The following is a 144179-nucleotide window of genomic DNA, read 5'->3' as shown; positions in this document are numbered from 1 at the left end:
ATCAGACTGTAGAAAAGCCAATAATAATGCACTGAGCACGTTCATGCCATAAGAGCTAAATGTTCATCAAAGAAAACCCTGAATGTCTAATACAGGACAGGCCAACAGTTAATGCAGCCACAGATGGACATCAGTCAGCTTTCTGCACTTTCCACCTGATCACATCTGTCCTCAAAGTCACGTCACTTCCTCTGTGGTTCATTTATGTTTACTTTTACATTTGCAGTGACAATAACTTTAGTGACATAGTGCACACATTGTTTCCTATGGACTGCTGGGTTATCTTGGTTTATTTAAGTTAGTATTTTTAAAGGTGCAGTCAGTCATTTTTAGGTTATTTGATAGAAAAAAGCACCCACCCAGCTGAATAGAAACTCCATCATGCTAGCTAGCACGCAGTACGAGTTATTGTAACTGACTGTAAAAAGTCAGCACAACAAAAATAAAACTCCACCTAAACTTGGTTTATATCTGACCAACATAGACTGCAGCTCATAACTTCTTACCTGAAGTTCAGTTCACCTGACACTCAGACCGGCGGCCGCCTCGGGTCTCTCCTCTTGCCTCCCCTTTCTCTCATCCACCTGCTGGCCTCCACCACTTGCTAATGTTACTGAGTCTGTGGAAGCTCCACCATAGCCACCAACAAACAACTGAGTTATTTTTACACACCGACCAGCATCTGGCCAATCCTCCACCTTTCAGTGTTTATAACGTTACAAAAAAAAAAAAAAATCATCGGCCCACCGCGCAAATGCCCGGTATGCCCGATGGCCAGTCCAGCTATGGTCGTGCCAGCAGTTAACCCTTCGCCTAGGGTTGCCGACCCCTGATCTATATATACACTGTCAAAGATACTTGTCTTTGAGTGAAGATTTAAGGTGATAGGAAATATAAATAACTTCAACTTGAATCTTTGACACAGAGTTCAAGCTCACTGCTGTAATATCTCATAATAATCTGACAATAAATATAATATTGGCCATATTATATTTACATTACCAAAGTGAGATGACTTTAGTCTCATGAACAACATTAGCTAATTGTTATTTACTAACTAATCTTAAAATGACTGTTCAGTACAGAAATGAAGCCCAACAATCATGTTTTTACAGTCCCGTGGTCTCAGCCTCAGCTAATCAAAGTGATGTCATAAAATAATGAATGAACAACAAAACATTTTTCTCATTTCTGTCAAACAAAGCTGTATGAAACGTTTCTCGCGGTTAGTATCATGGTTGCTAGGCAACCTGAGCAGCGCGACGACGGCCAGACCGTCCCATTTCACAAGCCTCTCATTTCCGCACTTCTCGTACTTCCTAGTACGCGCCGTACGTAGCACGCGAACTGCGCGTACTCCGAAGCGTGCGGTCGCTGGATTGGGTCACAGCCCATGTGTGCTCATAGTGCAGTCTGCTAGTTCAAATGCACAACATAAATTACAACTTACTGTACAATGAACACACATCGCTCACTGAGTTAGGTCATTATTGCACCTTTTTTAAAACACACCCCTTTAGCTTACATCTTGAAAGTAGTGCCAGCCATATGGGTTTATATTCCAAACAGTGACACGAACTTGATCACCGAAATCCGCTTAACATGGCTGCTAATTTTCAAACTTACTATCTTATTCACGATTAGCACACTAATAATCATCATTAACCACACATCATAACATAACCAAACGATAACATGTAGAAAGAAACAATGTACGTATAAAACACACATTCTTACCTAGCAGGAGAATAAATAATCAGTATTTTAAGGCTACTGCATGTACAGATGTCACTGCTGGCTCACATGAGCTACCTCTGAGAACCCCACAGTTTACTCCCCAGCTGACTGGCGCGAAAGAGTCGGAAATCACCGGCATTGTAAAACTTTAAATTATTCCAGGGCATGTTAAAAACAAAACACCAAACAGATGGACTGGATATTAAACGGTATCAAACGACTAAATGAACACAGGGTTACAATTACATTCTACCATCGTCACATCGAGAGTTTATTCATTAATCATCAGAGTTCAACAATGTGACATCCAGTTGAAAACAGCTTCACTAACGCCAGCAAAACAGGCTAACAGTAAATAAGAGCACAAAAACAGCCGTGCTTATCGACAGCTCGACATATCCTCAACAACTCACCTCAGCATGGCTGCCATCGGTCACATTTTAACTGTCCGTTTTACAGCCTCTTCCAGAAAACGAACGCTTACGCGGTACATTATACACATATACAGTATATAGATTTTATTTGGTTTTAGAGTTTAATCTGAAATCTTTTGCTGCTGAGCAGCATAGCTCCAAAGCGTCCCCTGTAACCATGGTTACGCAGAGGCGTAACAGTGTTAAACTGTGATGTCACGGAGGAGAACCTATGTCAGACTGATACCTGGATCAGCCTGCAACTTTTATTGGCACTTTTCTGCTGAGATCCGGAGCTCGACGCCCTGGCACCCCGGGATAAGATGAGCTGCTGTGTTTTTCACGGAGAAAAAATAATTAACATGGAATAACGTCAGTCTCAGATGGAAAAAACAAAGATGCAAGCAAAACAGGACAGCAGATTGAGAAGAGATTTCTTCAAACGGTAAGGAGCTTCTACCAAGTGATATTTGATAAGGTTAAAACTTCAAGCTTAAATCTAATGTCCAGATTCATGCAAAACTTTTCTGATTACTCAGTGAATCTGTTCATATGTTGCCGTTTTAAGCTATTAATTTCATGGTGACAAATATCTTTGACAAAAAATGCAGGATTAATTAAAGGCTATATATGACTGCTAGGTTAGGACGTGGTTAGGAGCAAATACTTAAGAGAGAGAGAGAGAGATTTTTGCTCTGATAGAAATCTTTATTAATATTTATGGGAAATGGGCCTCTATTAGATTGTTTGTGGCCAATACAATAAATTGTCTCCTGGCTTTCAGGTCCCCCTGAGCCAAATTTGCAAAAATACCAGATTTTACAATCAAGGAACAAACTAGAGTAAAGAACAAATTGCCTATTAAACAGTAATTTGGAGCAGAGGGGCAACTTCCTCAGAAGCCATTAAAATGATTTGAGAGTAAAGATCATGCATCATCGTGGTAAGAAAAATTATATCCAATGTGTAGCAAAGATACAAGAGGGAGTCATTGAAGTGACAGAACACTGAAGTGACACAAAAGATCATTCAAATTTTACAGTTTTTGCAATTAAGAAAAAAACAAAAAACAGATTTAAAGTGAAACAAATATTTTACACATTTTGTCACCTTACAACCACAAACAAAATGTGTTTTTTTTATTGACCTTTTCTATGATAGATTAACACAAAGTAGCACATAATTCTGAAGTGGTATGAAAATAATACATGGTTGTCAAAATTCTAAGCAAATAAATTTGGAAAAGTGTGGCATGCATTTCTATTCAAACCCCTGCTCTTCATAGAGCCACCTTTTGCTACAGTTACACCTGCAAGTCTTTTGGAGTATGTCTCTACCAGCTTTGCACATCTAGAGACTGAAATATTTGCCCATTCTTCATTGTAAAACAGCTCAAGCTCAGACAGATTGGACAGAAAGCGTGTCTGAACAGCAATGTTCAACTCTTGCCACAGATGCTCAATGGGATTTAGGTCTGAACTTTGACTGACCCTTCTAACACATGGATATTCTTTGATCTAAAGCATTCCATTGAAGCTCTAACTGTATATTTAGGGTCATTGTCTTCCTGGAAGGTAAATCTACATCCCAAGCTCAAGTCCTTTGCAGCCTCCAACAGGTTTTCTTCCAGAATTCCCATCTATTTAGCTCCATCCATCTTTCCCATCATCTCTGACCAGTTTCTCTGTCCCTGTAGAAGGAAAACATCCCCACAGCATGATGTTGCCACCACCATGTTTCACAGTGGGGATGGTACGTTCAGGGTGATGAGCAGTGTTATTTTTCTGCCACATGTAGCGCTTTTCATATAGGCCAAAAAGTTTAACTTTGGTCTCGTCTGATCAGAGCACCTTCTTCCACATGTTTGCTGTGTCCCCTACATGGTTCCTGGCAAACTGCAGATGGAACTTTTTATGACTTTCGGTCAACATTGGCTTTCTTCTTGCCACTCTTCCATGTAAGCCAGATTTGTGGAGTACACAACTTACAGTTGTCCTGTGGACAGATTCTCCCACCTGAGCTGTGGAATTCTGCAGCTCCTCCAGAGTGACCATGTGCCTCTTGGAAGCTTCTCTGACCAGTGCTCTTCTTGCTCAGTCTGTCAGTTTAGGTGGACGGTCATATCTTGGTAGGTTTGCAGTTGTAGGAAACCTTTTCTATTTTTGGATGATGGATTGAACAGTGCTCCTTGAGATGTTCAAAGCTCAGGATATTTTTTTATAACCTATCCCTGCTTTAAACTTATCTACAACTTTATCACTGACCTGCCTGGTGAGTTCCTTGGTTTTCATGAAGCTGTTTGTTCATTAATGTTCTTTGACAAACTACTGAGGCCGTCACAGAGCAGTTGTATTTATAATGAGACTAAATTACACACAGGTAAACTTGTCTAATTTGGTTGACTTCTAAAGGCAATTGGATTTTGGCACTGGATTTTGTTTAGGGGTATCAGAGTACAGGGAACTGAATGCTAATCAACATGACACTTTTCAGATTTTATTTGCTTGATATTCTGAAAACCATGTATCATTTTGTCTGTGAAGGTTCTCAGTCATCCAGGTCATCGTAGTTACCACACAAGTTACCGCATAACTGTAAAGTGGTATGAAAATGATACATGTCAAAGGAGCTTGCAAAGAAAAGCGTCTGGACTTCTTTAAGTTACTTGAAGACGTTTCACCTCTCATCCGAGAAGCTTCTTCAGTTCTAAGGTCAAATGGTGGGGAGTCCCAGATTTAAACCTAGTTGGAGTTTCCCCCCACAGAGGGACAAAAGGACCCCCTGATGATCCTCTAATCGCCTGAGCCAAGTCTGGGAAATCTGGGACTCCCCACCATTTGACCTTAGAACTGAAGAAGCTTCACAACCTATATATGTGATGTCATTATGGGATAATGACATCACATATATTTAGAATCTTACCACCAGTTTGATCCTTTGATCCTTAAATCCATAAATAGGGGTGAAAAGTGACGACTTGTAGTCCGTTAATTGCAGCAATTATGCTTGCAGAATTGAAACATTCACCAGAGAAGTATTTTGAAACATCTGGATCCTTTTCAGAGTAACTGTTTACAGATTCCAACATGTGTCAGAGAAAACAACCCTACTGATTTCTAAGGTAAGTTTTCTTTCTTTTTCTGTTGTTCATAAACAGAAAAAAGACTCACACAGACTCAACCTCTACACGGCTGCCGTCTCCTGTAACCCAGCATGTTTCTAGGGTTTGTTTTCTTCTTTTTTATGTTGTTCTTTCAGTGTTTGTGTTGAGATAAGGTTTGAAGTGTCTGTGGTGCAGCTGGTCTGGTCTGTCTCGAGACCTATAACAGGTGGAGACTCACCAGGACATTCAGAACTCACAAGTTTTGTCTTTCTAAACTCTTCTGTAGAGGGTTTCTCTGAGAAGCAAGGGGAAGGCAGTGAGGCCTGGGGGAGGTCCACCAATATAAAGCGTGGCCAGGAGGCCTGGTCCAGGTTTTTTCTGCTTTTCTGCTTTCTTTTGTGGTGATCGTGGCTCAAGAGTTGGGAGTTTGCCTTGTAATCGGAAGATTGCCGGTTCGAGCCCCGGCTCGGACAGTCCCGGTTGTTGTGTTGTTGGGCAAGACACTTCACCCGTTGCCTAATGGTGGTGGTCAGAGGGCCCGGTGGCGCCAGTGTTAGGCAGCCTCGCCTCTGTCAGTGCGCCCCAGGGTGGCTGTGACTACAATGTAGCTTGTCCTCACCAGTGTGTGAATGGGTTGATGACTGAATGTGTAAAGCACTTTGGGGTCCTTAGGGACTAGTAAAGTGCCATTTACCATATTTTTACCATTCTTTTCCACGCCTGGGGGCGGTGCCACCCCATCATGAGAGCTGGCAAGGCTTTCGGAGCCTGTGTGTGTGTATGTGTCTGTATGACTGTGCTTATGGTTTTCTCTATTTCAAACAGATACCTGTCCTCACCTCTGCAGTGCTGCCGTCTCTTTTAACTCGACGTGTTTCTAAGGTAGGTTTTCTTTCTTTTTTTTATGTTGTTCTTGTGGATTTTGTCCTCAGATGAGGTTTGATGACAGGGATTGAAACTTTACAGATAAATTGTCCAAGTAAAAAAGATACCGGGATCCACAAATGTCATGTGACAACCTAATTGGCTTACGGGATAATGACGTCACATATATTTAGAATCTTACCACCAATTTGATCCTTAGAGCCTTAAATTCTTTGATCCTTAAATCCATAAATGGGGCTGAAAAGTGACGACTTTTAGTCCGTTAATTACAGCAATTATGTTTGCAGAACTGAAACATTCGCCAGAGAAGTATTTTGAAACATCTGGATCCTTTTCTGAGTAACTGTTTACAAATTCCAATTACAGATTCCACTTTTTTTTTTTTTCCTTCTTATGTTGTTTATTAACGGAAACAGTGCCACCCCATCACAAGGGCTGGCAAGGCTTTCGGAGCCTGGGGAGCGGACACCCGCACAAAGGGTGGCCAGGCGGCCCGGTCCGGGTTTTTTTTCCTTCTTTGACACGCCTGGTGGGCGGTGCCACCCGATCACAAGGGCTGGCAAGGCTTTCGGAGCCTGGGGAGCGGACACCCGCACAAAGGGTGGCCAGGCGGCCCGGTCCGGGTTTTTTCTTCTTTTCTTCTTTCTTGCACACGCCTGGTGGGCGGTGCCACCCGATCACAAGGGCTGGCAAGGCTTTCGGAGCCTGGGAGCGGACACCCGCACAAAGGGTGGCCAGGTGGCCCGGTCCGGGTTTTTTCTTCTTTTCTTCTTTCTTGCACACGCCTGGTGGGCGGTGCCACCCGATCACAAGGACTGGCAAGGCTTTCGGAGCCTGAGGAGCGGACACCCGGACAAAGGGTGGCCAGGCGGCCCGGTCCGGATTTTTTCTTCTTTCTTTCACACGCCTGGTGGGCGGTGCCATCCGATCACAAGAGCTGGCAAGGCTTTCGGAGCCTGGGAGCGGACACCCGCACAAAGGGTGGCCAGGCGGCCCGGTCCGGGTTTTTTTCCCTTCTTTGACACGCCTGGTGGGCGGTGCCACCCGATCACAAGGGCATGCAAGGCTTTCGGAGCCTGGGGAGCGGACACCCGCACAAAGGGTGGCCAGGCGGCCCGGTCCGGGTTTTTTCTTCTTTCTTTTTGACACGCCTGGTGGGCGGTGCCACCCGATCACAAGGGCTGGCAAGGCTTTCGGAGCCTGGGGAGCGGACACCCGCACAAAGGGTGGCCAGGCGGCCCGGTCCGGGTATTTTCTTCTTTCTTTCACACGCCTGGTGGGCGGTGCCACCCGATCACAAGGGCTGGCAAGGCTTTCGGAGTCTGGGGAGCGGACACCCGCACAAAGGGTGGCCAGGCGGCCCGGTCCGGGTTTTTTCTTCTTTCTTTCACACGCCTGGTGGGCGGTGCCACCCGATCACAAGGGCTGGCAAGGCTTTCGGAGCCTGGGGAGCGGACACCCGCACAAAGGGTGGCCAGGCGGCCCGGTCCGGGTTTTTTCTTCTTTTCTTCTTTCTTGCACACGCCTGGTGGGCGGTGCCACCCGATCACAAGGGCTGGCAAGGCTTTCGGAGCCTGGGAGCGGACACCCGCACAAAGGGTGGCCAGGTGGCCCGGTCCGGGTTTTTTCTTCTTTTCTTCTTTCTTGCACACGCCTGGTGGGCGGTGCCACCCGATCACAAGGACTGGCAAGGCTTTCGGAGCCTGGGGAGCGGACACCCGGACAAAGGGTGGCCAGGCGGCCCGGTCCGGATTTTTTCTTCTTTCTTTCACACGCCTGGTGGGCGGTGCCATCCGATCACAAGAGCTGGCAAGGCTTTCGGAGCCTGGGAGCGGACACCCGCACAAAGGGTGGCCAGGCGGCCCGGTCCGGGTTTTTTTCCCTTCTTTGACACGCCTGGTGGGCGGTGCCACCCGATCACAAGGGCATGCAAGGCTTTCGGAGCCTGGGGAGCGGACACCCGCACAAAGGGTGGCCAGGCGGCCCGGTCCGGGTTTTTTCTTCTTTCTTTTTGACACGCCTGGTGGGCGGTGCCACCCGATCACAAGGGCTGGCAAGGCTTTCGGAGCCTGGGGAGCGGACACCCGCACAAAGGGTGGCCAGGCGGCCCGGTCCGGGTATTTTCTTCTTTCTTTCACACGCCTGGTGGGCGGTGCCACCCGATCACAAGGGCTGGCAAGGCTTTCGGAGTCTGGGGAGCGGACACCCGCACAAAGGGTAGCCAGGCGGCCCGGTCCGGGTTTTTTCTTCTTTCTTTCACACGCCTGGTGGGCGGTGCCACCCGATCACAACGGCTGGCAAGGCTTTCGGAGCCTGGGAGCGGACACCCGCACAAAGGGTGGCCAGGCTGCCCGGTCCGGGTTTTTTCTTCTTTTCTTCTTTCTTGCACACGCCTGGTGGGCGGTGCCACCCGATCACAAGGACTGGCAAGGCTTTCGGAGCCTGGGAGCGGACACCCGCACAAAGGGTGGCCAGGCGGCCCGGTCCGGGTTTTTTCTTCTTTTCTTCTTTCTTGCACACGCCTGGTGGGCGGTGCCACCCGATCACAAGGACTGGCAAGGCTTTCGGAGCCTGGGGAGCGGACACCCGGACAAAGGGTGGCCAGGCGGCCCGGTCCGGATTTTTTCTTCTTTCTTTCACACGCCTGGTGGGCGGTGCCATCCGATCACAAGAGCTGGCAAGGCTTTCGGAGCCTGGGAGCGGACACCCGCACAAAGGGTGGCCAGGCGGCCCGGTCCGGGTTTTTTCTTCTTTCTTTCACACGCCTGGTGGGCGGTGCCACCCGATCACAACGGCTGGCAAGGCTTTCGGAGCCTGGGAGCGGACACCCGCACAAAGGGTGGCCAGGCTGCCCGGTCCGGGTTTTTTCTTCTTTTCTTCTTTCTTGCACACGCCTGGTGGGCGGTGCCACCCGATCACAAGGACTGGCAAGGCTTTCGGAGCCTGGGAGCGGACACCCGCACAAAGGGTGGCCAGGCGGCCCGGTCCGGGTTTTTTCTTCTTTTCTTCTTTCTTGCACACGCCTGGTGGGCGGTGCCACCCGATCACAAGGACTGGCAAGGCTTTCGGAGCCTGGGGAGCGGACACCCGGACAAAGGGTGGCCAGGCGGCCCGGTCCGGATTTTTTCTTCTTTCTTTCACACGCCTGGTGGGCGGTGCCATCCGATCACAAGAGCTGGCAAGGCTTTCGGAGCCTGGGAGCGGACACCCGCACAAAGGGTGGCCAGGCGGCCCGGTCCGGGTTTTTTCTTCTTTCTTTCACACGCCTGGTGGGCGGTGCCACCCGATCACAAGGGCTGGCAAGGCTTTCGGAGCCTGGGGAGCGGACAGTCGCACAAAGGGTGGCCAGGCGGCCCAGTCCGGGTTTTTTCTTCTTTTCTTCTTTCTTGCACACGCCTGGTGGGCGGTGCCACCCGATCACAAGGGCTGGCAAGGCTTTCGGAGCCTGGGAGCGGACACCCGCACAAAGGGTGGCCAGGCGGCCCGGTCCGGGTTTTTTCTTCTTTTCTTCTTTCTTGCACACGCCTGGTGGGCGGTGCCACCCGATCACAAGGACTGGCAAGGCTTTCGGAGCCTGAGGAGCGGACACCCGGACAAAGGGTGGCCAGGCGGCCCGGTCCGGATTTTTTCTTCTTTCTTTCACACGCCTGGTGGGCGGTGCCATCCGATCACAAGAGCTGGCAAGGCTTTCGGAGCCTGGGAGCGGACACCCGCACAAAGGGTGGCCAGGCGGCCCGGTCCGGGTTTTTTTCCCTTCTTTGACACGCCTGGTGGGCGGTGCCACCCGATCACAAGGGCATGCAAGGCTTTCGGAGCCTGGGGAGCGGACACCCGCACAAAGGGTGGCCAGGCGGCCCGGTCCGGGTTTTTTCTTCTTTCTTTTTGACACGCCTGGTGGGCGGTGCCACCCGATCACAAGGGCATGCAAGGCTTTCGGAGCCTGGGGAGCGGACACCCGCACAAAGGGTGGCCAGGCGGCCCGGTCCGGGTTTTTTCTTTTTTCTTTCACACGCCTGGTGGGCGGTGCCACCCGATCACAAGGGCTGGCAAGGCTTTCGGAGCCTGGGGAGCGGACACCCGCACAAAGGGTGGCCAGGCGGCCCGGTCCGGGTTTTTTCTTCTTTCTTTCACACGCCTGGTGGCCGGTGCCACCCGATCACAAGGGCTGGCAAGGCTTTCGGAGCCTGGGGAGCGGACAGTCGCACAAAGGGTGGCCAGGCGGCCCGGTCCGGGTTTTTTTTCTTTTTTTCACACGCCTGGTGGGCGGTGCCACCCGATCACAAGGGCATGCAAGGCTTTCGGAGCCTGGGGAGTGGACACCCGCACAAAGAGTGGCCAGGCGGCCCGGTCCGGGTGTTTTCTTCTTTCTTTCAAATGCCTGGTGGGCTGTGCCACCCGATCACAAGGGCTAGCAAGGCTTTTGGAGCCTGGGGAGCGGACACCTGCAAAAAGGGTGGCCAGGCGGCCCGGTCCGGGTTTTTTCTTCTTTTCTTCTTTCTTGCACACGCCTGGTGGGCGGTGCCACCCGATCACAAGGACTGGCAAGGCTTTCGGAGCCTGGGGAGCGGACACCCGGAAAAAGGGTGGCCAGGCGGCCCGGTCCGGATTTTTTCTTCTTTCTTTCACACGCCTGGTGGGCGGTGCCATCCGATCACAAGGGCTGGCAAGGCTTTCGGAGCCTGGGAGCGGACACCCGCACAAAGGGTGGCCAGGCGGCCCGGTCCGGGTTTTTTTCCCTTCTTTGACACGCCTGGTGGGCGTTGCCACCCGATCACAAGGGCATGCAAGGCTTTCGGAGCCTGGGGAGCGGACACCCGCACAAAGGGTGGCCAGGCGGCCCGGTCCGGGTTTTCTTCCCTTCTTTGATACGCCTGGTGGGCGGTGCCACCCGATCACAAGGGCTGGCAAGGCTTTCGGAGCCTGGGGAGTGGACACCCGCACAAAGGGTGGCCAGGCGGCCCGCTCCGGGTGTTTTCTTCTTTCTTTCAAATGCCTGGTGGGCGGTGCCACCCGATCACAAGGGCTGGCAAGGCTTTCGGAGCCTGGGGAGCGGACACCCGCACAAAGGGTGGCCAGGCGGCCCGGTCCGGGTTTTTTCTTCTTTTCTTCTTTCTTGCACACGCCTGGTGGGCGGTGCCACCCGATCACAAGGGCTGGCAAGGCTTTCGAAGCCTGGGGAGCGGACACCCGCATAAAGGGTGGCCAGGCGGCCCGGTCCGGGTTTTTTCTTCTTTCTTTCACACGCCTGGTGGGCGGTGCCACCCGATCACAAGGGCTGGCAAGGCTTTCGGAGCCTGGGAGCGGACACCCGCACAAAGGGTGGCCAGGCGGCCCGGTCCGGTTTTTTTTCCCCTTCTTTGACACGCCTGGTGGGCGGTGCCACCCGATCACAAGGGCTGGCAAGGCTTTCGGAGCCTGGGGAGCGGACACCCGCACAAAGGGTGGCAAGGCGGCCCGGTCCGGGTGTTTTCTTCTTTCTTTCAAATGCCTGGTGGGCTGTGCCACCCGATCACAAGGGCTAGCAAGGCTTTTGGAGCCTGGGGAGCGGACACCCGCACAAAGGGTGGCCAGGCGGCCCGCTCCGGGTGTTTTCTTCTTTCTTTCAAATGCCTCGTGGGCGGTGCCACCCGATCACAAGGGCTGGCAAGGCTTTCGGAGCCTGGGGAGCGGACACCCGCACAAAGGGTGGCCAGGCGGCCCGGTCCGGGTTTTTTCTTCTTTTCTTCTTTCTTGCACACGCCTGGTGGGCGGTGCCACCCGATCACAAGGGCTGGCAAGGCTTTCGAAGCCTGGGGAGCGGACACCCGCACAAAGGGTGGCCAGGCGGCCCGGTCCGGGTTTTTTCTTCTTTCTTTCACACGCCTGGTGGGCGGTGCCACCCGATCACAAGGGCTGGCAAGGCTTTCGGAGCCTGGGAGCGGACACCCGCACAAAGGGTGGCCAGGCGGCCCGGTCCGGGTTTTTTTTCTTTCTTTCACACGCCTGGTGGGCGGTGCCACCCGATCACAAGGGCTGGCAAGGCTTTCGGAGCCTGGGGAGCGGACACCCGCACAAAGGGTGGCCAGGCGGCCCGGTCCGGGTTTTTTCTTCTTTCTTTCACACTGCCTGGTGGGCGGTGCCACCCGATCACAAGGGCTGGCAAGGCTTTCGGAGCCTGGGGAGCGGACACCCGCACAAAGGGTGGCCAGGCGGCCCGGTCCGGGTTTTTTCTTCTTTCTTTCACACGCCTGGTGGGCGGTGCCACCCGATCACAAGGGCTGGCAAGGCTTTCGGAGCCTGGGGAGCGGACACCCGCACAAAGGGTGGCCAGGCGGCCCGGTCCGGGTTTTTTCTTCTTTCTTTCACACGCCTGGTGGGCGGTGCCACCCGATCACAAGGGCTGGCAAGGCTTTCGGAGCCTGGGGAGCGGACACCCGCACAAAGGGTGGCCAGGCGGCCCGGTCCGGGTTTTTTCTTCTTTCTTTCACACTGCCTGGTGGGCGGTGCCACCCGATCACAAGGGCTGGCAAGGCTTTCGGAGCCTGGGGAGCGGACACCCGCACAAAGGGTGGCCAGGCGGCCCGGTCCGGGTGTTTTCTTCTTTCTTTCAAATGCCTGGTGGGCGGTGCCACCCGATCACAAGGGCTAGCAAGGCTTTCGGAGCCTGGGGAGCGGACACCCGGCACAAAGGGTGGCCAGGCGGCCCGGTCCGGGTTTTTTCTTCTTTCTTTCACACGCCTGGTGGGCGGTGCCACCCGATCACAAGGGCTGGCAAGGCTTTCGGAGCCTGGGGAGCGGACACCCGCACAAAGGGTGGCCAGGCGGCCCGGTCCGGGTTTTTTCTTCTTTCTTTCACACGCCTGGTGGGCGGTGCCACCCGATCACAAGGGCTGGCAAGGCTTTCGGAGCCTGGGGAGCGGACACCCGCACAAAGGGTGGCCAGGCGGCCCGGTCCGGGTTTTTTCTTCTTTCTTTCACACGCCTGGTGGGCGGTGCCACCCGATCACAAGGGCTGGCAAGGCTTTCGGAGCCTGGGGAGCGGACACCCGCACAAAGGGTGGCCAGGCGGCCCGGTCCGGGTTTTTTCTTCTTTCTTTCACACGCCTGGTGGGCGGTGCCACCCGATCACAAGGGCTGGCAAGGCTTTCGGAGCCTGGGGAGCGGACACCCGCACAAAGGGTGGCCAGGCGGCCCGGTCCGGGTTTTTTCTTCTTTCTTTCACACGCCTGGTGGGCGGTGCCACCCGATCACAAGGGCTGGCAAGGCTTTCGGAGCCTGGGGAGCGGACACCCGCACAAAGGGTGGCCAGGCGGCCCGGTCCGGGTTTTTTCTTCTTTCTTTCACACGCCTGGTGGGCGGTGCCACCCGATCACAAGGGCTGGCAAGGCTTTCGGAGCCTGGGGAGCGGACACCCGCACAAAGGGTGGCCAGGCGGCCCGGTCCGGGTTTTTTTCTTCTTCTTTGCACACGCCTGGTGGGCGGTGCCACCCGATCACAAGGGCTGGCAAGGCTTTCGGAGCCTGGGGAGCGGACACCGGCACAAAGGGTGGCCAGGCGGCCCGGTCCGGGTGTTTTCTTCTTTCTTTCAAATGCCTGGTGGGCTGTGCCACCCGATCACAAGGGCTAGCAAGGCTTTTGGAGCCTGGGGAGCGGACACCCGCACAAAGGGTGGCCAGGCGGCCCGGTCCGGGTTTTTTTCCCTTCTTTGACACGCCTGGTGGGCGGTGCCACCCGATCACAAGGGCATGCAAGGCTTTCGGAGCCTGGGGAGCGGACACCCGCACAAAGGGTGGCCAGGCGGCCCGGTCCGGGTTTTTTCTTCTTTCTTTCACACGCCTGGTGGGCGGTGCCACCCGATCACAAGGGCTGGCAAGGCTTTCGGAGTCTGGGGAGCGGACATTCGCAGAAAGGGTGGCCAGGCGGCCCGGTCCGGGTTTTTTCTTCTTTCTTTCACACGCCTGGTGGGCGGTGCCACCCGATCACAAGGGCTGGCAAGGCTTTCGGAGCCTGGGGAGCGGACAGCCCGCACAAAGGGTGGCCAGGCGGCCCGGTCCGGGTTTTTTCTTCTTTCTTCTTTCTTGCACACGCCTGGTGGGCGGTGCCACCCGATCACAAGGGCTGGCAAGGCTATCGGAGCCTGGGGAGCGGACACCTGCACAAAGGGTGGCCAGGCGGCCCGGTCCGGGTTTTTTCTTCTTTTCTTCTTTCTTGCACACGCCTGGTGGGCGGTGCCACCCGATCACAAGGGCTGGCAAGGCTATCGGAGCCTGGGGAGCGGACACCTGCACAAAGGGTGGCCAGGCGGCCCGGTCCGGGTTTTTTCTTCTTTCTTTCACACGCCTGGTGGGCGGTGCCACCCGATCACAAGGGCTGGCAAGGCTTTCGGAGACTGGGAGCGGACACCCGCACAAAGGGTGGCCAGGCGGCCCGGTCCGGGTTTTTTTCTTCTTTCTTTCACACGCCTGGTGGGCGGTGCCACCCGATCACAAGGGCTGGCAAGGCTTTCGGAGCCTGGGGAGCGGACACCCGCACAAAGGGTGGCCAGGCGGCCCGGTCCGGGTTTTTTCTTCTTTTCTTCTTTCTTGCATACGCCTGGTGGGCGGTGCCACCCGATCACAAGGGCATGTAAGGCTTTCGGAGCCTGGGGAGCGGACACCCGCACAAAGGGTGGCCAGGCGGCCCGGTCCGGGTTTTTTCTTCTTTCTTTCACACGCCTGGTGGGCGGTGCCACCCGATCACAAGGGCTGGCAAGGCTTTCGGAGCCTGGGGAGCGGACACCTGCACAAAGGGTGGCCAGACGGCCCGGTCCGGGTTTTTTCTTCTTTCTTTCACACGCCTGGTGGGCGGTGCCACCCGATCACAAGGGCTGGCAAGGCTTTCGGAACCTGGGGAGTGGACACCCGCACAAAGGGTGGCCAGGCGGCCCGGTCCGGGTGTTTTCTTCTTTTCTTCTTTCTTGCACACGCCTGGTGGGCGGTGCCACCCGATCACAAGGACTGGCAAGGCTTTCGGAGCCTGGGGAGTGGACACCCGGACAAAGGGTGGCCAGGCGGCCCGGTCCGGATTTTTTCTTCTTTCTTTCACACGCCTGGTGGGCGGTGCCACCCGATCACAAGGGCTGGTAAGGCTTTCGGAGCCTGGGAGCGGACACCCGCACAAAGGGTGGCCAGGCGGCCCGGTCCGGGTTTTTTTCCCTTCTTTGACACGCCTGGTGGGCGGTGCCACCCGATCACAAGGGCTGGCAAGGCTTTCGGAGCCTGGGGAGTGGACACCCGCACAAAGGGTGGCCAGGCGGCCCGGTCCGGGTGTTTTCTTCTTTCTTTCACACGCCTGGTGGGCGGTGCCACCCGATCACAAGGGCTGGCAAGGCTTTCGGAGCCTGGGGAGTGGACACCCGCACAAAGGGTGGCCAGGCGGCCCGGTCCGGGTGTTTTCTTCTTTTCTTCTTTCTTGCACACGCCTGGTGGGCGGTGCCACCCAATCACAAGGGCTGGCAAGGCTTTCGGAGCCTGGGGAGCGGACACCGCACAAAGGGTGGCCAGGCGGCCCGGTCCCGGTTTTTTCTTCTTTCTTTCACAAGCCTGGTGGGCCGGTGCCACCCGATCACAAGGGCTGGCAAGGCTTTCGGAGCCTGGGGAGCGGACACCCGCACAAAGGGTGGCCAGGCGGCCCGGTCCGGGTTTTTTCTTCTTTCTTTCACACGCCTGGTGGGCGGTGCCACCCGATCACAAGGGCTGGCAAGGCTTTCGGAGCCTGGGAGCGGACACCCGCACAAAGGGTGGCCAGGCGGCCCGGTCCGGGTTTTTTCTTCTTTCTTTCACACGCCTGGTGGGCGGTGCCACCCGATCACAAGGGCTGGCAAGGCTTTCGGAGCCTGGGGAGCGGACACCCGCACAAAGGGTGGCCAGGCGGCCCGGTCCGGGTTTTTTCTTCTTTCTTTCACACTGCCTGGTGGGCGGTGCCACCCGATCACAAGGGCTGGCAAGGCTTTCGGAGCCTGGGGAGCGGACACCCGCACAAAGGGTGGCCAGGCGGCCCGGTCCGGGTTTTTTCTTCTTTCTTTCACACGCCTGGTGGGCAGTGCCACCCGATCACAAGGGCTGGCAAGGCTTTCGGAGCCTGGGGAGCGGACACCCGCACAAAGGGTGGCCAGGCGGCCCGGTCCGGGTTTTTTTCTTCTTTCTTTCACACGCCTGGTGGGCGGTGCCACCCGATCACAAGGGCTGGCAAGGCTTTCGGAGCCTGGGGAGCGGACACCCGCACAAAGGGTGGCCAGGCGGCCCGGTCCGGGTTTTTTCTTCTTTCTTTCACACGCCTGGTGGGCGGTGCCACCCGATCACAAGGGCTGGCAAGGCTTTCGGAGCCTGGGGAGCGGACACCCGCACAAAGGGTGGCCAGGCGGCCCGGTCCGGGTTTTTTCTTCTTTCTTTCACACGCCTGGTGGGCGGTGCCACCCGATCACAAGGGCTGGCAAGGCTTTCGGAGCCTGGGGAGCGGACACCCGCACAAAGGGTGGCCAGGCGGCCCGGTCCGGGTTTTTTCTTCTTTTCTTCTTTCTTTCACACGCCTGGTTGGCGGTGCCACCCGATCACAAGGGCTGGCAAGGCTTTCGGAGCCTGGGGAGCGGACACCCGCACAAAGGGTGGCCAGGCGGCCCCGTCTGGGTTTTTTCTTCTTTTCTTCTTTCTTTCACACGCCTGGTTGGCGGTGCCACCCGATCACAAGGGCTGGCAAGGCTTTCGGAGCCTGGGGAGCGGACACCCGCACAAAGGGTGGCCAGGCGGCCCGGTCCGGGTTTTTTTTACCTTCTTTTACACGCCTGGTGGGCGGTGCCACCCGATCACAAGGGCTGGCAAGGCTTTCGGAGCCTGGGAGCAGACACCCACAAAAGGGTGGCCTTGGCGGTCCGGTCCGGGTTTTTTCTTCTTTCTTTCACATGCCTGGTGGGCGTTGCCACCCGATCACAAGGGCTGGCAAGGCTTTCGGAGCCTGGGGAGCGGACACCCGTACGAAGGGTGGCCAGGCGGCCCGGTCCGGGTTTTTTCTTCTTTCTTTCACACGCCTGGTGGGCGGTGCCACCCGATCACAAGGGCTGGCAAGGCTTTCGGAGCCTGGGAGCGGACACCCGCACAAAGGGTGGCCAGGCGGCCCGGTCCGGGTATTTTCTTCTTTCTTTCACACGCCTGGTGGGCGGTGCCACCCGATCACAAGGGCTGGCAAGGCTTTCGGAGTCCTGGGGAGCGGACACCCGCACAAAGGGTGGCCAGGCGGCCCGGTCCGGGTTTTTTCTTCTTTCTTTCACACGCCTGGTGGGCGGTGCCACCCGATCACAAGGGCTGGCAAGGCTTTCGGAGCCTGGGAGCGGACACCCGCACAAAGGGTGGCCAGGCGGCCCGGTCCGGGTTTTTTCTTCTTTCTTTCTTGCACACGCCTGGTGGGCGGTGCCACCCGATCACAAGGGCTGGCAAGGCTTTCGGAGCCTGGGGAGCAGACACCCGCACAAAGGGTGGCCAGGCGGCCCGGTCAGGGTTTTTTCTTCTTTCTCTTTCTTGCACACGCCTGGTGGGCGGTGCCACCCGATCACAAGGACTGGCAAGGCTTTCGGAGCCTGGGGAGCGGACACCCGCACAAAGGGTGGCCAGGCGGCCCGGTCCGGATTTTTTCTTCTTTCTTTCACACGCCTGGTGGGCGGTGCCATCCGATCACAAGGGCTGGCAAGGCTTTCGGAGCCTGGGAGCGGACACCCGCACAAAGGGTGGCCAGGCGGCCCGGTCCGGGTTTTTTCTTCCTTCTTTGACACGCCTGGTGGGCGGTGCCACCCGATCACAAGGGCTGGCAAGGCTTTCGGAGCCTGGGGAGCGGACACCCACACAAAGGGTGGCCAGGCGGCCCGGTCCGGGTTTTTTCTTCTTTCTTTCACACGCCTGGTGGGCGGTGCCACCCGATCACAAGGGCTGGCAAGGCTTTCGGAGCCTGGGGAGCGGACACCCGCACAAAGGGTGGCCAGGCGGCCCGGTCCGGGTTTTTTCTTCTTTCTTTCACACGCCTGGTGGGCGGTGCCACCCGATCACAAGGGCTGGCAAGGCTTTCGGAGCCTGGGAGCGGACACCCGCACAAAGGGTGGCCAGGCGGCCCGGTCCGGGTTTTTTCTTCTTTCTTTCACACGCCTGGTGGGCGGTGCCACCCGATCACAAGGGCTGGCAAGGCTTTCGGAGCCTGGGAGCGGACACCTGCACAAAGGGTGGCCAGGCGGCCCGGTCCGGTTTTTTCTTCTTCTTTCTTGCACACGCCTGGTGGGCGGTGCCACCCGATCACAAGGGACTGGCAAGGCTTTCGGAGCCTGGGGAGCGGACACCCGCACAAAGGGTGGCCAGGCGGCCCGGTCCGGGTTTTTTCTTCTTTCTTTCACACGCCTGGTGGGCGGTGCCACCCGATCACAAGGGCTGGCAAGGCTTTCGGAGCCTGGGGAGCGGACACCCGCACAAAGGGTGGCCAGGCGGCCCGGTCCGGGTTTTTTCTTCCTTCTTTCACACGCCTGGTGGGCGGTGCCACCCGATCACAAGGGCATGGCAAGGCTTTCGGAGCCTGGGGAGCGGACACCCGCACAAAGGGTGGCCAGGCGGCCCGGTCCGGGTTTTTTTCTTCTTTCTTTCACAAGCCTGGTGGGCGGTGCCACCCGATCACAAGGGCTGGCAAGGCTTTCGGAGCCTGGGGAGCGGACACCCGCACAAAGGGTGGCCAGGCGGCCCGGTCCGGGTTTTTTCTTCTTTCTTTCACACGCCTGGTGGGCGGTGCCACCCGATCACAAGGGCTGGCAAGGCTTTCGGAGCCTGGGGAGCGGACAGCCCGCACAAAGGGTGGCCAGGCGGCCCGGTCCGGGTTTTTTTTCTTCTTTCTTTCACACGCCTGGTGGGCGGTGCCACCCGATCACAAGGGCTGGCAAGGCTTTCGGAGCCTGGGGAGCGGACACCCGCACAAAGGGTGGCCAGGCGGCCCGGTCCGGGTTTTTTTCTTCTTTCTTTCACACGCCTGGTGGGCGGTGCCACCCGATCACAAGGGCTGGCAAGGCTTTCGGAGCCTGGGGAGCGGACACCCGCACAAAGGGTGGCCAGGCGGCCCGGTCCGGGTTTTTATCTTCTTTCTTTCAAATGCCTGGTGGGCTGGTGCCACCCGATCACAAGGGCTAGGCAAGGCTTTCGGAGCCTGGGGAGCGGACACCGGCACAAAGGGTGGCCAGGCGGCCCGGTCCGGGTTTTTTCTTCTTTCTTTCACACGCCTGGTGGGCGGTGCCACCCGATCACAAGGGCTGGCAAGGCTATCGGAGCCTGGGGAGCGGACACCCGCACAAAGGGTGGCCAGGCGGCCCGGTCCGGGTTTTTTCTTCTTTCTTTCACACGCCTGGTGGGCGGTGCCACCCGATCACAAGGGCTGGCAAGGCTTTCGGAGCCTGGGAGCGGACACCCGCACAAAGGGTGGCCAGGCGGCCTGGTCCGGGTTTTTTCTTCTTTCTTTCACACGCCTGGTGGGCGGTGCCACCCGATCACAAGGGCTGGCAAGGCTTTCGGAGCCTGGGGAGCGGACACCCGCACAAAGGGTGGCCAGGCGGCCCGGTCCGGGTTTTTTCTTCTTTCTTTCACACGCCTGGTGGGCGGTGCCACCCGATCACAAGGGCTGGCAAGGCTTTCGGAGCCTGGGGAGCGGACACCCGCACAAAGGGTGGCCAGGCGGCCCGGTCCGGGTTTTTTCTTCTTTCTTTCACACGCCTGGTGGGCGGTGCCACCCGATCACAAGGGCTGGCAAGGCTTTCGGAGCCTGGGGAGCGGACACCCGCACAAAGGGTGGCCAGGCGGCCCGGTCCGGGCTTTTTCTTCTTTCTTTCACACGCCTGGTGGGCGGTGCCACCCGATCACAAGGGCTAGCAAGGCTTTCGGAGCCTGGGGAGCGGACACCGCAAAAAGGGTGGCCATGGCGGCCCGGTCCAGGGTTTTTTCTTCTTTCTTTCACACGCCTGGTGGGCGGTGCCACCCGATCACAAGGGCTGGCAAGGCTATCGGAGCCTGGGGAGCGGACATCCGCACAAAGGGTGGCCAGGCGGCCCGGTCCGGGTTTTTTCTTCTTTCTTTCACACGCCTGGTGGGCGGTGCCACCCGATCACAAGGGCTGGCAAGGCTTTCGGAGCCTGGGGAGCGGACACCCGCACAAAGGGTGGCCAGGCGGCCCGGTCCGGGTTTTTTCTTCTTTCTTTCACACGCCTGGTGGGCGGTGCCACCCGATCACAAGGGCTGGCAAGGCTTTCGGAGCCTGGGGAGTGGACACCCGCACAAAGGGTGGCCAGGCGGCCCGGTCCGGGTGTTTTCTTCTTTTCTTCTTTCTTGAACACGCCTGGTGGGCGGTGCCACCCGATCATAAGGACTGGCAAGGCTTTCGGAGCCTGGGGAGTGGACACCCGGACAAAGGGTGGCCAGGCGGCCTGGTCCGGATTTTTTCTTCTTTCTTTCACACGCCTGGTGGCGGTGCCACCCGATCACAAGGGCTGGCAAGGCTTTCGGAGCCTGGGAGCGGACACCCGCACAAAGGGTGGCCAGGCGGCCCGGTCCGGGTTTTTTCTTCTTCTTTGCACACGCCTGGTGGGCGGTGCCACCCGATCACAAGGGCTGGCAAGGCTTTCGGAGCCTGGGGAGCGGACACCCGCACAAAGGGTGGCCAGGCGGCCCGGTCCGGGTTTTTTCTTCTTTCTTTCACACGCCTGGTGGGCGGTGCCACCCGATCACAAGGGCTGGCAAGGCTTTCGGAGCCTGGGGAGCGGACACCCGCACAAAGGGTGGCCAGGCGGCCCGGTCCGGGTTTTTTCTTCCTTCTTTGCACACGCCTGGTGGGCGGTGCCACCCGATCACAAGGGAATGGCAAGGCTTTCGGAGCCTGGGGAGCGGACACCCGCACAAAGGGTGGCCAGGCGGCCCGGTCCGGGTTTTTTCTTCTTTCTTTCACACGCCTGGTGGGCGGTGCCACCCGATCACAAGGGCTGGCAAGGCTTTCGGAGCCTGGGGAGCGGACACCCGCACAAAGGGTGGCCAGGCGGCCCGGTCCGGGTTTTTTCTTCTTTCTTTCACACGCCTGGTGGGCGGTGCCACCCGATCACAAGGCTGTCAAGGCTTTCGGAGCCTTGGGAGCGGACACCCGCACAAAGGGTGGCCAGGCGGCCCGGTCCGGGTTTTTTCTTCTTTCTTTCACACGCCTGGTGGGCGGTGCCACCCGATCACAAGGGCATGGCAAGGCTTTCGGAGCCTGGGGAGCGGACACCCGCACAAAGGGTGGCCAGGCGGCCCGGTCCGGGTTTTTTCTCCTTTCTTTCAAACGCCTGGTGGGCGGTGCCACCCGATCACAAGGGCTGGCAAGGCTTTCGGAGCCTGGGGAGCGGACACCCGCACAAAGGGTGGCCAGGCGGCCCGGTCCGGGTTTTTTCTTCTTTCTTTCACACGCCTGGTGGGCGGTGCCACCCGATCACAAGGGCTGGCAAGGCTTTCGGAGCCTGGGGAGCGGACAGTCCGCACAAAGGGTGGCCAGGCGGCCCGGTCCGGGTTTTTTCTTCTTTCTTTCACACGCCTGGTGGGCGGTGCCACCCGATCACAAGGGCTGGCAAGGCTTTCGGAGCCTGGGAGCGGACACCCGCACAAAGGGTGGCCAGGCGGCCCGGTCCGGGTTTTTTCTTCTTTCTTTCACACGCCTGGTGGGCGGTGCCACCCGATCACAAGGGCTGGCAAGGCTTTCGGAGCCTGGGGAGCGGACACCCGCACAAAGGGTGGCCAGGCGGCCCGGTCCGGGTTTTATTCTTCTTTCTTTCAAATGCCTGGTGGGCTGTGCCACCCGATCACAAGGGCTAGGCAAGGCTTTTGGAGCCTGGGGAGCGGACACCGGCACAAAAGGGTGGCCAGGCGGCCCGGTCCAGGGTTTTTTCTTCTTTCTTTCACACGCCTGGTGGGCGGTGCCACCCGATCACAAGGGCTGGCAAGGCTTAGCGGAGCCTGGGGAGCGGACACCCGCACAAAGGGTGGCCAGGCGGCCCGGTCCGGGTTTTTTCTTCTTTCTTTCACACGCCTGGTGGGCGGTGCCACCCGATCACAAGGGCTGGCAAGGCTTTCGGAGCCTGGGGAGCGGACACCCGCACAAAGGGTGGCCAGGCGGCCCGGTCCGGGTTTTTTCTTCTTTCTTTCACACGCCTGGTGGGCGGTGCCACCCGATCACAAGGGCTGGCAAGGCTTTCGGAGCCTGGGGAGCGGACACCCGCACAAAGGGTGGCCAGGCGGCCCGGTCCGGGTTTTTTCTTCTTTCTTTCACACGCCTGGTGGGCGGTGCCACCCGATCACAAGGGCTGGCAAGGCTTTCGGAGCCTGGGGAGCGGACACCCGCACAAAGGGTGGCCAGGCGGCCCGGTCCGGGTTTTTTCTTCTTTCTTTCACACGCCTGGTGGGCGGTGCCACCCGATCACAAGGGCTGGCAAGGCTTTCGGAGCCTGGGGAGCGGACACCCGCACAAAGGGTGGCCAGGCGGCCCGGTCCGGGTTTTTTCTTCTTTCTTTCACACGCCTGGTGGGCTGTGCCACCCGATCACAAGGGCTAGCAAGGCTTTTGGAGCCTGGGGAGCGGACACCCGCAAAAAGGGTGGCCTGGCGGCCCGGTCCAGGGTTTTTTCTTCTTTCTTTCACACGCCTGGTGGGCGGTGCCACCCGATCACAAGGGCTGGCAAGGCTTATCGGAGCCTGGGGAGCGGACATCCGCACAAAGGGTGGCCAGGCGGCCCGGTCCGGGTTTTTTCTTCTTTCTTTCACACGCCTGGTGGGCGGTGCCACCCGATCACAAGGGCTGGCAAGGCTTTCGGAGCCTGGGGAGCGGACACCCGCACAAAGGGTGGCCAGGCGGCCCGGTCCGGGTTTTTTCTTCTTTCTTTCACACGCCTGGTGGGCGGTGCCACCCGATCACAAGGGCTGGCAAGGCTTTCGGAGCCTGGGGAGCGGACACCCGCACAAAGGGTGGCCAGGCGGCCCGGTCCGGGTTTTTTCTTCTTTTCTTCTTTCTTACACGCCTGGTGGGCGGTGCCACCCGATCACAAGGGCTGGCAAGGCTTTCGGAGCCTGGGGAGCGGACACCCGCACAAAGGGTGGCCAGGCGGCCCGGTCCGGATTTTTTCTTCTTTCTTTCACACGCCTGGTGGGCGGTGCCACCCGATCACAAGGGCTGGCAAGGCTTTCGGAGCCTGGGGAGCGGACACCCGCACAAAGGGTGGCCAGGCGGCCCGGTCCGGTGTTTTTTTTCCTTTCTTGACACGCCTGGTGGGCGGTGCCACCCGATCACAAGGGCTGGCAAGGCTTTCGGAGCCTGGGGAGCGGACACCGCACAAAGGGTGGCCAGGCGGCCCGGTCCGGGTGTTTTCTTCTTTCTTTCAAATGCCTGGTGGGCGGTGCCACCCGATCACAAGGGCTGGCAAGGCTTTCGGAGCCTGGGGAGCGGACACCCGCACAAAGGGTGGCCAGGCGGCCCGGTCCGGGTTTTTTCCCTTCTTTTACACGCCTGGTGGGCGGTGCCACCCGATCACAAGGGCTGGCAAGGCTTTCGGAGCCTGGAGCGGACACCCGCACAAAGTGTGGCCAGGCGGCCCGGTCCGGGTTTTTTCTTCTTTCTTTCCAACTGCCTGGTGGGCGGTGCCACCCGGATCACAAGGGCTGGCGAAGGCTTTCGGAGCTGGGGAGCGGACACCCGCACAAAGGGTGGGCCAGAGCCGGCCCGGTCCGTGGTTTTTTCTTCTTTCTTTCACACAGCCTGGTGGCGGTGCCACCCGATCACAAGGCTGCAAGGCTTTCGGAGCCTGGGGAGCGGACATCCCGCACAAAGGGTGGCCAGGCGGCCCGGTCCGGGTTTTTCTTCTTCTTTTCTTTCACACGCCTGGTGGGCGGTGCCACCCGATCACAAGGGCTGGCAAGGCTTTCGGAGCCTGGGAGCGACAACCCGCACAAAGGGTGGCCAGGCGGCCCGGTCCGGGTTTTTTCTTCTTTCTTCTTCACACGCCTGGTGGGCGGTGCCACCCGATCACAAGGGCTGGCAAGGCTTTCGGAGCCTGGGGAGCGGACACCCGCACAAAGGGTGGCCAGGCGGGCCCGGTCCGGGTTTTTTCTTCTTTCTTTCACACGCCTGGTGGGCGGTGCCACCCGATCACAAGGCTGGCAAGGCTTTCGGAGCCTGGGGAGCGGACACCCGCACAAAGGGTGGCCAGGCGGCCCGGTCCGGGTTTTTTCTTCTTTCTTTCACACGCCTGGTGGGCGGTGCCACCCGATCACAAGGGCTGGCAAGGCTTTCGGAGCCTGGGGAGCGGACACCCGCACAAAGGGTGGCCAGGCGGCCCGGTCCGGGTTTTTTCTTCTTTCTTTCACACGCCTGGTGGGCGGTGCCACCCGATCACAAGGGCTGGCAAGGCTTTCGGAGCCTGGGGAGCGGACACCCGCACAAAGGGTGGCCAGGCGGCCCGGTCCGGGTTTTTTCTTCTTTCTTTCACACGCCTGGTGGGCGGTGCCACCCGATCACAAGGGCTGGCAAGGCTTTCGGAGCCTGGGGAGCGGACACCCGCACAAAGGGTGGCCAGGCGGCCCGGTCCGGGTTTTTTCTTCTTTCTTTCACACGCCTGGTGGGCGGTGCCACCCGATCACAAGGGCTGGCAAGGCTTTCGGAGCCTGGGGAGCGGACACCCGCACAAAGGGTGGCCAGGCGGCCCGGTCCGGGTTTTTTCTTCTTTCTTTCACACGCCTGGTGGGCGGTGCCACCCGATCACAAGGGCTGGCAAGGCTTTCGGAGCCTGGGGAGCGGACACCCGCACAAAGGGTGGCCAGGCGGCCCGGTCCGGGTTTTTTCTTCTTTCTTTCACACTCCTGGTGGGCGGTGCCACCCGATCACAAGGGCTGGCAAGGCTTTCGGAGCCTGGGGAGCGGACACCCGCACAAAGGGTGGCCAGGCGGGCCCGGTCCGGGTTTTTTTCTTCTTTCTTTCACACGCCTGGTGGGCGGTGCCACCCGATCACAAGGGCTGGCAAGGCTTTCGGAGCCTGGGGAGCGGACACTCGCATAAAGGGTGGCCAGGCGGCCCGGTCCGGTGTTTTTTCTTTCTTCTTTCTGCACATGCCTGGTGGGCGGTGCCACCCGATCACAAGGGCTGGCAAGGCTTTCGGAGCCTGGGGAGCGGACACCCGCACAAAGGGTGGCCAGGCGGCCCGGTCCGGGTGTTTTTTTCTTCTTTCTTTCACACGCCTGGTGGCGGTGCCACCCGATCACAAGGGCTGGCAAGGCTTTCGGAGCCTGGGGAGCGGACACCCGCACAAAGGGTGGCCAGGCGGCCCGGTCCGGGTTTTTTTCCTTCTTTCTTTCACACGCCTGGTGGGCGGTGCCACCCGATCACAAGGGCTGGCAAGGCTTTCGGAGCCTGGGGAGCGGACACCCGCACAAAGGGTGGCCTAGGCGGCCCGGTCCGGGTTTTTTCTTCTTTCTTTCACACGCCTGGTGGGCGTGCCACCCGATCACAAGGGCTGGCAAGGCTTTCGGAGCCTGGGGAGCGGACACCCGCACAAAGGGTGGCCAGGCGGCCCGGTCCGGGTTTTTTCTTCTTTCTTTCACACGCCTGGTGGGCGTGCCACCCGATCACAAGGGCTGGCAAGGCTTTCGGAGCCTGGGGAGCGGACACCCGCACAAAGGGTGGCCAGGCGGCCCCGTCTGGGTTTTTTTCTTCTTTCTTTTCACACGCCTGGTGGGCGGTGCCACCCGATCACAAGGGCTGGCAAGGCTTTCGGAGCCTGGGGAGCGGACACCCGCACAAAGGGTGGCCAGGCGGCCCGGTCCGGGTTTTTTCTTCTTTCTTTCACACGCCTGGTGGGCGGTGCCACCCGATCACAAGGGCTGGCAAGGCTTTCGGAGCCTGGGGAGCGGACACCCGCACAAAGGGTGGCCAGGCGGCCCGGTCCGGGTTTTTTTCTTCTTTCTTTCACACGCCTGGTGGGCGGTGCCACCCGATCACAAGGGCTGGCAAGGCTTTCGGAGCCTGGGGAGCGGACACCCGCACAAAGGGTGGCCAGGCGGCCCGGTCCGGGTTTTTTTCTTCTTTCTTTCACACGCCTGGTGGGCGGTGCACCCGATCACAAGGGCTGGCAAGGCTTTCGGAGCCTGGGGAGCGGACACCCGCACAAAGGGTGGCCAGGCGGCCCGGTCCGGGTTTTTTCTTCTTTCTTTCACACGCCTGGTGGGCGGTGCCACCCGATCACAAGGGCTGGCAAGGCTTTCGGAGCCTGGGAGCGGACACCCGCACAAAGGGTGGCCAGGCCTTCTTTCTTTCACACGCCTGGTGGGCGGTGCCACCCGATCACAAGGGCTGGCAAGGCTTTCGGAGCCTGGGGAGCGGACACCCGCACAAAGGGTGGCCAGGCGGTCTGGGTCCGGGTTTTTTCTTCTTTCTTTCACACGCCTGGTGGGCGGTGCCACCCGATCACAAGGGCTGGCAAGGCTTTCGGAGCCTGGGGAGCGGACACCCGCACAAAGGGTGGCCAGGCGGCCCGGTCCGGGTTTTTTCTTCTTTCTTTCACACTGCCTGGTGGGCGGTGCCACCCGATCACAAGGGCTGGCAAGGCTTTCGGAGCCTGGGGAGCGGACACCCGCACAAAGGGTGGCCAGGCGGCCCGGTCCGGGTTTTTTCTTCTTTCTTTCACACGCCTGGTGGGCGGTGCCACCCGATCACAAGGGCTGGCAAGGCTTTCGGAGCCTGGGGAGCGGACACCCGCACAAAGGGTGGCCAGGCGGCCCGGTCCGGGTTTTTTCTTCTTTCTTTCACACGCCTGGTGGGCGGTGCCACCCGATCACAAGGGCTGGCAAGGCTTTCGGAGCCTGGGGAGCGGACACCCGCACAAAGGGTGGCCAGGCGGCCCGGTCCGGGTTTTTTCTTCTTTCTTTCACACGCCTGGTGGGCGGTGCCACCCGATCACAAGGGCTGGCAAGGCTTTCGGAGCCTGGGGAGCGGACACCCGCACAAAGGGTGGCCAGGCGGCCCGGTCCGGGTTTTTTCTTCTTCTTCTTTCACACGCCTGGTGGGCGGTGCCACCCGATCACAAGGGCTGGCAAGGCTTTCGGAGCCTGGGGAGCGGACACCCGCACAAAGGGTGGCCAGGCGGCCCGGTCCGGGTTTTTTCTTCTTCTTTCACACGCCTGGTGGGCGGTGCCACCCGATCACAAGGGCTGGCAAGGCTTTCGGAGCCTGGGGAGCGGACACCCGCACAAAGGGTGGCCAGGCGGCCCGGTCCGGGTGTTTTTTCTTCTTTCTTTCACACGCCTGGTGGGCGGTGCCACCCGATCACAAGGGCTGGCAAGGCTTTCGGAGCCTGGGGAGCGGACACCCGCACAAAGGGTGGCCAGGCGGCCCGGTCCGGGTTTTTTCTTCTTTCTTTCACACGCCTGGTGGGCGGTGCCACCCGATCACAAGGGCTGGCAAGGCTTTCGGAGCCTGGGAGCGGACACCCGCACAAAGGGTGGCCAGGCGGCCCGGTCCGGGTTTTTTCTTCTTTCTTTCACACGCCTGGTGGGCGGTGCCACCCGATCACAAGGGCTGGCAAGGCTTTCGGAGCCTGGGGAGCGGACACCCGCACAAAGGGTGGCCAGGCGGCCCGGTCCGGGTTTTTTTCTTCTTTCTTTCACACGCCTGGTGGGCGGTGCCACCCGATCACAAGGGCTGGCAAGGCTTTCGGAGCCTGGGGAGCGGACACCCGCACAAAGGGTGGCCAGGCGGCCCGGTCCGGGTTTTTTTCCCTTCTTTCACACGCCTGGTGGGCGGTGCCACCCGATCACAAGGGCTGGCAAGGCTTTCGGAGCCTGGGGAGCGGACACCCGCACAAAGGGTGGCCAGGCGGCCCGGTCCGGGTTTTTTCTTCTTCCTTTCACACGCCTGGTGGGCGGTGCCACCCGATCACAAGGGCTGGCAAGGCTTTCGGAGCCTGGGAGCGGACACCCGCACAAAGGGTGGCCAGGCGGCCCGGTCCGGGTTTTTCTTCTTTCTTCTTTCTTGCACACGCCTGGTGGGCGGTGCCACCCGATCACAAGGGCTGGCAAGGCTTTCGGAGCCTGGGGAGCGGACACCCGCACAAAGGGTGGCCAGGCGGCCCGGTCCGGGTTTTTTCTTCTTTCTTTCACACGCCTGGTGGGCGGTGCCACCCGATCACAAGGGCTGGCAAGGCTTTCGGAGCCTGGGGAGCGGACACCCGCACAAAGGGTGGCCAGGCGGCCCGGTCCGGGTTTTTTCTTCTTTCTTTCACACGCCTGGTGGGCGGTGCCACCCGATCACAAGGGCTGGCAAGGCTTTCGGAGCCTGGGGAGCGGACACCCGCACAAAGGGTGGCCAGGCGGCCCGGTCCGGGTTTTTTCTTCTTTCTTTCACACGCCTGGTGGGCGGTGCCACCCGATCACAAGGGCTGGCAAGGCTGTCGGAGCCTGGGGAGCGGACACCCGCACAAAGGGTGGCCAGGCGGCCCGGTCCGGGTTTTTTCTTCTTTCTTTCACACGCCTGGTGGGCGGTGCCACCCGATCACAAGGGCTGGCAAGGCTTTCGGAGCCTGGGGAGCGGACACCCGCACAAAGGGTGGCCAGGCGGCCCGGTCCGGGTTTTTTCTTCTTTCTTTCACACGCCTGGTGGGCGGTGCCACCCGATCACAAGGGCTGGCAAGGCTTTCGGAGCCTGGGGAGCGGACACCCGCACAAAGGGTGGCCAGGCGGCCCGGTCCGGGTTTTTCTTCTTTCTTCTTTCTTTCACACGCCTGGTGGGCGGTGCCACCCGATCACAAGGGCTGGCAAGGCTTTCGGAGCCTGGGGAGCGGACACCCGCACAAAGGGTGGCCAGGCGGCCCGGTCCGTTTTTTTTTCTTCTTTCTTTCACACGCCTGGTGGGCGGTGCCACCCGATCACAAGGGCTGGCAAGGCTTTCGGAGCCTGGGGAGCGGACACCCGCACAAAGGGTGGCCAGGCGGCCCGGTCCGGGTTTTTTTTCTTCTTTCTTTCACACGCCTGGTGGGCGGTGCCACCCGATCACAAGGGCTGGCAAGGCTTTCGGAGCCTGGGGAGCGGACCCCCGCACAAAGGGTGGCCAGGCGGCCCGGTCCGGGTTTTTTCTTCTTTCTTCTTTCTTTCACACGCCTGGTGGGCGGTGCCACCCGATCACAAGGGCTGGCAAGGCTTTCGGAGCCTGGGGAGCGGACACCCGCACAAAGGGTGGCCAGGCGGCCCGGTCCGGGTTTTTTCTTCTTTCTTTCACACGCCTGGTGGGCGGTGCCACCCGATCACAAGGGCTGGCAAGGCTTTCGGAGCCTGGGGAGCGGACACCCGCACAAAGGGTGGCCAGGCGGCCCGGTCCGGGTTTTTTTCTTCTTCTTTCACACGCCTGGTGGGCGGTGCCACCCGATCACAAGGGCTGGCAAGGCTTTCGGAGCCTGGGAGCGGACACCCGCACAAAGGGTGGCCAGGCGGCCCGGTCCGGGTTTTTTCTTCTTTCTTTCACAATGCCTGGTGGGCGGTGCCACCCGATCACAAGGGCTGGCAAGGCTTTCGGAGCCTGGGGAGCGGACACCCGCACAAAGGGTGGCCAGGCGGCCCGGTCCGGGTTTTTTCTTCTTCTTTCTTTCACACGCCTGGTGGGCGGTGCCACCCGATCACAAGGGCTGGCAAGGCTTTCGGAGCCTGGGGAGCGGACACCCGCACAAAGGGTGGCCAGGCGGCCCGGTCCGGGTGTTTTCTTCTTTCTTTCACACGCCTGGTGGGCGGTGCCACCCGATCACAAGGGCTGGCAAGGCTTTCGGAGCCTGGGGAGCGGACACCCGCACAAAGGGTGGCCAGGCGGCCCTGTCCGGGTTTTTTTCTTCTTTCTTTCACACGCCTGGTGGGCGGTGCCACCCGATCACAAGGGCTGGCAAGGCTTTCGGAGCCTGGGGAGCGGACACCCGCACAAAGGGTGGCCAGGCGGCCCGGTCCGGGTTTTTTCTTCTTCTTTCTTTCACACGCCTGGTGGGCGGTGCCACCCGATCACAAGGGCTGGCAAGGCTTTCGGAGCCTGGGGAGCGGACATCCCGCACAAAGGGTGGCCAGGCGGCCCGGTCCGGGTTTTTTCTTCTTTCTTTCACACGCCTGGTGGGCGGTGCCACCCGATCACAAGGGCTGGCAAGGCTTTCGGAGCCTGGGGAGCGGACACCCGCACAAAGGGTGGCCAGGCGGCCCGGTCCGGGTTTTTTCTTCTTTCTTTCACACGCCTGGTGGGCGGTGCCACCCGATCACAAGGGCTGGCAAGGCTTTCGGAGCCTGGGAGCGGACACCCGCACAAAGGGTGGCCAGGCGGCCCGGTCCGGGTTTTTTCTTCTTTCTTTCACACGCCTGGTGGGCGGTGCCACCCGATCACAAGGGCTGGCAAGGCTTTCGGAGCCTGGGAGCGGACACCCGCACAAAGGGTGGCCAGGCGGTCCGGTCCGGGTTTTTTCTTCTTTCTTTCACACTGCCTGGTGGGCGGTGCCACCCGATCACAAGGGCTGGCAAGGCTTTCGGAGCCTGGGAGCGGACACCCGCACAAAGGGTGGCCAGGCGGCCCGGTCCGGGTTTTTTCTTCTTTCTTCACACGCCTGGTGGGCGGTGCCACCCGATCACAAGGGCTGGCAAGGCTTTCGGAGCCTGGGGAGCGGACACCCGCACAAAGGGTGGCCAGGCGGCCCGGTCCGGGTTTTTTCTTCTTTCTTTCACACGCCTGGTGGGCTGTGCCACCCGATCACAAGGGCTGGCAAGGCTTTCGGAGCCTGGGGAGCGGACACCCGCACAAAGGGTGGCCAGGCGGCCCGGTCCGGGTTTTTTTCTTCTTTCTTTCACACGCCTGGTGGGCGGTGCCACCCGATCACAAGGGCTGGCAAGGCTTTCGGAGCCTGGGGAGCGGACACCCGCACAAAGGGTGGCCAGGCGGCCCGGTCCGGGTTTTTTCTTCTTTCTTTCACACGCCTGGTGGGCGGTGCCACCCGATCACAAGGGCTGGCAAGGCTTTCGGAGCCTGGGGAGCGGACACCCGCACAAAGGGTGGCCAGGCGGCCCGGTCCGGGTTTTTTCTTCTTTCTTTCACATCGCCTGGTGGGCGGTGCCACCCGATCATAAGGGCTGGCAAGGCTTTCGGAGCCTGGGGAGCGGACACTCCGCATAAAGGGTGGCCAGGCGGCCCGGTCCGGGTGTTTTCTTCTTTTCTTCTTTTTGCACACGCCTGGTGGGCGGTGCCACCCGATCACAAGGGCTGGCAAGGCTTTCGGAGCCTGGGGAGCGGATCACCCGCACAAAGGGTGGCCAGGCGGCCCGGTCCGGGTTTTTTTCTTCTTTCTTTCACACGCCTGGTGGGCGGTGCCACCCGATCACAAGGGCTGGCAAGGCTTTCGGAGCCTGGGAGCGGACACCCGCAAAAAGGGTGGCCTGGCGGTCCGGTCCGGGTTTTTTCTTCTTTCTTTCAAATGCCTGGTGGGCTGTGCCACCCGATCACAAGGGCTGGAGAGGCTTTTGGAGCCTGGGGAGCGGACACCCACACAAAGGGTGGCCAAGCATTCCGGTCCGGGTTTTTTCTTCTTTTCTTCTTTCTTTCACACGCCTGGTTGGCGGTGCCACCCGATCACAAGGGCTGGCAAGGCTTTCGGAGCCTGGGGAGCGGACACCCGCACAAAGGGTGGTCAGGCGGCCCGGCCGGGTTTTTTCTTCTTTTCTTCTTTCTTTCACACGCCTGGTTGGCGGTGCCACCCGATCACAAGGGCTGGCAAGGCTTTTGGAGCCTGGGGAGCGGTAACCCGCACAAGGGGTGGCCGGGCGGTCCGGTCCGTGTTCTTTTTCCTTCTTTGACACGCCTGGTGGGCGGTGCCACCCGATCACAAGGGCTGGCAAGGCTTTCGGAGCCTGGGGAGCGGACACCCGCACAAAGGGTGGCCAGGCGGCCTGGTCTGGGTTCTTTCTTTCACTCGCCTGGTGGGCGGTGCCACCCGATCATAAGGGCTGGCAAGGCTTTCGGAGCCTGGGGAGTGGACACTCGCATAAAGGGTGGCCAGGCGGCCCGGTCCGGGTGTTTTCTTCTTTTCTTCTTTCTTGCACATGCCTGGTGGGCGGTGCCACCCGATCACAAGGGCTGGTAAGGCTTTCGGAGCCTGGGGAGCGGATCCCCGCACAAAGGGTGGCCAGGCGGCCCGGTCCGGGTTTTTTCTTCTTTCTTTCACACGCCTGGTGGGCGGTGCCACCCGATCACAAGGGCTGGAAAGGCTTTCGGAGCCTGGGAGAAGACACCCGCACAAAGGGTGGCCAGGCGGCCCGGTCCGGGTTTTTTTCCCTTCTTTTACACGCCTGGTGTGTGGTGCCACCCGATCACAAGGGCTGGCAAGGCTTTCGGAGCCTGGGAGCGGACACCCGCAAAAAGGGTGGTCTGGCGGTCCGGTCCGGGTTTTTTCTTCTTTCTTTCAAATGCCTGGTGGGCGGTGCCACCCGATCACAAGGGCTGGAGAGGCTTTTGGAGCCTGGGGAGCGGACACCCACACAAAGGGTTGCCAAGCATTCCGGTCCGGGTTTTTTCTTCTTTTCTTCTTTCTTTCACACGCCTGGTTGGCGGTGCCACCCGATCACAAGGGCTGGCAAGGCTTTCGGAGCCTGGGGAGCGGACACCCGCACAAAGGGTGGCCAGGCGGCCCGGTCTGGGTTTTTTCTTTCACACGCCTGGTGGGCAGTGCCACCCGATCACAAGGGCTGGCAAGGCTTTCGGAGCCTGGGGAGCGGACACCCGCACAAAGGGTGGCCAGGCGGCCCGGTCCGGGTTTTTTCTTCTTTCCTTCACACGCCTGGTTGGCAGTGCCACCCGATCACAAGGGCTGGCAAGGCTTTTGGAGCCTGGGGAGCGGACACCCGCATAAAGGGTGGCCAGGCAGCCTGGTCCGGGTGTTTTCTTCTTTTCTTCTTTCTTGCACATGCCTGGTGGGCGGTGCCACCCGATCATAAGGACTGGCAAGGCTTTCGGAGACTGGGGAGAGGATCCCCGCACAAAGGGTGGCCAGGCGGCCCGGTCCGGGTTTTTTCTTCTTTCTTTCACACGCCTGGTGGGCGGTGCCACCCGATCACAAGGGCTGGCAAGGCTTTCGGAGCCTGGGAGAAGACACCCGCACAAAGGGTGGCCAGGCGGCCTGGTCTGGGTTCTTTCTTTCACTCGCCTGGTGGGCGGTGCCACCCGATCATAAGGGCTGGCAAGGCTTTCGGAGCCTGGGGAGTGGACACTCGCATAAAGGGTGGCCAGGCGGCCCGGTCCGGGTGTTTTCTTCTTTTCTTCTTTCTTGCACATGCCTGGTGGGCGGTGCCACCCGATCACAAGGGCTGGCAAGGCTTTCGGAGCCTGGGGAGCGGATCCCCGCACAAAGGGTGGCCAGGCGGCCCGGTCCGGGTTTTTTCTTCTTTCTTTCACACGGCTGGTGGGCGGTGCCACCCGATCACAAGGGCTGGCAAGGCTTTCGGAGCCTGGGAGAAGACACCCGCACAAAGGGTGGCCAGGCGGCCCGGTCCGGGTTTTTTCTTCTTTTCTTCTTTCTTGCACACGCCTGGTGGGCGGTGCCACCCGATCACAAGGGCTGCCAAGGCTTTCGGAGCCTGGGGAGCGGACATCCGCACAAAGGGTGGCCAGGCGGCCCGGTCCGGGTTTTTTCTTCTTTCTTTCACACGCCTGGTGGGCGGTGCCACCCGATCACAAGGGCTGGCAAGGCTTCCGGAGCCTGGGAGCGGACACCCGCACGAAGGGTGGCCCGGCGGCCCGGTCCGGGTTTTTTCTTCTTTCTTTCACACGCCTGGTGGGCGGTGCCACCCGATCACAAGGGCTGGCAAGGCTTTCGGAGCCTGGGAGCGGACACCCGCACAAAGGGTGGCCAGGCGGCCCGGTCCGGGTTTTTTCTTCTTTCTTTCACACGCATGGTGGGCGGTGCCACCCGATCACAAGGGCTGGAAAGGCTTTCGGAGCCTGGGAGAAGACACCCGCACAAAGGGTGGCCAGGCGGCCCGGTCCGGGTTTTTTTTCCTTCTTTTACACGCCTGGTGGGCGGTGCCACCCGATCACAAGGGCTGGCAAGGCTTTCGGAGCCTGGGAGCGGACACCCGCAAAAAGGGTGGCCTGGCGGTCCGGTCCGGGTTTTTTCTTCTTTCTTTCAAATGCCTGGTGGGCGGTGCCACCCGATCACAAGGGCTGGAGAGGCTTTTGGAGCCTGGGGAGCGGACACCCACACAAAGGGTTGCCAAGCATTCCGGTCCGGGTTTTTTCTTCTTTTCTTCTTTCTTTCACACGCCTGGTTGGCGGTGCCACCCGATCACAAGGGCTGGCAAGGCTTTCGGAGCCTGGGGAGCGGACACCCGCACAAAGGGTGGCCAGGCGGCCCGGTCTGGGTTTTTTTCTTTCCCACGCCTGGTGGGAGGTGCCACCCGATCACAAGGGCTGGCAAGGCTTTCGGAGCCTGGGGAGCGGACACCCGCACAAAGGGTGGCCAGGCGGCCCGGTCCGGGTTTTTCTTCTTTCCTTCACACGCCTGGTTGGCAGTGCCACCCGATCACAAGGGCTGGCAAGGCTTTTGGAGCCTGGGGAGCGGACACCCGCATAAAGGGTGGCCAGGCAGCCTGGTCCGGGTGTTTTCTTCTTTTCTTCTTTCTTGCACATGCCTGGTGGGCGGTGCCACCCGATCATAAGGACTGGCAAGGCTTTCGGAGACTGGGGAGAGGATCCCCGCACAAAGGGTGGCCAGGCGGCCCGGTCCGGGTTTTTTCTTCTTTCTTTCACACGCCTGGTGGGCGGTGCCACCCGATCACAAGGGCTGGCAAGGCTTTCGGAGCCTGGGAGAAGACACCCGCACAAAGGGTGGCCAGGCGGCCTGGTCTGGGTTCTTTCTTTCACTCGCCTGGTGGGCGGTGCCACCCGATCATAAGGGCTGGCAAGGCTTTCGGAGCCTGGGGAGTGGACACTCGCATAAAGGGTGGCCAGGCGGCCCGGTCCGGGTGTTTTCTTCTTTTCTTCTTTCTTGCACATGCCTGGTGGGCGGTGCCACCCGATCACAAGGGCTGGCAAGGCTTTCGGAGCCTGGGGAGCGGATCCCCGCACAAAGGGTGGCCAGGCGGCCCGGTCCGGGTTTTTTCTTCTTTCTTTCACACGGCTGGTGGGCGGTGCCACCCGATCACAAGGGCTGGCAAGGCTTTCGGAGCCTGGGAGAAGACACCCGCACAAAGGGTGGCCAGGCGGCCCGGTCCGGGTTTTTTCTTCTTTTCTTCTTTCTTGCACACGCCTGGTGGGCGGTGCCACCCGATCACAAGGGCTGCCAAGGCTTTCGGAGCCTGGGGAGCGGACATCCGCACAAAGGGTGGCCAGGCGGCCCGGTCCGGGTTTTTTCTTCTTTCTTTCACACGCCTGGTGGGCGGTGCCACCCGATCACAAGGGCTGGCAAGGCTTCCGGAGCCTGGGAGCGGACACCCGCACGAAGGGTGGCCCGGCGGCCCGGTCCGGGTTTTTTCTTCTTTCTTTCACACGCCTGGTGGGCGGTGCCACCCGATCACAAGGGCTGGCAAGGCTTTCGGAGCCTGGGAGCGGACACCCGCACAAAGGGTGGCCAGGCGGCCCGGTCCGGGTTTTTTTCCCTTCTTTTACACGCCTGGTGTGTGGTGCCACCCGATCACAAGGGCTGGCAAGGCTTTCGGAGCCTGGGAGCGGACACCCGCAAAAAGGGTGGCCTGGCGGTCCGGTCCGGGTTTTTTCTTCTTTCTTTCAAATGCCTGGTGGGCTGTGCCACCCGATCACAAGGGCTGGAGAGGCTTTTGGAGCCTGGGGAGCGGACACCCACACAAAGGGTTGCCAAGCATTCCGGTCCGGGTTTTTTCTTCTTTTCTTCTTTCTTTCACACGCCTGGTTGGCGGTGCCACCCGATCACAAGGGCTGGCAAGGCTTTCGGAGCCTGGGGAGCGGACATCCGCACAAAGGGTGGCCAGGCGGCCCGGTCTGGGTTTTTTCTTTCACACCCCTGGTGGGCGGTGCCACCCGATCACAAGGGCTGGCAAGGCTTTCGGAGCCTGGGGAGCGGATCCCCGCACAAAGGGTGGCCAGGCGGCCCGGTCCGGGTTTTTTCTTCTTTCTTTCACACGCCTGGTGGGCGGTGCCACCCGATCACAAGGGCTGGCAAGGCTTTCGGAGCCTGGGAGAAGACACCCGCAAAAAGTGTGGCCTGGCGGTCCGGTCCGGGTTTTTTCTTCTTTCTTTCAAATGCCTGGTGGGCTGTGCCACCCGATCACAAGGGCTGGAGAGGCTTTTGGAGCCTGGGGAGCGGACACCCACACAAAGGGTGGCCAAGCATTCCGGTCCGGGTTTTTTCTTCTTTTCTTCTTTCTTTCACACGCCTGGTTGGCGGTGCCACCCGATCACAAGGGCTGGCAAGGCTTTCGGAGCCTGGGGAGCGGACACCCGCACAAAGGGTGGTCAGGCGGCCCGGCCGGGTTTTTTCTTCTTTTCTTCTTTCTTTCACACGCCTGGTTGGCGGTGCCACCCGATCACAAGGGCTGGCAAGGCTTTTGGAGCCTGGGGAGCGGTAACCCGCACAAGGGGTGGCCGGGCGGTCCGGTCCGTGTTCTTTTTCCTTCTTTGACACGCCTGGTGGGCGGTGCCACCCGATCACAAGGGCTGGCAAGGCTTTCGGAGCCTGGGGAGCGGACACCCGCACAAAGGGTGGCCAGGCGGCCTGGTCTGGGTTCTTTCTTTCACTCGCCTGGTGGGCGGTGCCACCCGATCATAAGGGCTGGCAAGGCTTTCGGAGCCTGGGGAGTGGACACTCGCATAAAGGGTGGCCAGGCGGCCCGGTCCGGGTGTTTTCTTCTTTTCTTCTTTCTTGCACATGCCTGGTGGGCGGTGCCACCCGATCACAAGGGCTGGCAAGGCTTTCGGAGCCTGGGGAGCGGATCCCCGCACAAAGGGTGGCCAGGCGGCCCGGTCCGGGTTTTTTCTTCTTTCTTTCACACGCCTGGTGGGCGGTGCCACCCGATCACAAGGGCTGGCAAGGCTTTCGGAGCCTGGGAGAAGACACCCGCACAAAGGGTGGCCAGGCGGCCCGGTCCGGGTTTTTTTCCCTTCTTTTACACGCCTGGTGTGTGGTGCCACCCGATCACAAGGGCTGGCAAGGCTTTCGGAGCCTGGGAGCGGACACCCGCAAAAAGGGTGGCCTGGCGGTCCGGTCCGGGTTTTTTCTTCTTTCTTTCAAATGCCTGGTGGGCTGTGCCACCCGATCACAAGGGCTGGAGAGGCTTTTGGAGCCTGGGGAGCGGACACCCACACAAAGGGTTGCCAAGCATTCCGGTCCGGGTTTTTTCTTCTTTTCTTCTTTCTTTCACACGCCTGGTTGGCGGTGCCACCCGATCACAAGGGCTGGCAAGGCTTTCGGAGCCTGGGGAGCGGACACCCGCACAAAGGGTGGCCAGGCGGCCCGGTCTGGGTTTTTTCTTTCACACGCCTGGTGGGCAGTGCCACCCGATCACAAGGGCTGGCAAGGCTTTCGGAGCCTGGGGAGCGGACACCCGCACAAAGGGTGGCCAGGCGGCCCGGTCCGGGTTTTTTCTTCTTTCCTTCACACGCCTGGTTGGCAGTGCCACCCGATCACAAGGGCTGGCAAGGCTTTTGGAGCCTGGGGAGCGGACACCCGCATAAAGGGTGGCCAGGCGGCCCGGTCCGGGTGTTTTCTTCTTTTCTTCTTTCTTGCACATGCCTGGTGGGCGGTGCCACCCGATCATAAGGACTGGCAAGGCTTTCGGAGACTGGGGAGAGGATCCCCGCACAAAGGGTGGCCAGGCGGCCCGGTCCGGGTTTTTTCTTCTTTCTTTCACACGCCTGGTGGGCGGTGCCACCCGATCACAAGGGCTGGCAAGGCTTTCGGAGCCTGGGAGAAGACACCCGCACAAAGGGTGGCCAGGCGGCCTGGTCTGGGTTCTTTCTTTCACTCGCCTGGTGGGCGGTGCCACCCGATCATAAGGGCTGGCAAGGCTTTCGGAGCCTGGGGAGTGGACACTCGCATAAAGGGTGGCCAGGCGGCCCGGTCCGGGTGTTTTCTTCTTTTCTTCTTTCTTGCACATGCCTGGTGGGCGGTGCCACCCGATCACAAGGGCTGGCAAGGCTTTCGGAGCCTGGGGAGCGGATCCCCGCACAAAGGGTGGCCAGGCGGCCCGGTCCGGGTTTTTTCTTCTTTCTTTCACACGCCTGGTGGGCGGTGCCACCCGATCACAAGGGCTGGCAAGGCTTTCGGAGCCTGGGAGAAGACACCCGCACAAAGGGTGGCCAGGCGGCCCGGTCCGGGTTTTTTCTTCTTTTCTTCTTTCTTGCACACGCCTGGTGGGCGGTGCCACCCGATCACAAGGGCTGCCAAGGCTTTCGGAGCCTGGGGAGCGGACATCCGCACAAAGGGTGGCCAGGCGGCCCGGTCCGGGTTTTTTCTTCTTTCTTTCACACGCCTGGTGGGCGGTGCCACCCGATCACAAGGGCTGGCAAGGCTTCCGGAGCCTGGGAGCGGACACCCGCACGAAGGGTGGCCCGGCGGCCCGGTCCGGGTTTTTTCTTCTTTCTTTCACACGCCTGGTGGGCGGTGCCACCCGATCACAAGGGCTGGCAAGGCTTTCGGAGCCTGGGAGCGGACACCCGCACATAGGGTGGCCAGGCGGCCCGGTCCGGGTTTTTTTTCCCTTCTTTTACACGCCTGGTGTGTGGTGCCACCCGATCACAAGGGCTGGCAAGGCTTTCGGAGCCTGGGAGCGGACACCCGCAAAAAGGGTGGCCTGGCGGTCCGGTCCGGGTTTTTTCTTCTTTCTTTCAAATGCCTGGTGGGTTGTGCCACCCGATCACAAGGGCTGGAGAGGCTTTTGGAGCCTGGGGAGCGGACACCCACACAAAGGGTTGCCAAGCATTCCGGTCCGGGTTTTTTCTTCTTTTCTTCTTTCTTTCACACGCCTGGTTGGCGGTGCCACCCGATCACAAGGGCTGGCAAGGCTTTCGGAGCCTGGGGAGCGGACACCCGCACAAAGGGTGGCCAGGCGGCCCGGTCTGGGTTTTTTCTTTCACACGCCTGGTGGGCAGTGCCACCCGATCACAAGGGCTGGCAAGGCTTTCGGAGCCTGGGGAGCGGACACCCGCACAAAGGGTGGCCAGGCGGCCCGGTCCGGGTTTTTTCTTCTGTCCTTCACACGCCTGGTTGGCAGTGCCACCCGATCACAAGGGCTGGCAAGGCTTTCGGAGCCTGGGGAGCGGACACCCGCATAAAGGGTGGCCAGGCGGCCCGGTCCGGGTGTTTTCTTCTTTTCTTCTTTCTTGCACATGCCTGGTGGGCGGTGCCACCCGATCATAAGGGCTGGCAAGGCTTTCGGAGACTGGGGAGAGGATCCCCGCACAAAGGGTGGCCAGGCGGCCCGGTCCGGGTTTTTTCTTCTTTCTTTCACACGCCTGGTGGGCGGTGCCACCCGATCACAAGGGCTGGCAAGGCTTTCGGAGCCTGGGAGAAGACACCCGCACAAAGGGTGGCCAGGCGGCCCGGTCCGGGTTTTTTCTTCTTTTCTTCTTTCTTGCACACGCCTGGTGGGTGGTGCCACCCAATCACAAGGGCTGGCAAGGCTTTCGGAGCCTGGGGAGTGGACATCCGCACAAAGGGTGGCCAGGCGGCCCGGTCCGTGTTTTTTCTTCTTTCTTTCACACGCCTGGTGGTCGGTGCCACCCGATCACAAGGGCTGGCAAGGCTTTCGGAGCCTGGGAGCGGACACCCGCACAAAGGCTGGCCAGGCGGCCCGGTCCGGGTTTTTTTCCCTTCTTTTACACGCCTGGTGGGCGGTGCCACCCGATCACAAGGGCTGGCAAGGCTTTCGGAGCCTGGGAGCGGACACCCACAAAAAGGGTGGCCTGGCGGTCCGGTCCGGGTTTTTTCTTCTTTCTTTCAAATGCCTGGTGGGCTTTGCCACCCGATCAAAAGGGCTGGCAAGGCTTTCGGAGCCTGGGGAGCGGACATCCGCACGAAGGGTGGCCCGGCGGCCCCATCCGGGTTTTTTCTTCTTTCTTTCACACGCCTGGTTGGCGGTGCCACCCAATCACAAGGGCTGGCAAGGCTTTCGGAGCCTGGGGAGCGGACACCCGCACGAAGGGTGGCCCGGTGGCCCGGTCCGGGTTTTTTCTTCTTTCTTTCACACGCCTGGTGGGCGGTGCCACCCGATCACAAGGGCTGGCAAGGCTTTCGGAGCCTGGGGAGCGGACACCCGCACAAAGGGTGGCCAGGCGGCCCGGTCCGGGTTTTTTCTTTCACACGCCTGGTGGGCGGTGCCACCCGATCATAAGGGCTGGCAAGGCTTTCGGAGCCTGGGGAGTGGACACCCGCATAAAGGGTGGCCAGGCGGCCCGGTCCGGGTGTTTTCTTCTTTCTTTCAAATGCCTGGTGGGCTGTGCCACCCGATGACAAGGGCTGGAGAGGCTTTTGGAGCCTGGGGAGCGGACACCCACACAAAGGGTGGCCAAGCATTCCGGTCCGGGTTTTTTCTTCTTTTCTTCTTTCTTTCACACGCCTGGTTGGCGGTGCCACCCGATCACAAGGGCTGGCAAGGCTTTCGGAGCCTGGGGAGCGGACACCCGCACAAAGGGTGGTCAGGCGGCCCGGCCGGGTTTTTTCTTCTTTTCTTCTTTCTTTCACACGCCTGGTTGGCGGTGCCACCCGATCACAAGGGCTGGCAAGGCTTTCGGAGCCTGGGGAGCGGACACCCGCACAAAGGGTGGCCAGGTGGCCCGGTCTGGGTTTTTTCTTTCACACGCCTGGTGGGCGGTGCCACCCGATCATAAGGGCTGGCAAGGCTTTTGGAGCCTGGGGAGCGGTAACCCGCACAAGGGGTGGCCGGGCGGTCCGGTCCATGTTCTTTTTCCTTCTTTGACACGCCTGGTGGGCGGTGCCACCCGATCACAAGGGCTGGCAAGGCTTTCGGAGCCTGGGGAGCGGACACCCGCACAAAGGGTGGCCAGGCGGCCCGGTCCGGGTTTTTTCTTCTTTCTTTCACATGCCTGGTGGGTGGTGTCAACCGATCACAAGGGCTGGCAAGGCTTTCGGAACATGGGGAGCGGACACCCGCACAAAGGGTGGCCAGGCGGCCCGGTCCGGGTTTTTTCTTCTTTCTTTCACATGCCTGGTGGGTGGTGTCAACCGATCACAAGGGCTGGCAAGGCTTTCGGAACATGGGGAGCGGACACCCGCACAAAGGGTGGCCAGGCGGCCCGGTCCGGGTTTTTTCTTCTTTCTTTCAAACGCCTGGTGGGCGGTGCCACCCGATCACAAGGGCTGGCAAGGCCCTTTCTCTCACCCTCTCTCTCGCACTTTTTTTCCGCTTCACTCTGCATGCGAGCCTTGTGCTTTGTACTGGGCAGAGGGGGGAGGGACGGTAGTTACAGTCGCAGTAGCACAGGAACAGAACGGGAGGGAGAGACAGAGAAAGAGAGCCAGGGACAAAAACGTCACATTAGAAAGGTATAGTAATCATCCACAACTATTTTAAGTTGCAGCTGATAAAGGATTCAGAAAGTTTATTCATGTAGGTCCATATGACAGAGAATGTGCATCTTCTTTTTGTTTTCATATTTTAATTTATATTTAATTGTGTTGTGATTTGCAGTGTTTTGTGTTGTTTCACTTTAAAATGAAAAAGCTGAAAATTTAAATAGTTAAAAGTTGAAATGTGAATAGTTGGTTTTTGTATTATATGATTTATTTATTTATTACATTTTATGTGGAGTGAATAAATAAAAGTATATTTACGGTGGCTCCTAGAGAAAGCACGTACAAACCCCGAAGCACGCACAAACCCCGAAGCACGCACAAACTCCAAACCACGCACAAACCCCGAAGAACGTACAAACCCCGAAGCACGTACAAACCCCGAAGCACGTAAAAACTCAGAAGAACGTAAAAACTCCAAAACGCTTACAAAACACAACAGAAGTGCTCCAGGATGCTAGGGCGCAGTGTTGAGCTTTTGTTTCCTAGTGGCTACACAAGCCAGCAAGTACCAACGACCAGATTTGGTGTGTGGTAGTAACAGGTAAATGAACATTTTTTTTTAAATTATTTGAATATATATGAGTGCCTGTGTATAAATACACAAACAATGCACATATGCTTTCAATTGTGTAATTTAAGTGATCTAGGTAGCTCTGCTTTGGAAGTTCAGTTAACGCTAGAAATGTGTTTTGGAGTTTGTACGTGCTTTTTGGAGTTTGTACGTGCTTTGTCTCTAGGGGCCACCGCATATATTTATATATAAACTTATATAAATAAATCCACTCTTTTTTTAAATTGGTAATTCCTTTTGTGCATAATTTTATATTGTTGTTAATAATAAATTAATTAAAGCAACAAAACAAACTAAAGAGCCGGTTCGGAGCCAAAAGAGCCGGTTCTCTAAAAAAGAGCCGGAAATCCCATCACTAAAAGAGATTGCTTAGACACATACTCAACAACAAAATTGTGAAAAAGAAAAGGCATTTTTTATATGTCGTCGATAACCCAGCGAATAAGTTATGTTTTGCTATAAGTCTTGCCCACCTTCTGCACCCCGCTTTTAATGACTATCAAGCACAAGCATTCGCTAGAGAAATTCAACAAAAAGCTGGTCTAAATGATCAAACGTCTGTGGGCTTTAATCAAATAATTACATTTGAAAGGTTACTCGGATGTAAAATTATAGTATTGTACCGTAACGAGCATGATCGCAGCCTTTGTAAATTTCAAACTAGTACAGCAACTAGCGAAAAAACCCCGAGTTTATTTTTATTTGAGAATCATTACTATACTATCAAAAATCTAAAAGGATTTATGGGCACAGACTACGTCTGTAATCACTGTTACACAGGGTTTAACCATGTGTTATCCCATTTCTGCCCTTCCTGCTGCTCAGTCTGTATGCAGCCTGACTGTAGTCAACATTTATCAGCAAACGAAAAACCTCATAAATGTCAAAAGAGCAAATGCCCAATCTGTCGCCAGGAAATCTCTAGTGATCATCAAACACACGAGTGATATATGCAGGTTTTAGAACGTGAAACAAAACATTCAATTCAATTCAATTCAATTTTATTTATATAGCGCCAAATCACAACAAAAGTCGCCTCAAGGCGCTTCATAGATACAGAGAAAAACCCAACAATCATATGACCCCCTATGAGCAAGCACTTTGGCGACAGTGGGAAGGAAAAACTCCCTTTTAACAGGAAGAAACCTCCAGCAGAACCAGGCTCAGGGAGGGGCGGGGCCATCTGCTGCGACCGGTTGGGGTGAGAGAAGGAAGACAGGATAAAGACATGCTGTGGAAGAGAGACAGAGGTTAATAACAGATACGATTCAATACAGAGAGGTCAGTTAACACATAGTGAGTGAGAAAGGTGACTGGAAAGGAAAAACTCAATGCATCATGGGAATCCCCCGGCAGCCTACATCTATTGCAGCATAACTAAGGGAGGATTCAGGGTCACCTGGTCCAGCCCTAACTATATGCTTTAGCAAAAAGGAAAGTTTGAAGCCTAATCTTGAAAGTAGAGATAGTGTCTGTCTCCTGAATCCAAACTGGAAGCTGGTTCCACAGAAGAGGGGCCTGAAAACTGAAGGCTCTGCCTCCCATTCTACTTTTAAATACTCTAGGAACAACAAGTAGGCCTGCAGAGCGAGAGCGAAGTGCTCTAATAGGGTGATATGGTACTACAAGGTCATTAAGATAAGATGGGGCCTGATTATTTAAGACCTTGTATGTGAGGAGCAGGATTTTGAATTCAATTCTAGATTTAACAGGAAGCCAATGAAGGGAAGCCAAAACAGGAGAAATCTGCTCTCTCTTTCTAGTCCCTGTCAGGACTCTTGCTGCAGCATTTTGGATTAGCTGAAGGCTTTTCAGTGAGTTTTTTGGACATCCTGATAATAATGAATTGCAGTAGTCCAGCCTGGAAGTAATAAATGCATGAACCAGTTTTTCAGTGTCACTCTGAGACAGGATATTTCTAACTTTAGAGATGTTGCACAAATGGAAGAATGCAGTCTTACATATTTGTTTAATATGTGCGTTGAAGGACATATCCTGGTCAAAAATGACTCCAAGGTTCCTCACAGTGTTACTGGAGGCCAAGGTAATGCCATCCAGAGTAAGAATCTGGTTAGATACCATATTTCTAAGCTTTTCAGCGCCGAGTACAATGACCTCAGTTTTATCTGAGTTAAGAAGCAGAAAGATAGTATATAGTACATAACAACAAGTTGATTTTTTTAGGATTTTGAAACGTTTGTAAACGATCACGGCAAACACGCTCCTTTTCTGGTGTGTACAAAAACACCAGATGGTAAATCTTGGAGCTTCAAAGAAAAAATTAGACAAAATGCATAAAAACTCAGCACATGACACAGAGAACAACAGCCACCAAAATAACACAGGAAGGAGGACACAACTGAAGGTGCTGTTCTTCTTTGTTCTCTTGGCACTTTAGAATAAACTTGTGCTTCATCTGCATTAGTAAATCATATGCCTAATTACTATGTGCTACTATGATCCACAGGTATGATCACAAATTTATTTATTTATTTATTTACCTTTCAACCCAAGAAAACAACAAAAAAACAAAACATAACAAAACATATTGCTGTTTTTGAACTCTACCTCAAGAGACAACGCAGGTGTAACAGAAGACACAGTCATAGCTCAATATGTATAGAAAATACTTTTATTAACCAGTTTCTGTATAGAATCACCAGTTAATTGATTTAAATTTCTATCTTGACCTTTACTGGAAATCATTAATCTGGTTTATTGCCCTATTCTTTCGAGGTATTCAGACAGTGTTAAATTGAATACACTGCTGTGTAGCTCATTTTTTTCAGTTTTGCTACAAACACAAAGCATGTCCCCTTCAGACTGAGTGATAAAAATAAATAAGTTATTAAAGATAATTGTATTATTATTATTATGATATTTTTTTCAAATATCAGCTCGGTGAGTGAACTCAGTTTGCCTTAATGAGCATGTTAACCTAAAAGTGTTGGCCATGGCAACATCTGATTCACAGTCACACTGGTCAGTACACCAGAAACTGAGTGGATGATTTTACATATGGACAGTGAACTATACTACTCCAAAGCTATGAACGCTTCACACACATGAATCAGGATGCAAGTAAAGCTGCTGCTGCAGACAAATCAGTGAGAGAGAAAACTGTACTCTAGTTTAGTGTTAAATGCTCACAGACAGCTGCATGCTGGAGCTAAATAGGCTATAGTAGCTCTGTTTCCCTTCCTGTGATGTGTTCTCATGCAGTTCCTGCTCTGAAAATTAAAAACGAACATGTCTCTGTGTAACTGCTTGGAGGTGATAGATTTAATTCAGCTTCTGTCATGGTCCCTGTGCCTCACCAGCTGATCCTGTATTAGGCAACATGTGTTTTGTTGTTTTTTGCTCTCTCCTTCTCTCTCTCTCTCACCTGCCGGGGCCCCTGGCCCACGCACCTGCCATCTCCACACCTGCTGCCTATCTGGGTGATCGCAAGGCCTATTTAAGACGGCAGCACTGTGTTACTCGTCGCTGGATCGTTGAGCTATCAGCGTCAGTCACGCTGCCGTTAGTGAGTTAAATTCTGTAAAGTTGTTTCCGTCTGTTCGTCGTTAACTCTAGTTTCTGTGTACAGATCTACCCCGGACCTTTCCCTGCCTGCCTGTTACCGTGTGGACGAGTGAGTGGATTTGTGTTACCCCGCTGTGGAGAAAGGAGAGAGATTCGTTGGAGTGTGTCTGATAGTGATGGCCAGATGAAGCTTTCTGAAGCTTGTATTGAAAAACGGTTCATTACTCGAAGCTTTTTAACACAGTCCTCTCTGGTGACATCTGGTGGCCAAAAATATGAAGAGCAGCTTGAATCCACAAAATAAAACCAACTGCTTCATTATGACTGACTATACCAAGACAGACTTTTAATTCATTTGAAAGCCTGATGCTTAACATTGTCCACCCCAGCTGTGAAACTCAGAAACCAGTCTTACTTGTTATCATCTATCGTCCACCTGGGCCTTACACAGAGTTTCTGTCTGATTTCTCAGACTTTATATCTAATTTAGTTCTGAGCTCAGATAAAATAATTATTGTGGGTGATTTTAACATCCATGTAGATGCTAAAAATGACTCAACATGGCATTTAATCTGTTGTTAGACTCAATTGGTTTCTCTCAAAATGTAAAAGAACCCACCCACCACTTTAATCACACTCTAGATCTTGTTTTAACATATGGCATAGAAACTGAACATTTAACAGTGTTTCCTGAAAACCCTCTCCTGTCTGATCATTTCTTGATAACATTTACATTTACAATAATTGATTACACAGCAGTGGAGAGTAGACTTTATCACAGTAGATGTCTTTCTGAAAGCGCTGTAACTAAGTTTAAGAATATAATCCACCCACTGTTATCATCGTCAATGCCCTGTACCAACACAGAGCAGAGCAGCTATCTGAACGCTACCCCAACAGAGGTCGATCATCTTGTAAATAATTTCACCTCCTCACTACGTACGACTCTGGATACTGTAGCTCCAGTGAAAACTAAGGTCTCTAATCAGAAGTACCTGACCCCGTGGTATAATTCTCAAACACGTACCCTAAAGCAGATGACTCGTAATCTGGAGAGGAAATGGCGTGTCACAAATTTAGAGGATCATCATTTAGCCTGGAGAAATAGTTTGTTGCTTTATAAGAAAGCCCTCCACAAAGCCAGAACAGCTTACTACTCATCACTGATTGAAGAAAATAAGAACAACCCCAGGTTTCTCTTCAGCACTGTAGCCAGGCTGACAAAAAGTCAGAGCTCTTTTGAGCCAACCATCCCTTTAACGTTAACTAGTGACGACTTCATGAACTTCTTCACAAATAAAATTTTTATCATTAGAGAAAAAATTACCAATAATCATCCCACAGATGTAATATTATCTACAGCTACACTTAGTACCACTGATGTTAAGTTAGACTCTTTTTCTCCAATTGATCTTTCTGAGTTAACTTCAATAATTACTTCCTCCAAACCATCAACGTGTCTTTTAGACCCCATTCCTACAAAACTGCTCAAAGAAGTCCTGCCATTAATTAATTCTTCGATCTTATATATGATCAACCTATCTCTAATAATCGGCTATGTACTACAGGCCTTCAAGCTGGTTGTAGTTAAACCTTTACTCAAAAAGCATCTCTAGACCCAGCAGTCTTAGCTAATTATAGGCCAATCTCCAACCTTCCTTTATATCAAACATCCTTGAAAGAGTAGTTGTCAAACAGCTAACAGATCATCTGCAGAGGAATGGTTTATTTGAAGAGTTTCAGTCAGGTTTCAGAGTTCATCACAGCACAGAAACAGCTTTAGTGAAGGTTACAAATGATCTTCTTATGGCCTCTGACAGTGGACTCATCTCTGTGCTTGTCCTTCTTGACCTCAGTGCAGCGTTCGATACTGTTGACCATAATATCCTGTTAGAGCGATTAGAACATGCTGTAGGTATTACAGGTATTGCACTGCAGTGGTTTGTATCATATCTATCTAATAGACTCCAGTTTGTGCATGTAAATGGAGAGTCCTCTTCACACACTGAGGTTAATTATGGAGTTCCACAGGGTTCAGTGCTAGGACCAATTCTGTTTACATTATACATGCTTCCCCTAGGCAGCATCATTAGAAGACATAGCATACATTTTCACTGCTATGCAGATGACACCCAGCTCTATCTGTCCATGAAGCCAGATAACACACACCAATGAGTTAAACTGCAGGAATGTCTTAAAGACATAAAGACCTGGATGGCCGCTAACTTTCTGCTTCTTAATTCAGATCAAACTGAGGTTATTGTACTCGGCCCTGAAAAGCTTAGAAATATGGTATCTAACCAGATTCTTACTCTGGATGGCATTACCTTGGCCTCCAGTAACACTGTGAGGAACCTTGGAGTCATTTTTGACCAGGATATGTCCTTAAACGCACATATTAAACAAATATGTAAGACTGCGTTCTTCCATTTGTGCAACATCTCTAAAGTTAGAAATATCCTGTCTCAGAGTGACGCTGAAAAACTAGTTCATGCATTTATTACTTCCAGGCTGGACTACTGTAATTCATTATTATCAGGATGTCCTAAAAACTCCCTGAAAAGCCTTCAGCTAATCCAAAATGCTGCAGCAAGAGTCCTGACAGGGACTAGAAAGAGAGAGCAGATTTCTCCTGTTTTGGCTTCCTGTTAAATCCAGAATTCAAAATCCTGCTCCTCACATACAAGGTCTTAAATAATCAGGCCCCATCTTATCTTAATGACCTTGTAGTACCATATCACCCTATTAGAGCACTTCGCTCCCGCTCTGCAGGCCTACTTGTTGTTCCTAGAGTATTTAAAAGTAGAATGGGAGGCAGAGCCTTCAGTTTTCAGGCCCCTCTTCTGTGGAACCAGCTTCCAGTTTGGATTCAGGAGACAGACACTATCTCTACTTTTAAGATTAGGCTTCAAACTTTCCTTTTTGCTAAAGCATATAGTTAGGGCTGGACCAGGTGACCCTGAATCCTCCCTTAGTTATGCTGCAATAGACGTAGGCTGCCGGGGGATTCCCATGATGCACTGGGTGTTTCTTCTTCACTCACTCTGTGTTAACAGACCTCTCTGCATTGAATCATATCTGTTATTAATCTCTGTCTCTCTTCCACAGCATGTCTTTATCCTGTCTTCTTTCTCTCACCCCAACCGGTCACAGCAGATGGCCCCGCCCCTCCCTGAGCCTGGTTCTGCCGGAGGTTTCTTCCTGTTAAAAGGGAGTTTTTCCTTCCCACTGTCGCCAAAGTGCTTGCTCATAGGGGGTCATATGATTGTTGGGTTTTTCTCTGTATCTATGAAGCATCTTGAGGCGACTTTTGTTGTGATTTGGCGCTATATAAATAAAATTGAATTGAATTACGCACAATCATAACGGAAAATCAATGCGCAATTACGTGGCTCTGATATTAGAGCCACGTAATTGCGCGTTGATTTTCCGTTAGGTGAGCGTACAACGTAAAATCATGTGGGCATGCCGTGTGAGCATTCGAACTGAGTCTAAAGTTTTCGTGTGCGAATTGAAGCGGGTGCTTTCCAATCATCAAAAGTAACAAAGTCATTGAACACATTTATACAGTTACGTTTACCAATCATTCATCACAGATTTACATTTTTTTTTTTAGTACTATGCAAAAAAAGCAACCACAGAGCGACAGTCTGGGTCAATGGTGGCCGAGGCGACGGCAAGGCTAACAAAGGAACCCTCGAAGCGTTAGGCTAGCTTAGTAACGGAAAAGTATGAAACAAAATGTTTTCTTTGTTCATGGACTGCGTTCGCAGTGCAATTTATTTGTTGCCGGACTGTAAGATGAAAGTAGACACAATTTCGGGCTCCCGCATTCTGTCCAAAACTGTATATTAACGATTTTTGTACTGTACTGTAAATAACAAATAGAAGAAAATTCATTTATTCTTACCTTATACTAATCGTGGTGCAGTGCATGAACTTATATGCTTTCAGTCAATTCCGCTGAGAGTAAATGTAATGTCCCGCTCTACTGTACTACCCGCTCAGTTGCAATGCAATTTAACGCTCAACTACAAATCAATGGGTTATTGATGGGGACCTGTAGAGATGTACCACTGTGAAAGAGGCGCTTCGGATGAGCTTTGATCTCTGGTCATCTATAAATAGATGTTTTTTGTTTTTCGACGTTGTTGTTGTCACCTGGTCGACTACCAATAGATCAAATATCCATGACAAAAAACAAGTAACATGTAAATCAACATTATTACAACGTTCCTACAGTGAGCCCGTTGGTTTACCACAGTATTTCAATGTTGTTACAGCATTGACATTTCAACCCTGACCATAACGACGGATCGGATGAAAAATCAAGTCAATGTCGTCTTGCTTTCTGGGATGGCAGTGCAGTACCCTGTAGCCTAATCCGGCTAATGTAACAAGTGTTATAAAACCGTATTTTCAATAATATAAAGTGGCCAAACGAGTACCATATTAAAGACCTTATTAACATGCCTCACCTAAAATGGCATGTTTGCAACATTCCTAACGGACCAAGGTTAGCATGACTCCCCCCCGCTTACTACAAAGCTAACATGCGCTTAAAAGGACAGAGTAATGTTTCGGAATCATCGCTTAGCTTTTAGGTAGCAAAGTCAAACAGTAATTGAGATTAACTAGGGTACTTGCTTTTTTGTTGGTGCAGAGATTTCACATCCGTTCACCTGGATGTAGTTTGTTGCACAAAGCTTGATTGAGACAACACAAATATGAGGTTGACTGTGATTGGTTACCACAAATTCTGATCACAGGTTGTGGTAAGGGGTGGATTTAAAAAAACAAAACAAAAAAACAACAAACAAAAAAACAACAAAAAAAGCTTCAGTCTTGCTGATCCAATCACGAACATTGTGCCTTCTCCCGCCGTACTTTGAATTTTCGGGATGCTATATATATATCTGCCCAGCCTTTTTATGGACAATCATGTCTTAACGGAGCGCTGCATTTCGACGGAGAGTCACTGATATCAGAGATAGAATGAATGCCCAATTATTAAGATGACAGTGACGAGGGCACTTCTCTTCTACAAAGAAAATGCTTTGGTGGTAGTTACTCTATTGGCAAGCTTTTAGCTTGGTGGCTTTTTTTTTTCTTGTAAAACAAAATAACTTTTACATTTTTAAATAATAAATGGCTTGTTTACTAATTATCTGTTACAATTCAATCCACAGCATTTAACAACAGTAAATTCTGTAATCATAAATGTCTCTCCTAGCTCGACGACTTCAAATGAGTCATTTTAATCCCTCTTATGTGCATTTATGCATAAAGATTTCAGTTTATAAATGTAGCATATCCCATATTTTCAGGGAGCATTTAATTTGCCAGACAATCAAAAAATGCATGCAATAAACAGCGATGTGTTGAACATTCATGCTTTACTCCCTGTGTGTGTGGTGGGGTTTTGTTTTGTTTTTGTTTTTGTTTTTGTTTTGTTTTGTTTTTGCTTTGTTTTGTTTTTGGTGGGGGGAGGGGGGGGTCTCTGTGTCATATTAGTTTGACTTAAATTATCTCATGGTCTAATGCTAGCTTTGGAGTTTTCCGCCAACAGCACGGGGGTGGACCAGTGCGCAGACATCGCCAGTTAACGTTTAAGGTGTCAGTACTAAGGAATCCGACACTGGCCCACTACCGATCTCATAGGGGTAATCAATATTTATTTTAATAGTAATTATTTGGAGTGATGGGTTTCAAAAAAGAAAATTGCATCATGGTGTAATTTGTTTACAAATTGTATATTTGGCATTAGATTTTTAGCACCTTTGTAATCTTCGTTTCCTTGCACAAATAAATTGATGTTGAGACACTACAATGTGACAATTTACCCTTTTCCATTTTTTGGGAAAGTTCTAGATAACATTGCCAGCTAACTTGGTTTAAATTTGTTTACAGATGCCACTCCTGCTACCCGGTAGTGATGGGTTTTCCGGCTCTTTTTAGAGATCTGGCTCTTTCGGTTCGGCTCACTAAAAAGAGCCGGCTCTTTCGGCTCCGAACCGGCTCTTCAGGTTGTTTTGTTGCTTTAATTAATTTATTATTAACAATAATATAAAATTATGCACAAAAGGAATTACTAACGTAAAAAAAAAGTGGTTTTATTTATATGTTTATATATAAATATATGCGGTGGCCCCTAGAGACAAAACACGTACAAACTCCAAAACACATTTCTAGCATGAACAGAACTTCAAAAACAGAGCTACTAGATCACTTAAATTACACAATTGAAAGCATGTGTGTATTGTTTGTGTATTTATACACAGGCACTCATATATATTCAAATAATTTTAAAAAAAAGTTAATTTACCTGTTACTACCACACACCAAATCCGGTCGTTGGTACTTGTTGGCTTGTGTAGCCACTAGGCAACAAAAGCTCAACACTGCGCCCAGCATCCTGGAGCACTTCTGTTGTGTTTTGTACGTGTTTTGAGTTTTTACGTGCTTCTGAGTTTTTACGTGCTTCGGAGTTTGTACGTGTTTTTACGTGTTTTGGAGTTTGTACGTGCTTCAGGGTTTGTACGTGCTTCGGAGTTTGTACGTGTTTGTACGTGATTTGAAGTTTGTATGTGCTTTGTCTCTAGGGGTGTCGGGATGAGAAAATTATTTTACTGTTACTATTCATAACTATTATTATTACTGTTGCATCACTTATGATTTATCATTATCATTTCATTAGAGCATTTATTGAAACTGTTGATGTTACATTAAAGTCTGTATTTCAGGTGTGAGCTGAATTACATAATAATCGTTTATTGCAGGTGCAACTGTAATCATGTTATACACATATTGCATTTTTGTGCTAATTAAAGAGTTGAAGCTCGGTCAGTTAATTAATGGTCTGAAGCATTCGGCCGACGCGATGTTCGACCAATCTATTGAGTAAAGTGACCCACAGCTAATGAAAGACTGCATACATGCTTACAATTCACCACATATTATATAGGAATAGAATAAAGGCCTGTGTGCCCTCATGTTGCACTGGAGTCTGCCTGGTAACACATGACTCAAACGGAGTCAGGAAGTATGCTTCTGAAATGTCTTTGTTTGTTGAGTAAGGTCATGCACTGAGGTTAAGACACAGACACATAGGCTGCAACTTGTTGTACCTGCATACGTGACAGTTTAATTCCACAGATAAGAGAAGTGAAATAACAGGAAGCATCTGGAGGAACAGAGGAAGGAGCTGTTCTTTTTTAGAATATGTCCAAGGTCCAAGAATTACTGGAACTGATGCAGGTCATTTATCTGTTTTGACGCATGTTGCTCGTCATCAACTATGTTATATATATGACACCCCATTTATTGTTCGAGGAAGATCGATGCTGTTTGAGTGATTGTGCTCGGCTTCCCACATATATATGTGTTTTAATAAAATCATTGTTTGAAGCACAATGGACCTCCAGTCGTCTGTCTCATACCTCAAACCACCGTAAATATACTTTTATTTATTCACTCCACATAAAATGTAATAAATAAATCATATTATACCAAATCAACTATTCACATTTCAAATTTTAACTATTTAAATTTTCAGCTTTTTCCTTTTACAAATTTAAAGTGAAACAACACAAAACACTGCAAACCACAACACAATTAAATATAAATTAAAATATGAAAACAAAAAGAAGATGCATATTCTCTGTCATATGGACCTGCATGAATAAACTTTCTGAATCCTTTATCATCTGCAACTGAAAATAGTTGTGGATGATTACTATACCTTTCTAATGTTGTTGTCCCTGCCTCTCTCTCCCTCCCGCTCTGTTCCTGTGCTACTGAGTGTAACTACCGCCCCTCCCCCCTCTGCCCAGCGTAAAGCACAAGGCTCGTGTGCGGAGTGAAGCGGAAAAAAGTGCGAGAGAGAGGCTGAGAGAAAGAAAAAAACCCCACGTGACGGCTCGCGTCGTTCACGTCAAAGAGCCGGCTCTAAGAGCCATTTCGTCCGCGAACGACCCATCACTACTACCCGGGTGGTCGTTCCTGTAAACCTAAATGCCGCTGAATTCAGGCAGGCACTACGGGACAATATTGCAGACATACCTTTGCAGTTCGATCTATGCAAAATGAATGGACAGCGGCTCATTCTTCCTCTTGAAGAGGAGACGCCCCAAGAAATTAGAGCAAGAAACCTACTGGGTCGCTCCAATCTTTATATCCGTCCAAAGGTATTCAAATGTTCCACTCGGGTGGCTGATATGGCATAATTGTCACTATCACTGTAACTCAGTGGCGCTCCAGTCACCCAAATATTGTATAAGACATCTTTAACATGTCACTGCTCAGAATAATAAATGCTGTTGCTCCCCAAAGGATTTGAGACATTCATCTGATCACTATGCCAGATATGCTTAAATAATGCCCGTCAGTTGATTCACTGTATATAACAGAAATGCAGCAGAGCAAGCTTGAACTGTGGTCTAACAGTTTTTTGTTGTGTTTATGAGCTGATGTGTATCTCTTTCATAAAACAATTGTGTATTGTCAAAGATTTTTCATTTCGTTATTGGAATCACGGTTTTCTGGGTTTTGGAGTTTTGGCTTTTTCATTGTCTTTTGTTCATTTCCTTAACCTTTCCTTTATTAATTAATTAATTTATTAATTAATTTATTTATTTATTTCCCCCTCAGTTATCCTAAGTTCTACCTACCCAAAGACTGATCTTCTGTGGTTCTTCATCCGTTTTAGGTGTGGCTGTTTTGGTTCTTGTCTTTGACTTGTTCTCTGTTCTTGTTCGTCATTAGTTGTTCCATTTCATTTATATTTAAATACTCTGGTGTTTTAGATTACAGAAGCCAATGAGGACTCAACTGGTGGAGAAGTTGTGCAGTCTGAAATGGCAATGTAAGTGTTTGACAACAGCCTTTGAGCTGTAGCTCTATAAATGCATTACACCCTCTCATCATCAATATTTACCATGTTGCTGTGTGCTGCACGACACCGAGACACCTGACCATGGCAGCCACAACGTACAGGAGCCAGAGGTTATCAGGTAAATGGCTCTCTGTTTGTTTATGAGTTGGAATTTTAATCTCAAACTACTGCACAATTTTTTTTTAATTCTTGGTAAAACAACTGTTGTACAAACTAATTCTATCATTATTATAACTTGGATCATTTTGTGTAGTCTAGATCAATAAATATCTTCCTGCTATGGAATATTTCTGCTTTTCCTTTGCATGCAGTCTGCATGAAAACCATACAGCTCATTCTAGTAGGCATGGTCTCCAGGAACCAGAGGTTAACAGGCAAGTGGTAGTTGTTGAACAACATGTCAAAACTTAAGTGTCAGCTGTAACTTAAAGCACACACCATAGGTTAATAGACAATAAGTACAATATACGGGGTGAGACCAGCGAATATTAAAATTTTAAAGGTTGCTTGTATTGAACTGATAACATTTATGTACTCTGAATATAGAGTATTTAATTGCCTCATTTCTGTTTTGCTTTTTCACATTTTTCAGATTTGCTGATGTCGTGATTTTGGTATTTTTAATTGCTGAAAATGCATCAATAACACTTTAGTCAGCCTGACCATTCAGACACTTGGAACTACAGATCACCCAAACTATTCCCAGTAAACAGTTCTCGTTTACTGTGATAATCTTTTGTGCGCAGGAAAAACTGCACCGTCCAAGTTTGAAAGTTGCATTGTATAGTTTATTGATCCAGTTTGGCAACCAATAACAAGATCCATTTTGGTTGCTTCATGCTGCTTGTCTCTCGAATTTAAAAAAAAAAGTGCATGCTGGTCTTATACCAGTCTCTTAAGTGATCAAAAATGGCCCTAAAGTTCTTCCTGGCTGACAAGATAAACAAAACAATGAAGTGAGCATTAACCTACAAATAAAAATTGATTAACCCAAAAATAGAAGTAAACTGACAATAAACTTTATATTTTAATATTTTGAAATTTGTTAAAATACAAATGGCTCCAACAGATGCAATCAAGGACCACATGGCCATTTTAAGTGGCTGTATCTGTACAGTAAAAGAATGTGAAATCAGATGATCATTTCAGTATGTATACATGATTCTGTTTGGGGAAGAGTTTGACATCGACTCTGCAGAGTCAGAAGTATCAGACCTGGATGAGGCTGTCCTGGCTTCCCCTCAACAAAACGATTCACATGTGTGTCTCATGAACAACACTGCCAGAACTGTGCTGTGTTTCATGTAGTCATGACCTTTCTCCCCCCTTTTCTTCAGGACGAGATGGACCTTGCAACTGCGTTGAATGATTTCCAGGAAACGCATCTTGACACCAGCAATTATTCTACAGTAATAGCCCGACGAAGCAAAATCCTACATAGTGCCTGCATGGCACTTTCTAAGTCATATTTTGCCTGGCATAAATTGCCAGAATTCCCAAGGCGGGAATTTTTTTTGGTAACCCAAAGTCCCATCTCTCCCACAATGCGTGAATGTGTTTTTGTTTTTTTTGTTGTTGTTGCAAAAATGAAATCACAATTTGACTCAATTTTTTACTACCTTTTCCTGCAGCTTACTTATGGTCGAAACTCAGAATTCCCTAGGGATTTTTGAGGGGAAGCCTGGCAGTCTGTTGTTCAGCTATAGCCAGCAGTTGCTGTCAAGCAACAAGTTTTATACGGCTGGTAAACTGATTGCTTGGTTGCACAATGGGCCAGGGCCACGGTGTATCACACCTGTTCTGTATGGTGTGTGGCCAGACGACATCTCTTGGTGACTTTGATGTAGAGGTCTTCATGGATGAAGACATCACACAGAACATAGAAAAGGTAAAGCTGTGTGCATGCTGAGGTGTAATTAAATTCAATGAAACAATGCATAGCTTAACTCATCAGTGGAACGTCTCAAAACGTAAGTACACTTAGTGAATGCTTTAAACGTATATATTTATGGAGCTGCCTGATTTTCAAGGTTTCCAACTGCAGCCCAGAAGACCTGGCAGACTTAAAGTCACCTTGGGGACTGGATTGCAGGCTGTGGTATCCCTGACATCTACACTGCCACACTACTTGATGTTAAGAGGATAAGGAGTGAGATTTTATCTCATTTTGCGTTTCACAGGTGAGAATTTGTTAGACATATACAAAGTAGTTTGCTGGTCAGTGCTCGTCTTCCCATTGTGTTCCCCCCTAATAGTTAACACTTAAACAAATCATCAATCTGCTGAGTTGATATCTGTATTGCAGTTAAGGTGGTGTTTAAATTGACAAAACAAAAAGTTTTGTTTTGTTTCACAGTTTTGCTATGTTGTATGAATTGAGAGTACAATCTGTGGTCAACAGGGTTGCCAGCCTGATTCAGCAGTTTGTTGCTGGTATGGACTCGTGTGGTCGGTTCTGGCAAATGGTGAAGAGATGCTGGAAGCAGTTCCTTCCTGTATTTACAAATGCAGGAAATAAACTTACGAGGAACAGCTTCCAGCATCTCTTCACCATTGGATGGAGTCGAGCTGGAAGTAACGTGAAGAAGAGGAAGCCACCATCTTTCAGTGGGAATGGTGGCTTATGGCCATTCAGATTACATAGAATACAACACCTCATGTTTCTGTTTCTGCTTCAGGCATCTCATGTCAAATACAGTGTCGACAACACAAAATACAGACAACTAAATCTAAACAACACTTGGGTGCAATAAAACCTTAGAACAAAATCCACACTTAGAGCATAAGGGGAAGTTTTTTTTTATTATTTTACCTTTTAGGTAAGTTATTTGAAAGGAAACCACCTACAAATATCTTTGGAAGATTATTTCTTTTATCTTCTGTCATCTCTACCAGATGTTGCTTGTTGAGACTGATAGGATGTAATTTGATTTTCATTGGGATTTCTGGTAAAACATTAATTTTATTACATGACCGAAAACTTCTCTTAACACTAAAATATTAAATATTTATATTACATATTTGTATTTAAAATAGTAAAATGTATGATTCAACTGTATTTGCACATCTGAGATTAAGGAAGTGTTTTTGCAGTGTTTAAGGTCTCACCTTTGTGTTATTCTGTCTCTCTTTGAGACAAAGGTCATTTGTTAATTAGATGCACTGCCTAACTGGAAGCTTCAGGTATTACATTGACTATAACGAAACCTCCTGTATATTAGTGTCCCAGGGTAATCGAGTGGTGCAATGACAACACACGCATGTGACATCACTAGAAAGTCAACGTACTCCTGCAAGGACAGATTGAATAACTTGTTTTTACAAACAAAACATACACATTGCATAAACAGTCCTTGACATATAGGTCAGACTCGGAGGACCAAAATTAATTTCCTGTCTTATGAGGGCAGGATTTTTTATTTATTTAATTATTTATTTTTTTGCAATATTGGTTTTGCCTAACAACCTGTTTTTGACTCCAAAATAGTCATTAACACAACTGCTCTAGTGTACAGTCAGTGTAACTGATTATAAATCATTGATTCATGAACCTACACATTACGGTTTATTTACTAGTCGTATGTATTTTAACAGAACAAGAGGTGGACCACACGTTTGAAGAGCTGCTGGTCTTTATAACTGGGGCTGACTTACTTCCACCACTGGGGTTCCCACAGTCCTGCAACAGACTTTTACGATCAGGAGTCAGGGATGCGGCGCATTCTTATATGCATCAACGTGCAGCTTATCCCTGTAACTTCCAAGAGGTGTTGCAGATGAAGATCAATTATGAACGAGGCATTAAAAGGATCCCTGGGATTTGGAAAGGTGTAGCTGCATACATGAACTGATGCTGGGAAGGTTAAAACCTGTGGGCTTTTGGGATGAAGTTGTTATTGTAAGTGTTCTTAAAGGGGATTGCTCCTGGCACTCTGGCTTCTTAAAGATTTTACATTTTAAAAGTGTTTTTAAAAATGACTGTTCATTGTGTATATTTCATATTATATCATATTTATAGTCCAGTTAAGACAACTGGGGTATGCATGCATCAAGCCCTGCAAAATAAGTGGTGTTCAGAAAGTTTCCAGTATTGGAAGGAAAATGACAATTCATCTAGAAATATTATTACACAGTGGTACATGTTTATAGATCAAACACTAATGTGTGTGCACACAGCCATAAGTGCTTCTACGGTGTTTGTTTTTACCTTTAGCTACGGGGTGGTTTAAATAAATGTCACACATGAACTTGTAATCTCTGAAAAATAAGGGGAAAAGGTGAGATTTGAAGTGACTAACTTCAAGATACCTTCATTGCACTAAGTCTGAAGAAGAAAATGAACTCCCCTTTAGCTGCTTAAAGCACAGAGCTTGAAGCAAAGAGAGTCGTCTTTGTAGAATGTGTGCCAGGTCTATTGAGTTAAGGAAAAAAGCCAAATCAAAATATGTTCACAACTGTCTACTGACAGTGAAGATGTAAAATGACATAAGGGAATGCCACATATTTCTCTTCTTGTGGTTTCCAAAAAATAATTTTAAGAGGCTATACGCGTGACATTTTTTCTACTTAATTTACTCGTGTGTGCCATCCAGAGGGAAATACCTCATAATCAGAATCGCGTTTATTGGCAAAGTATATGCGCAAACACATACAAGGGATTAGGTTCCGATTGAGGGCGTCTCTCAAACACAAAAATGTAAAACACAATCCATCTACATACATAAATACACATGCACACAGGTGCATAAACTAACAACATAATACACAATCTAATTCTTTTATACAGAAATTACAGAATTACAGAAGTTAATACCAAAAAGTGCAGTTGCAGTCCAGCAGTGTGAAGCAGAGTGACAGTTCAGCCGCTTAGGAGGGAGATGGCGAGGGGAAAGAAACTGTTCCTGTGTCAGGTGGTCCTGGTTTGCTTCTGTACTGTCTGCCAGAGGGCAGCAGGTCAAAGAGTCTGTGTCCAGGGTGTGAGGGGTCTGTGATGATTTCCCCTGCCCGTTTCCTGGTTTTTGAGAGGTGCAGGTCCTGGATGGAGGACAGGGGGGTGCCAATGATCTTTTCTGCTGCCCGTACAGTCCGCTGCAGTCTGCTCCTGTCCTTAGTGGCTGCTTCATACCAGACTGTGATGGAGGAGCACAGGACAGACTCAATGACTGTAGATATGGTGAGGGGAGGCAGTGTTGAGGGATATCTCCACAGTCTTAAGTGTGTTCAGCTCCAGCTTGTGCTGACTGCACCAGAGTCCTAGCTGCTCAACTTCCTGCTGGTGTGCAGACTCATCACCATCTTGAATGAGGCCACTGACGGTGGTGTAAAACTGCATATCAGGTTCTTTTTAAATGCATGTTGAAGGGGCAAAATATTCCTGAGATGCTGTTAATAATATTACAACTGAAGGCTATTATACAGTGTTATTAATTTAGACTGAACAACAAAGGATTTTGATCAAAGTTAATGTCTCCACTTGTTTAAAAAAAAAAAAGCATTCTGTCGTTTATTTGCTTTTATTATTTATTTATATGCCCTCCACTGGCCATCTCTGCACTGCGTGGGTGATTGGTGGCTGCCTGCACACTAAGGGCTGCACACAGGGACAAGGCGCACTAGGTTACGATCAGATCTTCCCAGGGCAGAGAGAGGTGATGAACTGTATGCCACTTTTTCATTGGCATACATTAAGTACAATGTTTTATTGCCTACAGTGGGGCAGGTCACATACTGGGCACCATGTGAGTGGCGTTTTGAATAATTAAACAGCGTTTTTTACACCATTTCTTAACCAAACGGGTTAGAAAAGTGGCGATATTTGGCACTAATGGCTTGCCATACCCGCGAAAATTCAGAAGCAGATTTGCGTCGCGAAAATGCATCAAACGCCCGTCAAAAGCTAGCAAGCCACCGCTATTTTCCCACTGATGTACAAATACCGTTCTGCTTTTATGCATGTTGTCATATAGGAATATATTTTGTTTAATAAACAGCACACAGTGGTCCCGCTCATCCGTCACTGCTTCGCTTTTTCACTGATTTTTTTTATTGTCCCGTATAGCATTGCATTCTGCAGCCTGATTGACAAATCTCCTCCGTGCTGTGTCTCCAAATGTAACACAGCTTTGCTGTTTTCAAAAATGAATTTCTAAATTTGAAATTTCACTAATTCTCTCGTGTGAGGCGGCATGTTCTCCAGAGCAGGAACAAGGCTGAGGAGGAAATGCTCCATTGGAGACTGGCGTGGCCTCTTCAGGGACACCAGGATGGCCAGCTCCACCGCCGATGGACCGTCCTGGGACCCGTCCTGGGACCCGTCCCTCGTCCTACTCGGAGCTGTCCTCCTCGGAGCTGTCCTCCTCTGTGGGCCTGTAAAACAGCACAAAACACAAAGAAATGAGAAGGCTGCTACTAGATTTTAATTTCAACATTGAAAAAACAAAACAGGATATAATCAGTTTAGTTGTAGATATTTAGTAAAGGTGATCACAAGGGAATCCCACAGAGTAAAAAGCCATCAGTGCTGCTGTACATCTGATGCTACCATTACATACCTGTGGGTGCAGCAGGAGCTCAGGGAGCCAGGAGAAGCAACAGGGGATGCTCTGCTGCAGAATCAGTTGGTTCTATCAATACAGTATTAAATGTTAACAGGTTGAATATAATAATCATAGAGTATACAGTGGTCCCTCATTTATTGCAGCAGGGGTTCTCAGAATAACTAGCCCCTCGCCACGCACTTTATACACTTTTTTCCACACACACATGAACATTCGTCACAGTTCTCACAAGTTGATTCTCAAAGTGCAAACCTTTATAGATTGCAAAACGTAAAAGTATTATTATGCCGCATTTTGTCTTCATCTGCCCGCCACTTTCGTGCGCCTTTTTCCTTCGCAGTGCAGGTGTGTATTGCTGAATGAAGGTCATAGTTATGGGTGTTTTTGTGCTGTTTTTTCTATTGGACGTGATGTTATCAAAACCAAACATGATAAATTTGGCAAGCGCAGGAGACACGACATAGAAGAGATTTGTCAATCAGGCTGCAGAATGCAATGCTGTACGGTGCAATAAAAAATCAGTGAAAAAGCGAAGCAGTGACGGATGAACAGCAGGACCACTGTGTGCTGTTTATTATAAACAATAAAATCTATTCCTATATGACAGCATGCATAAAAGCAGAACGGTATTTGTACATCAGTGGGAAAATAGCAGTGGCTTGCTAGCTTTTGTGCAGCTTTCCCGGGTCAGTGAAAACGTTCAAAAGAGAAATGAATGAACCAGGTTGCCCGATCTCTTCACAAATCTTCCTCCAAGCTCGTCCTTTATATTCCTGTCTCGGTACAGAAAGCAGCTGGTGTCGTACAGCTCTGGGTGGTTTGCTACGGCGTTGTTTAGCCTTTCCTCCATTGAAGAATGAAGGTCTGGACCTGCCCCTTTGACCTAGGTCAGAGCCATGTCACCAGGCTCCTGATTGGTTGTCACGGCGCGATTTGTCGCTGGAGTTCAGATTTTTCCAAGCTTTTTTCCAAGATTTTTCTCCGAGCGGGAGACGCGATATGAGCAAATGCACAAAATGCAACACAAAAACTGACGTCAAGCGCGCCAGACGTTCTACTTTGACGCGCGTTTGACGCGTTTTCGTGTCTGCTTCTGAGTTTTGTGCTTCCGAGTTTTCGCGGTACCCACAATCGCACATCATCGCACTTCTCCATTGACTTTACATCTAAACCTGATGCTCTGGTCGTGTCTATCGCGTTCGGTGTCAACACACCATTAAAGTTTCTCGACGTTTGTTGACATCCCTCGTTTAGCTCCTGCTTCTTCTTCTGCCGCTAATTTAAAGGCACTTTACCGCCACCTGCTGGGCTGGAGTGTGGACCATGATGGTTTTAAGGCCTAGATATTTTCTTAAGAAAATCCCCGTGACATTTAAAAATCTGAGCCTCATTATCTCACCCATACTCTTTTGTAAAATCTCTTCAAACATTAACTGAACACTACTTCTCTGAAAAGCCCTCGTTTAGCTGACTACAAATCACTTTTCTGTACTACAAATATGGAGTAAGCCTAATCGTTGAGTCACTTCCGGTATTTTGGACAATCCCTTTTCGTCAAGAGCCACTTGTTAATTTGTTGCGTTGTTAAAGTGTTTTCTGAAATGTTATTTTGTTGTTGATGTTGTAAATGTGATTTGCACTTCCTAGCCACCGTATAAAGCGTCTTGAGGCGACTGTTGTTGTGATTTGGCGCTATATAAATAACATTTAATTGAATTTAATTGAAAATTAATTAATTAATAATTCATTCAGAAATGTTTTATTTTGTTATTCTGGCAATTTCTTAACACAGTGAAATATTTCTAACTTGTTCAATTGTCCCACTATGATATTATGCTTTTGAAATTCCAAAACCTGATCGAACTTGCTGCGATGCATTAAACTTTATGTGATTTCCAGAAATTCTACACATATAAACTGCAGGATGAAATTTAGAAACAACATTTTCATATTTTAAAATCAGAAACTTCACATGTTCAAAACCATAAATGTGGCTTAAAAGCAAAAGGACTTGGACCTTAGGGAAGCCCAAACCCAGGAGAGTTCTGGATGCCATAATCCATGGCTTCTGGGAAGTCCTCATAATTGTGTAACACTGTGATTTTGATAGTATTTGCACAGACATCTGTTACAGGGAAGCGTGAAGTGGTCTGGAAAAGAAGCTGTGGCTTTGGCTGAATTGCTGCTGGAGGAATTTCCCTCAGTCCAGTTGCAAACATAAGGATGTCTTCAAGAGACACTTCCATTTTTCTCTGTGAATGTAAAAAGAAAAAAGTTATTTCTAATGATAACAAACACAAGAAAAGGGGCCATTACACTTTGTTGACATAAATGTACTCATGTCAACATTTTCAACCAAATTTAAGACCTACAGAAAGCAGATAGTCTTGCCAGTAGCTCAGTACTCTTGTCTCCTCTTGACGCCTAGAGCTGCCAGGTGGACCAAATTGCACATGGAAGATGTTCTCCAGAAGAGCAGCTGTCAGCCTGGTCTCAGTGTAGCACATGAATGAGAAGAAGAGGGAAGGATGATGTTCCAGGGCGTTTAGAAAATCCAGTGTTGCTGGACCCTCTCTGAAACTAGAAAACAGTCTCGTTTTTAATAAATTGTTTAATGTTATTTGTGGAGGTTGTGGTGCCTTACCTACCTACCTACAGCGTCATCTGCCTCTCAACAAGCAAGAAAAACTTCACATGGCAAAATACTGTGTTAAGAAAGTAACCAATATTCTTATCTAGCTAAGATACTCATCCTGCTACAACAAAGAAGTCCTCCTGAAAAAGGTCCTGCATTTATAATATGTTTTTTCTTTAAAGTTCACTGGAATAAAGAAAAGTAACCATTTAATCTTCTGAAAAGATTTTGTTAAATGGGCAAATAATAGTGTGAATTCTATACCTTTGGATGGAAAGATGGTTTCAGTAGATGAAGTACCACTGAATGTAACCCGCTACTACCTTCTTCTTATCCTCCAGTGTCCTCATGAATCGATAGCAGCCTGCTGTCTGGAGCATGCTTGGGTGTTTTTCTGAGACTACCCAGAGCTCACTTACAGTTGTTGCATTCTCTATCTATAATACCATATTATTCAGTATGATCCTTTGTTCATTTATGTTTTTATTAAGCTTTAAGTAGGGCCATTTGATTAAAACATTTATTCAATATATTACATTTATACTTTCAGTTAGGCTAGTACACATATGAGAGTGGCCTCTGTTTGGTGGTGAGTTTTAGTAGGCGAGGTGAGACAGAGTGCAGTTGAGGTCGGGACACACACACACACTGTAGGTAGACTTATATTCTAGGTAAGAGTTCAGACATATTTTGCTTGCAACTGCATTTCGTGCCTGCAGAATTGACAGTTGTGTTGCAGAGCATGCATCTGAGGTTTTGGAGAAGCGAGACGAGCTACAGGAAAGACACCTGGCATGGAGACGAAGAAAATGTTCTTTTCTGACTGTGTCACGGTCGTCAACAGAACATTTGTGATGTAGATGTGATGTATCTTCTTGACGCATGAGGGGGCGTCATAAATAATACCCTGATGCTATAAAAACAACTGCTGGTGTATTATTGGGTGGAGATCTACAGCTGATGATTTGCAGTGTACATCTCCCCACGCGTGTGTTCATTAAAATCATCGTTTGACCCTCCTGGACCAGTGTTGTGATTTTGAATCCCTCCTCAATATTTGAACCCATAACAAACATAACATGCTTTGGCCATCAAATGCTAACATTATAGTGTTAAGAACGTTAGATGTTTATATACCTGCCACAGACGCCAGATCAATGTGCTAGAAGGTGGCCAACTTACCGACGTATAGGCTCTGGTGTACTGTTTTCTGGACTTGACCAAAGCTGTCAGATAAAATCATCAAACACCAAACTCGTTGATTATGGCTGCTCAGTTTCTTACCACTATATATACACCAACAGAATGATATTAGTCTTATATCCACTAACATCTCGAACTAATGAATCCATGAGATTTACCACTGTGTCAGAGAGGGGTGACATAACGGGTGGTACCCTAACGATACCTTCATCATCCTCCTCATCTTCTGAAACACTAACATCTGTGGGAACGTATGAAATACTTTGGTTAAAATCTTCAACACAGTAATCACAAAATTCTTTAACAATATGAAAGAATTAATGGCAATTCTATTTAACTCACGTTCTGACAAAAAGTCCTCACGTGTGCAGACAAATAGTGTAATTCTTTGGTAAGACTTGCCAACGGCCTCTTTGTAGAGTTCAATCGTAAAGGGTGTGTCAGCTCCTGCCATCAGGGTAGAGCAGGATGTATTCTACATCTTTCATGTCTTGGTTGAAATCTTTCAGTTTTTTAATGGCAGCACCCAACAGCCTCTCAGCTTGGGTCAACATGTAATGGTAGTGATTTCCCTCTTATGGGTCTCTGCCAGTCCTCTTTTTGTTCATGATCCCAACAGAAATCTAGATTACATTTCAGGAAAAAAAGTGGTCACATATTAGAAAAGTGTTGTCAGACAACAGATTAACATTTAAAAATCTTTTTATTTATACCTTCGCTGTTTTCGTTGATTTCTTTTTGGATTTTGAGAACATCCTCCTTTCTGCCTCTTTACCTTCACGGTACTTGAAGAACTGCTGAACGACTGTCTTGGCTGAACAGGCAAAAAGGGTGAAAGACGGAGAGAGTCTTTATTGGTCTATCGTTGTTTATAATTCAAAAGCAAACATGAAAAAGTCATTATTCAGAAAACTTATGAACATAATGCACAAAAAACTCTACCTCTTCCCCACAGTCACATCCAGCAGAAACATGTCTTTGCTTTCAGTCACATGACACCAGGTGTCTATAATTTCCCAATTAAAAAAATATTTTTTCATTTATGACTCTGTAAAGTACAAACACCTGAACAAATCTTGCCCTTTTACAGTTTTTTCCTTATAGAACGAGTTGGAGTTACAATAGCAGGAAGCTCAGACAAAATTACCTCTTGAGTGTTCTTGTTCTGTGGAAGCATCTTTAGCTGGTACAAAACTCGTGTCTTTTCCACAGGAACAGCAAAAGTTTGTCAAGTTCTCAAACTGGAATCCACAGAATGGACAAAACATCTTATCCTGAAAAACACAAGTTTATGATTTTAGCAATTTATTTTACAAAGCAGTCAAATAAAACATTGTGTTGGTTTCAACACACGACGGATTTTTAGGCTAATACTTAACATCTAATAGCAAAGACACAGTGTTGGGAAGGTTACTTTTAAAATGTATTCCATTACAGATTACAGATTACATGCCCCAAATGTATTTTGTAACATTCCATTAAGTTACTCAATGAGAGTAACGTATTCTGAATACTTTGGATTACTTAATATATTATCATGCTGTTTACAACTACATGAATGTACTATTGCTGTGTGATTTATTACTGAAGGTTACTCTCCACACCAACACCAGCTAGATGTTTAAATCTTAATATAAATGAGTAACAGTAGGTGGACATTAGCTAAGGCTGCACTTTTTGCAGTGATCTCGTATATAAAACTATTCGTATATAAAACAGGTCTGCAGCTCTGAACCGTAGTAAAGGGACCTCTGGCTAATACGTCGGGTTCATGTCGGGCTCGTAGCTGAAAACTAGCTTTACTTTGTTGTCTGGGTCAACTTTGCTAGCAGAGACAGAGAGAGGCGTTGAAAGGCTGCTCCAACGGAACTTATTGTTTCAGAGGAAAACACGAACACGGTGTACAGTCGAGTCTTAATAGCTTACTTACAGCTGGGCTCGTCAGGCTCTCTTCTTGGCTGCAGTGGTTATTATTATATTTACATGCTTCCAGCTCCCGTTTCTGCTCGATGACAGCTCGTACTTTTCCTTTTTCTCCCTCCCTCGCTCACAGACACATAACGTGTATGGCAGTCTATTCTCCCTGCAGCACGGACTACACTGCCCATGATGCTACATTCTTTAGAGCTATACCTGTAGCATTCTGCCTGTTGCCTTCATATTAAATCATTTTTAAAATAATAATTATTGAAAATATTTCTTCACGTCATTATGCGGCCGTAAGTAGAGGTAACATGGGCCACGAGACTGAGACACAGACATCAGAGCCTCTTAATGCGTGTTTGTTTGGGTTTCCATCAAAAACAGAGAGGGGACAGCTGAACATATGAAACAGGAAAAGATCTTTTCCTGTTCCCGACCGCCGTGTAATCCATTTATTTCAACAAAGTAACTGTATTCTAAATACCACCTTTTTAAACGGTAACTGTAACAGAATACAGTTACTCATATTTTGTATCTTAAATACGTGACGGTGGTGCATGTACTCTGTTACTCCCCAACACTGCAAACACATCTGTAGTATTATAAGAATCATGAAATTACAACACATTTCCCTCTCCTTCACGTCTTTGAAGTGTCTCCCAGTTCCTTGGTTCGTGCGACTGGTCCGTCTGGTTATCGTCTCCCCAGAAACATTTCCATTGTGTTGTGTGTGCTTTTGCAGCATTTTTCTTTTTGCGAGTGTTTTCTGAAGTTGCAGTCTGTTTGGCCTCTCAGGGCCACCGTACTTACTTCACTCGAGCACGATATGAATAATTGAATCTACCCTCTCTGCATATCATGCAGTTTCTACACTACATAGTTACACTTAACTTTAAAGCATGACACACGATGCTTACATAAATCCAAGAGATGGCCCTTTGTTTCCGTGTTTCCACCCTGCTGGCACAGCCCTGGAGGGTGTGGTTAACCCAGGCCCAGGTCGATCTGGTGTGAATGCTGATTCTTGGTGATCTGTGTGTTTGATTTGGCAAAGATGTTATGCTGAATGTCCTCGATGCCCTCCTCGTTTATCCAGGCTTAGGACCTGTGCTAGGAGCATGCTGGCTTATGACCCCTGTGTCTGCGTGAAGGCCTTTCTTAGAGCCAAATATGGAGTCATGCTTGGCTTTTATCTGTAGGCAAATAACCGACCTAATTACATAACCTATCCAGGTGATGATAACCACCAACAACCGCCATTTGAATATGAAATCATCATGAAGGTGAACAATTAATCAAACAACACTTTGAATAAATGGTCAGATGAATATGGGAGCAACAGAGGCATAAAAATGCTAGTAGTGAAAAATAATAGTAAAAAAGTCAAATATGGCACCAAGGCCAAGAACGAACACAATCTAATATATACTAATTAAGTTTTTAAGAGCATGTATGATGGGCACACACTGATGATGGCATTTTTGACAATAACATGTTGAACTGCAGCAATTCAATTCAATTCAATTCAATTTTATTTATATAGCGCCAAATCACAACAAAAGTCGCCTCAAGGCGCTTCATAGATACAGAGAAAAACCCAACAATCATATGACCCCCTATGAGCAAGCACTTTGGCGACAGTGGGAAGGAAAAACTCCCTTTTAACAGGAAGAAACCTCCAGCAGAACCAGGCTCAGGGAGGGGTGGGGCCATCTGCTGTGATTGGTTGGGGTGAGAGAAGGAAGACAGGATAAAGACATGCTGTGGAAGAGAGACAGAGATTAATAACAGATATGATTCAATACAGAGAGGTCTGTTAACACATAGTGAGTGAGAAAGGTGACTGGAAAGGAAAAACTCAATGCATCATGGGAATCCCCGGCAGCCTACATCTATTGCAGCATAACTAAGGGAGGATTCAGGGTCACCTGGTCCAGCCCTAACTATATGCTTTAGCAAAAAGGAAAGTTTGAAGCCTAATCTTAAAAGTAGAGATAGTGTCTGTCTCCTGAATCCAAACTGGAAGCTGGTTCCACAGAAGAGGGGCCTGAAAACTGAAGGCTCTGCCTCCCATTCTACTTTTAAATACTCTAGGAACAACAAGTAGGCCTGCAGAGCGAGGGCGAATGCAGCATAGGTGCATTGTGCTTTTTATGGATGTTTACATTTCTTACACATTTTGTACACATCTAAAGTTTAAATTCAAACAAAAATGTGTTACACATTTAACAAGCATGTGTCATCTGTAACACACCCCTTCTCTGAGTATATGTGGGTTATCTGCCTTCAGAAGGCCACTCGGGTGGCAGCTCCAGCTCAGGGATGAAAACACCGCTCAGATTTCTTAGCAGGCTTTCAGCTGTCCTTAACATCAGAAGTATTGATTGTGCTGCTCTGACCAACACACTGGCTCAGTGTTAGAGAGCTCAGTCTGCTTGGGACTCAGCTTTACTGTAAAACATGGAGACTGGTTGATTAGCCTAATCAATGTAGGGCGCCAGAGAGTGCTGAGAGTGAGGAAAGGAAGAAACTATACAAAAGGGCTATCTATCTATCTATCTATCTATCTATCTATCTATCTATCTATCTATCTATCTATCTACCTATCTATCTATCTATCTATCTATCTATCTATCTATCTATCTACCTATCTATCTATCTATCTATCTACCTATCTATCTATCTATCTACCTATCTATCTATCTATCTATCTATCTATCTATCTATCTATCTACCTATCTATCTATCTATCTACCTATCTATCTATCTATCTATCTATCGATCAATCGATCAATCTATCTATGGATCATTATTCATTATTCAATCATCGATCGATCTATCGATCTATCTATCTGCATCTGACATTGGTTGTGTGCTGTGTCAACCTATGTTGTTACTTTATGAGGGGTGTACATGTGTTTTTGTGAATATCTGGTTGATATTCTGTCTCTCTCCACTGAGATGAAGCTATCATAAAAACACAGACTTCCTTTCTTTGTACATGAACACAGGATGTGTTGATCCAGTGTTCTGAAGTGCTGAGGCCAGCAGCTGGGACCATGAACCCATTGTGAAAGCGTCTGGTGAGGTCATAGACCAAGTGAGGAGCTGGGCAATCTCTGCAAAGATTTCCACACACTCGGACGTATAAGAGTTCAGCCTGTTGGCAGTAGAAATAATACTGGATTAAGGCACCAACATGGCTTTAAATTTCAGACCATATGTTTTAACCATATAGCTGTAAAAACATATGCCAGCGGTTCTATTGTGGAATAAATAAATATTTTTTCTTATTGACTTGTTATCTATATTACTGCTAATAATTAGCCATTCTGTTTGGACAGCAGCTAACAGAAGCTTAAACAATATTACTAATTACATTTTAATGTTTAATACATAACTACTTAATGCTAACCTCTTTAAACGTTTGTTGCCAAAAGCCAGATAGAGGGGTGATGTCATGCATGCGTGTATGCATGACATCACCCCTGTATCGACTACAGTTCTGGGGCTTGTTCCGGGGCTTCCTCTCTCCCCTCATCCCCGGGGAAACGGGGTGTGGTGGGAGGATGGGCGCTAACACCTGCCCCGCTCTGCTTCATTGGAGGCGGCCTTGCGCCGCAACAAAAGGAAAGATGCCGCCTTTGTATCTGACAGATGGCGAAGCTGCGTCAAGCTCACGGACGGAGAGAGCGAATAGTACCGGAAATAGTTTGAATATTTCTTCAAAATAAGAGCTTTTGGCCAGCCGTTTGACACCATTAGTTTTGCTGTACTTGCTTTAAATGAACTGGAATAACTGTTCACTTTATAAGAGATTTATCAGATGAGACAATATCCCCATTTCTCCAATGTTTTTACTTTTTTTTTTTAGCTTGAATTAATTGGTATCAAACACAAGGCTGTTCTCAGCTGTTACCACCTGCCTCCTTGCTGTGGTTAGTTATAACACAGCTTAGGGTAAGTTAATGTATGAGGGAAGACTCTTACCTTAACAACTGTATTGCACATTGACCAACACTGAAACCTTTTCTTCACCTAGACTATAAAGCACTCAGGTCTGGCTTTCACATCATATTGCTAAAAGAAAACAGTGGTGATGTTTTTCTTACTGTCTTGTTATGCTGAAAAAAATAGCAGGAGAAGAAAAACATATTTATCTGTCATCATGCAGGTAGTTAGTGTTAGTAGCACCGGACTCAAACTGACATCAAGTGAAATGATTCTGTTATGAAAAATACGTGTTTTATGTTCTTTGGCAGTAAATATGTGAGTTGTTATCCTGGCTTAGTAGATCAAACTCATCTGCTGTGGGGGACCGGAAGTGTTGCTGCCGTATTTCTGCAGACTTGACGGTAGCGAGAAGTGACCAGAAGGTGATCGAAAGAAAGGCAAGACATTGTGAGGAGGAAGAAATTCGAGCAGGAGTGAGACAGGGAGGGCTGGAGGCTGGCCCATCATTGCAGTACTAACGTTTGATAAGAAGAGGAGAGCAGACGGAGCGGGGAGGACTGAGGACGCAGAGCAGCATCACGATCCGCGGCTGCGTCTCAGCGCCGGAGAGAAAGTGTCCGCATCTCGGCGAGGTAAATACAGCGACGCCTCCACCTTCTCTCTGGCAGCAGCACTAACGGTGACATTTGATCTGGTGGCGTCAGACACCTGTCACATGTATTGTTGCTTTACAGTGACTCCAACATGTAATGTGTGCGTTAGTTAGCGACATTTCAACCAGAAATCTCTGTCTGTGTGAAATATGAAGCGTCCTGCATTAACTGAGGGGTCGCTGAATCAGATCAGATCTGTATGTGTCAGATTTTCTTATTGTTGCTGCTTTGGGGTTACATCCACGCAGGACACATATTCATACAGCGGCTCAGCCTCCTGGCGACGCTGAAGCAGCTCGATCTGTAGGTCCCACACAGAGTGAGTCGGGCAGGAGAGGAGCGCAGCAAAACAACCCAGTAATCCCATCCAAGAAAACTGAGGTTCTCGTGACTGTTGCTCCCAGGTTCTCTGATGATGCTCAGTCATCGTGCTCTCTCCACTATGAAGTCATCTGCTAAGAATCTGGAATCTTTGAACAGCATTTGAAATTTGAATACCATGAAACATTACAAAAATCACTTTGCACAGACATCAATCCTCCTCAGGCCTCCATAGGCTGCTTACACAACACGCCTATTCTTTCATCTCTTCACTGCAAGTGAAATTCAATTCAATGTTATTTACATAGCGCCGAATCACAACAAAAGTCGCCTCAAGGCGCTTCATAGAGACAAAAATGTATCTATGTAATGTAATTAATGACATGAATCCCTACATGAGCGGCTCCCACATTTATAGCAAAGCTACTGAGACCTTCCTCCAGCATCCTCTGATCATCTGCTCTGAGTCTTTTTTAACTGTTGGATGCTCCTGTTTTAAAAAGAGGCAGCCGCACTTTGGAATAAGTTTCTTCAGCCAATCAAGTTTTGAAGACCTGCTGAAAACTTGTTTGATACCTTACCTTAATCTTTCAGCTGTAATTTATGGCTATAAGTTCACAAACTAAAGAGTCTAAGGGAGTATTTATCTGGTACTCAGTGTCAGGTGTACAGCGGCACAGGCACACACATCTTACATGTGCTGTTTTATTACTGTGGCACTTTTTACTTTGCTGATGTGTAAGAAATATGAATTTATCATCATGTTCTTGTTGTTCATGTTTACTGTTTATAAAAAGATAACTAACACGGCTATTTTCAAACACCAAACAAACGAATAATTATTAAACACATATGAATAAACAGAGTCCGTCTGCATAAAAGGATGTAGCCATAGAGAACGGTAATCATAAGAGAATGAATGAAAATAATCAGTAATGATTTTGAATGAGAGAAATGCAGTAACCTCATGAACAGGAGGTATCGGTCATTATTATCCATCACTCAGTTAACTCGTGGACAATAATGATAGTTTGTTTTCAGTCATTCACATTTTCTGTGAATGAACAAAAAGCTTCTATTTCACAGTAACAGGACAAAACTATTAGAACTGTACGTTTGCACCTTTATCCTGTAGTTTCGTTGGTCAGGTCCATTTGAGATCAGCGTGGATGTGTTTATGTGTAAAAGGAGTTGTTCTTGAAGAAAGGTTCACAGCTGGAGTCCTGGAAGATAAACCATGGCCAAGTAACTACGACCTAAAAATCTGCTGTGTTGGAATGAGGCCTTGATGAAGTTGCTCAACTTTGTACTGAGTCTCTGTTTCCACGTTTTCACTTCTTCAGGTACGACGAAGTGCTGCAGGCATGGGCGTAAACTCGAACTAATTCAAGACCAGTAGTAGACAAGAAGCATTACAGAACGGGTTAGTTGAGAATTTATAGGATTTATGTGATTTGATCTTATGAGTCATATTATTTGGTTCAGATATTTGCTTTGTCCCTGCTAAATTGTTTAAATAAAAAAAATCCTACCTGCATTTAATCTTTTCCTTTTTAATCCTGTGAACTGGTGAAGATTAAACCTGAGTATGCATATGGCATCTTTTAATGGTTCTTGGCTGTTCTAATTCTGTAAACAGACCAGGACTTCTTTTCCTGACCGCTAAAGTGTGACCATTTATCAAGTGCAAGGATCAGGGGAGAGCGTGGCTGTTGGTTGCAGCTAACTGTGAGGGCTGCTAGAGGATGTTATTGTCCCGCAGACCTAGTCAGTCACAGCTAGGCTGTCCCGTACAGTTATGCCTGTACAGGACGTCTGCAGCTATTATCATCATTAGTCTTTTATTTATCCAGGTAAAAAATCTCATTGAGATTAAAAATCTCATTTTCAAGAGACACCTGGCATCATGGCAACAACAGTCACATACCACATAGGTATATAACATTGAAAACAAATATCCCGTACCAACATGTGTAAAATATACAATAACAGATCAAATTAAGAGAACATTAAAAACAAGCACACTGAGTAAAAGAGCTGTTCTCTCGTTCCTTTAAGACAGACTGAAACTCTCCCAATTCAGATCATTTCAGTTCCTCCTGCAGATTATTCCAGGAATTCTGCTCTGATTTTTGGGACAATCAATTGTATGATATTGTGCGAACGAAGGCTGTATTGGTTGTGGTTTTTACTCATATAAACACATAAATAAGATGAACCAGGAGAGATTTATAGATAAAGATCAACCAATGGGAGAGTCTGCGAATATGATGGACATTTAGCAGCAGCATACAAAGAACAATGATGTACACGATTTCCACAGCCAGTAATAAAACGTAAAGCACAATGGTACACAGTATCCAACCTCTTTAGGTAGCGGGCAGGTGCATTCATAAAAAGCAGGTCACCATAATCCAATAAAGGTCAAAAGGTTGCACGAATCAAATGTTTTCTCAGTTGGAGAAACAGGATTGGTTTCTAAAAAAGTAACCTAGTTTTAGTTTAAACTTCGACACAAGCCTTTGAATGTGAGTCTTAAATGACAAATTCTGATCTATAATGATCCCAAGATGTGACCATTTTAATTTCAGTTCCCTGAATTGTTTTAATCTTAGGAGACGTAGCTAACAAATCTTTGCCATTTGAGAATAACATGAACTTGGATGAAGGCAGATGAAGGCAGACTGCAGAAGCTGCAGGGTTTGTGCTACTGAAGGGGATGAACAATAAATAATTGTATCATCTGCATAAAGATGAAATGCTGCATTTGACAAATTATCACAAAGGTTGTTTATGTAAAGAGAAAATAGCAATGGTCCTAATATGGAGCCCTGCGGAGCTCCTTTGGATACTGGGAGGAAAGAGGAAGAAGACCCAGCATGGACACACTGTTTTCTTGCTGACAATTTCAAAACCAACTTACAGCATTTACAGATAGACCAATATTGTTTAGTCTATGTAATAAAACAGCAGGGTCAACTGTATCAAAAGCCTTTGACAAGTCAAGAAAAAGAGCAGCACAGGAGTTTTTGCAGTCCATTGAATCAACGATGTCATTAAGCACTTTAATAGCAGCAGTTATTGTGCTGTGTTGTTTTCTGAATCCTGACTGATGTTGGGAAAGAACTGGATTTCTGTCCAAAAAGTCTTTCAGTTTACTTTTGCTAGAACACACAATTTGGGCCTGTAGTATTAGCCTAACAGGCTAACAGAAACTAACACATCTGCAGTTGAGACTGACCCTCCCATGACTGTGAACTGTGAACTTGCTGACGCTTGTGGTTCACAAATACTTAACGTAGACACAATGTTGCTGTTCTGAGGTCAGTTTTGAGCGCTGAAGTTTAAAACAGCTACAGCAAATAAACACAAAATGTATTACTTAGATGTCTTAACTGGTGCTGTCAGCGTTAATCTCGTTAAAATGACGCGGATTGCACCGTAAGTGGGGCTGCACAGTGCTAACACATTAACGAGCTAACCACGCTAACGCACTGACGCCGTGCAGCCCCACGCACGGGGCAATCCTGGCTAACTCCCTTATGGAGATTTGCTGCGTTAATGCGTTTATGGCGTTAACGTCATTTTCACGAGAGTAACACTGACAGCACTAGTCTCAACATTAGTTTTACTAATAATGTCTGGATTTCATTCTAAAATGCAGTAAACTGTGGACACTTGCCTTTGTTAAACTCTCCTTCTGCACATCTCTGATAAATCGCTACAGTCATTCTAAGGCCCAAAATAACCCTTTCAGACAGTCGGCCCAGATTATCATCCCACTGCAACAGATTCTTTATCACACATGAGACGACCATTTAAATGGGTCCCTGATCCCACACGTAAGGCCAACAACTTCCTAACCCTGCTCAAATATCTGTGTCTGGCTGTGAGTTTACTACACGGTGCCCTTTCCATGAATCAAAGTATTTACAGATCAGTGGGATATAAAAAGTCCTCATCCTCTTATTTTCCCCAACTTTAGGAAAACGTTGAAATGATTTTTGTGTTTCTCATCTCAGTGTTTCCTGTTTGGCTGTTGTGCATTATATAGAAACTCTCATCACTTCTTAATGATGAAAGAAGAGCTTCCCATCTGTAGATAACCAGCAACCCATCTCTTAGTGAATGCATTGATTAATAAAATCAATCACAGGTGAATGAAGTCGAGAACGAGGGGATGTAGGAGTTTCCATATCTGACAGTTAAGACACACTAAAGCCACTGTACTGGTATCTATAGAGAACATTGTGCTGATATTTGTCAAGCTGTTTGAAACATTGCATTGCTGTTTCATTTGACTTGCATTACAGTAATAACTATCACGTGACACGGCACCTGTTGGGCACATCCTGCATGATATTTACAGTTTTGCTCTGGAAGTTCGTTGCAAGTAAGGTGCTATGCAAAAAGCATCCTTGTGGTTCCTTTGGTTGCTAACAGATTGCTACAGTTGTCTGTAGTTTTCCATATTTGTCTGCAAATACTTGTAAACGATGGTAAAACTTCAAAAAGCACCATGCACTTATTAAAGCCATAACAAACTGCTTCTTAAAGTTAAAACTCCATCACGGCGGTGAAGCTTTTCTATGTGTATATTTTCACTCCAGTTTTTGTTTAAAAAATTATATTTAAACTACAAGTTGGAATTTATGAAGTTTTGTTGTGAGGTGGGGAATATTGCTGTGTGATACTACACAGCAATATTCATGTGTGTTACGCCCCAGTCTAGGGGTACCGGTGCGCAACATAAGAGTTAGAAAAAAAGGAAGTGACAAAACCATACACAGAGGAAAAACGATTTCTTAGTGAAACAGTGGTTTGTTGTCTAAACCAGGGGTCGGCAACCCTGGGCACGCGTGCCACAGTTGGCACGCGAAGGGTTAACTGATGGCACGACCATAGCTGGACTGGCCATCGGGCATACCGGGCATTTGCGCGGTGGGCCGATGATTTTTTATTTTTTTTGTAACGTTATAAACACTGAAAGGTGGAGGATTGGCCAGATGCTGGTCGGTGTGTAAAAATAACTCAGTTGTTTGTTGGTGGCTATGGTGGAGCTTCCACAGACTCAGTAACATTAGCAAGTGGTGGAGGCCAGCAGGTGGATGAGAGAAAGGGGAGGCAAGAGGAGAGACCCGAGGCGGCCGCCGGTCTGAGTGTCAGGTGAACTGAACTTCAGGTAAGAAGTTATGAGCTGCAGTCTATGTTGGTCAGATATAAACCAAGTTTAGGTGGAGTTTTATTTTTGTTGTGCTGACTTTTTACAGTCAGTTACAATAACTCGTACTGCGTGCTAGCTAGCATGATGGAGTTTCTATACAGCTGGGTGGGTGCTGTGACGTTACTGATAGTGAACTTTATTTTATTCATAAGTTTAGTTAGTAGAGTTGCCAAATGTCCTGTAAAAAGACAGAATCGTCTCGTATTCAGAGAAATTATTATGCGTTTCATGTTGAGCTGAGAAGGGACGCAGTTTGTCCCTTCTTTTGTTAAGAAAAAAAAAGAAATATTTACAAAACGTATGACGCCTTTCGTATAGCCTGCTTTAACAACGTGCTAACCTTATTTACAATCAATATTGTATGGATGCAATAATGATGCTAAAGATACAGAGGGCTGTTAACAAACAGCTTCAGCTACAATGAAAAAGACACAAAGCTGGATTTATTCTGTCGTTACGCTGTCAGCTGCTTCTTCTCCTCTCATAGTGTTTCTGAGAAATAACACCAGGATCTTTTTAGTAGCTGACAGCTGGTAACTGTGCAGGGGCGGGTCTAGCAAAGTGTTGCCAGGGGGGCAGGTAGGGCATTAACAGGGAGAGGGGGGCACAAAGAAATACTTTTCTTATTCTCATTTAAAATGTCTCGCTGTTATTAAATAATTATCTGAATCTTACAACCAAAGTTTTTATCTGATGTAAAATGTATAGAAATCATAAATATACCAACAAGACTGTACATCACTGTCACAGCAGCATTTGTTTTCATTCAAAGGCTTCATGGCTTTAATACCTGGGGGGCCGGTCTCTAGTTAAAATGCCCGGGCCCATTTTTTGTCCCAGTCCAGCCCTGGGCACGACACGCAGTGAGTTAATCTGAGAGGGTGCATTAAAAAATAAATGGCCGGGCCAGCGGTGCTCATCACAAATCAGCTCACAGACACATTAGTTGTGCCGCTTCTTAATGACGGTATCTTAGCTAACAAACCTAACAATCAGATTCAACTTGTAATTGGGTTAAAATAACTTAGCCTACTGGTGAGAGGGACGTTGTTAGCTTTCTACATTCTGACACTTCAAAAGCTTCAGCAGCTGTCCGCTCAGCATCAGCACCACGGAGATACACGGATACATCCGTAGACTCGAGACAGAATTCACAAAGTGTTTTTGGGACTTTCAGGTGTTTGGACCAATGTTTTCTTTTCTGATCAAACCAGAAATCTTTAATGAGCAGCTGGATTTGTCTCACATTAACTGGCTGAGTTAATGCCAGTTAATGCAACATCGAAGCAGCTGGAATCCACAGCTGTGCGTGTTCATGGAGCTGCATGTTCACCTGCTGGACGTCACTACCTGACAAGTTTAACTGTCTTCAGAACATTGCAGAGGCCCTATTGACAGTATTTGGCTCCACATGTCTGTGTGAGCAGATTTTCTCTCACATGAGTCCTCAGGTCTGAATGCTGGACACTGGGAGACCTGTGTCTCTGAGTGGGAGACCAGAGATCACATTAACATGTGTGTCTCTGTATTAACAAACATGCCATATTGGCCCAGTTTATTTTTCTTATCATTGTTGTGAGGAGACCATAAACAGCATTTGTATTTTCTGTTGTTCAGTTCATTTGCTGTTATGGATAAAAAGTCTTTTTTGTTTCTAAATAGCTGATAACTATTCGCTGACAGCTGCAAACATCTGTGAACAAATATAATCTATAAAGTTGTTCTATATAGTGAGTAACTGTTAGTATAGAGCGTTATTAAATTTATTGCTAATGCATCATATGTCACACTGACTTCTGAGGACATTTTAGATGCACTCGTCATCAGAAAGGTTGCCGACCCCTGGTCTAAACTGAAGCATGAACAAAGGCCAAAATAACAAACAAAACCAGCTGAATCAGTCAAGGAGGAGCTACCTAAACCCTATGTGATGAAAAGAACAAACAAAAGACAAACGCCTAACTCCCTAACTGAATAAACAGCAGGAAACCACAGGGCAGCTCACCCCTTCGGCTTCAGTGACTATTTACAAGAGAAGCTAATTTACACACTATATACAAGCTCAGTAAGTCACAAAACCACAAATATCACAGTTTGGAGGCCAGGCTCAGGTCTGCTGCTGCTGTCAGTGGCTGCCCCGGGACAACTGCTGGTGACAGATTTTGAAGCAACCACGTGATCAGGGGACCAATCAGCAGCCGTCAGCTTATCCAATCAGGGACCTGCAGAGACTTAAAGAGAAAGAAACAGCCACCAAAACACATTATGGCCAATACCAAGTAAATTCATTCAATTCAGTTTTATTCATACAGCGCCAAATCACAGCAACAGTCACCTCAAGGTGATTCATATTGTAAGGTCGACCCTGCAATAATACATACAGAGAAAACCCAACAATCATATGACCCCCACAGATGCTCAATAGGGTTTAAGTCTGGGACATGGTTGGCCAGTCAAGTACTTTTACCCTCAGGTTAGGCACTGGTCTTTATGGAGGTGTGATTGGGGTTGTTAACATGGCCCAGTTTCTGAAGGGAGGGGATCATGCTCTGCTTCAGTATGTCACAGTACATGTTGGCATTCATGGTTCCCTCAACTGTAGCTCCCCAGTGCCTGCAGCAATCACACATCTATTTGTAAAAGACAACCTCTGGATATGACGCTGAGCTCTCAGCTTCTTTGGTGGATCATGGCAAGGTTTGTTCTGAGTGGAACCTGTTAAACTGCTGTATGGTCTTGGCCACCGTGCTGCAGCTCAGTGTCAGGGTGGAGGCCATCTTTATGTAACAATTCTTTTTTTCAGACGTCTTTGCCATGATGTGCCATGTTAGACATCTATGACCAATATGAGAGCGTGAGAGCAGTAACACTAACACACCTGCTCCTCACTCACACCTGAGTCCTTGTAACACTGACGGGGGGATGGCTAACTGAGGGGTGTACTGACTTTTGTTGCCAGTGGTTTAGACATTAATGGCTGTATGTTGAGTTATTTTGAGGGGACATCAAATTTACAGTATACAAGCTGCACACTGACTACTTTACATTGGACCAAAGTGTCACATCTTCAGTGATGTCCCTTGAAAGGACACATTAAAATATTTACAAAGATCTGAGAGGTTACTCACTCTTATGAGATAGTGTATATACTGATGTGCATATTGACTCCTCCTCTAAAGCTCCCCTACAGATGGACTGTATAATTAAACTATATGGAAAGATCATCAGGTAAACAAGCGGGTTCTCATGTAATGCTGTAATGCTGTTGGGGGTGGCTGTAGCTCAGGTGGTAGAGCAGGTCATCTACTGGTCGGAAGGTTGGTGGTTCGATTCCTGGCTTCCCCTAGTCTGCATGCCAAATATCCTTGAGGAAGATATGTCTGTGAAGGTTCTCAGTCATCCAGGTCATTGTAGTCAAAGGAGCTTGCAAAGAAAAGCGTCTGGACTTCTTTAAGTTACTTGAAGACGTTTCACCTCTCATCCGAGAAGCTTCTTCAGTTCAAAGGTCAAATGGTGGAGAGTCCCAGATTTAAACCCAGTGTGAGTTTCCCCCCACAGAGGGACAAAAGGACCCCCTGAGGATCCTCTCTGTCCAAAATGTGAACAAGTAACTAACCCCAAATACCTCTCCGATGCATCCATCAGAGTATGAATGTGTGTGAATGTTAGCTATAAAGCACCTAGAGAAATGTGAATGGGTGAATGCACAAGTTGTGTAAAGCGCTTTGAGTGCTCAGAAGAGTAGAAAAGCGCTTTATAAGAACCAGTCCATTTACCATCATAATGTGACGAATAACACAATTTAGACGCTAAAGTTAGTAATGATATTGGTAGAATTGGGTGCGTCTAAAAAGAGCACCTGTAATTGTTGGAGACATAAGGTCTCCTCAATACCTACATTTTTTATTTGAAAAAACCCTCCATAACACAACACTAGAATTAAGGCCATATAGCCATCATCTGCCATAATCACTCATCCATGTTGTCCAATATTTTCAGCACTCAATAAGGCAGAAAATGGTGCCACCACATTCTTGCAATGACATTAAACATGACACTGTACATTCCCGTAGCTGATTTTGTTGAGGAAGGAGGAGGCAGGGGTCGAACCACCAACCTTCCGATCAGTAGGTGACCTGCTCTACCTCCTGAGCTACAGCCACCCCACTGTGCTTCCTTTATTGCTTCCTGTAGCATAGAATAACCTGGACCATCTTTTAGGAAAAGTGATGGTGAAAAAAATGTGTCCCACGATTCATTGCGACGGATATTTATGCAATCACTCATGACATTAACATGACAAGCAATGTTGGACAGAACAGATACAACTTTTTTACTTCGATGCTTCTGTAGTGCACGGCTCTGTAGCGTGCAATTTTAACAATGCAAATGCGAACATGAGCGTTTCACCCACATTTGCGACTAATGTAACTAATACGTTTTCGTTTGAAAACGCATCTTTTTCTCTCCGTTTTTGGTCAAGGAAAACTGAGTGTTTTGAAAACACTCTCCAAAGTGGATACATTTGAAAACACCATGTTTGCATCGCAGTGTGGACTGTGAAAAACGGGGGCTTTGGTTTGATGCAGTCATGTGACCAATTCAACTAAGATGGCGGATTGTACAGCAGTTTTTTTGTTTGCTCTCGATTTTGACAGCCCCATTAAAGATTAATATCAGTTTGTACTCTCTCGAGATAGCTCACTCACTTTTGCAGCTTTGCACTCTTGGAACCAGTATCTGTTACACACCGTAAAGCGCAAAGAGGCGGAGCTGTCACTGCGATGGTGAGCTCAGGCTGAGTGAAAGAAAATACGTTTCTAGCCTCCAAAACAGCAGCACAGTTCTTGTGATCACCATTAAAACTTTACAAAAATCAAAGCACCTGATCGACAAACTCTGACGTGAAGAAAAGTGAACTTTGTAGCTGCTACATTCACCACCATTTGTTTCACACAGCCAACAATCTGCAGTAAGCCTCCAGAAGCTGTTTAAAATATGCAGAGGAAGCGTTAACTCAGTCTGAGACCAGAATGGTTCAAATACACAGCTTACTGAAGGCTGAGGGCAGCTGTCCTACTTTACATGGACACAGACAGGGTGAGTCTAAGGGGGGCAAGGGGTAGACCATATTCATTTTAAGGTTTTCATTCATTCATTCATTTCATTAATTTTTCAGATTAAAAGTCAAATTATATAAAATACTATCTCAGTTGCTTTTACATTTATTAATATAAATATTAAAGCTTGTTTGATGGCAGATGCTCCCTTCACCCTGGCCAGAAAGGCTAAAATGACCAAAGAAAAAGTGGAAAACAGTTAAACATGAGAGGTTTTTGGACAAAGTTAGTTTTTTCCATTGTTTAAGCTGCTTCCAGCCAAGAGTGATACCATATATGCCCCATAGCTGCAGAAAAGGCTAACATTGTTATCTTTTTACAAAAAACCAGCTGAACATGAGAGGTTTTTGGACAAAGTTTGTGTTCTCCATTCTTTAAGCACCGGTTTGAGCACCGTTTAAGCACCGGCACCGTTTCAAAAGTACCAGTTTGGCACCGGTATTGGATAAAACCTAAATAATACCCGTCCCTAGTCTGGACTTCTTTAAGTTACTTGAAGACATTTCACCTTCATCCGAGAAGCTTCTTCAGTTCTAAGGTCAAATGGTGGAGAGTCCCAGATATAAACCTAGTGGGAGTTTCCCCCCACAGAGGGACAAAAGGACCCCCTGATGATCCTCTAATCACATGAGCCAAAGTGTGGAACTGGGTGTGGGTCCCAATCAGCCAGAGTTTCAGGTGAGCTCATTGTGAAACCTGGCCCCACCTTATCATGTGATTTCCTGAGGTCAGATGGCCCAGGATGTGAGTGGGCGTTAAGGCGTCTGGGAAGGGATCTCAAAACTGGATTATAGATGGCAGAGAGTTGGTGTCGTAAACCACCGCCTCTGTTCAAAGATGGTCGCTCACAGTGGACATAGATGCTTCTTTCACTCCTCTTTCAAACCATCTGTCCTCTCTGTCCAAAATGTGAACATTGGCATCCTCAAAGAGTGACCTTTGACCTTTAGAGCCAGATGAACAGCTGAGTCTTGTCCTGTGGAGGTGGCTCTTCTGTGTTGTGCCATGCGCTTGTGAAGTGGCTGTTTGGTCTCTCCGATGTAGAGGTCTGGGCATTCCTCGCTGCACTGTACGGCATACACCACATTGTTAAGTCTGTGATTTGGTGTTTTGTCTTTCGGGTGAACCAGTTTTTGTCTGAGTGTGTTGCTGGGTCTGAAGTACACCGGGATGTCATGCTTGGAGAAAACCCTCCTGAGTTTCTCTGATATACCGGCTACATAGGGGATGACAATGTTGTTGCGCCTGTCCTTCTTATCCTCCCTCGCTGGTGTCTGATCTTCTTTTCTGTGCCTCTTTGCTGACTTTAAAAACGCCCATTTAGGATAGCCGCACGTTTTGAGTGCTTCCTTTACATGTGTGTGTTCCTTCTTTTTCCCTTCAGGCTTAGAGGGAACATGTTCTGCCCGGTGGTGTAGGGTCCTAATTACTCCAAGTTTGTGTTCCAGAGGGTGATGGGAGTCAAACAGGAGGTACTGGTCCGTGTGTGTGGGCTTCCGGTAAACTTCGATGTTGAGGTTGCCGTTCTCTTCAATGTGCACAGCGCAGTCCAGGAAAGGCAAACAGTCGTCCTTTGTGTCTTCCCTGGTGAACTTGATGTTTTTATCCACAGCGTTGATGTGCGCAGTGAAGGATTCCACTTCTTGTGTCTTGATTTTGACCCAGGTGTCGTCTACATATCTGTACCAGTGGCTGGGTACTCTTCCTTTGAAAGAGCCAAGAGCCTTCCTTTCCACTTCCTCCATGTAAAGGTTGGCTACAATAGGTGACACGGGGGAGCCCATGGCACAGCCATGTTTTTTCTGTAATAGCCTTCGTTGTATTTGAAATATGTAGTGGTGAGGCAGAGGTCTAACAGTGTGCAAATCTGATCGGGTGTGAAGTTGGTCCTGTCCTCCAAGGAGTTGTCTTCTTGTAGTCGTTTTCTGACAGTCTCCACTGCCTCCGTGGTGGGTATGCAAGTGAAGAGAGAGACTACATCAAAGGACACCATGGTTTCATCTGGATCCAGGGTAAGTTTCTGGACCTTGTCAGTGAAGTCGGTGGAGTTCTTGATGTGGTGTGGGGTGTTCCCCACAAGTGGCGCAAGGATGGTAGCAAGGTGTTTCGAGATGTTATAAGTGGCTGAGTTTATGCTACTGACTATGGGTCTGAGTGGGACAGCTTCCTTGTGGATTTTAGGAAGTCCGTAAATGCAGGGTCAGCTGGGACGATACACATATACAAGGTGAATTATCATAATTTTATATATATTATGGTTCATATAATAATATTTCAGACTGATTCAAAATCGAATCGAATCAAATTGAACCGAATTGTGGATCGAATCGATTCGGCACCTTGTGAATCGAATCGATTCTAGAAATCAGTGACGATACCCAGCCCTAGAGAGGATCCTATGGTACCTACCCCTGCTTGCTGCCTCTCACCTCTCACTCGAGACAGAAACAGCCCCTCACCATGATACTGGCTCTAGAACCTGAGCTGTGCTTTGAGGTCAGCCCAACTAAATTTAGTCAGTATTTCTCATTAACTCACGCACTGGGTCGAGCTCCTTCCCCACCAGAAAGGTTTGTTCAGATGCAACTTTTCAAACCTATGCCATGCTGCCATTTTACTTTGGGAGATAAGCTGCTCCCTCCTGCAAACCTTTCCAAACAAGCTATACTTGTTTAGTATTTCTTTATTCTTAAGTTTAAAATTTAACATGGCAACTGTAGAGTCTTAGTTGGCTAAGATGTGTTGTTTGGATTTTGTAGTGTTTCTGAGCAATGCACAGCATGACCGTGGTATACATTTGCTGGGACATCCACTCCTGGGACTGTTGATGGGAAGCTGTCTTGAGTTTTTGACACTGATGAATAATCCTGCTGACTATAGAACGATGGACTTCAAATTGTTTGGTCTTGTAACAGTTCCATTAAGCTCAGCGCATTGTTTGTGTCGCCAGCTGAATGTGACATCACATCATGTGTTGCCTTACCCACATTGATGGGAGCAACAGTTCATCACTCTGATGTGCAGTTGCAGCACTTGTTTCTTCCTCACTGATAAAACTAAGAAAAAAACACACTATGCCAGATTGTCCAGAAAATGGAAAGGTTTAATGGACACCATAACGAGATAATCTCCTAACAATCTAAGAAAGATCTTGATCCGTAATTGTGAAATCAGCTGCTTGTTACAAGCTGAAGACAAGTCTCTTGATACTCACTGAAAGCAGCTTTCATTTAGACCCTTGGGCTGTTTTTCTAAGTCTAACATATCAAAAGAAATTAATAAAAAATTACCTTTTTGTTCTGGTTGTGATGTGCCATTCCCAAAGCAAAGGGATACACACAGAGCAGAGACGTAGACAGTAATTTCATAGTGTGGGCTCTTGTGAAGGTCAACCTCAGGACAAACCCATCCCATATGGAAAAGATATATATAAATCTTATAAAGTTTGTATCTGTCTGGTGTGAAACTTGTATGAAAAGCATACAAGAGTGAAAACACATATAAGATCCCTTGAAAAATTATATAAATCAAACTTGTATGTTTTGGATACTAAAACAATATATGAAAGTAATGAGAAAGTGGCCACTCTCATGAGTAAGTTTTTACTATTTCTTTTTGGGGTACACATGCATAAGACATGATCTGAGGACAAAACACAGTTAAAGCTGCAAAAGAATCCCCACATATTTTTTCAAAAGGGCAACTTTAATCCAAAGTCCTTAACAGTTCGATCATGTACTGTAATAACTTGAACAAGAATCTCCTTCCCTGACCCAGAAAACTGAAGATTAGGCAAATATCAACCAAAAATGTATCAAGTGACTATCAGTCAAGTGCTCCTAATGAGTTCTCCTTATTGAAGTGAATGTTGTCTTAGTGTTGGATGAAGGGATCAAACACAGGGCTGTTACCTGGGAGACTGAAGTTTCTGTTCTTTGCCAAACCAAGTTAAACAACGCTACCTGATAGGGCTGCTCAATTAATCAAATTTTAATCACGATTACGATCTGGGCTTTCAACGATCATTAAAAATGACTGAGCCGATTATTAGCCCCTCCCTCGTGCTTTACTCTCGCGCTGCTCCGTGTGGCAAATCGAGCGCACCTCTCTGCATTTCGAACACGTGTCACAACAATTAAGAGCAGCGGTCTCCAACCTTTTTTGCACAACTGACCGGTTTATGCCCGACAATATTTTCATGGACCGGCCTTTAAGGTGTCGCGGATAAATACAACAAAATAAAACTAGTACCGGTACCGAAAAAAAGAAAATTTATTCATAACACACGTGAAAAGACCCAGGAAAACCAGTAAACGATAAAAATGATAACAAACTCCGGAAAAATTAAATAAGTACAACTCTAATATTCCAGACACTTGTAATAAATGTAATGAAGATAAAGGTAACTTTTGGCATTGTATTTGGGATTGCAGGAAGATTGGCTCCTTTTGGGTTGCAGTAACACAAACTATGAAACAAATATTATCCAAGGAGGTTGTTTTGGATCCTGGCTTCCTCATTCTGGACTGTACCCAGAAAACATGAGGTACACAAAAAGTGACAGAATGTTTATTGATATGGGTTTGTTACAAGCAAAAAGATTAATTGCACTAAAATGGAAAAAAAACAAGGGAACCGAGTATCACACAGTGGATAAAACAAATGATGGTGGCTTTGCCATTGGAGCGGATAACATGTATACTGAAAAGGAAATTGGATGTTTTTGAGAAGGTGTGGAGACCATTTGTGAATTTTGTAGAAGGATTTGTATTATCTGAGGAGGACGAGGACTGAGGGCAATGACATTTGATTTGGGATAATGACAAATTTAGGCCTTTAACGGAGTGATAAATCTGACGACTTTTTTGTTTTCTTTTTGCTGTCTGAGAGGAGTGTATGTTCATGTAGTATTTAGAATGTTGGACTGTTTGCAAGTCATTAAAATGTAAAAAAATAATAAAGATATTGTTGGAAAAAAAAAACGATAACAAAATAACGCTGAAAACCGATAAAAACCCTGAAAACTATACATTTCACACATGAGCCTCAACTCTCACGGACCGGTACCAAACGACTCACGGACCCGAGGGAAGCTCGGAAAGCTAAGCAGAAGTTATTTGCAGAGGAGAGTGACTGCTGTTGGTTGAAAAGAGGTAAAAAAACTTCAGTGGTGTGGAAACATTATGGGTTGATGGAGTCAGACGTGGATCAAGTAGACACAGTGTGTAAACTTTGCTACAGTGTCGTAGCTGCACCACAGAGCAACACTGCAAAGTTCACTAAACATAGATGTTTACATTTTTCATTTATTTCTTATATTGCAAACATTTGCACTGTTATCAGTATTTGCACACTATTTATATTATTTTTTGACAATCTTTAAAGTCATTATTCAACATTGTTATTGTTAAATAAATATCTCAAATAATCGAGATCTCAATTTCAGTGAAAATAATCGTATCATTTTTGCCATAATCGAGCAGCCCTACTACCTGGTTAGAAGAAGCAGCATTTTCTCATCTGCCTTCACACGTGTATTCAATTCAGTTGTGTTTATATATCACCAGCCCACAACAACAGTTGTGTCAAGCTGCTTTGTATTGTGAGGTTAAGACCATACAATATCAACTCAAGTAATGTCCCATTTCCATTCCATAGGCTTTAATGTGATGTTGGCCCACCCTTTGCAGCTATAACATCTTCAAACCTTCTAGAAAGGCGTTACACAATGTTTGGAGTATATTTATGGGAATTTCTGATTTTTTTCACAACTGCGTTTGTGTGGTTAGAAACTAATGTTGGACAAGGATAGTTTCACTATCAGGTTGTGGTCAGGTCAGGGTTCTTTAACACCAAACTCGCACATCTGTGTCTTTATGGACCTTGCTTTGTGCAATGATGCGCAGTCATGTTGGAAGAAGAAAGCGCTATCCCCAAACTGTTCCCACAAACTTGGGACCATAACATTGTACAAAATGTATTAGTATGCTGAAGCGTTAAGAGTTCCCTTCACTGGAACTAAGGGTTCAAACCCAGCTCTGAAAAATAATCCAACACTACAGGTCCCCATCCACGGCCATGCACGGCCATGAAAACAATGTTGGTCTTTCAGTGTGCTTGGCTTATATGAATGGAGTGTACGGTCTAGTTTCATCTGATCTATGTTTGATCCTTAAGATCAGACTTCAAGTTTTACCTTGTCACCTAGGATTTTGAAATGGATGCCATTGGTGCATCTACTGGTAGGCTAACAGGTAGAATTGGCAACCACAGGTATTATTTTATGTCTTTTATCTGTAGAGTTTTCAATTTCTCTGTGTGCCTGCATCGTATCTCCTCAAGATATTAAGACATCCTTTGACAGTCCAAAGGTGAACTTGTGAGGTTAATTTGTGACCGTAAAGAGACCTGAATGGTTTTCTGTCTCTGGATGGAATTTCCTGTTGGTGCTTTCATTAAAGCAGTCTTGTTATCTTTTTAGCATGAATTGCATACCTACATGTCCTGTCTGAATGGTTTTCCTTCTGCTTCAGATCTGTTTATGGTCCAAATGTGGCTCTTGGTCTGTCTCCTGACCCTCAGCTCAGTGGCCCTGATGACTGCTGTTGGTAAGTTCCACTTTTCAAGATTATAAATATTTTATCTAGTCTCGGTAACAGAAACGTCTTTTGGGGGGTTCTACTTACTATTTCCTAATTAAATAAACACACAAAAATAGAATCTTTTATTAGAGATTTTATCATTTGTGAGCACAGAAATAAATATAAAAAAAAATAAAAAATTCCCCACTCGCCCCTGTGGGCGGTCAATCCTTCAAGCTCGGGTCCTCTACCAGAGGCCTGGGAGCTTGAGTGTCCTGCGCAGTATCTTAGCTGTTCCCAGGACTGTGCTCTTCTGGACAGAGATCTCCGATGTTGTTCCCGGGATCTGCTGGAGCCACTCGCCTAGCTTGGGAGTCACCGTACCGAGTGCTCCGATTGCCACGGGGACCACTGTTACCTTCACCCTCCACATCCTCTCGAGCTCTTCTCTGAGCCCTTGGTATTTCTCCAGCTTCTCGTGTTCCTTCTTCCTGATGTTGCTGTCATTGGGAACCGCTACATCGATCACTACGGCCGTCTCCTCATGTTTGTCTACCACCACTATGTCCGGTTGGTTAGCCACCACCATTTTGTCCGTCTGTATCTGGAAGTCCCACAGGATCTTAGCTCGGTCATTCTCCACCACCCTTGGGGGCATTTCCCATTTTGACCTCGGGACTTCCAGGTTATACTCGGCACAGATGTTCCTGTACACTATGCCAGCCACTTGGTTATGGTGTTCCATGTATGCCTTGCCTGCTAGCATCTTGCACCCTGCTGTTATGTGCTGGATTGTCTCTGGGGCATCTTTACACAGCCTGCACCTGGGGTCTTGCCTGGTGTGATAGACCCCAGCCTCTATGGATCTTGTACTCAGAGCTTGTTCTTGTGCTGCCATGATTAGTGCCTCTGTGCTATCTTTCAGTCCAGCTTTGTCCAGCCACTGGTAGGATTTCTGGATATCAGCCACCTCCTCTATCTGCCGGTGGTACATACCGTGCAGAGGCCTGTCCTTCCATGATGGTTCCTTGTCTCCCTCCTCTTTCTTGGTTTCTGCTGCCTGAGGTATACACTGAGCATGCTGTCAGTTGGGGCCATCTTCGTGATGTATTCTTGGATGTTCGTTGTCTCATCCTGGACTGTGGTGCTGACACTCACCAGTCCCTGGCCCCCTTCCTTCCGCTTAGCGTACAGCCTCAGGGTGCTGGACTTGGGGTGAAACCCTCCATGCATGGTAAGGAGCTTTCTTGTCTTCATGTCAGTGGCTTCTATCTCCTCCTTTGGCCAGCCTATTACCCCAGCAGGGTACCTGATCACGGGCAGGGCGTACGTGTTGATGGCCCGGATCTTGTTCTTACTGTTCCGCTGACTCCTCAGGACTTGCCTGACCCTCTGCAGGTACTTGGTGGTTGCTGCTTTCCTAGCGGCCTCTTCATGGTTCCCATTCACCTGCGGGATCTCCAGGTACTTGTAACTGTCCTCTATGTCTGCAATGTTGCCTTCTGGTAGTTCAATCCCCTCAGTTCTGACTACCTTCCCTCTCTTTGTTACCATCCGACTACACTTCTCCAGCCCGAACGACATTCCGATGTCATTGCTGTATATCCTGGTGGTGTGGATCAGTGAATCGATGTCTCGTTCACTCTTGGCATACAGCTTGATGTCATCCATGTACAGGAGGTGGCTGACAACTGCTCCGTTCCGTAGTCGGTATCCGTAGCCAGTCTTGTTAATGATCTCACTGAGGGGGTTCAGGCCTATGCAGAACAGCAGTGGGGACAGAGCATCTCCTTGGTAGATCCCGCACTTGATGGTGACTTGTGCTATGGGCTTGGAGTTGGCCTCTAGTGTTGTCCGCCACATCCCCAATGAGTTCCTGATGAAGGCTCTCAGGGTCCTGTTGATCTTATATAGTTCTAGGCATTCCAGTATCCAGGTGTGGGTCATTGAGTCATTGGCCTTCTTGTAATCAATCCAGGCAGTGCACAGGTTGGTCAGTCTGGTCTTGCAGTCTCGGCTGACTGCTTGGTCTGCCAGTAGCTGGTGTTTTGCGCCTCTGGTATTCTTGCCCATCCCTTTCTGTGCCCCCTCATGTATTGACCCATGTGCCTGTTCATCTTAGCCGATATGATGCCTGACAGGAGCTTCCACGTGGTGCTGAGGCAGGTTATTGGTCGGTAGTTGGAGGGGACCGGTCCCTTCTGGGGGTCCTTGAGGATCAGGACTGTCTGGCCTTCGGTTAGCCATTCCGGGTGTCCCTCGTTAACTAGCAGCTGGTTCATTTGTGCTGCCAGACGCTCGTGGAGTGCAGTCAGCTTCTTTAGCCAGTAGGCGTGAACCATGTCGGGCCCTGGTGCTGTCCAACTCTTCATACTGGAGACCCTTTCTTGGATATCTGCCACTGTGATGGTTACTGGACCCTGTTCGGGGAGGTCGCTGTGGTCTGCCCTCAGATCCACTAGCCACTGAGCATTGCCGTTATGGGTTGCGTCCATCTCCCATATGCTCTTCCAGTATTGTTCCATCTCCAGCCTTGGTGGTGCTGTTCTCTTATTATTGTTCCCCTGTCACTGAGAGTACACCTTGGCTGGTTCCGTGGAGAACAGGTGGTTTATTCTCCTTTCTTCTATCTCTCTGGTGTACCTAATCAAGCGGCTGGCCAAGGCTGTGAGTCGTTGGTTGGCAGTTTCCAAGGCCTCAGGTATGGACAGCTTCCTGTACTTCTTAGGCACCTTCCTCATCGTGCCTTTCTGCAACTCCGATAGTTGGCTAACCTCCCCCCGTGCTACCTTGATCTTAGCCTCTAGCCTCCTTCTCCATGGAGGGTACTGCCCCTTGTGGCTGTTCAACTTGTAGCCTAGCATCTCACTGATCACGTGATATATATATTGTGGTGGGGCGTGGTCTGCGGTGCCGTGCGGACGCACCTGCACGGCATCCGCAATCACGCCCGCCATGTTAAAACACGGGGACTCAAGGGTTGGTGTGGGGTTGTGGTGAAATTAAGGCACGACGGGACCACAGATCCATGTTTTGAGCCGTCTTTATTTGATATTTGCATTACACCACCACAACCCCACACCAACCCTTGAGTCCCCGTGTTTTAACACGGCGGGCGTGATTGCGGATGCCGTGCAGGTGCGTCCGCACAGCACCGCAGACCACGCCCCACCACATACATACATACACACACACACACACACATATATATACACATATATATATATATATATATATATATATATATAAAAAATGTTATCATTGTTATTTTGGTTCCAGGTGGAGATGTGTGTGTGGCAGGTCATGACAGCGGGCCAGTGTTTGAAGAACAGCCGAGCAGTTTAATTTACCCTGAAGGCCTGACTGAAGGCAAAGTGACCCTGAGCTGTCAGGCCAGAGCAAATCCAGCTGCTGCTTATAGGTGAGTCTTACACACTCATTCCCTGTGGAGCCCACATTTTATAAAATGAGTTGGTCTTCAAAGTGTGTTTTAGGGTACTTACTTTGATTCCTATATTAAATTTCTGTCTTAATTTGGTTTACAATGGGGCGAATAATCTTTTGATCCCCTGGTGAATTTGTACAGTGGGGAAAATAAGTACTGAACACGTCACCAATTTTCTAAGTAAATATATTTCTAAAAGTGCTTTTGATATGAAATTCTCATCAGATATCAGTAACAACACATCCAGTCCACACGTGTAAAGAAATCAAGCCACAGATGTCCATGCAGTGCCTTGTGACCTCCAAACATGGTTCATATTATTGCATTCAAAAACTGGTCTCATCTAACCAGACTCTAGTCAACCAACATTTCACAGGCTTGTCTAAATGTTGTTCAGCAAACTTTAAACACACTTTAACATGCTTTTTCTTTCAGCAATGTTGTCTGGAGTGGTGAGTGTGCATATGGCACTTAAGTGCATTACTTATTGTTTTCTTTGAAACAGTTGTACCTTCTGATTCCTGTAGCTCTCCACAGGTTGTCTTTGGCTCTGGGACAACCCTTGTAAAAATTCTTTCACTCTTCTTTTTGCAGGGAGCACCTGGTCATGGCCAGTTTATGTCAAAATTATGTTCTTTCCTCTTGTGGGCTAACCACTGCCATCAGTATGTTTTGCAACAATTAGGTTGCAAAGACCTTGTGAGAGCTCATTGGTTTTACCCATCACAAGCTGTTTATTGTGTGCATTGGTAATGAGACACCTTTTTATAGGCCTTCAGTTTGGACTGAACTGTACTTCACCCACATTTGATGACCAGTACGTTCGGCTATGTACAGGAGAGGCAAACTGAATGAGACTCAGGCAGCTGTGAGTTTTGAAAACCGCTGGCTTGTGTATTTTTACTCATTCAGAAAATAAAAGAATGAAAATTAATAACAAACATACAAAAACTTTTCAAATGAAAGTATCCCTTTTTAGTACCAGTATTTTTCTTCAGTGACCCTGTGGTACAATCACAGTAATCACTTAAAAAAAACCTTATCTGGGTGCACCCTTCTAAGTGTATAATCAGAGTTCAAGTTCAAGATAAACCACAATTTAAATTACCAAAATCCAAATAGCAACGTTCATCTGCAACTTCACAGACTTTGTTAACAAATTGCAACAACCATTGAGTTGGAAAAATAGATCCAACCGCCCACACCCATTTCTCTTCCTGTTCGTAGGGATGTATAAAGTCTGTGAAAAGTCCTTAAAATAAACCGTCCGTAAGTCCAGGGAGATGTGTGTGAAGAAGGGGAACAGTAAGTTCAAAGTGGCGTGGTATGGTTTTTTTTGTTGCAGCTGGCCTACCACACTCTGCTGTGCAGCACAGAACAAAGTCAATTGGTCCGTCAACGGGATTGGCTCGCCATCGATTACAGGATCTGTTGCAATGCATCGATAGGAAGGACAAAAAGGGAAAAATCTGACCTGTCAACGACAGTGTCATAGGACATTAAGTTCCCATATAATCACAGATCACAACTTGCTATCACTTAAGATGTACTATCTGTAACGTTACCCATGTTACAAATTGAAAATAAACACACAATCTGTGCAACAGTTTCAAATGCTTTTTTTTCAATAAGTAAAATAAAGTTTTTCACAAAACATTGTAAACAATTTCCTAATAAACTAGAACATTTTGCTTACAATGAACTCATGAAAAGTGCAGATAAACAATAAACAATTAAAATGCTCACCTATCTGAAAAACGATTGGGCAGGAGCACGAGATGGAGCAGGAACGATGAAATGGCGTTGTCTAATTCCCGACCTTCCCCGACCTAACAATGTAAAAGGAACTAGTTACTCGTCTTACCAGTACACATGCAATAAAAAAAATTTTCATAAGCAGCAAGTGCTAACTCTTTCGTTTATATCACTTTTCCCGTACCTCGTTTTAGTGAATCTCCGTCTCTTTTTCCTCGCTACCGTGCAAATAGACTTGGACACAGTATCTCTTACAGAACCTATGATATCTTTGGGTGGATTGGCTGAGGCCAGACTCAGACTCTGAACTTCAGTTATTAGTTTTAATACTTTTAATATGTTTTCAAGTGTTAAGTCCTCATTTTGACTCTAATATTTACATTTTCTCCAAGATCCAGTCGTTAGACACATTTTTGTGTTTCTGTCCTTTTATATTGATAACTGAACGACTGGAAAATCGCAAAATAGCCCACTGATGTAAAGCTGCCTGTGACCAAGTGGGTGAGAACACCACTTGTCTATATTCGTAGTTAACATTCTTGTTGTGATTTAGCCATATCTCATATGTATTCTGTATTAGGCAAACATTAGTGGTGGCCCGCTTGAAGCTGACGCTGCGTGTGTCGAAAAGAAGAACTGTGTGGAGACGTGATTCGTTTGGCCAGAGTCACGTGATCAGTGGCGTCCGAAGCTTCATTTAGAACGTAACTGATTCAGTGGTTTATAGGGAAGCGAATTTGTGGAGTTTTGATGGTGAGAGACAGCGAACCACTGATTATTGTATTGAGAGATTTGGAGCCAGCGAGGAAGAGAGGAGGTTCTGTTGTGTGGGAGTATTTTGAGTTGGTTTTGGACAGTTTTGGTTTTCCAGCTTTGTGTTCTTATTGTTTGCTTTTGTTTAGTGCGTGTTTATAAACTTAACATGTCAAAAATCTGCTTTTCATAATATAAATATCATTAAATAACTTTAGAAACACATCCATTTGACTCTTTTTATGTAATGTAATAAAATATATTTTATTTAAAAAATAATCTTAAAATGTTTTCTGGCTGATAGTCTGTGGGACCCAGGAAGACCATACACCTGCATCTCTACAGTTTCTGTGGACTCCAGCCTCCTCTGTTCTGTGTGAGAGGATTTTCTTCAAAGGAGAAATTATCTCATCGCACGAAGGAACAAATTCTCTTTAAATAAAAATGAAAAAGGGTTTCCTTAAATGGATCATGTTTTTAATTTGCAAGTACATATGCATGATCTCTTTCCAGTTCACAATCAATCTACCCGAGGTCAAAAATATGTATAAGAAAATTGGCCTAATATAATATTATTTATAAACATACCTGTCCAGCTGTCCAGTGATTAACTGCATAAGTGCATGGAGGCAGGACCTCACAGCAGAAGCATACTCCATAATGTATTTTTCACTTATTGTATTTACCAACATCAAGAAGTCAGAAGTAAAGAAAGACCACATCATGGTGCATGTTTGAACAAGGGAACTTTATTGATCACAATAATTTATTAAATAAATAAACAAACAAAAACATGTTCAAAGCAACACAGCGGTGGCCCAGTGTCAGACAGAACTACACTCTGTAGCGTACGCAGTCATAATGAAGCAGTTGGTTTTATTTTGTGGATCCAAGCTGCTCTTCATATCTTTGGCCACCAGATGTCACCAGAGAGGACTGTGTTGAAAAGCTTCGAGTAATGAATACGTGCTTCAGTACTTCAGAAAACTTCATTTGGCCATCACTAGCAAACATTTGCTATGAGTTTGGTTCTGTTTTCCACTTTTACAGATTATATCATGTAAAATCTTCGATTCTGACAGGTTTGTTAAGTTAACATGTTTTTTTTTTTTCATTTCAACTGTTAATTGGTTTAGTTTGAACTCACCTTACCAACCAGTGTTCCAGGAACAAAAGGAGGAAATGTAGTTTTACTGTATTTATAGCTTCCTGGTTAATCTGAGGTCACAGGAAGAGACCAGGTGACGAAGGAGGAGAACCTTTGTAATTTAATAAAACTGATTTTAGACTGTGTTTATAGAGAAATTGATTTGTTGTAATATGTCTGAGTCCAGAAATGTTTGTCTTACCTATCTAATGGAATAGAGTGAGACTGTTTGGTTCAGTGGACCATTTAAGCAGAAAGGAACCAGGTCAGTGTAGCTGTTTACATTTTCACCTTCATTCCCATTGAGTTAAGTTCAGTTATGTTTATTTGACATGAGTTAACTATGGAGTTGAGTTTCTTATTAATTTTTGTAAATATTGTTTGGTCACAAAATGGTGAATAAATCACTCACTACACTGGACAGCGTCAGTCTCCTGCCCTTCTTTAGCTGCTAAGGTCAAGTCCTTCTGGACTCCACTCCTTTATGAGTGAGGATCGAGAGTCCGTCAGCAGGATGGGAGCAGTTAGAGAGAAACTTAGGGTTTGTTTGAGAAAAGCTGGCCGTGACTATGTTAGTATCACAGACCCAGTGACTGACTCAGAGTTGAAGTGAACTTTTTTTCTGCAACAGGAAACCAGAGTTGCACCATCTCAGGTTTAACAACCTCAGTTGTTAGCTAAACCTGCCATATCTGTGACTGTGCTCCAGGGCACACAGCTAATCTGTGAGAGCTGGAAGTTCTTTAACTCAGTGACATCCAAAATGTTTCTTTTTCACTCCATTAAAATGAAACTACCATTAAACTTTTAATTTTTTGTACTGCAGGATAAAAAAAAAAGCCTGAATCAAATGATTATCTCCCTGCCATTCATCATGCAGGTGGCTTGTGAATGGGACTGCGGTTCCTCTGAATTTGGACCGATACTCCCTGGTGGCTGGTACCCTGGTGATAAGCAGCCCCGACCCCATCCGGGATACAGGCTCCTACCAGTGTCTAGCTATCAACCGCTGTGGCACCATCATTAGCAGAGCAGCCAACCTCAAGTTTGGTTGTAAGTAATAAAGACCTTTCAGTCCTTTTACTTGTTTGCCTGCTTTTAAAAACATGGCAGAAAAGGCACCAGACAAAAACACCAGTGTACATTCTTTCTCTGCTTCTGGATCAGAGCTCGCTGGTTTTAGGACTTTTCTCTGGTTTTTTTCAGCATTTATTACTTATTTGTCTGCTTGTTCTTCAGACCTCCATGACTTCCCTCCAGATGGCAGAAGTCCTCAAACAATAAATGAAGGTCAAGGAACGTTCTTGGCCTGCCAACCTCCTCCACATTACCCAGGTACCTCTCTGCTTCATTGCTCTAGAAAATGATTATATATATTCTTAGAGAGCCACAGAACAGTCCTGTGTGTGGCTGGAGCATTAGTTTTTTCTTTTGCATCATTTTCCTTGACTAAGAAAAAAGAGTCGTGCTGCAGCTAGCCACTTCCCCACTAGTGCCAAAAGGGGATTAACAGGTCAGGCAGAATATGACAGTAAAGATGAAACTGATACATTGTGACTGTTATGATTGTGACTTTTTATAGTGAAATCTGAGCGCTGACAGAATGAAATGACTAAAGTGGTTGACGTTGATTCTCTTCTTCTCTAGCGCTGTCTTACCGCTGGTTTCTCAACGAGTTTCCCAACTTCATCAGGAAGGATGATGGCCGCTGGTTTGTGTCACAGGTCACTGGGAATCTGTACCTGGCCAAAGCTGACCCTAATGACACAGCAAACTACTTCTGCTTTACAACGATCAACATGGAAGTCAGCACAAAGAGCACATTCAGCAAGGCCAACCAGCTCACGGTAGTCCCTGATGGTATGAAACACCTACAGCTGCATCACTCGTCTCTTAGCATCCTCACGTATAGTTGCTCCGCTGTCTGTAGTTGAGCATAAGTTATTCTACAAACAGAGGATAACAGGGTGTTGTTGTTCACTGACAGCCCAGTGCAACGCCCACTTGTAAGTTGTGGCATTAGCCTGTTATCAGTTTACTAAAGGCTGAAGCAAAGTCGACTCAGAGACAGCTGCTGACTTTCTCCTTCTCATTAGTCACCCTGCTGGTCAGCCCGTGGAGTACTGGCCCAAGCCTTCCACTAAGGGTCTCATTTACACTGAAAGAACTGGGAATTTTACAACACTAAATAAAGGTTATGGCACAGAATTAAGTGATAATCTAAGAAGATTTGCTTTTTCATTCCAGCCAATCCCAGGAAGTCAGCTCCAACCATTAAAGTGCGCTTCCTAGCAGATACCTATGCCCTGGCTGGACACACCACCCAGTTAGAGTGCTTTGCTTATGGAAAGTAAGTGTCCATCACAGGAATTGCTGTGATGCTTCTTTACTTATATCATAGAGTGATGCTGATCAGCTGATCAGCTGTAGTAATACATACTGGGGTGGCTGTAGCTCAGGTGGTAGAGCAGGTCATCTACTGATCGGAAGGTTGGTGGTTCGATTCCTGGCTTCCCCTAGTCTGCATGCCAAATATCCTTGGGCAAGATACTAACCCCAAATTGCTCTCCGATGCATCCATCGGAGTATGAATGTGTGTGAATGTTATCTAGAAAGCACTTAGAAAGATGTGCTTGTGCGAATGGGTCTGAATGGGTGAATGCACAAGTTGTGTAAAGCGCTTTGAGTGCTCAGATGAGTAGAAAAGCGCTATATAAGAACCAGTCCATTTACCATGTCCAAACCCAATGATCACTCTCTGATCTCTGCACTGCATTTTATTGACCTCTTACTTCCATCTCTCAACTCTCGCTTTGCTTCTCATCTTAAAGTCCGGTTCCAAAAGTGCGGTGGAGGAAGGTGGATGGTCTAATGCCATCCAAGGCAGGCCCCACTGTGGAGGGTCCCACCCTGACCCTTCCTGAACTCTCCTTTGACGATGAGGGCATTTACGAGTGTGAAGCCTACAACTCAGAAGGAAGGGACACGTACCAGGGACGCATTAATGTCCAAGGTGACTAAAGGTTCTTCATTGTGCAGCAAAGCATGTGTCCTTTTATTTTTAATGCACTCGTGTTCATTTTATAGCTCGTGTGTGTTTGGTTTGACTTTCTTCTCGTCCAGCTCAACCTGAGTGGTTACAGGTGATGACCGACTCAGAGGTGGAGATTAGCTCAGATCTTCAGTGGAGTTGTGTGGCTGCTGGAAAACCTCGACCCTCTGTACGCTGGCTACGCAATGGACAGCCACTTAGTACACAGGTAACACAACACACACCTGACCATAAAACTTCTGAAGGAGGCATTTGGCATGACCATGTGGGTACAGCAGAGAGATATCTTTGAGGACAACCTCTCAGCCCATCGTGATGATACTGTGGGCACTCCAGTAGCTCCAGCTGGTGGCAGCATCAGCCCTGGTGTTGTTCATAACATCCTAACAACTTTCCTCTCATGGGTGGGTGACAGGTTGGATTTTCAGTCAGATCAATTTAAATTTTTAGTTTTTATTTATATAGCACATCATCACAGCTACAGTTACCTCAGCTACAGTTACCTATGATAGGGTAATGTCAGTGACGTAGTGGGGACGGAGCTGGACTCTCTTAGGGTGGAGTCTGAGAGAGAGATGTTGTCCAAGATAAAGACAATGCTGGACAACACCTCCCACCCACTCCATGACGTGCTGGCCAGTCACAGGAGCTCACTCAGGGACTGAGATTACCCATGATGCACCACTGAACAGGAAGTCATTCCTGCCCGTGGATATCGCTGCACAACTCCTCCATCTAATAGACTGTAAACACTGTAATCATTACACCTTTTTGCACACCCTCTTTTCTTACTCGCTAATGTTGCTCTCAACTTTCTTGATATTTATCTATAATCACCTCCGTCAGTCATTGATATTCATTATTGAGTGATTTGTATATACTGTGCTATTTCTTAAATTTGTAAATGTCACAATACGGCTGTGCGCGGGCAAGAGTAGGACCCAAACGCAAACTCTAGAGACAAAAAGTAAACTCAAAAACGCAGCTTTATTGCTGGCGTGGGACACAAAGAACAATACAAAACTAAACTGGGAAAACTAAAGCACAAGGAGCCACGGGGAAAAATCACACAGCTATGAGGAAGGACACAACACTGACAAAGAGAAACACGGGGCTTAAATACACTGAGGGATAACGAGGGGGATGAGCCACAGGAGGAGAGCACAGCTGGGAGTAATCAGGCAGGACGAGACAAGGGAAGAAAATATGAAACATTAACAAAGGACAAACTGTTAAAGTAAAACAGGAAACACACTGACGCAACTCAAGACATGTAAACTTAACAGACTGGGGAGACAGAACATAGGGACCTGAAACATGGGACAGAAAGGCACAGTAGACATGAACATAACAACGCCACAGGGGAAGAGTAGAACAAAACGCAGGAACACAGGACCTCTTTCAAAATAAAATGGGAAACATAATGAAACGCAAACATGACAACATAAGAAACACAGACATGAAGCACATGAAGGACAAGGGAGACTTAACAGGGGTTGGATACACAAGGGGGATCTAATAAACAAATAACTTAGATAACCTAATGAACAAAATAAACTCAAACTTAAAACGCTGGGTCAAAAAACTTTAAAATTTGAAAACTCCATAAAATGGGGCGTGGGGTATATGGAGAGGGCTATGAGCACATTGTGGCAGAACTTTCATAAGTTCCTTATTTATTAGGGACTTGATCCCAACCATGGATGCTGCCTCTTAAAAGCAGTGAAAAAAGGAGCCAAAGCATAACCAGACAAATAAGGAACGCTGTGCTTCAGTTAATGATTTGACCTAAGAACACCTGCGTGCATCCTTTAATAGTTTCATTGTTACTTTGGTTATTTCTGCAAACAATGAACTGAATAATGCAGTACTGTACCGCATGCTTTGTTACACATGTCACAGATCGGTGCTCTCTGTAACTTTATCTCTTCTTTACCTTCTTCGGACCTCAAGGATCGTGTGGAGGTGAATGGTGTTCATCTCAGAATCATCAACCTCGCTCTGGAGGATTCTGGCATGTACCAATGTGTGGCTGAAAACAAGCACGGCACCATCTACTCGACTGCTGAGCTCAGGGTCCAAGGTAGAGAGAGACTTTTCATTCTCAAGCCAAGTAGTCAAGTTTTTATTGTCAACCCAACAATATACACTCAAGTATACAGTCGGGTGAAATATCGTCCTCCTGTATCAAAGGTGCAAACTGTAAAATGAAAGAAATTCAAACTATACAGAAACAAGATAAACTACGAATAAGTACAACAGTATTGTACTTGAATAGAAATAGAGTAAGAATTAGTGATGGGAATTCCAGCTCTTTTTAGAGAACCGGCTCTTTTTAGAGAACCGGCTCTTCAGGTTGTTTTGTTGCTTTAATTTATTTATTATTAACAACAATATAAAATTATGGACAAAATGAATTACTAATGTAAAAAAAGTGGTTTTATTTATATGTGTTTATATATAAATATATACGGTGGCCCCTAGAGACAAAACACGTACAAACTCCAAAACACATTTCGAGCGTTAACTGAACTTCCAAAACAGCTACTAGATCACTTAAATTACACAATTGAAAGCATATGTGTGTTGTTTGTGTATTTATACACAGGCACTCATATATATTCAAATAAAAAAAAAAAATTTAACCTGTTACTACCACACACCAAATCCGGTCGTTGGTACTTGCTGGCTTGTGTAGCCACGAGGTAACAAAGCTCCACACTGCCCCCTAGCATCCTGGAGCACTTTTGTTTTGGAGGTTTCACATGCTTCGGAGTTTGTACGTGCTTTGTCTGTAGGGGCCACCGTAAGTATACTTTTATTTATTTACTCCACATAAAATGCAATAAACAAGTTATAAAATACAAAGACCAACTATTCACATTTCAACTTTTAACTATTTAAATTTTATGACTTTTCCTTTTAAACTAATTGAAAGTGAAACAACACAAAACACTGCAAACCACAACACAATAAAAATACAAATTATAATATGCAAAACAAAAGGAAGATGCACAGAGGACAGTGAGAGGAAAGTGTTATGAAGTCCAAAGAAGTGTGTGTGGAGAAGAGAGTCGTGTGGAGGGGGCAGCATGGAGCCGGACTGCTTGGGGGAAAAGCTATTGCACAATCTCGCCGACCTGCTCCTGACGCTGCAGAGTCGTCTTCTGGATGGGGGAGAAGTAAAAAGTTGGAGGGAGTGGTGATGCGGGTCAGCCATGATGGTAGTGGCTTTATGAATGCAGCATGAGGTATAAATGTCCAGTAGGCTGGGTAGCTGCCAACGATGTGCTCCACACAATCCTCTGGTCTGCGGTCGAACACGGTTCCTGTGCTCAGTGTGATTCAATTCAATTCAATTAAATTTTATTTATATAGCGCCAAATCACAACAAAAGTCGCCTCAAGGCGCTTCATAGATACAGAGAAAAACCCAACAATCATATGACCCCCTATGAGCAGCACTTTGGCGACAGTGGGAAGGAAAAACTCCCTTTTAACAGGAAGAAACCTCCGGCAGAACCAGGCTCAGGGAGGGGCGGGGCCATCTGCTGTGATTGGTTGGGGTGAGAGAAGGAAGACAGGATAAAAGACATGCTGTGGAAGAGAGACAGAGATTAATAACAGATATGATTCAATACAGAGAGGTCTGTTAACACATAGTGAGTGAGAAAGGTGACTGGAAAGGAAAAAGTCAATGCATCATGGGAATCCCCCAGCAGCCTACGTCTATTGCAGCATAACTAAGGGAGGATTCAGGGTCACCTGGTCCAGCCCTAACTATATGCTTTAGCAAAAAGGAAAGTTTGAAGCCTAATCTTAAAAGTAGAGATAGTGTCTGTCTCCTGAATCCAAACTGGAAGCTGGTTCCACAGAAGAGGGGCCTGAAAACTGAAGGCTCTCCCTCCCATTCTACTTTTAAATACTCTAGGAACAACAAGTAGGCCTGCAGAGCGAGAGCGAAGTGCTCTAATAGGGTGATATGGTACTACAAGGTCATTAAGATAAGATGGGGCCTGATTATTTAAGACCTTGTATGTGAGGAGCAGGATTTTGAATTCAATTCTGGATTTAACAGGAAGCCAATGAAGGGAAGCCAAAACAGGAGAAATCTGCTCTCTCTTTCTAGTCCCTGTCAGGACTCTTGCTGCAGCATTTTGGATTAACTGAAGGCTTTTCAGGGAGTTTTTTGGACATCCTGATAATAATGAATTGCAGTAGTCCAGCCTGGAAGTAATAAATGCATGAACTAGTTTTTCAGCGTCACTCTGAGACAGGATATTTCTAACTTTAGAGATGTTGCGCAAATGGAAGAAAGCAGTCTTACATATTTGTTTAATATGTGCGTTGAAGAACATATTGACAAAAATGACTCCAAGGTTCCTCACAGTGTTACTGGAGGCCAAGGTAATGCCATCCAGAGTAAGAATCTGGTTAGATACCATATTTCTAAGCTTTTCAGCGCCGAGTACAATGACCTCAGTTTTATCTGAGTTAAGAAGCAGAAAGTTAGTGGCCATCCAAGTCTTTATGTCTTTAAGACATTCCTGCAGTTTAACTAATTGGTGTGTGTTATCTGGCTTCATGGACAGATAGAGCTGGGTGTCATCTGCATAGCAGTGAAAATGTATGCTATGTCTTTTAATGATGCTGCCTAGGGGAAGCATGTATAATGTAAACAGAATTGGTCCTAGCACTGAACCCTGTGGAACTCCATAATTAACCTCAGTGTGTGAAGAGGACTCTCCATTTACATGCACAAACTGGAGTCTATTAGATAGATATGATACAAACCACTGCAGCGCAATACCTGTAATACATACAGCATGTTCTAATCGCTCTAATAGGATATTATGGTCAACAGTATCGAACGCTGCACTGAGGTCTAGCAGGACAAGCACAGAGATGAGTCCACTGTCAGAGGCCATAAGAAGATCATTTGTAACCTTCACTAAAGCTGTTTCTGTGCTGTGATGAACTCTGAAACCTGACTGAAACTCTTCAAATAAACCATTCCTCTGCAGATGATCTGTTAGCTGTTTGACAACTACTCTTTCAAGGATGTTTGATATAAAGGAAGGTTGGAGATTGGCCTATAATTAGCTAAGACTGCTGGGTCTAGAGATGCTTTTTGAGTAAAGGTTTAACTGCAGCCACCTTGAAGGCCTGTGGTACATAGCCGATTATTAGAGATAGGTTGATCATATATAAGATCAAAGAATTAATCAATGGCAGGACTTCTTTGAGCAGTTTTGTAGGAATGGGGTCTAAAAGACACGTTGATGGTTTGGAGGAAGTAATTATTGAAGTTAACTCAGAAAGATCGATTGGAGAAAAAGAGTCTAACTTAACATCAATGGTACTAAGAGTAGCTGTAGATAATATTACATCTGTGGGATGATTATTGGTAATTTTTTCTCTAATGATAAAAATTTTATTCGTGAAGAAGTTCATGAAGTCATTACTAGTTAACGTTAAAGGGATGGTTGGCTCAAAAGAGCTCTGACTTTTTGTCAGCCTGGCTACAGTGCTGAAGAGAAACCTGGGGTTGTTCTTATTTTCTTCAATCAGTGATGAGTAGTAAGCTGTTCTGGCTTTGTGGAGGGCTTTCTTATAAAGCAACAAACTATTTCTCCAGGCTAAATGATGATCCTCTAAATTTGTGACACGCCATTTCCTCTCCAGATTATGAGTCATCTGCTTTAGGCTACGTGTTTGAGAATTATACCACGGGGTCAGGTACTTCTGATTAGAGACCTTAGTTTTCACTGGAGCTACAGTATCCAGAGTCGTACGTAGTGAGGAGGTGAAATTATTAACAAGATAATCGACCTCTGTTGGGGTAGCGTTCAGATAGCTGCTCTGCTTCTGGAGGAAACCTTGTCTTGTTAGGAGAGATGGCATCCATCCCACTTTGGATGGAGCAGCTCTCATTTCTAGAAATATCGACAAATTTATTAAACCCCTCAAAACATGACTATCCAGAGTTGGGACCAGGAAGCAGAGTTGCAGTCTTACACGCCTCTCTGCAGCTTCTCTCCTCCTGCTACCCCCCCAAAAACCCATCTCCATAGAGACTGTGTCTGCTTCCAAAAAGACAAAAAACAAACTAAAAACCAGCAACAAACAACTTAAACATTTACAAAGAGAGAACAATACAGTATCCACATCTGAACCAAAGAGTAAAACAGTGAAATGTGGATTATTAAATAGTAGGTCTCTCTCCTCCAAGTCTCTGTTAGTACATGACTTAATAACTGATCAACAAATTGATTTACTCTGCCTTACAGAAACCTGGTTGCAGCAGGATGATTATGTTAGTTTAAATGAATCAACACCCCCGAGTCATTCTAACTACCAGAAATCTCGAAGCACAGGTCGTGGGGGCGGTGTGGCAGCAATTTTTCACACCAGTCTATTAATTAATGAAAGACCAAGACAGACTGTTAATTCATTTGAAAGCCTGATGCTTAACATTGTCCACCCCAGCTGTGAAACTCAGAAACCAGTCTTACTTGTTATCATCTATCGTCCACCTGGGCCTTACACAGAGTTTCTGTCTGATTTCTCAGACTTTATATCTAATTTAGTTCTGAGCTCAGATAAAATAATTATTGTGGGTGATTTTAACATCCATGTTGATGCTAAAAAATGACAGCCTCAACATGGCATTTAATCTGTTGTTAGACTCAATTGGTTTCTCTCAAAATGTAAAAGAACCCACCCACCACTTTAATCACACTCTAGATCTTGTTTTAACATATGGCATAGAAACTGAACATTTAACAGTGTTTCCTGAAAACCCTCTCCTGTCTGATCATTTCTTGATAACATTTACATTTACAATAATTGATTACACAGCAGTGGAGAGTAGACTTTATCACAGTAGATGTCTTTCTGAAAGCGCTGTAACTAAGTTTAAGAATATAATCCAGCCACTGTTATCATCGTCAATGCCCTGTACCAACACAGAGCAGAGCAGCTATCTGAACGCTACCCCAACAGAGGTCGATCATCTTGTAAATAATTTCACCTCCTCACTACGTACGACTCTGGATACTGTAGCTCCAGTGAAAACTAAGGTCTCTAATCAGAAGTACCTGACCCCGTGGTATAATTCTCAAACACGTACCCTAAAGCAGATGACTCGTAATCTGGAGAGGAAATGGCGTGTCACAAATTTAGAGGATCATCATTTAGCCTGGAGAAATAGTTTGTTGCTTTATAAGAAAGCCCTCCGCAAAGCCAGAACAGCTTACTACTCATCACTGATTGAAGAAAATAAGAACAACCCCAGGTTTCTCTTCAGCTCTGTAGCCAGGCTGACAAAAAGTCAGAGCTCTTTTGAGCCAACCATCCCTTTAACATTAACTAGTGATGACTTCATGAACTTCTTCACAAATAAAATTTTTATCATTAGAGAAAAAATTACCAATAATCATCCCACAGATGTAATATTATCTACAGCTACTCTTAGTACCATTGATGTTAAGTTAGACTCTTTTTTTCCAATCGATCTTTCTGAGTTAACTTCAATAATTACTTCCTCCAAACCATCAACGTGTCTTTTAGACCCCATTCCTACAAAACTGCTCAAAGAAGTCCTGCCATTGATTAATTCTTCGATCTTATATATGATCAACCTATCTCTAATAATCGGCTATGTACCACAGGCCTTCAAGGTGGCTGCAGTTAAACCTTTACTCAAAAAGCCATCTCTAGACCCAGCAGTCTTAGCTAATTATAGGCCAATCTCCAACCTTCCTTTCATATCAAAAATCCTTGAAAGAGTAGTTGTCAAACAGCTAACAGATCATCTGCAGAGGAATGGTTTATTTGAAGAGTTTCAGTCAGGTTTCAGAGTTCATCACAGCACAGAAACAGCTTTAGTGAAGGTTACAAATGATCTTCTTATGGCCTCTGACAGTGGACTCATCTCTGTGCTTGTCCTTCTTGACCTTAGTGCAGCATTCGATACTGTTGACCATAATATCCTATTAGAGCGATTAGAACATGCTGTAGGTATTACAGGTATTGCACTGCAGTGGTTTGTATCATATCTATCTAATAGACTCCAATTTGTGCATGTAAATGGAGAGTCCTCTTCACACACTGAGGTTAATTATGGAGTTCCACAGGGTTCAGTGCTAGGACCAATTCTGTTTACATTATACATGCTTCCCCTAGGCAGCATCATTAGAAGACATAGCATACATTTTCACTGCTATGCAGATGACACCCAGCTCTATCTGTCCGTGAAGCCAGATAACACACACCAATTAGTTAAACTGCAGGAATGTCTTAAAGACATAAAGACTTGGATGGCCACTAACTTTCTGCTTCTTAACTCAGATAAAACTGAGGTCATTGTACTCGGCGCTGAAAAGCTTAGAATATGGTATCTAACCAGATTCTTACTCTGGATGGCATTACCTTGGCCTCCAGTAACACTGTGAGGAACCTTGGAGTCATTTTTGACCAGGATATGTCCTTCAACGCACATATTAAACAAATATGTAAGACTGCGTTCTTCCATTTGCGCAACATCTCTAAAATTAGAAATATCCTGTCTCAGAGTGACGCTGAAAAACTAGTTCATGCATTTATTACTTCCAGGCTGGACTACTGCAATTCATTATTATCAGGATGTCCAAAAAACTCACTGAAAAGCCTTCAGTTAATCCAAAATGCTGCAGCAAGAGTACTGACAGGGACTAGAAAGAGAGAGCATATTTCTCCTGTTTGGCTTCCCTTCATTGGCTTCCTGTTAAATCCAGAATTGAATTAAAATCCTGCTCCTCACATACAAGGTCTTAAATAATCAGGCCCCATCTTATCTTAATGACCTTGTAGTACCATATCACCCTATTAGAGCACTTCGCTCTCGCTCTGCAGGCCTACTTGTTGTTCCTAGAGTATTTAAAAGTAGAATGGGAGGCAGAGCCTTCAGTTTTCAGGCCCCTCTTCTGTGGAACCAGCTTCCAGTTTGGATTCGGGAGACAGACACTATCTCTACTTTTTAAGATTAGGCTTCAAACTTTCCTTTTTGCTAAAGCATATAGTTAGGGCTGGACCAGGTGACCCTGAATCCTCCCTTAGTTATGCTGCAATAGATGTAGGCTGCCGGGGGATTCCCATGATGCATTGAGTTTTTCCTTTCCAGTCACCTTTCTCACTCACTATGTATTAACAGACCTCTCTGTATTGAATCGTATCTGTTATTAATCTCTGTCTCTCTTCCACAGCATGTCTTTTATCCTGTCTTCCTTCTCTCACCCAACCGGTCGCAGCAGATGGCCGCCCCTCCCTGAGCCTGGTTCTGCTGGAGGTTTCTTCCTGTTAAAAGGGAGTTTTTCCTTCCCACTGTCGCCAAAGTGCTTGCTCATAGGGGGTCATATGATTGTTGGGCTTTCTCTGTATCTATGAAGCGCCTTGAGGCGACATTTGTTGTGATTTGGCGCTATATAAATAAAATTGAATTGAATTGAATTGAATTGCTCTATGTTGGTACAGGGCATTGAAGATGATAACAGTGGCTGGATTATATTCTTAAACTTAGTTACAGCGCTTTCAGAAAGACATCTACTGTGATAAAGTCCACTCTCCACTGCTGCGTAATCAATTATTGTAAATGTAAATGTTATCAGGAAATGATCAGACAGGAGAGGGTTTTCAGGAAACACTGTTAAATGTTCAGTTTCTATGCCATATGTTAAAACAAGATCTAGAGTGTGATTAAAGTGGTGGGTGGGTTCTTTTACATTTTGATAGAAACCAATTGAGTCTAACAACAGATTAAATGCCATGTTGAGGCTGTCATTTTTAGCATCAACATGGATGTTAAAATCACCCACAATAATTATTTTATCTGAGCTCAGAACTAAATTAGATATAAAGTCTGAGAAATCAGACAGAAACTCTGTGTAAGGCCAGGTGGACGATAGATGATAACAAGTAAGACTGGTTTCTGAGTTTCACAGCTGGGGTGGACAATGTTAAGCATCAGGCTTTCAAATGAATTAAAGTCTGTCTTGGTCTTTCATTAATTAATAGACTGGTGTGAAAAATTGCTGTCCACACCGCCCCCTCGACCTGTGCTTCGAGATTCTGGTAGTTAGAATGACTCGGGGGTGTTGATTCATTTAAACTAACATAATCATCCTGCTGCAACCAGGTTTCTGTAAGGCAGAGTAAATCAATTTGTTGATCAATTATTAAGTCATGTACTAACAGAGACTTGGAGGAGAGAGAACTAATATTTAATAATCCACATTTCACTGTTTTACTCTTTGGTTCAGATGTGGATACTGTATTGTTCTTTCTTTGTGATTGTTTAAGTTGTTTGAAAAAAAAACAACAACTCTCAAATGACATCCTGTACTTGTGTACAATTTAGCTTAGAGAATAACTTCACAAGGCAACTATTTAAACACAAGTGTGATGGATCCTGTATGTCCAACCTGAGATCCATTGATCGGTTTGTGTGGTATGTGAATTGTAGTGGGTTCAGTTTGGTGGTGTTTTTAAAGCACTGTGGCACAACAGCTCAGGGAGACGTTGGAAATGTCTGCTGGTCGGCACAGGCTCTGAGCACACCTCCAGCTATATTGTCTGGTCCAGTAACTTTTTGTGGGTTGACCCTAGCGAGAGTCCTTCTCACTGACTGTCACTGTCTCAGCATTCTCACTTATGTCTATGTGATACACATAGATACCTGTTTCTTTAGTTACAGGCCTAGGAGTAGGACTCTTGTTACTTCAATCTGTTCTACTTTTACCTGTAAAAAGGTGTATTGATAATTCCTAAAGACAACATAATAAAAGCATGCCATTACGTGTAGAAAAACCTCATTAATTTTTCTTTGGATTAAAACAAACAGGAGATACAATTTACAGCAATGCACCACTCTCTTTTGTTCCCCTGTCCTTGTGTGTCTCTTCCTTTCAGTTCAGGCTCCAGATTTCCGGTTGAATCCAGTAAGGAAGCTTATTCCAGCAGCTAGAGGGGGACAGGTGATGATTGACTGTCGCCCTCGAGCTGCCCGAAGCCCAGTCTGTTCTGGAGTCGTGGAACATAGTTGCCTCACCAACAGCAGCAGTATTCCCCTAGCTAAGCCTGTGTTACAGTTCATACTGCAGTGTAAACAGCGTGTATGGTCAACTACCATGGTCAGTAAAGTCGACCTCAAACTGATTTTATGTGCTACACGGCGCTCAAAAATCTGTCAAAAATGTTTTAGTATGACTTTGCTCAGCTACGAAGCCGCACCCGCTTGATAGCTTGTCTACTGTAGTAGTCTACTGGAGCCTCGCGGAGTGATCTGGGTCCAGACTCTGTCTGCTTCAGGTCCCAAAGTCAAACGATCACTGCAGCATCAGTGAGAGTTACAAAACTGTCTAAATTCTTCCATCTTTAATAAAATCATCAGCGTTGCTGCTTTACCAGGTGTAACTATGAAGTTTAACGTCCAGGCATCCATGAAAACAGAATTTATTAAATATAACAGAGTTAGAAGTTAGCAGGAAGTTAGCAGGAAGTTAGCTCGCTAGCTTCCACCTAAACATGATATAGCATGTTCTGACTGAGAGATTTCAGAAAATATTCAAACGTACAGCTCTGCTACCACTTCCAACATAAATGAAAACAGAAAACTAAACAGCAGTGACGTTTGTAGGGTTACTGAAGTTGGGCTAGCTGCTATATAATGATATGCTACGCGATTGCTAGCGACACAGCTACGTTAGCATAACATAAACACAGTGAAGCTGGAGGATGAACGCTAACTTTTTTCCACTCGATAAAAGTTAACATGAGGGTTCCCGATGGTTAGAGACAAATGCAATCGCATGGCAGGATGCTGTAAACGGACCAAACTTCAGTCAGGAGAACAACTGAGATTATTCATCCACAATACGAGGTTAGTCATTATTAGTCATTATACTGCAACAACATGGGAACAGAGCAGCTGCCAGAGAATTCAACATTAATGAATCAATGGTACGGAAGTGGAGGAAGCAAGAACAATAAGTTGAGTAAAGTTTGACATATCTGACTGTTTTGTTTGCTTAATGCTCCTTATAATCAGGTGCACCTTATGGTCCAAAAACGGTAGATTGCATATTGATTTTTTGATTTAAAATTCACTTTAGGGCAGCACGGTGGCATGGTGGTTAGCACTGTTGCCGCACAGCAAGAAGGTCCTGAGTTCAATTCCAACATCAGGCCGGGGTCTTTCTGTGTGAGTTTGCATGTTCTCCCCGTGTTTGCGTGGGTTTCTCTCCGGGTACTCCGGCTTCCTCCCACCGTCCAAAGACATGCAGCTTGTGGGGATAGGTTAATTGGAAAATCCAAATTGCCATTAGGTGTGAATGTGGGAGTGAATGTGAGCGCGAATGGTTGTCTGTCCCTGTGTGTTGGCCCTGCGACAGACTGGCGACCTGTCCAGGGTGTACCCCGCCTCTCGCCCTATGACAGCTGGGATAGGCTCCAGCGCCCCCCGCGACCCTGAAAAGGATAAGCGGAAGCGAATGGATGGATGGAAAATTCACTTTAGTGGTGTACAATTATACACCTAATGATATATGTAAGTCTGTCATTCTTTCAAAAACTCATCTGCAAATGGTGTGAATTCAAAGTTGTTTGGCTACAATAATAGCAGACAAACTTTAAACCCTAGAGCTCAAGCTTTGGAATAAGTCTGTGCAGATTCTCAGTCATCCAGGTCGTAGGAGTTTAAGGAGCTTGGGAAAGAAACCGACTGGATTCATCCAAGAGGCTTCTTTAGATCTAAAACCAGTCCCAGGGATTGAAGCCCTAGTGGGGCTTGTCCCCTAAGAGTTAGTGATGGGTCGTTCGCGAACGAAATGGCTCTTAGAGCCGGCTCTTTGAAGTGAACGACGGGAGCCGGCTCCTTATCGCGAGCCGTCACGTGGGTTTTTTCTCTCTCTCTCTCTCTCTCGCACTTTTTTTTGCTTCACTCCGCACGCGAGCCTTGTGCTTTACGCTGGGCAGAGGGGGGAGGGGCGGTAGTTACTCAGTAGCACAGGAACAGAGCAGGAGGGAGAGAGAGAGAAAGAGAGCCAGGGACAACAACGTCACATTAGAAAGGTAAAGTAATCATCCACAACTATTTTCGGTTGCAGATGATAAAGGATGTAGAAAGTTTATTCATGCAGGCCCATATGACAGAGAATATGCATCTTCTTTTAGTTTTCATATTTTAATTTATATTTAATTGTGTTGTGGTTTGCTGTGTTTTGTGTTGTTTCATTTTAAATTTGTTTAAAAGGAAAAAGCTGAAAATTTAAATAGTTAAAAGTTGAAATGTGAATAGTTGGTTTTTGTATTATATGATTTATTTATTACATTTTATGTGGAGTGAATAAATAAAAGTATATTTACGGTGGCCCCTACAGACAAAGCACATACAAACTTCAAATCACGTACAAACTCCGAAGCACGTAAAAACACGTAAAAACTCCGAAGCACGTAAAAACTCCAAATCACGTAAAAACTCAAAAGCACGTAAAAATTCAAAACACGTACAAAAGACAACAGAAGTGCTCCAGGATAGTGTTGAGCTTTTGTTACCTAGTGGCTACACAAGCCAGCAAGTACCAACGACCGGATTTGGTGTGTGGTAATAACAGGTAAATGAACATTTGTTTTAAATTATTTGAATATATATGAGTGCCTGTGTATAAATACACAAACAATACACACATGCTTTCAATTGTGTAATTTAAGTGATCTAGTAGCTCTGCTTTGGAAGTTCAGTTCATGCTAGAAATGTGTTTTGGAGTTTGTAGTGCTTTGTCTCTAGGGGCCACCGCATATATTTATTATAAACATATATAAATAAACCCACTTTGTTTTACGTTAGTAATTCCTTTTGTGCATAATTTTATATTATTGTTAATAATAAATTAATTAAAGCAACAAAACAACCTGAAGAGCCGGTTCGGAGCCGAAAGAGCCGGCTCTTTTTAGTGAGCCGAACCGAAAGAGCCGGATCTCTAAAAAGAGCCGGAAATCCCATCACTACTAAGAGTGTTGTTGACCTGTTTTAATCATGTGCCTCATTACATGAGCCAAGGCGTGAAAAAAGGCGTGGGTCATTACCACCAGGGGTTGGATGTTCCTGGTGACCAATTTCTTAGTTGACTAAATGAGGAAAAACATTGTAGTCTGAAACTAAGAAACACTAAGAACAATTTAATGGACAATGTTTACATATTATTATATGGTGTTATTTTTGTGCCTGTATACAAACATTGCATTTTGGGGAGAAAATTAATTTGAGCAAAGAAAAGTTTAATTTGAGCGTAGGGCAGGGCAGTATGGCCAAAAATATTTATCACGATATATATTTGGAAATGTGTGATAACGATATAACTGACAATATAATTGACACGAGACAAAATACTTTACAACTCCACAACTTTATTAGTGCAAAGAAAAACCATCAATGTATTTTCACTGAAACAAGCAGCTGTTTTTTAAGTAAAAATATAAAAATGTAACAGTGCAAATGCAAATTCCTCACTGACAGTTTAACCAAAAGGCATTTCCAGTGGAAACTGGTCGACATATCCTCAGCATAACCATGTATAATATCCACAAAACTTAAAAAGAGGTTATACACACACAATATGGTAATATTATGTTGAAGCACAGCACGTATCACTCCGCGAGGCTCCGCCTACGATAGCCGTAATGCTCCAACAATCCATCAAGAGGCTTTGTAGCTTAGCAAAGTCGTACTGAAACATTTGACAGATTTTCGAGCGCCGTGCACATAAAATCGTTTCGAGGTCAGTAAACACAACCAGAGTTCATACATAAGGCACACGGGATTATAAGGGGCTCTGTCGACTTTCAGAAAAATCAAAGGATTGATTTTAAGTGCGCCGTATTTTCCAAACAACGCGGTAATAACGACGGCCCGCTAGCATGCGCTACCAAAAATAGTGCTTTGTTGTGTATCTGACGGACGAAAGCTAAACCAGTTCCACACCAGTGAAGCTGCAGCATTTTTACAAACCAGTTCTGGTTCATCGTTTCATTCAACGATCCATTTTCGCTCTTCTCATTCTGCATCGCCGCCATGTGCGTATGTAAACAAAGGCACTGCGCATGCGCGTTTTACCCATATTCTATCCCCATATTTCATTTTCTTATCATTGCCTAACGTTACACTGGTATGATATGGCCCAGCCCTATTTGAGCGAATAAAACTGACTTCTTCAGTCTGGATTTAAGAAATGTATTTCAGTGTTTGTCTATTATCCGTATACACACACAATAACAATCCATCTCGATCAGTTGTTAGCATTTGCTCTCGCTCAGATCTCTGCTCCATGTGCTCACAGACATCTGCAGCTCTCAGTGTGTCGCTCTCACCATCTCTGCTCCGTGCACGCTCAACTCTCTGTGCACCATTAGAAATGTGCCACAAAACCAACCAATCACAGACTGGGATACAAAAATTTTGATTAGCTGTTTTGGCCTCCAATCAGCGTGCTAGCTACTAGCTAAATTCAGTGGAGTGGTTTGGGTTAAACTACATTAAAACCAACAATGTTTCTTAAAAATTATATCTTTTAAAATAAAATAATTAAAGATAATTACCAAAAATGGGTTTCAACCAAAACCACTCCACTGGATTTAGCTACGTTTGGGACAGTGTGCTAACTTTTATCTACAATCTCACTCTGTTAGTGTTAAAAAGATCATGCATATATAAACACACATGTGTGGTGTTCTCAACAACAGCGCTCCATCTGGTGGGAGATAGTCACATAACATTTAGGACACAGTCATTTACCAGCACTGGGCATCAATGTTAACAATCAGATTAAAAGACTGATAAGTCTAAGTGTAGGTCACATGGTGGGAGAAGGGCTCACAGTGGTTTCAGCTGAAACCTCTGGTGGAAATGACAGCTTGGCTCCTGTGATGAGGTAAATGATAAATAGTATCGACTAAAGGGTCAACCTCTCTAGAGTTTAAATACCTGGGACTCTTAAACATTTGGTTTTAGCACTGAACACACCTCTTAGGCGAGGAAAGAAATGTCTTCACCAACCTTTAAGAAGTCCAATCGCTGTCTTTCTTTCTTTCTAAGCTCCGTAGACAACTTGGAATAAGTTACGTTTTCCCTGTACAAACACAGACACTACTTGTATGAGCCATATAATGTTCAGGTTCTGTCAATAATGTATGAACGGTGATTATGTTTAAATTTTACAGTGTTTTAGATTAAATTAAGGGTTATATTGTCTTTTCTCAGAATCACAGTAACTCCAGATGGCATCTTGTGGATTTATAACATCAGCAGAGCAGATGAAGGAAAGTACACCTGCTTTGCTGAAAACTACCTGGGCAAAGCCAACAGCACTGGACACCTGTCTGTGAGAGGTACACAACTCAACAACTCAGCCATAAGTAATAAACAACCTCATGCCACATGTCAGTGAGGTGAAGCCTTTGTTCCTATTGCTAGTCGCTATAATCATCTCAAAGTCGAGATGAGCTTAACTTTGGATTGCTTGTGTTCTCTTCTGACACTCGTCCATGAATCGTTTTTATTATTTCACTGAAATGTGATTATGTTTGAAAACGCATTCTCGTAAATGAAAGAATGAAGTGTTCCTGAACCTTCGACTGTATCAAGCATGAATGACACATATATAACATTCACACTCTGATGGATGCAAAAGGAGGAACTCAGGGTTCACTGTCTTGATCAAACTTAGTTTTGGCATGGAGACTGGAGCAGCCACAGAGTAACCCACCAATTCAAAAAGTGTACGTAAACTGGAGCCTGCTGGCACACCAGTGTCCACCTGTAATGAAAGGATATGAGTCCTCTCGTCCAGCGGTCTCCAACCTTTTTTGTGCCACGCACCGGTTTATGCCCGACAATATTTTCATGGACCGGCCTTTAAGGTGTCGCGGATAAATACAACAAAACAAAACTAGTACCGGTACCGAAAAAAAGAAGATTTATTCATAACACACGTGAAAAGACCCAGGAAAACCGAGTAAATGATAAAAACGATAACAAAATAACGCTGAAAACTGATAAAACCCTGAAAACTATACATTTCACACCTGAGCCTCAACTCTCGCGGCCCGGTACCAAACGACTCACGGACCGGTACCGGTCCGAGGCCCGAGGGTTGGGGCTGATCTAGTCCCACAGTGGTTGATTGTCTTGTGTTCACTGCTGCGGCTCCTCCGAAAAAGAAAGCCTCCAATCAGAATGATTTGACCTGGTGACCTTAAATGCACACCTTAAGGCAGATAGCTGTTAACATGTTTGTTTATCCACCCTGAGCAATCACCAGTAAAACACTTCTTCTTTTGATTACTATTTGAATAATTAAAAAGTATCATGTACATGGAGCTGGTCTGTTTAGAAAACCACAGGCTGTAAAACACTCAGTCTTCCCAAAAGAGTCTTACATGAGAATGTGCATCTGTCTATCTAACCGGTTCAGTCTGGTGGGGAGAAGCTGCTGGTTTTGCTGGCACTGAGGTGACGATACCAGTTATCGTGTCTACATCTGCCCCACACATTCTTACATTTTCACTGATATTTCTGCAGGTTTCTACATAATTATTCAATCAAAAGACTTTTAATTATATTAATCCCAAATAATAATCAAACCCAACATTACCCCTCCAGATAAGCTGGAGAGGAAATGGTGTCTCATTTATTTAGAAGTTCTTCATTTGGAAAAAACGAGTTTGTTTCTCGATTTCAAAAACGCCCTCTGTAAGGCCAGGACATGTTGCACCGCTGACTGAAGAAAACAAGAAAAAGCCCAGGTTACTGTAGCCAGGCTGACAGTCAGGTTTGGCCCAGCAGTGCTTTCTTTAACCTTAACTAGCAATGACTGTATGAATTTCTTCACAAATAAAATTTAAAGCATTAAAGAAAACACACAGCTCATAGATGTCTCATTACCCACAGCTACTATTCTCTGTTTGATCTTACTGAAGGAAATCACTTCTTCCAAACCATCAACGAGTCTACAGCTCATCAAAGTCCTTAATTGATTAATGCATCACTCTTAAATATGGTCTATCTCTATTAATGGTCAACGTAACACAGGCCTTTAAGGTGGAAGTAATTAAACTATTACTTAAAAAGTCATCACTTGGCCCAGTGTCCTAGCTAATTATAGGCCAACCTGCATTCTTTTATTTATCTCAAACATCCTTGAAAGAGTAGTTGTCAAACACCTAACAGATCATCTGCTGAGGGATTGTTTATTTGAAGAGATTCAGTCAGGTTTCAGAGTTCATCACAGCAACAGTCTCATTAATCTAACAGATCCAGTTTGTGCATGTAAATGGAGAGTCCTCTTCACACACTGAGGTTAATTATGGAGTTCCACAGGGTTCAGTGCTAGGACCAATTCTGTTTCCATTATACATGCTTCCCCTAGGCAGCATCATCAGAAGGCACCGAGATGGCAGCAGCATGTCTCCCTGTTGAATGTCTGCTTTGAGTTTGTGAGGAATTCTCTTTGTTTTTTAAATGGACTTTAGTTTTCTCCAACAAGCTTTTGAAGAGTATTTTAAACTATTCTGTAAATTATTGGAAAGTATTTATTGGCACCTCTGCTACCAGAAGCCCCGAAAAGTCTACCTTGATTGACTTGATTTTGACAAATGTTCCTCATAAATCTTCATCCTGTTTTTTGTAACGACTTAAGTGACCACTGTGTTGTTGCTGTTATTAGAAATACTAAGGTGCCCAAGTCACAACATGGTATTATTTTTAAAAGAACTCTTAAACATTTTAATGAATGAGCATTTTATCAGGATTTGTCAAACTATGACTGGAGAAAATAGGATTGATCCCTGATGTAGAACTAGCGTGGGCAGTCTTTAGGGATGGGTTTATGCAAATGTGAATAAACATGCTCCATTAAGGAGATAAAAGGCCGTGAAAACCCCTGGTTCTCCTCAGAGCTGGCAGATATCATTCATGAGCGTAACCTGGCTTGTGCCAAAGCGAGGAAAACAGGCTCTCCCACTGATTGGCTTCTTTTCAGACAACTAAGAAACAGATGTACTTCCTCTATTAAGAAAGCTCAATCAGAATATTATCTGTCTGTCACCACTGAGAAATAATCCACAGAAGTCTCTTTCAGTGAGTCAAAGCTCCCACACTGTACCCACCGATGTTTTTAAAGATTCTGTTCCTGTTTATGACAGGAAGGAGATGATGAATTGTTTTAACAAGCACTTTATATCTTCTGAGTCTTTGACTCTCTGAACCCAGTCTCTGTAAAATCCTGCACAAACCTTCAGCCATTTAACTTTGTTCCTTTCTCTGTGCAGAAAGTCCATGAATGATAGGTTTGCTAGCACAGACCTATTGCTGGAACGCCAAGACGATTCTACTACAACAGCAAAAGCATTAGACTGAACTCTGAGTAATGCACGAGGGAGAGGAGCGTGATGAGCGCTGCTCCTGACTCCCCAGACCTGCTGGTGCCAGGAGTCCAGCGGTCCACCTAAACAAAGGGCTCTTATACTTAACCAGACACAGAGTAGGTGTCCTCCTACACCATAAATCAGTAAGAGAAGGTACGACCTCGCTCATGACCTTAAGGTGTGCATGCCAGAGCACTGTGGGAGGCACACAGAGTCTTTGCAGACTGCTAAGGATCAGACATCCTATCAATATGCAATCGATTATATAACTCTGAGTATACATTTCTAAGCATAAATGACAATCCAACAATATAAACCTAACAATGAAGCTCTTAAAGTATTAGATCATTGAAAATCTTCAGGACCAGATTGAATAGATTCTTACTTTGTGAAACTGGCAGCTGATTTTGTGGCGTCTCACAACACTTTTCAACCTCACACTGGATACGAATGAAATTCCCTCAGTATGGAAATCAGCTTTTGTTGTTCCTCTATTAAAAGAGGGCGACCCAGCAGTTTATAGGTAATTACAGACCAATATGTAATCTGTCTGTGCTGGCCAGAGTTCTTCAAGCTCTTGTGTGTGAGCAGTTAAAGGAGCACTTGTTAAGAAACAACACTGTGCATCCATTTTTATTGATTTGTCAAAAGCATTTGACACTGTTGATCATTGTATTTTAAAACTCTTCCAGTCAGGACTCTCTGAGAGAGCAGTGGCTGGTTCTCAAACTACCTCAGTAACAGGACTCAGTGCATTAAATCTGACGGTCTATGTTCTGACTTTGTTACAGTGCACAACAGAGTGCCACAGGGTTCTGTATTAGGTCCCCTTCTATTTATCATTTACATAAACAATCTTAGTCTAAATGTGCCAGATGCAAACTTGCACTTCTATGCTGATGATGCAGTTATTTACAGCTGTGGCTCAACTCTTGTCCAGGCCACTGACTCCTTGCATAAAGCCTTTTTTGCTGTCCAGCACTCATTACTTCAGCTTAAACTTCTCAACGCAGACAAAACAAAGCTCATGTTGTTTTCTAAATCAAGGAGACGAGCCCAAACAATCCCATCAGTAACCACTCTTGAAGGTAATAAAATAGAGTTGGTTCACACCTATAAATATCTGGGAGTCTTGATTGATGACTCGCTCACCTTCAAACCACATGTAGAGAATCTGAAGTTAAAACTGAGATTTTATTTTCAAAATAAATTGTGTTTCTCTTTTAATACAAAGAAGCGGCTCGTTGCTGCAACATTCTTGCCTGTGCTGGATTATGGAGATATTCTATATATGAATGCTTCTGCTCAATGTCTTCGAATGGTTGATTCTGTGTATCGTGCTTCTCTGAGGTTCATCACTAACCGTAAATTTCAGACTCACCACTGTGAGTTATACTCTCAGGTAGGACGGCCTGCTTTGGAAAGTCGGAGGAACTCTCATTTATACAGTTTTATATATAAGGCGATACTGGGGTTGCTGCCTTCTTATCTATGTTCCCTGCTTGTAATGAAACATGCTGGTTGGTATTCATGGCTACTTGTTGCTTTCTGTTCCATTTGCCCGAACTGAACTTGGTAAAAGAGCTTTTGTCCGTTTAGCTTTTGTCCATTTAGCTTTTGTCCATTTAGCTTTTGTCCATTCAGCACTGTTGGCTTCGAACAAACTGCAGAAGGAAAATGACTGAATTTATTTCATTAAGTGCTTTTAAATCTGAACTACAAATCCTTGAGGCCAAGTCCATAACATGCAACTGTTTCAATTAGATTTTATTGTCGTTTTAACTATTTTTTTTATTTTTATTTGAATTTTATTGAATTTTACTTTATTTATTTATTTATTTTCATTTATTTTTCCATGTGTGTTGTTGCTGCCTGTGTTTAATGGAGTCATTTCTGTACTGCGAGACACCTGCTGCTGCCTTTCTTGGCCAGGTCGCCTTTGAAAAAGAGGTTTTTAATCTCAATGGGATCTTCCTGGTTAAATAAAGGTTAAATACATTTTCACTGCTATGCAGATGACACCCAGCTCTATCTGTCCATGAAGCCAGATAACACACACCAATGAGTTAAACTGCAGGAATGTCTTAAAGACATAAAGACCTGGATGGCCGCTAACTTTCTGCTTCTTAGTTCAGATAAAACTGAGGTTATTGTACTCGTGTTAGTGTTTAGTGAGTGCTGAAGGAGAAATGCAGACACAGGCAGGCAGGAAAAAAGAAACTCACATACACAATAATTAGCAACGAGAGACAAACAAAGGCTTCTCAGAAAAGCTCAAGAAATCTAAAATCCCCAACTCTAAAAAGAAATAACAAACACAAAACAATGGGTCCGCACCCTAAAACGACACTTCCTCTGGATTGCACTGCCTTGGCTGTTTCTCAGTTGGGATCTGACAGATAGCCAGCCCAAATAACAGACATATCACAACATTTTAAAGCTACCCCACAAAGTGGGAGAAACGTTTCATCACTCATCCAAGTGACTCCATGGATGAACAGAATCCACTCTTTGGGGTGTGCTTACCTGGATTACCTGCAGTATCAGCATATTTCAAAGCTACATTTCTTTTGCTGTATTTAGGAGCGCCATCGTGTTGGATTACTTGCTCTAGAGGTTGGTAGGAGCTGTGCTTTGAACTGTATGTTTCCTCCATTCGTTCTTTGTGCTAACATAAGCTGACTGTGTGGGAATACTGGGACCTGGTGTGATCATAAAGCTAGGTCCTGATTGGCCGTCCTTTATGAGCATCCTTAAGCATTTGAATGGTACACAAGAACATCTATGAATACATCTTCCAAACTGTCAGACTTGTTTATTTTGGTATCTTCAGACATTTGGACAAGGTCTTGCTAATCAGAACTATTGACCCCCTCACAGATGCCACCAAGATCACGCTGGCCCCTTCTAATGCCGACATAAATCAGGGCGAGAACGTGACGCTCCAGTGCCATGCCTCCCATGATGCAGCTATGGATCTTACCTTCACATGGTCTCTCAATGGTGTCCTTTTGGACCTGGAGAACTCTGCTGGGCCTTACCATCGGGTGGAGGGGGTGAGTCCTATAATGTTTGTGCTGAAAAGAAGGTTCTTGCGAAGATACTGCAGCTTGCCTACCAATCGGGAGGATGGTCGATCGATCTCCAGCTCCTCCTGTCTCTGTGTCAAAGTATTCCTGAGTGTGTATGCTTGGATGTATGTGACTTGTAGTGGAAAGAACTCTGAGTATTTAAATGGAGTGCTATATTAGTACCAGTGCAGGTTTGAAAGCCTGCAGAAAATTCTGATTTGGTAACTTCTATCATTCACTCTTGAGACTGTGATATTTAACTTCATCAAGGTTTCAAGACACTATCTCTGCTTTTCAGATTAGACTTCAGACTTTCCTTTTTGCTAAAGCATATAGTTAGGGCTGGACCAGGTGACCCTGAATCCTCCCTTAGTTATGCTGCAACAGACGTAGACTGCCGGGGTTTCCCATGATGCACTGGGTGTTTCTTCTTCACTCAAGAAACAGTCCCGATCTGCAGACGCTGTGTGCAGAGGTTCAGAAGTCTCATTGTAAACATATCACGGCAGACCTGACGATGTTTGCATGAACACGCTTTTCAGCATCTCTTTATTGACCACTTTTCACACACGGTTGCTGTGCGCACACAGCCGGCTGTAGCTTTGCAGCTCACAGCCCGACACACACCAACAACAGCACAGACGTTAAGGCAGCGAGGCGTGATTGCAGGTGCCACTCAGGTGCGTCGCCTCCCCTGCAGCGGCGCTGCAGACCACGCCCCGCCACACACATTAACCAGGTAAAATACATATTTAGGCAGAATTCTGCAAATATCTATTTTTTATATCTTTTTTTTATATATATCTTTTTTCCAATAATTTTTTAAAAGTCAGGTCAAGGCTCCAAAAGCCCAAAGGAGATATGAGGGGGGCTCACAGCAGTTTTTGTTTGCTGGATCATTTTAGTTCAGCTTTCCTTTGGTTATATTTCTTTAAGAGTTCAAAATGTGTTACAGTTTTTTCTGATTGCTTAAGCACATTTTTTGTAACTATTGGCTATTTTTGCAAAACTCTACACACAAATAAGAAAACCTGTCACCCAATTATCAAAACATTGTAGTTCTCTTGCAAAAGCGAACACAGCTAGATTAACTCTTCACACCTTCGTAAAAATGGTGTTTTCGTATCAAACAGTACACACAAGCCATCATCTACTAAGCACACAATGCGCCAACTGCACACTGATGGTATGAATACAAAACACATCTGGCTTTTGCTTTCTCTGTGTACAGATGTCAATTGAACATTCTGCCTCTGCCCCCAACATCTGGACGTCTAGCAATTCTGTAAAGTAACAATTTCAGTATTTTTGCATGTATGGTACTGTTGTGTTTCTCATTAGAGTATGGCAGTGCTACAAAGTACTTACCGATTCTCATTTCGAAATGTACTAATGATGCTTGCCACAGTGTAGCGGCTCAGTTTAGGCTGAACCCGTTGGCCAGCTTCCCTCAGGGTCATCCCATGGTTGATGACATGGTCCACTATTGTAGCCCTGATGTCATCAGTTATTCTGTTTCTTACTCTTCTTACCCTTCCTCTTTCCCCTCCTCGTCCTCTTCTTGCTCCTCTTTGTCCTCTTCCTCTAACTTCCTCTAACCCTCTTGCTTCTTCACCTCCATGTCCTCTTCCTCCAACTTCTTCACCTCCACGTCCTCTCCCTCGGCCTCCTCTGATTCTCACTCTTCTCACTCTTACTGCTCCTTCCATTGTACTCCACATAGACAGCTTACCTGTGGCCTGTTTATAGTGCTTAGGCTGATTGCAAAGTGGACTAATTATCTAAAACAGTTTTCACATGTGAAAGTGTGCCAGACAGTTGGCAAAATAGTGTTAATGATAGCCATACATGTGTATAATTTTGCTAGGAGTGTGTTGGAAATTTGGTAATTGAGTGTAAGCAGTGAGTTGTGCCTACAGTTTTGCAAAGTGTGTGTTACAAAATTGCAAACTGAGTGCAAAGCAGTGTTTGTGCTTTTAGTTTTGCAAACTCAGTGAGTGGTTTTGCTATAAGTGTTAATAGTTTTAGGAATTGTGCTATAAGAATCACAGTTAGGGTTTAAGCATTCAGAAAAAACTGTAAACCCTGACTGTGATTCTTACAGCACAATTTCTAAAACTATTAATACTTATAGCAAAACCACTCACTGAGTTTGCAAAACTAAAAGCACAAACACTGCTTTGCAGCTTTGCACTCAGTTTGCCATTTTGTAACACACACTTTGCAAACCTGTAGCTACAATCCACAGCACAGCACAACTGTAAACACAACTCACTGCTTTACACTCAATTCCCAAATGATCAACGCACTCCTAACAAAACTATACACATTTACGGCCATTATTTACACTATTTTGCCAACTGTCTGGCACACTGTCACATGTGAAAACTGTTTTAGATAATTAGTTCACTTTGCAATCAGCCTAAGCTCTAATACAGGTAAGCTCTGTGTGTGGAGAACAATGGAGGGAGCAGGAAGAGTGAGAAGTAGAGGAGGCCGAGGAAGAGGACGTGGAGGTGAAGAAGTAGGATGAAGAGGACAAGGAGGAGCAAGAGGGGGACGAGGAGGGGGGGGGGGGGGAGGAAGGGTAAGAAGAGTAAGAAATAGACTTGCTGATGACATCAGAGCTACAATAGTGGACCATGTAATCAACCGTGGAATGACCCTGAGGGAAGCTGGCCGACGGGTTCAGCCTAACTCGAGCCGCTACACTGTAGCAAGCATCATAAGGACGTTTTGAAATGAGAATCGTTAGTACTGTTAGTACAGTCACTTTGCACTAAGACTTGTAGCACTGCTGTATGCTAATGAGGAACACAAGAATACCATAGATGTAAAAATACTGAAATTGTTACTTTACAGAGTTGCTAGACGACCAGATGCTGGGGCAGAGGAAGCATGTTCACTGCAGACCAAGAAACCCATATAGTCAACATGGCGATTGCAAATAATCCTATACTTGGAAATAAACACTTGTGTTTGTTTTGATGTGTGTGAATAAACACCAGGACTTGAAGTTTGGATCCCTCTATGTTTACAGATCTATGACAAAAGTATGAGCTCAAACTGACATAGTCTACCTTGTGCACAGTGAAAGCAAAAGCCAGATGTGTTTTGTATTCATACCATCAGTGTGTAGTTGGCGCATTGTGTGCTTAGTAGATGATGGCTTGTGTGTACTGTTTGATACGAAAACACCATTTTTACGAAGGTGTGAAGAGTTAATCTAGCTGTGTTCGCTTTTGCAAGAAAACTACAATGTTTTGCTGATTGGGTGACAGGTTTTCTTATTTGTGTGTAGAGTTTTGCAAAAATAGCCAATAGTTACAAAAATTGTGCTTAAGCAATCAGAAAAAACTGTAATTACATAAATAAAATGTAACTTTCTCTGTAGCACTTCATGGATGTCATAAGCAACACACCTTAGTTGTTCACAGAAAGCATAAAGGTAAAAAACAATAACAGTGTTATCTTCATTTTAGATGTCACAAAGTATTTGCAGCTCCCAGAGTTTTCTTCTGCGGGGAAACCGGCTCCAAACGGCTCTTTGGTGTTAAAGGTTGTGACCCCTGCACTAGCTTAAAACTGGCTGCAGTGTCTTGGCTAGCTGTTGTCAGGGCTAAGGATATGCTGCATACCTAACTGTTCCACTGATAAGTGGGAATTGGACTACTGGGAACCAGTTTTCTTCAGGAATCGGTTCTTGATTCCCCAAATATACTCAGAACGACCGAACTCCACTTTGACTCATGTCATTGTTTTCTTTCTGTGTGTGTGTGTGTGTGTGTGTGTGTGTGTGTGTGTGTGTGTGTCCTTCCAGAAGGAAAACACTGGTGACCTGTTGATTGTGAGGGCTCAGCTGAGCCAGGCGGGCTCGTACGTGTGCACAGCTCAGACTGTGGTGGACAGCGCCGCAGCCTCAGCCAAGCTGGTGGTTCGAGGTAAAACAGCTGATGTCACACTCTCACTGCTCTGCACTTACATGATAAGGCCTGTTTTTGTTTTGCTACGTAAACAACTTTGAGGTGACTGTTGTTGTGATTTGTATAAATAAAGCTGAATTGAACTGAACATAGATTATAATGCTTGTGAGTGTTAGATCACACTGTTGCGTTACCTGTGAGGGTCCCGTCTATGACTCGTGTGATGTTTGTGTTTAAGCTAACACTGCATGGGAAGGCTTCCGGGCAAAGAGACTCATATGATCGCTTTCTGTTTTAATGAAAGCACATGTCATTAAACTCACTTACATAGAAGTTTTTAAAAAAGATAAAATTGTAGTTGTCACACTCGTGTTTGTCAAAGACAGCACTTACCTTTCATCACATGAATCCAATCAGAATCCTAATAAACTCAGAGCTTGTGTTTATTAAAGCTGCTGGACAAGAATAATCACAGAGCAATGATCAGATAGGCAGTCACACAAAAGCAAGAAGATAAGAGGAGGTGGATTAGTAAAGGAGAAAATGATCACAGGTTTTACTGGGAGTGAGGAGCAGCTCAACCTGTGCAGCTGTAACAAGTCTGCAGTTAGCATAGCGCCTCCTGGTGTTACAGTAAGGATCTGGCACCTACGTAGCAGTAGGCAGACATCTGACACTTTGTGAGTTATGGTAAACCAACTTTACTACTTTACTGTGTCGATGTGGAGATTGTGTCATGTGTTTGTCTCTGGTGTGAACAGGACCCCCGGGACCTCCTGGAGGTTTGTTGGTGAAGAACGTGGCTGAGACATCAGTGGAGCTCCGGTGGAGCCGTGGTTACGATAACCACAGTCCCATCGGCAAATACGTCATCATGGGCCGCTCTCCTCTGTCGTCTGAGTGGAGGAAGATGAGGACAGGTGTGTCTTTAACACCTGAACAAAAGTATTCTTGTTGTGCTTCTAGTAATAACAAAAAGCACAGTAACAACACAATGATAACACAAATGCAGCAAAATGATTTCATGCTCACGGAGTTTTTATCGAGTGTTGTGAGATGTCAGACTGATGTTGGTGTTTCAGCTTTGTCATCACATTCCTGCTCAGAGACTCGGTCAGTAGCACACACTCTCTCCAACATCATTATACATAACTCTGTTTACTGTATCATCATTTATCAGATCTTATCTTGTAGATAACACACTGACATGTTTGTCAGGACAGTTTAAATGTGTACAGCCCTGAATCATGTACAGTCACATACAGACACTTTATATTTTAAGGTAAAGACCCAGAGAAAGACGCCAACAAACAGATGAGCCCCTGTTAGCGAGCCCTCTGACAACAGCAAGGAAACCTCCAGCAGAGCCCGGCTGAGGGCAGACTGTGAAACAGGGAATGATGCTGAAGATGAAACTCAGACTGTAAACGTACAGGAGTGAAGAACATGCTGCCGTCCGTCTGCATGTCAGATTCTTTAACACCTGCACGTCTCTGATTGAAGCGCATGCATGAAACCTGTGCAGCATTAGTGTCAGTTACACACTCATCGGCTCATTGGTTATTAAAATGAACTGTGTTCATACATTAGCACAGTGTTGGTAAAACTTTCCTATCAGTGTTTTTGAAATAAACGTGCTTCCTCACTGTGCAGATCCAGTGAACATTGAAGGAAACGCAGAGTCAGCTCGTGTGACGGGACTGGTTCCCTGGACCGATTATGAGTTCCAGGTTATCGCCAGCAACATCTTGGGCAGCGGAGAGCCTAGCATGCCTTCCCACATCATTCGGACACTGCAAGCAGGTAAGTTGCACATTTGAGGTAGTTTAGACAGCTGTTCATGAACCAGATGTTTACACCAGAACCAGTGAGGGTCACCTGCCACTTCATTAATGCTTTTACTGGTTCGGAGCTGCCTTAGGTCTTTCTGGCAGCTTCACCGTGGTTCCTTTGGCCCGGACTGATATCGTAGCATCGTGCAGTTGATTTGTCAGCTCTGTCACATCCCAGAGGACCTCTGTCGGACTGAGATCTGGTGTTACATCATTTGTGTGAAATGAACCACGTACTTTTCCTTTCCGTCGCTCTGACGTCGGGCCGTCAACGTTTCAGCTGCTTCTCCACTCCAGCCCCAGCGTCACTGAAAAAAGGGAGAATCTGATTACTGAGTGGCAGCAGCTGCCCTGCCAGCCACCCTGGCACTGCCCTCGAGCCTGCTGCACCCCCCTCCACTGCAGCGGAGCCAGAGACCCCCCCCAACCCCCACAGTTTGATAGGACCCAAGACAGAGAGCTAAATTCAAAGACAACCTGGAAGTGAAGCCAAAATGTCACCTAACTCAAAATGATAGCAGTTTATATGGCTTCCATGTGCTGTGTGTGCCAGTCCGGACATATTCCAAATGCCTGATGGTGTCCTGATCATCTGCTCCCAGGTCTGGACCATCACTGAGCTCAGGCTGGAAGCTCGTAGGTACAGAAACATGTGCAAAAGATGTTCTGTTGGATCGAGGTGTGGTGAGCTTGGAGGCAAGTTCATTGTATCAATGCCTTCATCATCCAGGAAGTGCCTGCAAGCTCTCACCTCCTCATGCACCAGGAGGAACCAGCGTAGGGTCTGACAGCAGGTCCAAGGATGGAGCCGCTGCACCGTAGAGGTGTGTGCATCCTCCTCGCCGGACCATCAAACCGCTCGCGTTCAACAATGTCACAGGCAGTAAAATACGCCCGTGTGCAGAGCCAGTTATTCATTTCATCAACACTGACGCATATGATCAACAACCCGCTCTCCTCAGCTGGAAGCTTCATTGATTTGATGAAGAAGTGCTCTATTTTTTCTGAGAGTACATAAATACTAAACTGCTGTCTCTTGAGAGCAGTACTTTCCAGTTTTCAAAGGCACCTGTACTGCGCTACATTGATCCACACTCGTCTTGTGTCTTTGTGCTGTTGGCCCTCAGCTCCCACTGTGGCCCCGAGTGGACTGGGCGGTGGAGGAGGAGACCGTGATGAGCTCATTGTCACATGGACGGTGAGTGGAAAGGCCAGATGGGTTTTCTCTATTTTCCAAACAGATGAGTTTAGTTTGTATGTTTTTCATTCATTCGTTAACAAATAGTCGTTTTCTTTTAGTTTCATTCAAGTCAGATTTAATCTCGTATCAGTTTAGTTGTTACTGTTTCATTTCATGGGCTAGATTATTGTCAAACAGTACAAACAGACACTGTGATTTTAGAGGCAGTGTTAATGAGACCCAAAACGGTGGTACAGGAAGTAAAACGAATCCCAGTGGATCTGCTTCTGTTCAAAAACCTGAGGATCATTTATTTGGTTTCATGTCGTTGGAATGACGTGGAGATGAGTAAAACCAGGAGTGGAGGGATTTTTCCTCAGGAATGAACTGAAGTACAAGTTAAATTAGATTCTTGTGTTCTTTCAGATTTTATTTTGATAGTTATAATACGTAACTACCAAAATAAAGTAGGAAACACGAGCACTGGAGATTCTGTGATATCACTGTGATCATGATGGTGTTACTGGGACAGCTCAGACTTGGTGTGAACGTCTGAATTTGTCCTCCAGCCCATGGCCAGAGAATACCAGAACGGCGACGGCTTCGGGTACATCCTGGCGTTCAGAAAGAAGGACGCATCGTCATGGACAGAGGTGCGAGTTCCACGTGTAGAGTCCTCCCGATATGTTCACTACAACAGCAGTCTGGCAGCATACACGCCTTTTGAAGTGAAGATCAAAGCTTATAACCGCAAAGGAGAAGGCCCGTTTAGCCAGGTCGCTGTGGTGCACTCTGCAGAGGAAGGTGAGTAACGCTCAGCTGATTCCACTACAGTGAGATCGTTGTGGCAGATATTCCCAGTGTCTAACTGCTACTTTCAATGGCTGCTCTAACTGCATCACTGCGTACAGAAGTAGTTTGTGGTCGACATGTTTGTGCACACAGAGATGTCGACTGTGGTTTACTGTAAACGTTGATCAGCCTCTGAGCTCACCTGTACAGCGTTCGGTTTAAATGACATGAACCAAGAAACTGTTTCTTACTAAACACGTTTGTGGGGAACCTCATGAGAACCCTGCCACGGTTCCTGTTTCCAGTTTAATCTGCTTCTATCATGAAACCAGATCCCAGCTGTAGATGGGTTTGAACACTGCTCAGAGACTGTGTGACATCCAGTCAACAGCAGGTTGGTATCATACTGGTTTCTGCTCTACCAGAGCACTCTGAAGTGAACATCCAGGTTACCAGCAGCAGCATCTCGGCATGTTGGACTTAAAACACACATGAGGTAGTTAGGGAGGTGAAATACACCAGGTGATGACTCAGACAGGTAAAATAACACAGAGACAAGAAACAGAAAGAACCTGATATCCATTCTCCTCATGTCTGAGTTTGTGAAGCAGGAACACAGAAACGCAGACACACTAACTCGAGTGTACAGAGCTTGAACTGAAACCACCTCAGTAATGCAAAGAAAAGAATCTCTGGGTCCAGTAGAACGACAGAGCCTTGGCTGGTCACAGCCTCTGACAGCTGTTCATGCTGAAGTCTGGACTGAAGAGGTCTCAGACTGTGGGAGTGCACCTGTGCCTCTTTAACTTAGCTCTTGTTGCCAGGTCGAGCCAGCCGTGGTCCTGCCTCTGTGTGCACAGCTGACACTCAGTGTTTCTGAATAAACTCCAGAAGTCACACCTGAATGTTTAATGAGGACATTAGCTGAAGCTCCCAGCCTGCACGTTTACAATACACAATCACAACTAGATGAGCTCCATTGGTTCTATATGTGTCGTTAGCAAGCTTACACATCTGTGTTAATTAAGACAAGACACGGTGTGTACAGTCAGCTACTGCACCTGCAGGTCCAAACTCTTATAATTAGAGAAACGAGACAAACAACATTTCAGATCCATGCACATGGCAGGCAGTGAGAGCAGGCAGGCGTCAGTGTCCAGTGTTTCTGAAGATCAGAGATTTCTAATGTAACTCCACCTGCAGTCTTTTCTGTAACCACTAGAGGGCAGCCACAGTTTGAGAAAGCTTCACAGTCAGTAACAACTGGACTGATGGTAGTAGTCCATGTAAAGAGGATTAAAATAATGAGCTGATATATATGTGCTGGTTAATCAAGCACAGCAAGAGCATGGTCAGCAAAGCTGCAGCACTGTAAGATGATATAATTATGTGAGTGCACATACTGCACATTCCTAACCTTCTAACCTCTGACTCCTCACAGAGCCAACCGTGGGGCCCTCGAGCATCAACGCCACGGCGCTGTCCGCCTTTGAGATCCAGGTGTCCTGGGAGCCTGTGCAGCAGCTCAGCGCCAGTGGCATCCTGAGAGGATACGAGGTGACGAGCTCTGACTTCATCCCTGTAAAGCAGCACAGCCTGTAACTATCAAACATACGCAGTCACAAAAAGCTCGTCTCTTAGGTGATAACTGTGTGTAAACGGCCTAAATCACCACAGTAAGGAACACATTTCAGTAAATCATGTTCTGAATATAACAGATGCAGGAAAATATCAAAGGAAACTCACATTTGCTACATTTAGCTAAATAACCTGATCTATTGATCGCACACAGACAGCTGGAGCAGGAGCACAGTACATGCATGCTCACAGTACGTGTGCTCATTAAAGAGTGAACGTCTGTGACTGAGCCACAGTTACTGAGTGATCCACAGGGTGCAGCCATGTTTCATCACTTTATACCAAACTATGAGCTTAAAACAGCAGGAAAATACATGTGGAGGAAATAATACAGACAATGACAGTCTGATGGTTTTATAAAACCTTGTGTTATCTCAAACTTGTGCTGTGGACAGCATGTGTGTGTGAAAGTGAAGGCTCTGTTCACATGGAGTTTATAAGACAACATTAATAATAATGATAAAACCTTTGGAGAAACCCAAGGACGCTTTAAAAAGAGTATAAATATATAAGCTGCAGAAAGACGTTTAGAGAGATCTGTAGCGACGTGTCATTGTGTGCGCTAACAGATCCGGTACTGGCGGCAGCACGAAAGAGAAGCAGCAGCGGACCGAGTGAGGACGGCGGGCCTGGAGCCGACAGCCAGGGTGTCCGGACTTCGACCCAGCACTCGATACCACGTTGCTGTTCTGGCATACAACAGTGCCGGCACAGGACCGCCCTCGCCACGCACCGCCGTCACCACCAGGAAACCACGTACGGGTGCAGCGCTCTGTTAGAAAGACGAGCATGCACAGCACAGAGCACGTAACACAAAGACAAACGGCGCTCACAGAGTGTCTGCTCTCACACCGCTGCACTTCTGCTTCTCAGACACGCGAAGCTTCAGACCATATGACTGTTTGAATTATGCAGATGAAATGTCCAATAATCTCAGACAATGAGAATATCATGAACACTTGTAATTTAATCATAAATGTCATATTTTATATCTTTAAGTGACTCATGTCAGGACTTATTTTTAATGACAGCTCATTAAAATCTGAACTCAGATTAATGTTTCTGTCCTGGAGGCGAGCAGCCGCCCCCACACAGTGATGAAACCCTCCTGCTTTACTTCTGCTGACTGAGTGAACCACGTGTTTGTAGAGGAGAGTTCACTCTGCTTAAATATAATCCAGCAGATCTGAAGCTTTAATCACCTCACATACAAATGTTTGGAAGCTACATCCATGAAGCAGCTGTAAGGCTGCAGCAGTCGGTGTAGGCCTCTAACCACCGCTCTGTCTGCTGGGACTCTGTCATAGAGACACTGGCTCAGTACCCTCACAGTGATACATATGAACATGGCTGCTGTTATTCAGGCTGCATCGTTTCTACTGAAAGGTTTTAACTCGATTCTTTTGAAATGTGTTTTTCCTCCTCAGCTCCCAATCGTCCTCCGGGCAGCGTGTCGTGGAAGGCTCACGGCTCGCGCGTCACCGTGAGATGGGACCAAGTGACAGCCATGCACAACGAGTCAGCCATATTGGGCTACAAAGTGAGTCCTGAATCGAAATAAGACTTTTGTTATTTAATAATCCGAGTGTTTGCTAGGCAAGCGCGTTGCAGCTGAGCCAGGCTGTTACAGAAGCTGCTGCCTGTCCGGTGATGGTGGTCAGGATCAGCTGTGATACACTTTCACTACCCTGTACCAGCAGCGTCACACCAGCGTGCAGCCAATCACAGAGCCAGCCTTCCTGATCAGTTTATTTGGTCTTATTCAGTCCTGAGCACTCTCTGTGCTAAAGCATCATCAGTTTCACCTGGAAAATCTTAGATGATTGTGACCCTGAGAACATTGTTATGTTCTCCTAACATTCATATGGAGTACACTGTCACCTGTCACCCACCTGCATGCTTGGGAATCACAATAATAAAGGATTGTAGCAGGGTTGGAATATCGGTCAACAGGATGCTGTGGTCTACACTGGCTGCTCGACCAAGTGCAGGAAAGTCTGAGCAAGTCTCCAACAACATTTGATCTGTGCTCATGTTAAACTCCAGCTTTTGTTCATTTTTAAACGTGTTCTGTCACGCCGCCGTACGGCAGGAGGTGGTTAGTATGTTTTATACATTTGAATCTGTATTTGTGGTCGGCAGTGTTGGGAAGGTTACTTTTAAAATGTATTCCACTACAGATACACTACGGAGGACGATTTTCCACTACAGATGTCCCAAAATGTATTCTGTAACGTATTCAGAATACGTTACTCAATGAGAGTAACGTATTCTGAATACTTTGGATTACTTAATATATTATCATGCTGTTTACAACTACATGAATGTACTATTGCTGTGATTTATTACTGTTACTGAAGGTCCGCGGCTCCGAACCGTAGTAAAGGGACCTCTGGCTAATACGGTGGGTTCTGTGTCGGCTCGTAGCTGAAAACTAGCTTTACTTTGTTGTCTGGGTCAACTTTGCTAGCAGAGACAGAGAGAGGCGTTGAAAGGCTGCTCCAACAGAACTTATTGTTTCAGAGGAAAACACGAACACGGTGTACAGTCGAGTCTTAATAGCTTACTTACAGCTGGGCTCGTCAGGCTCTCTTCTTGGCTGCAGTGGTTATTATTATATTTACATGCTTCCAGCTCCCGTTTTTGCTCGATGACAGCTCGTACTTTTCCTTTTTCTCCCTCCCTCGCTCACAGACACATAACGTGTATGGCAGTCCATTCTCCCTGCAGCACGGACTACACTGCCCATGATGCTACATTCTTTAGAGCTATACCTGTAGCATTCTGCCTGTTAGCTTAGCACAACAACAAAAAGGCCTCTCTCACCCAGGAAACACGCAGAGAGAGAGCGTCACCCTGTAACCATGGCAACCGTAATGCTGCCTGGAACAACAGAACGTAGCTGTCAAACAAACCCAAACAGTCCTGACCCGCCACAATATGAAACAGGGAAGTACCGCCGTGTAATCCATTTATTTCAACAAAGTAACTGTATTCTAAATACCACCTTTTTAAACGGTAACTGTAACGGAATACAGTTACTCATATTTTGTATTTTAAATACGTAACGGCGGTACATGTATTCCGTTACTCCCCAACACTGATGGTCAGAACTTAAAGACACTTGCATGTAGCACAGTTTACAGTACTTGACTTTGTAACACTCGACCATAAGAAAAGAGCAAGCCTGCGATCAGAGCTCACAGCTGGACAGTTAGCAGTGCTGTGATTTGGACTTGGGATATAAAAATGTTTTCCTGGGGAAAATCCTTCTTTTTCATCCAGCATTCAGGGACTCTGAGCACACACAGGTGTCTTGGAGTAATTGCTTCCTTTTTGATGCAGCGCTCGCTAAGGTTCATCGTGAAACAGGTCACCTCATCTTGGAATTATGGGAACTAATAAACTGGCTGTAAAACCAAGTCAAAGATCTTGTTTATAAGCCTCGTATCATGTTATCATCACCCAAAGATAACTTTTATCAAACCAACAGATAAACACTGTAAAAATGTTGTTTCCAGGTTCTGTACAAGCACGAGGACCAGGCAGCTTTGAAGTTCCTGGACAAGACGAAGACATCAGTGAGCCTGCCGCTGCCCAAAGACAACGCTTACATTGTGTTGGAGATTTGGTCATGGGGCGAGGGCGGGGACGGGCCAGCACACGAGATTATCGTGTCCCGGGATTCAGGTGACCAATCAGGAAGCACAAACCATACATTTCTCTGCTTTAATAGTTCATTAGTTACAAAATAGTGCAAATAATGACAGGAAAACACTGTTTGCTACCTGGCTGTGTTACATTAGCTCAGATTTGCTTCATGGTTTCCCAACACACGTCTCTGCTGTAGCATCGTCTCCACACAGTCTGAAGTTTGGTTTCTAAACTGCACAGACTCTGTTAGCTATGACTGGTCTGGTCTTCTTGAGGGTAACAGCCACATGGAGTTTGTGCATTTCTTGGTTTCAGAGCCTCTCAGTGATACACTCACCTCCTCTTGACTTGTTTGAGCTGTCACTTTACTCCTCTGTGGTCTTTCACGCTGCTCTGCTGGCCAGTGCATCGCTTTTTAAAGGTTGAGGTTGATTTGGAAAGTTTTTGTAGCTTTTCCAGCCTCGTGATTGGCTCCTTCGCTTATATTCAAGATGACAGTGAAAAGGCCTCACCTGCACATGCATCTGGTTATTGGTCAGCTGTCCAGTTCATGTGAAGCCGTTTAACTTTGGGGACTGTGTATAAATATGTTTACTGTGCACTCTCAGGGACCAGTGAGAAGCCTTTACACAAACTCTCTTCACCTTTTTAAAGGGTAAATGCATTTGTGAAGCGCTAGTCTAGTCTAGTCCTTAAGGACCCCAAAGCGCTTCACACTACATTCAGTCATCCACACACTGGTGATGGCAGCTACATTGTAGCCACAGCTGCCCTGGGGCGCACTGACAGAGGCGAGGCTGCCGGACACAGGCGCCACCGGGCCCTCTGACCACCACCAGTAGGCAGCGGGTGAAGTATCTTGCCCAAGGACATTTGGCATGCAGCCAGGAGGCAGCCTGGGATCGAACCACCGACCTTCTGATTAGTGGCTGACCTGCTCTGCCACCTGAGCTACAGCCACCCACCTTTTCACATGTTTACTTTTATTCCATGCACGTACGCTCTTATCAATAAACAGTTATACAGAAGAAAAACGACCCCTGGAACCTGACATCTATCCAAGGCCGTGCTATCTCACAGATATGGTTTGATAAGCATATTTATAACATTATAACATTTATGGCTTTAAATGTTAGCAGTTTAGTGCATGCTGGTTATCAATGAAGGTCAAGACAGGAGATGTAACGTTTTTATTCTTGTTGTCTTCCGTAGCTGTGACAGGGTTAGTTAGTTAGTTAGCTAATGCTGTTTCAGTCAGTACTGTCCACATGTGCGCTGACCATGTGCTCTCTGTGTTGCAGGGACTGGCATGATGGTGCAGAAGGATGCCTCCTCCACATTGTCCTGTCCCCACGCCCACCTCCTCTCAGGCCTGGCTCTGCTCATTTTCGCGGTGGTGTCGGGCCTGTGATCTCGGCCAGTCTGAACTTTTTCTTATGGGTGGCTTGAAACTAATGCTCTCCTGTGTGGATAGGTGGGTGTGGGTCCAGGGATGGGAAACACGGGGAGTCGCTTTTAATAATGACGAGGATCTTTTTAAAATGTCTGCAGGAGGTATCATGTTTGTGCACTGCTCTCAGTATAAACCATGCCTTATTGGGACATCTGTGGCTGACGCGCCACATTCATGTGTCCCTGAAACTGTAGTTGGCAGGACTTCAGCTGTAAATGTAATAATAGAGCGGTGGAGGTCTGCGTGTTCACACTGAGGGCTGCTCACTGAGTCTTTAGGGTTCCCGGTGATGTTAGAGCATTTTTCACTTTACAAACTGAATGTGATGAAAAACCAGAGGCTAAAACTGGCAGGTGGCTAATTAGAGACAGAACAACTCTTTCGTCTCATGTTTGAATCACAAAGTGCTTCTCTTGTTGCTCACAGTGTGAACGCAGAATAAACCGAGGCTCTACAGAACTGCTAACTGTTGTTTCCAGCTACTCTGTGCTTGTTTCACGTCTACGTGATTATTATACTGTTTGATGTTTGTTTCATTTCAGGGAATTGAAATTTGATTGTATTTAATTCTTTGATGTTTTTGTTTTTTCTGCTTCTTTGAATCATTTTGACAGGAATGTAAAAATACTTGTTTGTTGTTTCTTGGGTTCACTGTCAGTGTCTCTTGTGCTGATAGAGATGAAAAGGCCCGAGCAGCAGATAAAGTCCGATCACCAACGTTATCAGCAGTAAACTGTCCTCACTGTAACCCCGTTATCAGCTCTTATGTAACACTTCACATTTTACAGGAAACATGTGTCATTTTTATCTACAGCTCGAGAGTTAAGATCAGACATCACGTGCTAAAAGCTGCTGTTTCCTATTTTGTTGTTGATGTACTCAGAACTTGATTTGGTTTGAATGGTAGCTGCTGCTTTGGTCTTTGGAACGACAGCAATGCATTGTTTTGGTTTTCAATGCTTCAAACTGAGTTTTTACTGGACTCTGTTGTTGTTTTACATCTGTACCAAATGTCATTGCTAATGCATGCAGCGCTTAATATGCTGTTCATTGTTAATACAGTTTGTTCCTAAGTCAGTAAGTGAGACGTCACACTGGTGGGTTTTTAATGTCTTTATATTCCTGCGTTACATCACTCACACTAATGCTGAATCATCGCCATCACTTATCCCAACCATATATAGTAGTATTGTAGGGTTCGTTTTCTAACATCATTTTATTGTAATATCCACAAATAATCTGTTAAAGACATAAATCCCCTTTTAGCCACATCACTGTTAATAATCTGCTCAGAATAATCATGGAAATAGTTCTGCTGTCCTTACATAGAATAATAATCAGTACATGACTGATAGCACGACAGACACTGAAGATATACAAAAGGCTTAATAAGAGAAACTGATGCTACTGAGAGGAGGAAGCCTCAGACAGGGAGAGAGAGTATGAGTCACTAGCTTTTCTCTTTGCTGGTGTCTGATGGCACTAAGCTGGTTGTCAAAAGGCAGGTAGCAGGATTAATTAACTATGGAATAAAAACGGATAAAAATAAAAGACTCAATATGGTGGACTGGACAGACTTCCATACGAAATACTCGTGCAGATATGTGTGAGCCATGCTGAGTGTACCGCCCTGCTAAAGCAGTGTTGGGGATGAGCCTCGCCATCCAGGCCCAGCCAATAAGTGACTGAGCCCCTCAGCTGAGATCTGAAAATACACTTCTACTACAACTTACACAGATTAATATAAGTTGGAAGTGATAACCTAAACACCCTAATGCTGATAAGCTATGCAGCGCAACTAGAGATCAATATTGGATGGAGCAGCTTTGGAGCCGTCATGATGCCCAACATGACTGAGGAGGACGCTGAGCAGGAGGGCTGGAGGTCAGACTTTTGGGAAATAACGTCTGTTTGGACCTGAAGTTATTAATGCAGATAGTTTGAACCCTGACTGAAAGAGCTAAACAAATGGGAAAGTGCTGGGCATATGTTGACTGGTCCCAGTTAACTGTCCACTTCTGCGTCCAGGGAGGAACGTGTCCTGGTGCTTTGCCTCTGCGACCTAAGAAGATGTTTTCACTGCACTTTTAGATTTAGGCTAATTTCCCCGAGAGTGAACTCTGAGCAAATGGCTGCAAATACACATGTTTTTGTTTTTTTTTTGGTGAATAAAATGACTTGAGATGACCCCCCCCCCCCCCTTCTCCATATAGGTTGGTTGCACAGAACACATGGTCTACTGCCTAAGGTGAGAAATATCTCCTCACCTTCTGCAGTGTTGAGATGTTGATGGAAGATGACCTTGAATGTTAGTATTTATGCTGCGAGCGCTTCTTGGCTTACTTAGGGAAGCTGTGGAAGCAGTGGATCGCCATCTCTGTGTCAATCGAAGAAGATTGCAAAGCATTTAAGGCTATTAATATATTTTTAACCTATCAGAAGAAGGTCACTTAAGCTTTTCCCCCCATTCAGCCAAAGGGGAGAACGAGAGGTGCAGACAATCAGAGGATTTCAGATTCATTTATTTTTTGACATCCTGTTATTTTCAGCTGACATTGAGAGACAACTGAATTTGGCTTTACCTCAGAGATTCTTGAATTCTTGTGCACAAGTTAAAAGATGCATTTGAAGCCTGGGGAAGCAAGAGTGGCCCAGGGAGGGAGCGATTTCCTCTAGCATAAACAGAGGCCAACAGAGACAGCGCTCCCAGATTTTCTTGCTGTTTGCGCTCACCAGAACTTACAGACGGCACAGACGTGTATATGTGAGAAGCGTAAATCAAGCTCTTGCACAGCACTGAGCTTAAAGCTGGAGCGAGCACTGCCAGTAGGATAGGTTGTAGTCCCAGAAATGCTATTACACGGTAGGACTTCATGGATGATGATGATGATGATGATGATGATGATGATGACTGAAAGGCAACCAACATGTAAAACTACATGGACACAATCGCACAAAAACACTTTGTTTTCACTGACTGCTGCAAAAGGCCAGCTCAAGGAGACAGCGCTCCCGAGGTGGGAAGCTGACGGAAAGATTAAATCCAATCCAAGATTTCCAAACAATTAATCCACTGCTTCCCTCCAGATTAACTGAAGAAATAATGAAAATCACCCCAGAACAATAACCTCCAAGTAATTTCCAACACTGATGTATCTATCGCGCTACCAATACTCAAATGGGAAATGAGCTGGAGAACTCCCAATAACATTTTCTCCATGACCAAAAATGCAAACGTACACAGAACAAAATTCACCCCAAACACAAAATAATGTTTAAAATGGGTTTAGGGGGCACAGACACTTGTTCACCTCAGGGAGTTCAGACGATTGCTTCATGTGGGGCGTATATAATCATCACCCTTTTTAATATAAATAACATGTTTAATGTCTGCAGGATGAAAATTGGATTTTTTTTATTAGACATTTTAATTCTGCCGAACAATCAGGCACATGCCCCAAAATATATTATTAGCAGTGCTGTCAATAGATAAAAAAAATTAATCTCACAATTTTCTGTAATTAATCTCGATTAATCACAATTACTTGATCAATAGCTTGGTTGCAGTTACTTTTTTTCAACTTTATATTTAAGCTTGTAACTGACATTTAAACAACATAACAAAGAATGTTAATGAGAGTTTGTCTTCTTCAGTCTTTCAGCTTCTCTCCTGTGAAACACAACTTTTTAAAAACCTATATACTAATAGGTAAGTATACATATATAATAATATATAATAATATTCGTGCTGTCAAACAATTAAATTAAATTATTGAACTTAAGTTGGTGAAAAAGCACTTCCACTGGCGCAGACCTAGTTGTGGCATGAAGCTTGATATAGCTGAAGTCAAGAGATGTAAACTTCTGTCAGATGTTTAACTCAAGCCGTAAATAATACTGCTGCTACTAATGAATTTTTCACAGGTGTTTATTGGCCCAAAATAACTGGACCAACATGTGAGCACAGATAATGATAACAGCTACAGCTATCTACGCACAGACAGAAAATGATTTTTTCAAATGTTTGTGTATGTTAGCCACACTCGACTTAAGTGATGAAGCACATATGAAAAAATGAATCGTCACAGTCATTAGGTTTAAGTATGAAACAAAAACGTCACTAAATCATATACTGAAACACACCAAAATCAAGTTTCAGAACCAAACAGTGTAAAAGAGGTTTCCTGTCCTATGTTACTGACCATCTGCGAAGCCTTCGCTTTGGAAAAGAGGCTATAAGGTATATCTCTGGTCTTTAAATATGAGGAACATCACCCTCTAGTGGCTGTAGTAATTTTTGATGAGACCAAAGAAATAGATGTAAAGCAAGAAGTTTAAGGTGGATGGATGGGTCAGCAAAACACTGAATTTTGGACCTAAGTCTCCATGTTAGGTCCAGTAGCAAGATCTTTTTTGTCCTGGTTGTGGAACACTGGACCAGGTCCTTATCCTCCTGAGAGTGTGTGAGAGTGCATGGGACCAACCTTTGACCAACCTGTCTACATGTGTTCTGTATACTTCGATTCAGTTTTATTTACACAGCGCCAAATCACAACAACAGTCGCCTCAAAGCGCTTTATATTGTAAGGTAGACCCTACAATACAGTGTCAGTCTGCTGAATCCAAACTGGAAGCTGGTTCCACAGAAGAGGGGCCTGAAAACTGAAGGCTCTCCCTCCCATTCTACTTTTAAATACTCTAGGAACAACAGGAGAAATCTGCTCTCTCTTTCTAGTCCCTGTCAGGACTCTTGCTGCAGCATTTTGGATCAACTGAAAGGACAACTTGATAATAATGAATTACAGTCGTCCAGCTTAAATATTAAGAAATGCAACCAGTGCAAATCAAGTCAATTTGTAGTATCACTCTTGTTTTGTTTTAATTTTACAGTTATATTTCACACATGCAAGAAAGCAGTCCTTGTTTAATATGCTCATTAAAGAAATTATACTGGTCAAAAATGACTCCAAGATTTCGTATAGTTTACCTTCTGTTAGTCCGTGAAACCAGCACCCCAATACATGAAGTATGGATCTCTGTTTGCAATGTCCAGTTCCTGATGCTGTGAGTTTTACCAGCAGGCAGATGGAGCTGCTGGGTGAGGAGACTCGTTCTAACGGCCTCTGATGTCTGAGGAACCCTCACAGGATCTGGGCTGTTTGCCATGTTTGCACACATTCTCTGGTACACACACACACACACACACGCACGCACGCACGCACACACACACACACACACACACACACACACACACACACACACGCACACGCACACACGCACACACACACGCACGCACACACACACACACACACGCACACACACACACACACACACACACACACACACACACACACAGAGTAACCTCCGTATTGTCCCAAACAAAGCAGGGAATTAAAGATCATCATTTGTATGTCTTTCAGACATTCCTGAAGTTTAACTAACTGGTGAGTAGTGTTGGTCAAGTTACTTGAAAACAGTAATTAGTTACTTATTACAGATTACTTCTTCAAGAAAGTAATCCCGTTACATTACTGATTACTTATTTTCAAAACTAATTGGTTACTTTATTACTTGGTTACTTTTTAAAAACATGATGCACAACCTGAATACGTAATAAAGCAACAGACCTTTCAGGCCAATTCTATTTTTTTCTGCATAATCCATCATATAAAATGGAATCAAATAAAAAAGGCTCTTTTTAAAACTTGTTTTATTAGTTTTAATCTTTTAACTTTATAAGATAAGATAAGATAAGATAAGATAAGATAAACCTTTATCTGGTCACGGTAGAAAGTACAAGAGCAGTAAAAATGAAGAAAAAAAGAAAAAACAATAGACTAGAATAAGATAAGATAGAATAACATACTTTGCTCTATTAGGAAAATTGCACTTGGTACTGTTGTGGGAGACAGGATGAAAGTTGTGTTTTGGATGTGTGTGTTTGATCAGTTGAAGTCTTTGTTGTGGAGTCTGACAGCAGTGGGGAGGAAAGACCTGTGAAATCTCTCCGTCCCACACCGTGGGTGCTGCAGCCACTGAAGGAGCTGCTCAGTGCTGTCAGAGTCTCCTGCATGGTGGGAGATGTTGTCCAACAGGGATGACAGCTTAGCCACCATTCTCCTCTCACTCACCACCTCCACTGGGTCCAGAGGGCATCCTAGAACAGAGCTGGCCCTGATCAGCCTGTTCAGTCTCTTCCTGTCCCCGGCAGAGATGCTGCCGCCCCAGCAGACCACACCATAAAAGATGGCTGAGGCCACCACAGAGTCATAGAAGCTCTTCAGGAGTGGGCCCTTCATTCCTGAAGACCTGAGTCTCTGCAGCAGGTACAGCCTGCTCTGCCCTTTCCTGTAGAGGGCGTCTGAGTTATGAGTCCAGTTTGTTGTTCAGATGAACACCAAGGAACCTGTAGCTGTCCACAGCCTCGATGTCCATACCTTGGATGTTCAGTGGTTGCAGTGGAGGATGTTTGTGCCTGTGGAAGTCTACCACCAGCTCCTTGGTTTTGCTAGTGTTGATTTAGAGGTAGTTCTGCTGGCACCAGTCCACAAAGCCTTGGGTCAGTTTTCTGTACTCCCTGTTGTCCCTGAGTGATCAGAGAATGCACATTGCATCAAGCAAAAATGTAATTATATGCAACCTTCTCTGTATGGAAGAATTTGTTTAACATTTAAACCTATTTTCTGCACATTCCAGCACATAAAAAATTAAATTCTTGTGTTTACTCTTTCAAATAGATGCAAGTAAAACACAATAAATAAAATCAAAGATCCAGCAGCACTAAGTCCTGTCACTCTTAAATCTATTGTCACCTGTTTAGCAGGAGTGGGGGGGTGGAGGTTTGCCCGGTGCTGTCAGTGGGGGATCCAGAGGCCCGTGTGGGTGGACCACACGGGCCTCTGGATATATATATATATATATATATATATATATATATATATATATATATATATATATATATATATATATATATATATATATATTTTAGGCAGCACGGTGGCACGGTGGTTAGCACTGTTGCCGCACAGCAAGAAGGTCCTGAGTTAAATTCCACCATCAGGTCTTTCTGTGTGGAGTTTGCATGTTCTCCCCGTGTTTGCGTGGGTTCTCTCCGGGTACTCCGGCTTCCTCCCACCGTCCAAAGACATGCAGCTTGTGGGGATAGGTTAATTGGATAATCCAAATTGCCACTAGGTGTGAATGTGAGAGCGAATGGTTGTCCGTCTTTGTGTGTTGGCCCTGCGACAGACTGGCGACCTGTCCAGGGTGTACCCTGCCTCTCGCCCTACGACAGCTGGGATAGGCTCCAGCACCCCCCGCGACCCTGAAAAAAGGATAAGCGGAAGCGAATGGATGGATGGATATATATTTTATGTGCTGGAATGTGCAGAAAATAGGTTTAAATGTTAAACAAATTTCTTCCAGTCAGAGAATGTTGCAGATAATTAAATTTTTGCTTGATGCATAAAGTTAAAAGATTAAAACGAATAAAACAAGTTTTAAAAAGAGACTTTTCCATTTGATTACATTTTGTATGATGATTATTTAGAAAAAGTAGAATTGGGCTGAAAGATCTATCACTTTATCACCTATACAGGTTGTAAATCGTGTTTTTAAAAAGTAACTAGGTAACTAAGTAATTAATTACTTTTGAAAATAAGTAATCAGTAAAGTAACGGGATTACTTTTTTGGGGAAGTCATCAGTAATTAGTTACTGATTACTTTTTTCAAGTAACTTGACCAACACTGTCTACTACATAAGACAATCAACACCCAGGTTGAGTTCATTCTCCACCTCTCCTGTGCCCCCACCTGCAGAGTGGACTCCTGTGGAGCAGAGACCTCCTGCAAGGATCTGACAAACTCCCCGCCGGTTGAAAAGAACCCCATTACCGGCGGCGCATCAAAGGTGCCCCACGCCAGGGCAGGGCCCGAGTGCATGCACCCACCCACAACCCCGGCGACACACCAGCCAGGACCCGAGCCCCCAGGACCCAGCCAGAGCCCCAGCCTGGAGACTGAGCACTCCCAGAACCCCAAGACCCCACGCCCGCCCCAGACCACCCAGGGGCAGCTAGGTCACTGGGCCAGTGACCCATGTCAACCAATGCAAACCCACCCCAGCCCTGCTGCATGCAG

General features: G+C 46.8%; 1 protein-coding gene and 2 long non-coding RNA genes across 3 annotated transcripts in view; 2 read left to right on the top strand and 1 right to left on the bottom strand.

Annotated features, from left to right (window-relative positions):
* The window catches only part of LOC146519260 (uncharacterized), a 2418-nt gene extending 2066 nt beyond the window's left edge, over positions 1–352 (bottom strand). Inside the window, exon 1 of the long non-coding RNA XR_014874176.1 lies at positions 1–352. This exon is cut by the window's left edge and continues 1633 nt beyond it. This is a non-coding gene — a long non-coding RNA (uncharacterized LOC146519260).
* Positions 353–71359: 71007 nt separating this feature from the next.
* Positions 71360–137590, top strand: cntn2 (contactin 2). The gene is given in 24 exon segments (XM_085161403.1): positions 71360–71623; positions 88843–88917; positions 92170–92311; positions 96871–97043; positions 97230–97325; positions 97638–97850; positions 98238–98340; positions 98822–99003; positions 99114–99250; positions 100996–101125; positions 109989–110078; positions 110081–110117; positions 115312–115460; positions 121377–121552; positions 125388–125508; positions 126252–126410; positions 127144–127293; positions 128450–128520; positions 129072–129306; positions 130736–130851; positions 131502–131688; positions 132360–132472; positions 134454–134622; positions 135888–137590. Coding segments are annotated over 23 exon segments (3126 nt in total). The 5' UTR covers positions 71360–71623; positions 88843–88850; the 3' UTR covers positions 135998–137590.
* Positions 115468–120701, top strand: LOC146519259 (uncharacterized). Its single transcript, XR_014874323.1, has 2 exons — positions 115468–118257; positions 118514–120701. It is a non-coding gene; the product is annotated as an uncharacterized LOC146519259 (long non-coding RNA).
* Positions 137591–144179: the final 6589 nt, after the last annotated feature.

This window comes from Neolamprologus multifasciatus, chromosome 5, assembly GCF_963576455.1.
Source record: "Neolamprologus multifasciatus chromosome 5, fNeoMul1.2, whole genome shotgun sequence".
In the NCBI taxonomy this organism is placed as follows: domain Eukaryota; kingdom Metazoa; phylum Chordata; class Actinopteri; order Cichliformes; family Cichlidae; genus Neolamprologus; species Neolamprologus multifasciatus.
Note: the sequence above shows the minus strand (reverse complement) of the source record. Positions and strands in the feature narration are given on the sequence as shown.